At 38.0% G+C, this 111,751-nt stretch overlaps 3 protein-coding genes across 9 annotated transcripts; all 3 read right to left on the bottom strand.

Annotated features, from left to right (window-relative positions):
• Positions 1–5,235: 5,235 nt before the first annotated feature.
• grhl2a (grainyhead-like transcription factor 2a) lies at positions 5,236–15,202 on the bottom strand. 5 transcript variants are annotated; one of them, XM_081696853.1, is made up of 17 exons: positions 14,923–15,202; positions 14,698–14,794; positions 13,359–13,545; positions 13,215–13,270; positions 12,542–12,887; positions 12,360–12,418; positions 12,038–12,200; positions 11,762–11,873; positions 10,848–10,942; positions 8,844–9,002; positions 8,576–8,663; positions 7,751–7,893; positions 7,410–7,447; positions 6,947–7,035; positions 6,670–6,755; positions 6,521–6,585; positions 5,236–5,963 (listed from the first exon to the last, which is right to left on the bottom strand). In XM_081696853.1, exons 2-17 carry the CDS (start codon positions 14,739–14,741, stop codon positions 5,849–5,851), a joined length of 1,845 nt encoding a protein of 614 aa, XP_081552979.1. In that variant the 5' UTR covers positions 14,742–14,794; positions 14,923–15,202; the 3' UTR covers positions 5,236–5,848. The 5 variants fall into 5 exon arrangements, with proteins under 5 accessions (XP_081552979.1, XP_081552980.1, XP_081552978.1 ...); XM_081696854.1 differs by lacking the exon at positions 14,698–14,794 and having other exon boundaries at positions 14,923–15,201; XM_081696852.1 differs by lacking the exon at positions 14,923–15,202 and having other exon boundaries at positions 14,698–14,905.
• Positions 15,203–18,503: 3,301 nt separating this feature from the next.
• Positions 18,504–65,581, bottom strand: ncalda (neurocalcin delta a). 3 transcript variants are annotated; one of them, XM_027029188.3, is made up of 5 exons: positions 65,424–65,581; positions 48,281–48,424; positions 27,521–27,918; positions 22,274–22,379; positions 18,504–21,500 (listed from the first exon to the last, which is right to left on the bottom strand). In XM_027029188.3, the coding sequence occupies exons 3-5, from the start codon at positions 27,896–27,898 to the stop codon at positions 21,403–21,405; spliced, it is 582 nt and encodes a 193-aa protein (XP_026884989.1). In that variant the 5' UTR covers positions 27,899–27,918; positions 48,281–48,424; positions 65,424–65,581; the 3' UTR covers positions 18,504–21,402. The 3 variants fall into 3 exon arrangements, with proteins under 3 accessions (XP_026884989.1, XP_081552393.1, XP_026884990.1); XM_081696267.1 differs by lacking the exon at positions 48,281–48,424 and having other exon boundaries at positions 65,424–65,570; XM_027029189.3 differs by lacking the exons at positions 48,281–48,424; positions 65,424–65,581 and adding an exon at positions 43,514–43,723.
• A 31,347-nt stretch (positions 65,582–96,928) lies between these two features.
• On the bottom strand, positions 96,929–99,495 carry id4 (inhibitor of DNA binding 4). Its single transcript, XM_027029187.2, has 3 exons — positions 98,942–99,495; positions 98,464–98,532; positions 96,929–97,592 (listed from the first exon to the last, which is right to left on the bottom strand). The coding sequence occupies exons 1-2, from the start codon at positions 99,293–99,295 to the stop codon at positions 98,485–98,487; spliced, it is 402 nt and encodes a 133-aa protein (XP_026884988.1). The 5' UTR covers positions 99,296–99,495; the 3' UTR covers positions 96,929–97,592; positions 98,464–98,484.
• Between the last annotated feature and the right edge of the window lie 12,256 nt (positions 99,496–111,751).

Raw genomic sequence — 111,751 nt, 5'->3', positions numbered from 1 at the left:
ACTCAGTTCCAATTCCAGCTCTTTCATACGTAGAGCTGGCATCGGATCTACATGAGACAGAGAGGGAGTAGTGGGATCTAGGCACACTGAATCTTTGACTTCAGCCTCAGCTTCTGCTGGGACTGGAGACTCAGGCAAGTGAACAACACCCAACTTCCAATCAGCCTCTGGAAGAATCTGCTGTCGCACAAGCTCATCATACAGTGTGGCCTTGACTATCCACTTAGCTGCACTACGAGGCACCACTACATCGAAGAAATCTGCTATCAGCAACAAATCATCCTTCCGACATTCAACAACGAATTCTGTTATGACCTGGTCTAGGCTCTGGACCGTAACAAAAAAAGGAGAGATGGGGAAAAGGATAAAATAAAGTAAAAGTGGTATTTATTCGTAGAGGGGTGTACTTTGGGAGATGACGATGCCAAAATAACAAACAGGTCTGGAACGAGAACAGATAAAATAACTTGCCTAACAAGAAAAAGAATAAACAAAAACGAGCCCTAACCGCCTAAACCAAATCAGAGGATAAAGAAAGTACCCAAAATAAATGGCTCATCTCCCTACATCTCTATGACCAACATACTCTGTACAGACATAACCGAACTAAACACAAAACCCTCGCATACTCACAACCAAAAAATCAAAACTGTTCAGTAACAAAGGTACAAAATAGACAAAATGGCAAGTATGCAAAGGTGCTGCTGGTGCTTTTCCTCGAACGGGATATATGTAGGGTGGGGTAAGATAGGATAACCAATCAGGCCACACGTTGCGATCACCGTCAATCGTCAGCACCTGGTGCGGTGATGGAAACGTGGATGACAAGACAACCTGCAACAAAATACATAGAAACTGACAAACAAAACAACCGAGGGTCGTAACAATAGTTGGAAAAATTGTTTTTATAAGATCAAGGAATACCTATGGCAAGCGGTTTTAAAATGTAATGGGTTTCATCTGACTATCCGTAATACAATTTACGATATCTACAGATGAGTTTTGACTAGTAAGAATTAGGACTTGACTATTCAAAATGACAATTAAGGATATTGCATTTACAATCTTGCTAGTGAGGATGGCAATGCAAGATATTTACAATTATATTTTGTAGAGTCAAAATATCGTTTAAGAAATCTTCAGTGACGTCATCAGAATTGTCATTTGAAGCATCACAAATCTGAAATGATAATTAGATATCTCAAATTCTCTAACATCTAGTATAAATGACATTTCCAGATAGCTGAGAAATCATATGCATCACTGACTGTATAACGCATTTCGAATTGATCAGTTGATCAGTAACATTAAAAAGGAACCACACAACATGCTTACAAATTTGCTTGTTGTCTGGAACATTGTTTTGCTATAGTTTTTGCGTGCAGGGCATTGTAAGGAATAAATAGTACCTAAAGAAATGTTTTTTTTAAATCTACCCCTAACCCTATTTTACCATTATTAGTCTTATATATAAAAACTTAAAAACTACACAAGTTCACAGGTCATTTTGCGTAGTAGACAAAATTGCTATATTTGTAGTGTAAGATCACAACGACTGCAGTCAGTTGCACCAGGTAAGTTCGTTACCAGGTAAGTTAGGGTGTAAAGTTATACTAAACTCTATAGTAGTTTAAAACTAACAAGGTGTATTATTTGTTGCACCACAGGGGCGAGTTTTCGTGCTAAAATAGGCTACATAAATCTGTTACATACATCTGACTTTGTCATAAACAAATTTCTTATCTGAAATGTAAATGTGTTCAGATCAATAAATGTTAAAACCGCTTGCTTGAGTTGTTGAATTGTAGGTGATACAAATTGACAAAAAAGTTGTGTTGTCTTTGGCTGAAATAATTAAATGTACAGTGAGACCGTTGTCCACAAATATCCCAAAAATCCCACAATAGCCAAAAAGGACAATATTTGTCAACTTTAAAAGGGCACATTGGAAAAGACCATTCGCTTACTCTATTATCTGTAGTGCTCGTTTCATGCTTGAAGATTACACAATTCTGGGATGTGGAAAGCCGGGCTCACAAGACTTGATTTTACGACTGCTGCTTTTCAATATGGGCATGAAACACTAAAGAAACGAAAGAGAGGTTTTCAAGAGCCTCCCAGAACATGAAAGTAAACAGGATAAGTAAATAAATCCTGATAAAATAGGTGCTTTTATTAGGCCCAGAGACACCTAGGTCTTCACTCTAATTACTCAGTAAACCTCAATGGTCTCCCAATCACTAACATATCGCAGTCTCTTGTTTGGAGCTCACTGGGGGCTTGAACTTGGAAATTTGTTAAGCTGCTTTGTGACATTTGTTGTAAAAAGCACTGTATAAATAAGATTGTATATAAATAAGTGCAATTTCTTCGTCCACTTTAATTGACATTAGCTAGCCTTGCTAAGTTAGTAGCTAACTGACTGACTTGCTAAACTTATTGGCTCAAGGCATACTAGGCTAACACTACACCATGTAGTTGCATTGCCGAGTTATAACCTAGTTACAGTATATTTTAAATTTGATGTAGATCGCTTTTACAACAATAATTAAACATTTGCATTTAGCTAGTTAGCTAGCTATGGTCATTAATAGCTCATTGCGAATTTGATAATGTTCGTTATTTAGCTAGCTAGGCTACGTTTCCCATAATGATTAAACATCCGTTTATTTCAGTTTTTCAGACATTCCCTGGTCAGCCACAGAAGAGAAAGCAATGATAATGCATACATTTTAAGCCTGGACACATACAACTCAGACACACATGATTAACCTACCAAAAACGCACATTAGACCAGTAAAGCAAATGCATCAGCAAGCTAGTTTAGCTAAGACATTGGTTATTAGCAAAAGCGAGCACTGATAACTAGCTAGTTGGCTAGCTAGCATTAGATACCCTACATGACAAGCTAATATAATGGGAAATATTACTAGTTGGCTATCTAGTTAGCTAATCAAACGCCCCTGCTATACATAATTGTTAATAGACAAGATTACTTTCAGTAATACTTTTACGATCAGTGTTCATTATAATGGCTAAGATAAAGGGTTTTTAAAAGCCGGAATTCCCAAATCTGACTACTAAGTCGGGTTGTTGCTCTGTGCTGCAGCTTCTAAGGCTCAAATCTAAATGATCGAATTTAACTGTTATGATATAGTCACTTGCACGTTCACTGCAGATTCATCATCTTCATCAAATTCAAAAATATTGCCAGAGTCTGAAGAGCCAGAACTGGAAAATTCAGTCCAAGTCAGTCATAGCTAATGCTAAGAGTGTTTGTTCATGGCGTTTTCCAGAGCGACATCGGGTTTTCCGTCAATTTACTTGAATTTATCATTTTTAAAGAAATAAACATGCTATTTTCATTTTAATTCACATATACATTTTTTTAGTACTTAATATAACGCGAAATCTTCAGGGAGTGCTATTAGGTGGTGCTTAGTCTTTAAAAAGGCCAGTTATATATTTGCCAAGGTGAGCCTTTTTCAAGCACTGCCTGCAGTCCTGGATTAAGCATATCTTGCCAGTATAGACAACAGTTCTCGATTTTGTGCTCAGACATTCAGCATGCACTGATAAACTGCTGATATTACAATTGTTTTACACACTAGATACAGACCTCAAAAACACCAATTACTTGTAACAGCACAGCACGGGGCTGGGCTCTCAGCTAGGCCAACTTCGACCACAAGAGAGAGGCATAGAGCCACCTCACAGTAATTGGAGGCCTTTAGCCATTCCCGTCATCCAGCCTGTTTAGGAAAAGCTCACAGGCTCTCAGAATCCCAAGGATTCCCCTTCTTGCATTACCTTTTTGAAGAGAGCACTAAAGCCTGAGGGAATCCGTGGGAAAGAATTATCTCAATGAAAATATGTCAAACCTCCGGTGAAGCATTGAATGTCCTTAAATGACATTCTTCCACAAAGGGACTTATTTATATGTTCTTCAATGAAGGTCTAAGGAAAGCAAGCCAATGTCACAGGTATGAGCAAAAAAAAAAAAAAAAATATATATATATATATATATATATATATATATATATATATATATATATATATATATATATATATATATATATATGACAAATATAGCACCAAAGTACTCAAGGTACTCAACTTGTAATCAGAAGGTTGCCAGTTCAAGCCACACTACTGCCAAGTTGCCACAGTTGGGCTCCTGAGCAACCCTCAAGTTGTATTCAGTCATAATATTAAGTTGCTTTGGATAAAAGCATCAGCTAAATTCCATACATATAAAATGTAAATATACTGAGACAAATTTGACAACTCATTGTCAGGTAATGCAAACCACACAACAGAAATTGATAAAAGAGATAACACAATAAACATATAAAGTCTAGTGCTATGTTTAGTGTATTTTTGGAAAACACCCCAAACAATAAATTATGAATATTACTGGTAAAATTTCTAAAATATGAGGACTAACAGGTAGTGAATTTTACATTACAATGGAAATCCAGGAAGTTTTTTTTTTTTTTTTTTACATACCTGGGATATAATTACATTTTCAGTATTAAACCAAATGTGGTTATTTAAACTTTTGTCTTCAGTGTAGAGAGCATCATTTCTTGCAATCCAAATAGCAAACGTACTAATCCTTATGTGTTGCTGAAACTGACTGGTGCTTATCCCGAACAAGCAGGTTGAGAGGACAAACTGAACTAGAGACATGCAGCTAAACCTAAAAAAAATGTCATAGAGTGAGGAAAGGTACTGTTGTCTTCCTCCTCTTTGTGTATCTCTGGGATCTAAAAATGTACTACCAAATGCAAAGATTCACTTGGCATCCAATACCAAAGAACTCTCAAATCAAACGAACAAAAAAATCAAACGTTGCTGCAATGAATACAAATATGAATTTAAAATGATTTATCTAAAATGTTTTCAGATCATATCTTCTGTGATGTTTACTAGGACCATCTTTTGATAAGCTAGTTCTTTGGCTTCCCATGATGATGAGTGACAATTTGAACATATCTACTTTAAAGTCCCAGTACCCTCTTGAAATATAAGACTGATCCTGAAGGAAATACTTTATTTCCTTTAGCTGTTCCCTTTATTTTGGTACTAATGTGTTGGTATTCAGTTTGAATTTTCCAAGGAAGAATCTTATAGATGACCAATGAATATTCATGTTTGCAAGTGTTTTAAAGATTACCTCATTTTAAATTCAGTAAATGGGACAAATTGTCAAAGTTTCCCACTTAAACAAGACAGGAAAGACAGCTTTTGTTTATTAAATTCATAAAAAAGTATATACACAGTCTGAAACTATATTCTTAAAAAAATTAAATATATACATGCAATAAACACACAAGCTATACATGCCTCCCTCTATATACTGCAAAGCAGAATTAGGGACTGTAGGTTGGCCAGGATTCAAATTCAGCATCCTTTGAGTTCATATTTTACAGAAAAGAACAGAAAGTATGACTATGCAGGACCTTTCCAGTATGATTCATTTTGTGTGGAGAAGACTTAGTGCTATTTAGACCTTGTAGGGGCAATATACTACAGTACAAATGCTACAACATAGCTGCATTCGTAATTTACATTGTTTTTCTATTGGCCAGTAGAGGGAGCTTGAAAACAAGAGAAAGCCAAGAATGTATTTAAAGCACTATTTGTCATGACCTCTTGCACTGTATTGTATAATTGCAGTGATCATCGCATCATACATTATTCTCAACCAGAAAAAAAATCCGATGTATTACACCCCAACACCGTACCCAATACGCCAGTCTGGGATGTTGTGAAAATGGGACAAGTACGCAGGGTCCCATATTGACCATGAATATGGGATGATCAAATTCTCAAAATGCAGTCCTTATATTTCTGTGAGTGTGATGTGGAAGCATTCCATCTGAGCATCCATGTTTAGAATAAAGGCATCCTCGTTGGAGTACTGCTCAATGATATTGTCATCCATGTTGACCAGAATTCTAATCATCAAATAAGAGAAAAAAAGAAACTGTAAGCGGAACACAACAGGCTGCATGGTGGGTGAGCACAATACATTCAAACCCAGGATTGTATTCCATTTGCGTGACTTCCTAAAATAATGATCTTAATGAGATTAAGGTTCCTCTTTAATGCAACAGTAATACAACTGTGAAAATTTGAATGCTATGCTATATATACTATGCTACGAATGCTATGATAAGTTCCTGGAGACGAAAATGCAAAACTGCTCTGAAACTGATTACTTATTATGGACATGGTAGCCTCTATGTAGTTCACTGCACTAAGTATCCAAGTACTGAAACAAAAATATTTTTTTAAAAACAAAGCATTCACTGTAATGGCATTACATCTCCATCGCTGCTAATATGATGAATGACTTTCAACTCCTACATTCTGCTTTCATTAGTGGGGAAATTACTTATGCTCCATTAAAATCAGATAAAACCTGCAGATCTAATCATGCATGATTCAAAGCCAGAATCTTATAGTTGTAATCTTATATATAATAGCTCCATTGGCTACTGTTTCTACTCACCCTTTTTTACTTTTCTTGTAGATTTTAGTTATTTTCTCAACAGATAGAGAGTATTTGTCAGATATCTAAAATAAGAATAGGAGAAAACCTGTAATTCTGCACACATCACCCTAAAACATATGTTGGAAGAAGCACAAGTTTGTACTTACAGCTTCAATTAAGCTTTTCACTGTTGGAGACTTCAGCATTAAAGCATCAAAAACCTCATCTGTTTCTTTCCTTACATACAGCAAAACTGTTAAGGAATGATTATGGTCATTGATTGTAAGAACTAGAGAGTGAGAATCCCTTCAGACAATGAAACACAGTGACAGGAAGAATCTTTCAGATTCAGTGTCTCTGGGACAAATTCATTTACCCATTCATAATAAAGAAGGTAGTATTAATAATTAATATTTCACAATCAGGTTGCATGCTGTGCCCTACCTCTCCTTGGTGTGTCTCCTTTTCTCTGTTTGGTTGGTGGAGAGCAGGGGTCATCCTCTGACTGTTTGTAGATCCTCTTCATTATCACACTGCAGTAAAAGTAAACATCACTGAGCCCAATTTCATGTCATGGGAATTATATTAATTCCATGACACTGGAATAAAACCTATTTATCACTTGCTGAAAACATGAAAGCATATGCATAAGCAATGTATAAACATATAAACAAATAGATTTCCATACTAAAATACAAAGAAAATGTGTTTTTCTTTAAGGCTGAATTCTTCAAAGATTTTTAACTTAAAAGTAAAAAATAATTTATGATTTTTATGTTACAAAATCCTTAGAAATACTTTGCATGTACTAAAAGGGAAGTGCACCAGTGACAACAATTGAGCTATTAAATGTGTAATCTGACAATTCTAATTGGAGACAGGGGACACCTCTAATGGTAATGCTTACCTATCGTTCTCCATTTCCTCCGTACCATAGCCAAACACCTGTAGACAGCCATAAAGGTTAAATATTAGTAAGTCAAAATAGTAGACAGTACCAAGATTTAAGGAACTATTCTAAAGCATGGATAAGAGGACAGTAATGTGAAATGTGGGAATAGTCTTTTTGGCATCACTGGTCTTCTCCTTTATGGCTGCAGCTGGTTCTATGCTTACCTGGTTACTCTCCTATTCCCTACCACTTCCTCCCTACCAAAACAATTACACTGTATAGCAGCGTCATGGTAACCAGACAGCTTCCCTGTGGAAAATACCAACAATAGTGCAGGCAGATTAGGTAGCGCTCACCTGCGCAGCTCTCTGTATGTTACTGAAGTGGACATCAGGAATGAAGAGCACAGGCTGGGATTCCAGGTCTGTCATGGATTTAAAGAACGTAATCTCTGATTTCTTCATTAAGGGTCCAAGACCTACTGCTTTTCCTGCTAGGTCTGAGAGAACAGGAGCAGCTTTAAGACCAGCACAGTTCTGTGTTTCTCTACAGCTACACAATATGGACTGAAGACCACTCTAAAACGATGCTGCTATATTGCCATTGGAAATTTTTTGGAACAGTTATCATTTCCATTTTACTTGATTAAAGAGGGCTGCATTATTCTTGCAAAGGTTGTGCACATTTGCCACACTGTGCAAATGCTTGAACACTAACAGAATATTCATCAAGAACATTTGATTCAGTGTGCTCACCCACATAGCAGAAACTTTTATCACTTATTACATTCATCTTCATGTCTTTGATATGCAATGTTGCACAGGCAACAATATTGTGATACGGTGTTAACAAATAACACATTGCGCAGCCCCAGTGTTTAGGTCTGGGCTTAATTTGGAAGCAGTGTCAACAAACATTAATTTTAATCAATAAGAAATTGTAATATAATTATTACCATATTTCATTGTGTATATTCTGCATGTAATTTCATGCCATATGAATCATAACAGAATTAGATCATAACAGAAAATGATCTAACAAAGTGACATAACACACAAACCTCATTGTAATCCATTACTTATGCAAAATATTCAAATTAGACATATATATTATAATATGTACACTCCAGTGTGAGAGATCATTCACACTGAAGTTTAATCTGAATGGTTCCGCTGACTCACCACTATGACCCTGCCCTCCAGCCATGAGACCCTTTGCCTTTTTCCGCATCTGCTTTCTCTCCTCATCCCGTATCTTCCGTTCAGCTCCCTGTGAATCAGTGGGATGTGCCGGAACAAGTACTCACATAAAAAAGCCAAGGTGATAGCTAATTTGCATATTGTTTATGATGCATCACTAGCTGGTCAGACACTAGAATGGTTTTGAGATTAGGTATTGTAATAGGTACAGTTATTATTCACGGTTATAGAAACTTTTTTTTTCACTAACCTTGTCACAAAAGACCTTAATCTGGCAATAAGATCTGTGAATGGGCTTGTTGCTCCTGTTGTTGTAGCTGTAAGTGTCAATTTGAATCATCAGCGGAAGGCCCTTCACTCCCTTCTGAGAGGAGAAATCTGTGCTCAAACAGTTCACTGTGATAAACACCTACACAGAGGAAAATAAAAACACAATAACACACAGTTCTAACACAATATAGGCATGGAATTTCAGTGGTCTTTTTGTTTAGATTTTAATCTGCCTACTTTATAACAAAAAATATATTGATTAACTATTTTAAGATAAATATTTTATTCTTCTAACCAATCTCTTAGGAAATATACCAATCTCTTAGGAAATATACAATATACACAGTGTAATATGTGTATGTATGTGTAATATATACATTACACATACATACACATATTACACTACACTTGTTCACCTGGAATCTCTTTTTTTGTGCCTTATGGACTAACACCTAAAGTTGCCTTGGCCAACCAGTGGTCACAACATTTATAAATTCCTAGAATCATCACTGTTCCAGATCACTGTTGCATTACCTACAATTCTGTTTGGGCAAGCAGTTTATTCAAATTAGGTTAACGACATTTACTTGAAATGGCTCCCACTGTAATTTGTCTTGTGCCAATCTTTCAAGAGACACTGGAAAAACCACTTTTGGAGATGAAATGTGGGAATTTTCTTTGCCCAGAGTGAAAATACTTTCCCACTGACAGTCTCCTCTGTCTTCATGTCTGTGCCTGTAGCTTTTGTTTAACAAGAAGGCTTATGGTATAACGTTGTGAGAACCTCTTCTTTCTCATGATCACATGATCATTTTCAACAGACATCAGTTAATAAACCACAATCTTGCTTTCAATGAGTGCATCTGAGATCATTTCACATACACTATTATTTATTGTAAGTCCTCAATAATGAAAACTGGATACTAGAAAAAAGCTTTTTTGAAGGGTGCTGCACTGTATACCAGTCATACAGTCATTGCTGTAGGTGTAGTGATGGGGATTGTGTAACAGAAGTGGGCATGCTGCTTTTAGTCAAGGGTGAACTGCTCATTACAAGTAGCAGGTTTTTTTTTAATGGAAAGTCATTAGTTATGCAGCATCTCCATAAATCCCCTCTGCTCAAAGTCTTTTCTTGTACACATGATGTGGCATGCAGACTGGGGGAGATTACAGGATGGCTATATCTGGCTCATGGGTTATACGCTGTCAACTAAATTCCAATATGCTCAATCTATATTACAACATCTATTACATGGCAACCAGAATAACCAACTAACTAACTAACTAGTTAAATAAATAAATGAATAAATGGACTAAAATTGACATATGCATACAAATATCTTTGATAATTCATCAAAAACAGATATTTCAATGTTCTTGTGTTACACTGATAGCATTTTCTCTATGGTTATCAAACACTTTGGGAAAATCAAATTATTATAATAGTATTATTCTAATATAATCTAATCTGATTACATCTGTCTATGCTTTTTAACAAGACTGCCCATATTGTTTCATTTTAGTTGAAGTATCTTTAAAAAATGGAGGAAAAACTGAAGTGTCCTCTGAATATGTCTGATTTTCAAATGGAGCATGTAAAAGTAAAGAAACAATAGCAAGCATTTGATCAATGTATGTAACTTGTTATGCAATCTATGGGTATTACAATATTACTACACTAAATTGCTACTATTAAAAGTCTGTTTTTGTTAGAATGTGTGGCAATATTGAATATGTTTTGCTCAGAATGCCTTATCATAAACTATATCACCTATAGATCCAGGAAAACAATGGAAATATACTGGAAACAATGATCTTCTACACTAAGAGACCTTTCTATATACACTATACTGGGTTTTATTCTATAAGGAGTGAGTAGGGGAGGCTTGAGTATTTTATGACAGTGTAGTAATTCTAGACTTGTTGCTCAATTATCCACCCTCACTGTGAGAGTTTGTAATAATGTACAAACTTAGACACTCACCTTAGCTTCCTCGTTAATGTCCCAAGTGAAAGAGACAGCATTATAGGCAATTTCCTCAAGGTTTCCGATGGTATTGAAGCTCTCTTTGTAATCAGCTGAATAGAAAGGAAGAGAGAAGACATCAGGAATCAGGACCTTCTGCATGGACACTTTCAAAAGGACAAAAATGCTTTTGATGAAAGTCACCTGAATAAAACACATTCAAATGTACCATGTACTAAAGGTAAAATGACAGGAGAATGTTATTTGTTTGTCTTTTCACTGCAAAATCATAGCAACAAGAACAAGAGCAACACAAGCAAACAAGACATTTTGTATTCTATTGCAAGTTAAATAACAATCTCACAAACATTACACTAGAACTGTCATAATTTGAAATTATATTATACAACAATGCTGGTTAATATTTATCACAAGTTACAGGAGAGCAAGCCTCACTGCCTCTGACTAGTTATGGGCATTTCTCCCCTTAACATTTAACATATCTATTCAAATCCTCGTCTGTAGCCTAGAGTGCTACGAAAGAATCCCTGGATACTGTCAAGTCAAACATTGCAGTGTATTGTGTTCCAAGCCCTCCAAAATGCCAATACTTCCTGTGGGTTTGCACATTGCGGAGACCACCACAATGGTCTCCAGGTGTCAACCACAGCCCCCCTATCCCAGCCAGGCCTGACCCTATTCCTATTGTCTGCCCATTTTCCATGTGAAAGTAAAGGTGACAGATTACATTGCCTTAAGCCTTGTACTAATATCAGGATACCATATGAAGGAAAAGCAAAAGGCTATCAAATGAAGGCTCAAAAACACACAGTTTGTTGAGGCCAAAAGAGGGGATTCCCCTTGAATGGTACCCCAATGGTACTTTGTACCCTAAGTACAATGTTTCTAAACATACACACACAGTCGGTTACCTATATCCAGGACTCTTTGTTTGGCAGTGTGCTGTCGGGTGTGCCAATAGTTCCAGTGTTTCAGCTGATCATCGCGACATTTATCCTCTCCAAACACCACCATCACCACACTCTATGAGACAGAGAGGTCAGGGGTGTGTAAGGCACCAACAAGCACTGAATGCAGAAACTTCTGATGGTTACCAAGCCACCGGAATGCAAAACCTTTAGATGGTTACCATGGCAGTGGAACTCTGATGCTTAGATAGTTATTATGCCAGCTGCAACAGGACTCACCCGCACTTTGTTGATGGAATGGTGCAGACCTTTGCTGGCTTGTGGATCACTCAGTGTGATGCCATAGAACTGCCCTCTGTTCAGATAGATCATGGGCCCCTCACCCTCCTTCTGCCTCACCGAGCGACTTGCTTCTATAGTGTACACAAACGAGTCTCTGCACCTAAGAAAAGGAATGGAGTTACTAGAGGAGACATGGAGAAGACAGAGATATCTTCATATGGACTGTCATGAGGGAGAAAAAGGAAGAGGATTATCACTTTTATCCCTCATGACAATCTATATGAAAAGTCAGAATGTCATGTCAGAACAGAAGACTTACACTGCTGGCTGCTCATAAAGAGAATCTTGGGCCCCTAGAGTTGTAGGCACTCTGAATTTCTGTAAAAAAAAAAACACAGCAAAAGGCCACATAGTACCATATTAACATCTACAGTCAACCATTTTCATCAGTTACCAAATAGTTGTTTTAACTAATAGATACACATAAGCCCAAATCCTCACCACATTCTCGCCATTGTACGAGTCTTCAAAGGTGCTATCTGGAATGTTCTTCTGCTCATCCTTCATGTAGCGGCTGTGGTTAACTGCTCCTACCTCTTGAGCAGGTTGCTGGAAGGCCAGGCGCTGGAATGACTGCCCCTCTCTCTGGGGGTTGGAAGTGGGCAGGCCGTGGGCATACACCTCTGCCTTAACAGTGGCAACGACACCTCCCTGTGCTGGCAAAGCACCGTAGGAGTCTCGCTTCCCCTCTGCGCTGTGGGCATCAGCATTGAGGGAGAGGTTGACTGGGAGAGATTTGGAAACCTGAACCCGCTCATCCACCGATTCCATGCCAACATGCCAATTTCTGCGCAACAAAACATGAAGAAAAATATTAGCAGTTAACTGTACATTGTGAGTGATGTTGGGAAATTTCTGCTTGGAAATATTTTTTTGTACATTTGTAATCAAACCTGTAGTATACAACACAGTACTTCTATTACTCAAAGTTACAATAGGATTTGTGGCACACAAGGTTGCTCTGTCAAATATATCCTATATCATCATATATGTAAATATATTTGAATGTGTACTACGTCTATCTGAATCTAGTGAATCTATCTGAGTGCGTGTTGCATATATGTAAATCTATCTGTGTGGAACATATATATGAATTTATCTAGATGTGTGGTACCTCTTTTCTTCCTCAGCAACTTTAGCTATAGGCAGCAGTCTCTTCTCTTTTGGAACCTGAGAGAAAGAAATAACTCGTATATGCTTCATCATTTGAAAGCATCACTGATGGTTTACCTTGATAAGCCTTCCCACAGCCTCTGACCTTGTAGTAGTCATAGAGGAGGCCAAGGGCTGCCACACTGTCCTCATCTCCATTGATGCTCATCATGGCTTTAGTAGCTGCTGTGAGTGGGTTCTCTAGATAAGCCCTCCAGGCCTCATCCTCACTAGTGAAGACGCGGCGGGGCGGGAAGGACGTCTCATTGGGAACCACCACTACTAGCCGCTTACTGTACCATAGAATCAAGACTGATTAGAACACAAGTAGCCAACTGTGCTCCTGATGCTGAAATGTCTTTAGTCTTAGTGCAGGTTTTGATATGAGGTATGTGGGTGTGCAAATAACTCTGTCTCTGTGTCTGTGTGTGTGTGTGTGTGTGTGTGTGTGTGTGTGTGTGTGTGTGTGTGTGTGTGCGTGCATTACAATTCAGCTGACCAGTAAATGTCAAAAAGAAATCATTGGAACCTACTGATTACATAGCTAATTTGGAATAATATGACTGGAAAATCTTGACATTAAAAACAGAGAAAACCAGATAAACTGGAATCCTAAACTGAGTTCTCATGTGCAACTCCCCTGCTCTCCTTTCTATATTTGTGGTTTTAATACAGCAAAAGACATATCTAGAGTGTGTGTGTGTGTATATATATATATATATATATATATATATATATATAAAGCTTGCTGGTTTGTCAAAACACACAACAGTCATTCATATGAATTTTCTAGTCAGACAGGATTTTGGTTTAATGGTATGTTCCTGTTTGATAGAGAACCACCTACAAAAGTGGGCAAACACGACTGAGGACTCTTATTAATTAATCCACTGTGTGATGATCCCATAAGTGCCAGCGGTTAAACTGTCAAACTATTTGAAGGATGAAAACAAGACAAGCAGAGCTCAGAGCAAACCTTGAAATGCTAACAACTGAAGCAGTGCAAAGGTAATACAAGGATGAATGAAAATGCTCAAGTTTAATCCTTCATTTTCATTCCTAAAGGTTTTTCTATAAAGCTTTGACATGAAATTTGATTATACATAATATTCCTACAGGGGGTGACCCTGTTGTGTTAAGCAGACATTTATGCTAAATAAAACCCAAACCTTTCAGTGCCTGAGGGATTTTGGAGCCAACAAAGGGCTTCACCAAGCACCTGCTATTCCCAGAGCTCTCCCTTTACATCAAAACATAGTGTCCTACCCCAGCAGACAATGTATTTTCCCAATGGATATGGATACTGCCGTGTAGAAATGAAAAGCCCAGGCTGTAAAAGGATGTTAGGGTATCTAGGTTAACGTCTGAGCAAATATAGATCATATTAAGAAGCAGCAGATTATAAATACAACTGAGATCATTTTAAGATACAATACCATAAATACCATTGGAAGTTATGTATATCCTGTCTTCTGCTATGATTTGTCATCAAAGCTTTAAGATCACAGATAGGCTTTTTAATGCTTCCTCAGTAAATAAAGGCTTTTAAACGACAAAAGACAAGGTCACTTTACTCAGCGGGTGTGAACCACTGAAGCAGTTGACAGACTTCACTATGTCAGCATACCTTAAATGAATTAACAGGTGGGCTGTCGCAACTCATAACTTACCTTTCCTCATGAGCCATGAAATACACGTTGTATTCCGTTTCTGCTAGATAGAAACCGCCCAGGAACCTACACTTCAAAGTCAGTGAACGCCTTCAGAAAAATTACAGATCTATCTAAACGTGACCTGGCTTCTTAACATCTGTTTGACTTTAGCGCACGTTCCATCCATAAACAAAACAACGGCTTCAGTCCTAATTTATGTGGGGTAAAAAAAACTTAAAGATTCCGCGTTCACCAAGACACCTTTGATAAAGGATTAAGGTTTGTGAAAGTGTGCATTAATAAGTAAATTGTAGGACGGGACAACCAAACAAATCTTTGACACATTCAATGGTACCGATTGGTTCTTAAGGTAACACCCACCTTCTGCGTGGGCACTACCTGAATCTTGACGCTAACGTGCTCTGGCGTCTATTTCAGCTTCGAACATTACGTTTCTTGATTCAGTTGTGTATTAGTGTTTAGCATTTGTATAAGTTGTGGGGAATTGAGGAAACATCCATAACTGTGTTGAATAAATTACTGTCTCTAAGTATTTTATTTGTTGTGTAACTCAGTATAATGGCTTGTTACAGTTCGACAAGTGATATAATTGTGGTTGATCCGTTTTAGGCACTAAACTGAGAAAACAAGGCAAAAGATTCTCTGTGGCTGGTTCATTGTATGTAATTATTTAAGCATCATTTTCTCGTTTTGATTAGTTTGGTTAACCCTTATGGATGCGAGTGGATTAGATATGCCTGCAAGGTAAAACAAGGAGTTTTACTTTTCCAGCCATATGTTATTTCTGAGCCATGACTCAACTGAATAATTGACTATCATGGAAAAGGGCCCAGAAAAGGAACTAAATGCAAGTCCATGGTTATCACATTTTCTTCTCAGCCCATTCAGATATTTTATTTAGAACTTTGATTATAGAGTCTTTGATTGTATAAATATATGTTTGATTTCCAAACCAGCATTTATTTGCTAGAGCACCGGTTGAATAGTATTATTTTAGATTTCTTGAAATGTATTGTCTTTTTGCTTGAGCACAGTGTAACTGAATGTTTTAACAGATCTAGCACTGTATTCTCAGATCAGTTTAACTGATCTAGCACTGTATTCCTGTACCTAGTTTTTAAAATTCAAAACTGGTGAGAGATCAGTGCCAGTTTTGATACTGCAGATACTGCAACTGTGTTTGGTAAAAGTTCAAACCATCTGCTGTGCACCTTTGACTGTCAGAAGAATTTAGTTTGTTAGATGTCAACAAGACTTTTAACTAGTGTAATGAAATCAAACCCATGATCAATAGTTGAGGGAATGGCTGGTGTACTGCAGACTATACAGAAACATTTAGGGAAAAGTTCCAAGTCATGAACAAGAATACAACAAACAAAAGCATTGGTTTATCACACTGAAATGTTATTGACATAAAATAATGTGTTTTCAATCATATGTTTGCATGGTGTATTAAGCGCACTGTGCATTATTAGGTTAGGAACTCATGCAATTTCTGCATGAACCATGGTCTTTGCAGCTGTTTGTTTTCTGAGACAGAAATTCAATATTCTAGGTGTCTGGTTAAGTATATACTAAGAAGTTATAATAACTTATAAACAGGTCCCATATTACAGGACAGAGTTGAAAACTCGAGTGATACAAACCATCATATCTATCTATCTATCTATCTATCTATCTATCTATCTATCTATCTATCTATCTATCTGTCTGTCTGTCTGTCTGTCTGTCTGTCTGTCTGTCTGTCTGTCTGTCTGTCTGTCTGTCTGTTTTTTCAGTAGAAGGTTGTTCTGCCTGAAGGTGTTCTTTCCCAGAGGCAGAATGATCAGATTATTGCATCACCGATCCAAAATCAGAGCTCTTATTGTGGGTTACAGGAAGCATGTGTCATATATAAGCAATTTTCTTCATGCAGTGGACAAGCTGGGACAGACTGCATTGAAACGCTGTGTGAAATTCCAGGTCACTGGAACTAAAAGCACTTGTTAAGAGCTTTTGAGTCCAGGCTCTTCTCCTGCCAACTGCTAACATCAGTTCTTCCTTGTCTAGTTATTATTCTTCATGGGACAGTTAAAAAGAGGTGTGGCATTGCAGGTACTGCAGAGGGAAACTTGCTTCTGCTTCTACCTGTTGGACAGGTAACGGCTGCTGTGTAGGGCAAACGTGAGAGTGTACATACAAACATAGTCACACACTCCACCTGTTTTCTACTTGCTTTACTTGTCAGTTGAAAGCTCAAACTCTCAGAAAGACTTAAAAGATGTGATGCTGTAATGGCTGCACCATGACATCACATGTAACATGTATGTATGGTTGTTTGTGTGAGCTATTACCTCTGGGCATATAAACTTTTTTAAACAGATGCCTGGGTTGCCTATTAGCTATGTAGAAACAATGTTTGTTTTAAATGCATGTTTCTGTTACTCTGAAAAAGCAAGGCTGTTTATACCTTCTTTGGCATCACATGATATTATTTTACACACAACTAGCCTAGCTTGTTTATTACTTTGAACTCACACACTCTACAAGTGGGTAATTTAAGAGATATTTTTTTCTCTGGTGCTTACAGACAACTCTATTGATGCATCAACAAATAAACTAGACCTGTGATATTATTGTGATATATATATATATATATATATATATATAGATAGATAGATAGATAGATAGATAGATAGATAGATAGATAGATAGATAGATAGATAGATAGATAGATAGATAGATAGATCATGGTAAGTGAAACTTTGAGTTTGAGTGAAAAGTCACTATATTTAGTATGCCACAATATTGTTATGACATAACCATGAAGAGAAACAGTATTTGTTAGGTTGGCATCATCTTCCACATTCTTCCCTTCACTCTTGGTAAGACTACCGGTTTAGTGATGTAATTAAGTGAAATGGAATTATGTTCTAGGTATAATCTTACACACCTATCTCTAATATTATGAAGACCTGAAATACCCAAATTGGGTGTGTTGGATGTAACATTAATCTGTATATGAACATGTCTCCCATTTATATTCATGTGATTCTCTCTGTCCACTAGAATGTTGCTTTCTACATTGGTGGAGTCATATTATAGAGTATTATAAATAGGCTTACACATTTTTTCATACACATAACAGTACTCTTGCTTTTTAAATTGATGGACTAAGAGATCCACCAATTTTACAACAATAAATCCTCAGAGTAAGACTGACCTCAAGAATAATCTCAAGATTTGAAATTGCTGTGACTAAAATCTGTGACCCTGCTAGAACATTTCAGACCACAAATGTGTCTGCATAGACCACCAAAGAGAAATCTGAAACAATATATTTATCATCTTTTCAATGATAATTTTGTTGAGTTACTTGTAGCTTTACATATTCCTAATAAATTATTGTCACATCCGTGATATTCACAATGTAATTTCACACTTTCTAGAATGACTCTTTTGTAATTCCATTTATTTGTAATATTTGATCTGCTGACATCTTGTGGAACACACTGGTATGACTTGCAATTCACAATACCCTACCCACACTACAACTTGGTGGCATGCTACACAACAAACATTACACAGAGAAAAATAACTATTTTTCCCCAAATTTAATCTTCGCTTCTTAAGATAACCAAGATTCCATACCTCAAATTGACATCACAAAATACAGGTTACCATACAAAATCTACAAAAATGCAACAATTACAAACCTTTTGTTCAACAAATAACAATTGTACAGTATAAATTTATACAATACTGTTTTTGTATATTTGGCACCTGACCACATTATATAATTATGTGATACAGAAATGTCTGATGCTTAAAAATAGAAATAAAAAATAATCTATAGGCATACAACATGGAATAATCAATGCAGTAGTTGTGATTTATTTCAACTTCTATTTCTTCAAATTTACAAAACAGCAGTTTATTAGAAAGGAAGAAAGAAAGTAAGATAAAACATTCAGGCTTGTCCAATTAACAGTATCGCATTAACTGAATTCACTGCACTGAGGCATTTGACAATTTGCAGTTGCATTCAAAACATACTGGAACACAACAGCAGCAGCTCCAAAAGGGTTCTCGAGCTCCATGGGCCTTAGCATGCTCCAGAAAGCAGATCAGGAAGCAATGAAGAAACTGACTGAACTTGGGAATAAAATAACATTATTATTGGAAAAACTGACTCTTTGTACCGGAGTACAGCAAATGGGTCTAACAGGTGGTCAATGCCATCAAGTGCACTTTTGAGTATTCAAGTACAGAGAATGAAATAAAGGGCCTTTAATTACAAGTATAGACACTCGTAAGCTTTTAATTGGCCTAAAAGTCTTTGTGGATTTTTGTTTTGGTTCATTTTTTAAAACTCAGTTTGGATTACTGTTTAGTTAAGACAGAATTTTGTGCTTATTTGCTTAATGGAGAACAAATGTCACTGATAAGAAACCAGTTTTATAGTTCAAAGAAATCATCAGGTACATGAATAAAGTTCCTGACCAGCTCATGACAATACTTTCTCATTTTAACAGATTAGACAGGTTTTGTAGACATCTTTCTAACCAGATCTGAATATGTATATTACATATATTCAATCCCGTCTCAGATGTTTTTTGTAAAAACATAACGAAGATCAGTCACATGGTAGAGGGAGTATCACTTTCAGCACTGACCAGTTGTTCTAGATGCATTTCCATTATCAAGAAGCTGTGAGTCACTAATGTGACTAAATCTAGATGAGGTTTTAGCCTTTTGAGGAGCCACACTGCTATATAAAAAAGCTGTATGGCAATGTAAAAAACAGTCATCCTTAGAAACATTTAACTGCATGTGCATGCATGTGTGTGGCAGGTCAGTAACTTGACAAAGTACATGCTGGATATAAAATATACATCCTTCACACCAATCAAACCTCAGCTCTCAAGTGTAAATATTGACTTTTGGCCTTTCACATTTCTTCTGTGACTGAACAGACCACTGACACTAGCCTGAGCAAACTGTACCAGAACACACTACAGCGCCACACACACACTTGCATGCATACATATAAACACAAATAGTTTCTCTTCCATAGTTAAAAGGTTTTTTACATGCTCCACTAAAAACATCAAAAATAAGCAGATGTTGCATCTTAAAATAGCATTTTGATAGCAGTTTTGCATGCATATCTGGTGTTTTGTTATTTGAAAAAAAAAAAAAAAAAGGCTTGTGCAAACCACAGAAAAGTCCCACAATTCTTCATTTAATTTCCTTCAGAGAATATAACTTTTGGGAGATTTTGTGTGTCCAACACTTGCTTATACATCTGTCTAGATTGCTCTAAAAAGTGTAATGTCGTACATAATGCACAATTCGAGTGGTGACTTATTGGTTGTCAGGATCAATAACACTGATATGCTAATGATGAAATAAGCAGATAGTGGAGCAGCCATTATTGAGTTAACTTACTCTAAATAACTAAGTTAACTTACTCTATATAACTAAACAAAGCCAAAAACCAAAACAAATTCCTAGGGGCCAACCATACAGCATCACAAGCCACCTAGAATGAAATTAAGAAGATGGAAAAAAGCCCAGTCCCCACATCCTATTATTTCATGTTTCACATCTTTACATCAATGCATTGTGACTTATCAGACTTGTCGTTGTGTCTTAGAATGTTTGTGCTCCCCTGTTCAAGGGATAGTCTGGTATCGGAAGATGCTCTAGAGGTACTGTAGAAATATAAGCTGACCTAAAAACTCACACAATCAGTCTATATTTATATCTAGCCACATGGTGTTAGTGGTGAAACAGAATCATATTCATGCTGAAAAACATTTGGTGAGGACACTATAACAGTTGTTTTGTCCAAATTTGAAGTGGGAGAACTTATGGCCATGTCACACAAATCGAACCATCCAAATATAGTGAGGAGCATAAGTAGGTTTTACAATCCCTTTGTGTCAGATCGCTTCATTTCTCATGCAAAACATTATAATGCATGTTAATTTTCCTTTTCAACCTTTTGGCAAAATATCTCCAGACCTAAAGAAAAGCCTCTCATATCTAAACTATGATATGATGCACATTATGTACTCATATCAGACATTTAGGCTGTACTTCTGAACATAGAGAAGTGCTCTCATTACAATCACACCACCCTCTTACTGAAGCTCAATTCAGATCAGAGGGCTGTCTCCACAGAGATAACAAAGCCAACAAATGTGTGCACATATGTATTAGACAGATAGTTTGTATGCTTGATTGTGTTTGTGTCAGAGGAGTGTATGTATGTATGTATGTATGTATGTATGTATGTATGTATGTGCATGTATGTGAGTGTTTTGAGAGGAAAGATGTATATCAGCTCAAACTCAGTCTGCTGGGACACAGACTCTTATGAATTGGCCCTCCATCATCTCCCTTTATTGGAGTGGAGGGGGTTACTGTGTATGCGAAACAGAAATAAAAACTCATAAATAAATAAAATGAAAGAGGAGAAATTGGCAGGTCTCAGAACTGCCCTGCACTGCTCGGATCACACTGCAGCAGGCGCACGATGGACGGGTCACTCTTTGCCCCCTTAATGAACTCCTCCAGGGACAACTTACCTGAACAAGAAGAACAGTCAAAATGGTTAAAATTACATCCTCATATGTTACTGGTGTCATTAAGAGAAACTAGAATGATGAGCAGAATCATGTCTTAAGTTAATAAGGTCTCAAAAGGATCAGAACATTAAAAAGCTGCAGTGTGCTGTAATGGTCAGCAGATGTCAGTAAGTTTCATTTTTTCCTCCCAGTGAAATGGAGATGCAATGGATATATCCTGCTAAATGTATGCTGTTAATACATGAGACAGCAGATCATTTATACAATCAATATATACTAGCTTGCTCATTTGCTCATGTACAGACATAGAAATGTACTGACAGTATGTCTTCGTCTTTCTTGTGTGATTCTGGTCATGAGTGCAGAAAAGGCAAAACAGGTCACTGACCATGGAATCAGTCCCTCCTCTCTTGCTCTAGGCTTTTCATCTCTAGCTTTGTCCCTCTATTCTCCCTTTCAGAGCTGCATAATTTAATAGGCCCTTGGCCTACACATCCATTTTAAGGCTTTTTATTTTCCATATTTATAAAAGCTGAAAGCACCCACCCACCCACACACACACACACACACACACACACACACTCTTGCGCGCACCCGCACCCCCCCCACACATCCTTACTTAATGAAAGAACTTATTTAAGAAAGTAAACACCACAAATCTGCTGCAGTGCAACACTAATGGCAAAATGTACATCTAAAGTAGAGGCTAAAAACACTCTGTGCTGAACAAACACTCGCCAGAACAGCCTAGTTATTAACGAGAGGGTTATTACCATCTCGGTTGGTGTCCATCTGCCTAAAGATCTTCTCTGTTCTTTTCTCTGGTGTAGACTCATCCTCTGGCATCTTCATTACTGAAGACACCATTTTATAAATAGCCTGTTAGGGAGCAAACATACATCAAGATAATTAATTTGTTTGTCAATCAACCATAGAGGAAATAAACATAATAAATAGACTTTCAGGCAGACATATGAGGTTTATACTAAAAATATCTTTGTATTTATTTTGATCGGGATTCACTGGAATGATGATGATTAATTGCATAGAGTTCCATAAATTAGAATGCTTCAGCTGTTTTTAGACCAAGTGTTATTGCATCATTGTCTTGATAAACCTAGTAATTTAGGCCATTTTGATAACCCTAGCAATTACAGTCACCTTGATCAACCTAGCAATGAGGCTTTGTTGTAACATGTTCAACATGCACCTGCTGTTAAGCAAGGATAAAGGTGTAAGCCCACAAAAATTGAGCACATTTTTTTTGCAATGGGTTACTTCGTGTTGTTAATAGGCATTGGTTACACAAATAAATTTGGTCCAGCTAAACAAAGTAGGACTACAAAATTGTTGAGAAAAATCTAATCTTAATCCATCAAGTTTCTTTTATATTTTTACTTTTTAAAAATGTATTAGTGTTTATGTAATTCATGCAAGCAACATACTGATATAAACACACTCCTGCTAATGTTACATTTAAGCAATATGTAAGCAACATGCTGTGGCTATGCATTTTACTTTCAGTGCAAGACCTATAAAGAAGTAAGTTGTGGAAATTAGTGTAGTCTGACAATCAATCAAACTGTAAATCTCACTTCATAATCTCTGGAATTACTAATTTGCTAAAAGAAAACAATATACTTATATGTAAAACACATTCCCCTTTTCCATTTCCACCAACCTCACTGCAATATTCCTATCCCCCAGTGATGCATTAAACCAGAAAACGGGTTGATATCACCGTAATGACTAAAGTAAGTATAAGTATATAACTAAAGTAAGGCAGGAAGCATACTGTTGGATGAGCAAAACCTTGCCTCTTGGAAACCTTGCTCAGAAGGGCTAAAACAGCAGTAAAGGTGTGACTAAGGAGACAGGAGTGCAGTCATAACCCAGACTGAGCCAGCTGAGCTGTGGCATGGCCAGAAAGAGTAAGAGAAAACATGGATGACTGAGAACTGGGATGATCGGACGGACGATCACGGACTACAGGAGCTCACCCTCCGGAGTGATGAGTGCGGATGAGTCTCTGGCGAACGAGCTGAATACATTTTTCGCTCGCTTCGAGGCTACATCTAGCAGCGCTAATGCTAACAGCGCCAATGCTAACGACGCTAGTGCTAACAGCACTAATGCTAGCAGCGCTAGTGCTAATGGCACTATCGGCGCAACCAATGGCACATGCGCGGGGCCCACCATAGAACAGCGCCCTCTCATCATCACGGAGAGTGACGTGAGGAGAGTGTTTAAAAGGGTGAATACCAGGAAGGCGATGGGACCAGACGGTATCTGCGGGAGGGTCCTCAAAGCCTGCGCAGATCAGCTACCCCCGGTATTCACCGACATCTTCAATCTCTCCCTGACGCTCGGTATCGTCCCGTCCAGCTTCAAGCGATTCACCATCGTCCCCGTCCCGAAGAAACCTCGACCCTCCGACCTCAATGACTACCGCCCTGTCGCCCTCACATCAGTCGTGATGAAGTGCTTTGAAAAGCTAGTCAGAGACTTCATCACATCTTCACTGCCAGCCTCCATGGACCCACTGCAGTTTGCATACCACCACAACCGCTCCACTGACGATGCAACTGCACATCTGCTCCACACTACACTGACTCACCTGGACGAAGGGAGGGGAAATTATGTTAAAATGCTATTTGTCAACTACAGTTCAGCATTTAAGACTATCATCCCCTCCCTACTCACTACTAAGTTGGGGGATCTAGGACTGCATACATCCCTGTGCGACTGGATCTCCAACTTCCTAACAGACAGACCACAATCAGTACGGGTGGGCAACTGCGCCTCATCCACCCTCACCCTCAGCACTGGAGCTCCTCAGGGTTGTGTCCTAAGCCCCCTGCTCTACTCACTGTACACCTACAGCCACTTCCAGCTCCACCATCATTGTCAAATTTGCTGACGACACTGTTGTCATGGGTCTGATCTCGGACAACGACGAGAGGGCCTACCTGGAGGAGATTAAACACCTGGAAAACTGGTGCCAGGAAAATAATCTCCTCCTAAACGTCAGTAACACAAAGGAGCTGATCGTGGATTGCAGCAAGAAGCAGGAGCAGCACTACCAACCTGTGAGGATCAGTGGAACCACGGTGGAGAGAGTAGATAGTTTCAGGTACCTTGGTGTTCACATCTCGCAGGACCTGTCCTGGTCCCGCCATACCAACTCCCTGGCAAAGAAGGCTCGTCAGCGTCTTTACCACCTCAGACGCCTAAGAGACTTCAGACTGCCCTCCAAGGTACTGCGGAACTTCTACACCTGCACTATCGAGAGCATCCTCACGGGGAACATCACAGTCTGGTTTGGGAATAGCACCAAGCAGGACAGACAAGCACTCCAAAGGGTAATGCGTTCAGCAGAGCGCATCACTCACATGGAACTTCCTGACCTGCAGACCATCTACTACAAGCGGTGCCAGACCAAGGCCAGGAGGATTGTGAAGGACCCCACCCATCCCAACAATAGACTCTTCTTTCTGTTGAGGTCAGGGAGGCGCTTTCGCTACCTGAAGACCAAGACAGAGAGGCTGAAGAGGAGCTTCTTCCCACAGGCCATTCGGGCCCTGAATCAGGGAAACTGATAAACTGTGGGGACCACTACCACCATGTAACATAACTGTATATCTGTGTATATATATATATTTATATTCAATTACCTTGTTACACAACAACTGTAGATGTTATTATACGAAATGGATCTGTACATTCTGTAGATTGTGTACATATATACACAACCATATACATTGTACATTGTGTATATAATCATAATATACATATATTGTACATACATTGTTAATATATGTTGTACATACATAGAATATATATATTTATCTTTGCATATATATATATTTCACATATAGAGAATATCTATATTTCTCTATGCACCCATTTTCTTTTCCTCAGTTTGGACAGAGCACTCTCCACCATTTCACTGCGAGTTATACTGTGTATGACTATGTATATGACGAATAAACCAAACTTGAAGTTGAACTTGAATGCTCACACCTTCACATCTTCAACTTAATGCGCGCAAACTCACACACACAGCCACTGGGATATCTGAGGGATATCCCTGCAGAGAGACTATGACTAGAGCCATATTTTCTGTTTAGCAAAAGCATCTCCTCTGAATTTTTGTGTATGCATCTTACTCCCATACCAAGGGAACACACACCAAAACAGGGTTTTAAACAAGGGCCTTTACTACTATACCCTGATTTTGACAATTGTCTAAGCAACTATCAGAAAGTCAATCACCATAGCACTTAACCAGCTCCATTAGTGTCTGCAGATTGCCAAATTAAAGTTTGAGATGCTGCAAGGCAGTGGTGCCCAACTCTGGTGGCTAACATCTGTTGGAAAATGTGCAGTGTGGTAGATCTCCAGCCACACTTTGGCACCCCTGTGGTGAGAATAAGCACTGTTGTGCTCCTACACATACCTAGGCTACACCATACCTAATGCAGGTCAGTAACAATCACTATTCCATCAATCACATTTGTAAATTTGGTCTTGGTGAATAATTAAAGGTCACGATTAATGTATTTCATTTAGTGAAATGCCAGCTGCATCGCAACTAAATATTTAGTTACACTCGGAATTAATCATCAAATTAATGCACTATCAAATGAAGAGTTTCTCTCTCTCTCTCTGTGCGTGTGCTGTTAATGTATGTATTAGGCTCAGAAATCTACGCTTGGAGTGATTGAAATGCTCTAATTATCATTAACTGCAACCAATAATCTCAATCATAGTAATCATTCTAATTATACTGCAATCATCATTTCTTTGAAACTCATTCAGCCCTTGATGGTGGAACCATTCACTTCTACTCATCTAGGCATTCAACTCCTAAATATCAAAAGCTACACAACTAAAACAGATAAGCACAGACTCATATAATTAATTTCCATCCCATTACATCTCTGTTCATATGAGTAGATTGCAGTATGTGTAGATCCCAAGGCAGGCCCCTTTTGTCTTGGAAAGTGTCTCAAAATCTAGGCAGCTACTTTAAGCTAAAATTACTTCAGCACTTGTAGAAGAATCAAGAGAAGCGCAACCAGGCCAAAGTCCACCAACGGGCACAAGCAGGTCTGTGAAGGACTGTGGCCTGAAAAAAAGCCTTTTTTGTTTGAGAGGCTGATCTCTCTCTCCAGTTGTGGAATGTCCTAACATTCTTACAATTAGACCAGGGCTATTACTAGTCACAACTGCAGGTTTTTAAAGCTCAAAAGGGGGTTTTAGAAAAGATTTGGTTTTAAATTGAGCAAGGCTTCAGTACAAACCTAATAATATGCCCGTCACGGTACGGCCCCTCCCCCCTCAAAACGTGTGTGTATTGCCACGCCCTCTTGTGTCGTTCACCTGATCCCTGTTGTGTGTAATTGTCATGCATGTATATAAGTATGTATATAAGAATGTATATAAGTCTCATGTCGTATCGTTGAAGTTGTCGGTGTTTGACCCAAGTAGTGTATTTGTGTGTCACACAGTATATTATAATGTTATAGCCACACTCCCGTGATGGCACACACAGGGTTTAAGATTTAGTGTTTGTCAGTCTATTTAAACCCTCGTCAGTGCGTGCCTCAGTAATGGTCATTGTTTGTTAGTGTCTGAGTAAATGTTAGTATCCATGTTTGTGTAGCCATTGTTATTGTTTGTCTAGCCTATGTTAATGTTACCATCTTTATCAATAGCGTTAAGTGTGTTTATGTTCACTGTTAATGTTAAGTTTGAGTGCCACCATTGTCTTATACATTCGATGTCATTAAATGTTTCACCAAATCGAGGGAGTCTGTGCATCCTGTTCCGCACCCTGTGGAACTCGGGCAATCGTTACATTTGGCAGAAAAATTCTAATATTAAAAGCACAAAGATATGTCTGTGTAATATATCTGTGATTTCACTGGTACTATGAATTATTGCTAATTAACATTTGTACTGCACTTTGCTGTACAACTCTGCACTACTGAACTATGTCTTTGATTATGTACAACCTGTACGATTTCCAGCATCTCTGCTTTGCTGATGTAGCCATTCCCGTCCAGGTCGTACATGCTGAATGCCCACTTCAGCTTCTGCTCCAGCTTCCCACGCGACGTCACGCTGAGCGCAATTATGAACTCCCGAAAGTCTATCGTGCCGTCACCATTGGCGTCAAAGGTGCGGAACACATGCTCTGCAAATTTGGATGCATCTCCATAGGGGAAGAAGTTGCCGTAGATCTTCTTGAACTCATCCATGGAGAGGTGGCCGCTGGGGCAATCTCGCAGGAAGCCCTTGTACCATTCCTGGATCTCATGCTCGGTGAAGTCGGTGCTCTCCAGCAGGTCCTGCATCACCTCCGGCCGCAGCTTGCTGTTCTGCTTCCCCATGCTCGAGTTTTGTGTTACAGCTGTGGGAGGGTGAACACGGAAGTGGACAGAAAGGCCAGGTGAACTGGGGAAATGTACCTGGATTACATCACTCACAATGGAGGATCTATTGCCACCACAATGGACTGTACACTACACAAACCTTTGAACTTGCATTATTGTACCTACATGCTTAATGTTGCAGAAAGAACTTAAGAGAATAGGGAGCTTAAATGATCATGACTTATCATGAAGAAAATCATACAGTATGAAAGTACACCACATAATATAAAAGTAATAGAAAGGCAGACAAGTTCAATACAATTGGAACCTGTGTAATAATAATAATAATAATAATAATAATAATAATAATAAGAAGAAGAAGAAGAAGAAGATGTTCAATTTATAGTGTAGTGCATAGTGTTACATCAAGTGCAGCCCTAAGTGCAGCATACAGGTTTGCAGCAGATATAAATATGCCAGAGGTAACAATGAACCTATTGTAACATGCCTATACCGATGTTTTTCACTGCTATCCATGGTCGTAGTAAAACTATAGAACACTTCTACTGTAATGGAGCTCAAGCAGGGCTGAGCCCACACATTACACAACACAGATGTCTTGTGAACTTTATTGCTCCATAAACTACATTCGCCAGACAGAGCACACATTATTCCTTGATGTTTTGCACACAGCCTTTGAGAAGCTACAGCAGAGAGGGCATTTTACTTTGACCACACTTTGAACCCTATAATGAAGTCCCACTCACCCACTTATCTATGCTGGAAAAAGAACAAGCAGAATGCTTCAGTCAAGCTACACTATTGTGCCAATTGGTTGAAGAATCAGAGAGAAAGAGGGAGTGAGAAAGAGACAAGAAGCAGTGAGATACTCAGTGCTGTTTGTCTTGGGCCAGATGCACTGTAGTGGACTGTTGGATGACATGATACATGTACAACTTTGTACATGTATCAAAATTCTTCTTTGGCTATATACACAACGTAAAATTCAAACTTTCACATATAATGCCCTTCTTTGAGGCCAAACATGCAAAATATAAAATGAACTAAAAGCCCAGACTCTGCAGCACTGATAGTGGTGTGCTTCTTACACCCACACACATGCTTATGTCTAATTTTTGCTCCTATCTATAGTGTCAGACATACATGAAATTGTACTGATATAATAACATCCACACAAGCACACACACACGCACACGCATACACACATACATGCACACATGATTTCCTGTGCTGTGCTACTGTCCAGTCTGTTGTTGCCAATTTCCTACTGCTGCTGTTTGGCCACAAGGAAATGTGATCTTTGTCTAGTTTTTGTGTCATATATGATACTGTGGAGGAGTGTGTAAAATGCACAGTTCAATGTACTGTACAACAGAGTATCTATACATAAGAAACAGGCATAAGAGCACCAACAGCTAAGCAGGTAATTGTAGTGAACTACAATGAAAATGTTACACAGCCCTTCAACCTTCAAACTTGAAAATGCTATTTTTCTCACTTTCTTTCTGGCCATGTAACACACAGACACACAGAGAAACTAATTTTCTAAAATAGTTCTCACAAACTTAAAATTGTGTGAGAAGATTTTTTAAAAAGTGATTATCTGGACAATATGTATGCGTATACATATAAGTATGTATCGCCTGTTGTTTTATCTTGTGGACTATTTTTGGAAACTCCATCTCTCGTAAGCCACTTGTCACTGAATCACAGTAATGCTAATGTTGGGCAAATACATTATTCAGATGGGGTAGCAATATGAATGAGCACAGTGGCCTCTTGTTTCTGGGCACCTTGTGGGCTAAGAATAGCCAGCTCTGCTCTCCACCACTCCCCTCCACAACAAGAATTTTTTCTTAAAGGTAGGTAACCATATCACTAGTTAAAACCATCAAGCAGTTGCCATGGAAATATATTTGAAAGATTTAATTTGCTTTTTAGAGTCTTTTTGAACAAGACAGGTGAGAAAGAGAACACCTCAGTGTGTGAGTCATGGACAGAAAGAGGAGGGCAAAAGAAAGGACGAAAAGGGAGTACTCCATAAAGGGTCAAGCTTATCAAAGCTTTTATCACCTGCTAAATTTGGAATGGTAAATGACTAGAAGACGGCGAAAAATCTCATCCAATCATTGGCTTCCTTGCTCATTTGGCAAAGTAGATATTTAAAAATTGTTTCAAGAAATAATTGTTTACAATCTAAAACTTTTGTCTATTTCACTACTACTACTACTACTACTATATACTATACTTTTTAAAAATATAATTTGTTTTACTGTTATTATACATAAGCCTAAATCTAAAAGGTGCCATGTGATTATAACCCCATGTTAAATATAAAGTATTAGAGTCAGTTAAAACCCAAGAGAGACTGTTGTTTAATTAGCTTAGAGTTTGCAACACTGTCTTTATCTACAATAAAGAATCTGTGACCTTTTGCCTTGTTGCTATGGAAACAGACACTGTGTGCCACATTTGTTAACACAGAGAAAACAATCAATTAGAGATTACAGGCACTGTGCCTGGGCAGGCTGAAGAGTGAACTCTGGAGCTGTGGCACAAATGAAGATGAGCCTAATATTGAGTAATGTTGTTCCAAAATGTAGATCCTGATCATCATGGGACTGTAATCATAATCCTGTTGACACAGTCTCTTCCTTTGTGTGCCATCTAATAATCTACAAAATGTAATGTTTATGTCTTTTATTGCAGTACATTGTTCAACCAGGCTACTGGATTGAATATCTTTATTGTCACAGAAAAGCTTGGTAAATCTGACAAAGAATAATGCCATTATGGTTGCTTGACAGTCCAATTAAGAATAGCTTACATTACTCTACACAAGTAGGAGTGTATACCTGTGTCTCCAGGGAAATTGGTTTTACATCTTAACTCTTAACTATTCCTACACTAAGGGCAACCTATCAGCCTGCTGACAGTGCATGCTTAACAGGAACATGTGTGATAAAACCTTTATCCTTTTTATAAACTGGGTTTTGCTGAAGACTTTGGCAAGTAGAAAATTTTTTTTTTTTTTCAAGATGCAAACAGCGAAGAGTGATTAAGCTGTTTACATATTCTTATACTGTCAAAAGGGTCTGATAATACATATCCAAATTAATGCAATCACAATCCTAATCACTCCTAATAAAAGTAGAGCAATTACATGGCTTTTTCCAAAATTAGTTACTATGTCTTAGTCACACCGTAATTAGAGTATTAAAATGGACTTAAATGTGGTCAGTGACAGGGAGGACAGGCTAGTACAGTGCCCTTTGTCTGTCTTCCTGCATCTTCTAATGTCCTTACAGAGCTGTGGGGAATTGGAGATTATTAACTAACTTGTTTTTCCAAACACATCCGGCTCTGGCTGTGGCATCATATGGCTCATTAGTCAAATTACAGACCAACAGATTTGTTTTATTCCTGGCATGCCTTTATGAACTGACAGTTAAAAGTCCCAGTGTGGTCTGGATTTTACAGGGACAGGAGGAACAATTTGGTACCCCTCATGGCTCCATGACTCATCTGAGAATATGGTGCAAGACAGAGATCTTAGATTGGGCACAAACCAGTCAATTTCCTTATATATAAACAGCTGCAAAGTAGTCAGACATTTTAGGGAAGGATCTGTACCACAACTACACTGCATGCACAATTATTAGGCAAGAGAGTATTTAGACCATATCATAATTTTTATGTATATTTTTCAACTCCAAGCTATATAAACATGAATGCTTATTGGATATAAGCATATCCGGTTATGTGTATTTGTGTACTGAGGGAGGGTGTGGCCTAAGGAGATCACACCCTATATCAAGGTGTGCATAATTATTAAGTCTTTCAGAGGGATGAAAATTGCTAAGGTATTGGGGCATGATCACAAAACCATCAAATGTTTTGTTGCAAATAGTCAACAGGGTCGCAAGAAACATGTTGAGAAAAAAAAGACGCAAATTAACTGCCAAAGATTTGAGAAGAATCAAATGTGATGTGACCAGGAACCCATTATCCTCCAGTGCTGTCATATTCCAGAACTGCAACCTACCTGGAGTGCCCAGAAGTACAAGATGTTCAGAACTCAGAGACATGGCCAAGGTAAGGAAGGCTGAAACCCAACCACCATTGAACAAGATATGTAAGGTAAAATGTCAAGACTGGGCCAAGAAACATCAAGACAGATTTTTAAAAGGTTTTATGGACTGATGAGATGAGAGGGACTCTTGACGGACCAGATGGATGGACCCTTGGCTGGATCAGTAACGGGCACAGAGCTCCACTTCGACTCAGATGCCAGCAAGGTGGAGGTGGGGTACTGCTATGGGCTAGCATTATTAAAGATGAGCTAGCTGGACATTTTTGGGTTGAAGATGGACTCAAAATCACCTGCCAAACCCACTGCCAGTTTTTAGAAGACACTTTCTTCAAAAAGTGGTACAGGAAAAATATATCTTTCAAGAAGACCATGATTTTTTATGCAGGACAATGCTCCATCGCATGCATCAAAGTATTCCACTGTGTGGATAGCTAAAGGCCTTAAAGATGAAAGAATAATGACATGGCCCCCTTCCTCACTTGACCTAAACTCTACTGAGAACATGTGGGCCCTTCTTAAATGGGGGATTTATGGTGAAAGAAAACAGTACAGCTCTCTGAACAGTGTCTGGGAGGCTGTGGTTGCTGGTGCACAAAAAATTCATTGTCAACAGATTAAGAAACTGACTCCATGAATGGAAGTCTTATCACTTATGAAGGGTGGCTATATTGGTCACTGATTTTTAAATTTAAAAAAAAAATGTCAAATGTTTATTTGTAAGTTTTGAATTGTTTGTTTATTATTCTCACTTGAACAAATTAAAATAAACAAATTTCCATTTTTTTAAATTTTGTTGCATAATAATTTTGCGCACTACACTTATGGCACTAAAAGCTGACGCTTCTATCCAAAGCGACTTACAATTATAACTTGAGTACAACTTGAGGCTTAAGGGCCTTGCTCAGGGGCCCAACAGTGGCAACTTTGCGGTGGTGGGGCTTGAATTGGCAACCTTCTGATTACAAGTCAACTACCTTAACTACTTAACCACTGAGCTAGCACCCCTCGTTGCTCTCTTCATTCCAGCAATCACAACATCGTGAGCTCTTCTCATCATGTGGACACCTCCCTTCATCTGTGTTTCACTGAATTAAGCCAACAACACCTCCAGAAGGCTCAACTGTCAGTAAAGTCAGAAACATTAATTAATGCTCAATGCAACCAGATCTGGACCACTCTACATATATGCACACATATATATTCGCCCAAGAAAGCCAAAACCCCACTTTTACTTTCTTAAATATTCAGGTTTCAGGTTTATTAACATTTTGAATTGACCAAGAACACTGTAGTTGTAATTGTAATTAATGTGTAGTGGTAATAAAATGAATTCTCAAAAATACAACTTGCCTGATAACTGTGCACACAGTGTACGGATGACTTTTCATATAAGCTGTGTGATTTTATTAACACCAAGCCACACAGTTTATTTGAAAAGTCATCCATAGTTATGTTACAGATCCTTCCTTAAAATCACATTTATTGAATATGGATGTCTAATGAGAATGTCAAATAGGCTAGATGAACAACTTGTATTTCTCAACATATATAGCTGTTGCAGGTAGAAATTTTGTATTTAAATATGCAGATAATTGGTCAACGTTTATGAAATTCGAAAAAAAAAAATGGGGGGGGGGGGTGGCGCAATTGTCTGTTACTGTGGGGCAAGCAGTAACTTTTATATATAAAGTGTGGGTGAGTGAATCACTATATCATGAAATTCCTATAACAATTTGGAAAAGACTCAATTCCAAACCACTTAAACTGATTCAAAGCCAGAGTGGTTTAGTGACATACTTTATATCCTATTGTCTAAACCTCTTTATATAAATAGTGAAACATGGACACTAGAAAGCCGCATTCCAATAAATTTCAATAAACACACTTTCTCAAATAAAAGGAAAACTGGGGGCTTCACCAAAAATCATGAGAATGCATAAGAAGTCATGTACTAAGGAATATGGTTTTGAGGAGGTTACAAGTAGAACCCCCAATGACATGCGAACAGTCCTCCAAAAACAGGTCATTGATCTGAGTGATAATTTGCTGATGTTAAGTAAAACAGATTAAGCTTTTGCTGAACTGCTTCCAGTGGAGTGCTCTAGAGCTAGTAACACTCAGAAAAGCAGTGGTACTTAATGGACTTCACTAATGCAAAAACACTTAAAAAATAGCTTGACATGGGGGAACTAAAAATCACTACTTGCTGCTTAATATTTCCTCCACCTCTGTCCATCACATCATAAGCATGTAGGAGTGTGGTCAGTTCCCATCTGCTGTAACGCTACTCATGTACTGTCTCATTTTTGTTTGTACTTGTGTGCAATCTAAATGTAGAATATGATCTGCTAGGATATTTTAGTATATAAGACCAGAAGACAAGTTTATTTTCATCTGTGGCTTTGCATAATGGATCTAGCAAGTATCTACTGTGTCCTGTGCTGAGCCTTGAAATGAATACATCAGTGCAAGCGAATTGGTGTCTGAGTGTAGATGTAGCCATTCTTTGGTGTGTGGATCCACTCATACCTTGTGCTGATTTACCTTCAGAGTTGTTCATTTGTTTCAGGAAACAGAATACGCCTATTTGCAAGAGGTGTGGATTACTGCAATCTGGAATATATGTTGCTGGTAGGTGTTTATTCCACTTTAATGGGTGGTTAATATTAGATGAGTCTTGAATAAATTGTTTATTTTAAATGACCTTTTAACAGGTTATTGATTTTTCCCATGAGGTAGTTTCTTAATTCTTAAGAAAGAAAAGTTGGGTTCTGACAAGATGAGTAACATGTCCTAGAAGCTGTAGATTTTCACAATCCACAAACCAAAGGAAGGGTTGCTGTGCTCTCCCAGCTGAAAAGCTTACTAACTTAAAAGTTTATCAGTAAGTTTTAGAAACTTCTCTTTTCAGTTATAGCAGGCAGAATATCAATTCTGGTTAATTTTACTACTGTTTTCTCTTTGAAGCCCATGGTTAGTAAACACTTCCTGGACTTACTAATGCTAATATTTTCCCGCATATTGTAGGTGCTACTGAAGAACATGGACATACTCCTGATCTAGTCTTCTCATGGATTCATTGTAGAAATCAAAGAAACTCGTTTCAGACCAGAGGGAACCATGTTGCGCCAACATGTTTTTACAGTAGCCTAGAATGAACAAACCAAACACTCGCTCTAGAGAGTGCTTTTCATGTTTTTACTTTGAAGTGGAAGCTGGAAGCAAAACAAAATCAGGACAGGCGATAGCAGACAACAGGGATAAACACCGGCATGGCCTTTCCCACATGGAAATTGCAGAGGAGGGAAAAATGTTTTCAGAATGATGCTGAAGTTGCCTGTTTTCTGCTGTACAGTTAATTTAGCATACTAATCTAAATTCCATTTGTTGTTTAATAGCTAGAACATAGCCATAACGCTCACATTTATTTGTAACTTTGCCATTGGTTTGTCCTAACACTCTCCATTAATTAATGCTGATTTTATTATTCTTGTAGTATTTGAGGAAAGAAAATATAAAAGTATGTAACATCACACCTCTTCTTTTATTTTCACAGTAGTTCAAATCGAGTATTGTTTGGGTCTCATGACCAATCAGCGTTTATCTGTTGCACAGCTCCACAAATCCACATGACATGTAGTTGAAATTTTGGAGGTATGCATGTCAGGGCATCCGTGAATCAGATCCAGTTTATGAGGAGCCTGGCCCCTTTGTATTCCTCCAGTAGGATGGTAGCATTTCTGCTACTAATTAGTTGCTGAGCTGAAGCTGGAGTAGCAGAAATGCTAGCAATCTACTGCCCAAAACCCATTTGCTGTAGAAAAAAAAGGAAAATACAACTAAGTTTTCTTTCCTATTTTTAGTGTAATACGTATTTCTATTTTCAAAATTAAAAAAAAGAGCCTAATTGGTGAGAAGCTATTTAATTTTTATTTTTAGCAGTTTAACTCCATTCATTTTGCTTGTTTGAGCCTCTGACAAACATCTGACAAATCTGTAAGACATTACTACTACAGAGTGGTAATTCTCCTCTGTGTAAGTTTTCTTACAGAGAAGAACAGGAAGGAAGATTATTAACAGGTACAAAAAAAAAATCACAATATTCCAGTCTTAGTGCCCCTACATTGTATGCAGATTCCAATATAAAGACTTGCACCTACATATATTGTGGACGTCAGGTATGACCTTGAATGCCAGTATCTGAGTGTTTGAAAGCCTTGACTTAAGTTAAAGGGTGATCATGTCTTTGCTGTGCTACACTGAGATTCTGATGGTAAATGAAGAAGGAACTGGTACATTCTTTAGAGTGTGGATGAGATTGTTGGGTTGAAAACTGATAAATGTAATGCATATTGTTTTTAAATGTGGCATATAAGCAAATACTAGATACTAAATACAAATACTAATGTGTGTCTGTCTCTCTCTCTCTCTCTCTCTCTCTCTCTCTCTCTCTCTCTCTCTCTATATATATATATATATATATATATATATATATATATATATTGTTTTCCTCTCAATTTCCTGACCTATACCTGCACATTCCATGGCACCAAAGCACAGAGATATTCTGCGTTATGTTTCACCATCAGCTCTGAGAGTGACATGACCCAGAAGAACAGCAACAGTCCATTGTGATGGTAATCTCACTTTCCTATGTCCATATAATTTATGCAGATTTTCAAAATGTGCAGACATTCTTTTTATTCTTCTTCACCATACAAAATTAGATCCTTTTACTACGTAAGAGTGGATAGCCCTTAGCAGAGGATCAGATCAACACTGCTACTCACACTTCAAGAGAAGTGAGAAAAGCTGCTGTTGATTTAATAGTAGTGTCCAATGCCCAGTTAAAGGCCTGAAGAACTTCAACTGATAATGGTCTTTATGAAGCAGGGATTGGCATTGCACAGCAAAAGAAATTACTAATAAAAGGAGAAAAAATCCTCAAAGTAATTACTGTGATAATATTACTATAGTCATTGAATAGAATCAATGATTTTTGCATTATTGACAGCAATTTCAGCGTGATGGTATTTGAATTGCAATGTTATAGAAAATATGAGTATTTTTATTTCATACTAGATTTGTATATCCAAATAAGAAGATTACAGAGCTGGGCAATATGGCAAAAATATAACCACAATATCTTTTTCCCCCACATTGATCAATATTGATATTTCATTTCAATCACGATATATCATTTCATAATGCTGCAAAATAGTTATATAAATTATGTACTGGTTTCACATCACTCAATTGTTTTAAAGTATAAAATGCGAATATTGTTAACCAATCATTACGCTACATGTGTGCATGTTGCATCATTGAAACTGTGATTGTTATACGCTACATGTGTGCATGTTGCATCATTGAAACTGTGATTGTTATATGCTTGCTTGTTTTTAATTGCTTTTCATATGGGGTAATGGTCACAAAAAACGGACACAATTTATTGTTGTTTGGGTACAGTAAGTGCAGCTAAAATGTAGACACTAACATGGGCTGCAATTTCAAATTGTAGGTGTGGTCACTCTGTAAAAGATTTGTTGTTTTTCTTGTCTTGGTTTACACTGACCAATGAAATATTTTTCAGGCCATCTTAATCTGTGCTTCACTGCTTTTCAGATAGCCAAACCACTTACATATAACTGATATCGTGGTAACTTTTTGTCAGCACTTTCATCAGCTTCGGAGAAGCTGTGAGTTCACTTTCACTTTCATGCTACTCGCTGGCTCCACTCATTTTTTCCTAGTTTTCAGAGCTTTCTTCAGCACTGGTAGTGCAAACAATACTTTGCAGCATGAAATAGGTGTGCACTTTGATGTGCAACCAAAAACTGTCTGGCTGTTGTCGTGTTTATTTCTGCTGTGAAAGATTGTTAAAATCTATACTTATCGAGTAAAAATGTCAAAAGTTTCTCATCGTTATTGACATAGATTTTATCGTGATCCTGTTTCGAGACTGTTTTATCGCCCAGCACTATTGGAAAATGTTTTTGCAGCCCACACAAGTAGGTATTAGTCACCAACTACCTCACCACCACCACCCACCACAACATCTAACAGTAACTGGGAAAGGGGAAAGAGAAACGTGCCAATTGTAGTTATGGATTTGGATCTGCAAGGTAAGGAATGTTAGCAATGGGATGTCCAATAATTTTAGTTCAAATATGTATAATTCAAGTAAACTATTACTGTTTTAACGGTGAGCATGTCTGAGGAGCAGACAGAACGATGAAATGGAGTAATTTCCCCATCATGCTGTAAGATTTTGGGATGGGGAAAGTACTGAGTGTAGAAGTAACTAAAGCTGTGTCCAGAAGGATCCCAAAGCATCTGAAGCTCTTTGGCATTTCATCTGTGGCTCATTGACAGTGGCCAAGTTGTGAGGCACGCCTGACTTACACAGTAACACAGTGGAGTAACACAGTAAAAGTTCCTTACATGGCCACATACAGCCACAGATGGTCATCGGCTCACTGGGTGAAAAACAAAATAGTACTGATAGGCTGCACTTGAAAGGCCAAGTTCTCTAGGGAACAGAAACAATATGCTCAACAATACAACACTATATTACATATCTCAACTATTTTTCTCTCTCTACCACTCCTATCTCCCACAGTCCCTCTCGCCTGCTCCACTAACGCATTACAAAAGAAGAGTCATTGTTTGGTGATGGACACTCTCACACGCAGCCCTCAGGAGATTGTGCGTGTGGCATGAGCAAAAATAGTTTCCTAGTTCTGCCCAGTTTTGCCTGGCATCTCACATCTGTGACTGAACTAAAAGCCATGATTGGAGGTGGTTACTGGAGACTTTAAATGCAACACACAGCCACTAATTTGCACATGATGCCTCCAAACGTCTACCATATAGTTACTAAAAGATGGTAGTAAATTTCACAGTAAGGATGGTTTTGTGAGGACAGAACTGTAAAATTCCTCCTTCTGCATAACTTTCACAGTGAATAAGGCTTGAGACTCACAAGATTTTAGGAAACACTTCTCACCAAAACACTCCTGTGAAGAATGGCAATATATTTAACAGTTGGTTCACAGGCCACAGAGGCACTTTTTCCACACTAAATCTGAAGTAGAAAATAAAAAAATACATACCATTGGACCACTTCTAAAATTCCCAGACAATCTTGTACAGCTGGTGAATGCCACTGCAGATGCTGTGATACTGTGGCTTGAGGCCTCTCCCCTCAAAGCAAAGCCCATGAGGAGATGGGCCTCACTGACCTCTGACCTTCTTTAAGTGGGCCATTGAGAGTGCAACATCACGGATGGCCACACATCTGTCTCTGCTAACTATCAACGCTAGTTGTGCGCTTCAGCAGACACGTCCATCTCTGAGTTATACCACAGAACTTTACTTGAGCATTAATGTAACAATCAATTGTGAAAAGAATCACAAACTGTTTCTGAAGGAGTGTGGATAAAACATTCCTCTAACACTAAACCACTAGCTGAATTGACAGCCCACCACACAATTATTTGACTCAAAAACTAATCCCACTTTACAAAAGTCAAACTTTTCTTTTAAACTATAAATTATAAAACACTTCTTTCCACTTCTTAAATCAGTCTTGTGCTGTAAATTATACTTCAGAACTAACAAACGTCATGTATAAATGTCTTGCATTAAGTTGCTTCACTCTGCCACAAGATGGTCTACATGGTGTGACAGCCTTACTGTGGACTAAAGACCACTTATAGTCACATTATCCTATTATAATGGAAAAAAAGAGACTATCCATAAAGCTGTGTGAACCTACACACTCATGCATATCCCTCTAAATCAGTCTTAGTAAATGGAGCACTGTTTTACTTTGTATTAAGCATGTTAATGAAGAAATGAGCAAACAAATGAAAGAACTAAATTCTGTCATTTTAGACAAAATCTTGCTTATGCTTTGGATAAGGGAAATTGAATAAACGAAACAAACAAAATTAGTGAATGACAGACTTTGCTCAAATCTCCTTCAAATAAAGTGTTACCATGTGGGTGACTGCAAACCTGTCGTGACCTATAATGGTCAATTAGGCGCTGGAATATTTAACTCTTTGGTTTCCATGCTTTATATCAGACATGCAAGTTTGGTTTAAAGCTGCATTAATCAAGATTCAAAAAACACATCCTATAGAGGTTAAGTGAACACAAAAACACGGGAATGATTTTTAAACTTAGGATCTGCCTTCCATTCCCATCCATGAACACAAAGCACCTACATCTACAGTGACCAGTGTAGTTCATTCACAGTTTTTTAGCATTAAAAAGTTGTCGTGACTTACATTTACGGCATTTAGCAGATGCTCTTATCCAGAGTGCTTTGTCATTTACTCGTAGAATACATCCTAGCCAGTACAGTGGGTTAGAGACCAAGATATCAATGAAATAGAATACTGTGGAAATACAGGGATTAATGCTGACACCTAGAAGTGCAAAATAAATAAATTCCATTTCAGACAATAAACAATACCCTACAATAAGTATTAGAGTTTTAGTTAGTCAACATAGGAGCAGGGTCAGTGGTCATTGAAATACTCCACAAATAGATGGGTCTTCAGTCTGCGTTTGAAGACTGTAAGGGACTCTGCTGTCAGAACAGCATGTGGAAGTTTGTGCCACTATCTAGGAGCCAGGAAAGAGAATAGTCTCGATGCTTGTCTTCCACGAGACTTGAAGCATGGTATTTCAAACAGAGACATACTTGCGGTTCGAAGTGCTTGAGGTATGGATCGGGCTTTGATCACTGACATGGTCATGGAGTGGCTGGTCCATTTTTGGCTTTGTAGGCAAGCATCAAGGTTTTAAATCTGATGCAGGCAGCTACTGGAATCCAATGAAGGGAGTGCAGCAGTGGAGTGATGTGTGAACTTCAGGTGATTGAAGACTGCATTCTGGACAAGTTGTAGATGTCTGATATCTCTTACAGAAAGACCAGAAATTAGAGAGTTGCAGTAGTCTAGCTTTAAGATTACAAGAGACTGCACAAGTACCTGGGCAGCTTCCTGCGAGAGAAAGGGCTGAATCCTTCGTATATTAAAAAGGAGAAATCTACAAGACCGGGTCAGATTTGAAACATGAGTTGAGAATGACAACTGGTTGTCCAAAGTTATGCCCAGACTACAAGCAGCTTCAGATGGTAATACCAGGGAGTTCTCAAAGGAAACTGTGAGGTCATGGTAAGGGCTGGGAGTTCCTGGGATCTACAGAAGCTCGGTTTTACTGGCGTTTCAGCTTCAAGTGGTGAGCTTTTGAGTGATGAGGTTGGTTGTCTATTAATAATGCTACTTGTGTTATCCAGCATTTCAGTATTTCTCTGAAGGTGGTTCATCCAAATCTTTACTTAGCTCTCCAAGTGATAAAGATTTATCTACAAGATTCGTTATGTAAAATCGGTCACTAGGTTAACATGTTATACAGAGTTCACATACCTGTCCAAGAGAAATGTCACAAATTCTGCATCCAACTTCACCCCCTTTGCATGTAATTATTCTCTCCATTTTGGTAAAGCATTTCCAACATTAACTCTTGTTATAGCTTGTTTCTTGTCGAAAGTTCTTTGTCAGCACAGTGTGTTATTTGGCACAAGCAAGCACCTGGTGATGTAGGGTGCTTACTGGATTCTGCCAATTTTTCTTAACCAATTAGACAGACAGAGGGGTGGAGTAATGGGGTGTTGAGGAGGTTAGTGTAGACACAGACAGAACTTTGTGTCAGCATTTATTTTTTTTAAGCAGGCTTTCTCAGACATCAGATTCAAATGTGCTGATGCCATAGCTAAAATAATTATTTTTATTATGTTCTACATATTCCACAGTTTAACTGATTATTAGTAAGAAGAGGGTGGAAATTGACTAATGCACCTTTAAGACTAGATACTTAGTTTCACTTAAGGGTTATTTTCACTTTTGAGTGATTTTTTTTATCTGACATTCTATGCTTCAACTGAAGTACACACAGTGTTGGGGCGGCAACAAGAGACAAGGCTGATAACATACAATAGCAGTGGTTGCTGTGAGGCTAATCTCCTCCCACACGTGTGGGCTGTGCTGATGTAGATGCCAGCACTGTCTCTTATTCTCACTGGCAACAGGCCTCAAATGAGTGTGTGTGGGCACTGTCACAAGACTTTCAGGGTGTGGGCGTGTAAGTATGTAAGTGTGTGTGTGCAGGTGTATGTGTATGTGCGTATGTGTACATGTGCGCTGCAGCTATGGCAGTGGAGGGACCTGCTGATTTCCGACACATACACTGACACTATGAGTCTAACTGAGGGCATGCATTTACCAAGCATCATGGAATAATGCTTTTGGAAAAAATGTGTGTGTTTGAATAATGCATTTTTTGCTAGGCTAATACATACATATCCTGGTGGAATATGAAATAGTATGATGGCACAATAGTATCAGTAGTAGAAAGATTGATTGCAGCTACATCTACAAAGTAAATGGAACAATAGTCTGGCAATCCGTGCAGGCACATCTGTGAAAAAAGGCATCCAAGAAGCTGTGAACACATTCTCAGACACACGCGTGCGCACACACACCTCTGCTACAAGAACACCGCTTAAACAGATGAGGAGTGGGAGAGAGGAAAGAGGTGAAGGAGTGGGCGGAGAGAATGAAATTGGAAGGGCTGAGGGAATAGAGAAAAGCTAGAATTCTTCAAGAGCGATCAAAATTTTTCAAGAGAGATTTTCTTTCATTCCCATCATTCTGCATCTTCATGCCTCCTCATACTACAAAATGTATCCTTTACTGTGTGACATTAATACAAATAATGCATATCAAATTTCAACAACACATGCAGGCACGTCCCAACCCTCAATCTCTTTGCACCCTTTCTTCCCCCACCCCGGACATACACACACACACACACACACACACACACACACACACACACACACACACACACACACACACACACACACACACACACACACACACACACACACACACACACACACACACACACACACACACACACACACACACACAGCTCTCCAAGTTCTCCAAGCCTCAACATTATCAAACATACCAGAACAGCCCACTTGGGAACATACTGCCCTCATATCCTGACTAAGCTACAAACAAATCTGCATGGGGATGGTGGAAGTGAGAGATAGGGGCAAGTAAAAAAGGAGAGTGCTAAATGTAGAGTCGATGAAAGAATAAGACCAGTAGAAAAATTAAGGGTGAGAGAAAAAAATGTGGTAGCGCGGTACATACAGCAAAGGAGAGAAGCATTGTTGGAGTGAGTGAGTGTGTGTGTGTGTGTGTGTGTGTGTGAGAGAGAGAGAGAGAGAGCACCCTCCATATACAGACAGAAAGATAGACAGGCAGACAGATAGATGGGTAGGGAGAGGAGAGCTAACCCATTTCACAACTGTTTCAAAGACTCCCTTAACAGCATGCAAGACAGAGAATTAAAATGCTGCAATCAAAAGCATGTGTTGAAATGAATTATGAAAACCTTCAGGACCTATGACAGAAGAGGAAGAGACGTACCTCTTCTTTTTTGTTAAAAAAGTCCTTAGCAGTCCATAACCTGGTAGTTTCTCCTGATTCACAAACACACGCAGCAACAGGCAGTTAAAGATACCAGCAGTAATCGGCTGGTGTATCTGATATCAGCCTTGTGAACTCAACAATTCCCTAAGATTCTTCAAAACCCTAAGCAGGCAAACGAAAGACCAAACTCAGATAGAGTCCCTCCCCTACTGACGTCAACACCAAGTCACATGATTACATGAAAAGGAGAAGCGAGCCTTCGTTGCCCTGGCAACAGGCACACGGCTGTTCAGTGATTTCAATAGGTCATCTGTCAGAGGCTGCACTGAAGGACTCATCAACACGCACATGCACATGCACAGAGAGGATGAGAAAAAGGAGCAAGACAGACAAATGAGGGTAGACAGAAGGAGACAGAAGGAGATGAAAAGAGATGGGGGAGAGGAAGAAGTGAGAGTGAAAGTGAGAGAACGATTAACTACTTCCAAAATCTGACTGGTTACTGCACAGAAGCCATAGAAGATTTGTTTATTATATTTCAAGGTTCTGTGTTCTGAGTATAGGAATAGGCTAATTTGCTGTTGGTACTGGTGCCGAAGCTCACCAAGCTCTATAGGAGGTCCAGCAAGTTGCTTGGATTCCATCACAATGAAATGGAGGCCTTCATGCTCTCTAGATCACCATTTGAGGGTTAACCTCCCTCTTAGCCCTCAGAGCATGGAAAAGCTCACTTCTACACAAGGGGCCCAATCTGAATACCATCTGGTAGCATGTTGAATAGAAGGGATGAGGCCTCTAAAACAGAGAAAGAAGGGGTGCCTATGGAGGAGGGGCTAGGACACTGAAATAGGTTCTTCAGGGAAGAGCACTGGCATATATGGTGGGGGAGTAAACCCCAAACCCCAAAGAGGGTCAAAGAAGTGGGATTGGGGGCAGGGGGCCGGATGTTTGTTTAAGCCCATATAAGGAAAAACGAGTCAATGAACGAATGGAAATAGGACTCTGGAGTACATGTAGAGAGCATATATTAAAAAACAGAACAAACCAAAAAAAAAACCAAAACAAACAAACAAACCCTGTAGCAGGCTGAACGGCAAGGCAATGAGTTATTTTCACTTACAGCACAGCCTCAGGATAAAATGGATCTGGACAGGATAAATCAGATTATTACAGGCAAAGAAATAACCGGTTAAACACTGTGGTTGCTTTACTCCCATGATTTGGACTGTTGTCATGTTGCACAACTGAAATGTTCTGAGCATGTACAGAGACGGAGTCGCTCACAATAAGATGAATGCAGCTTTATCAGAGAACACACTTAGTCCACAATCAGATTCCAAAGTACATAAAACAAGGCCGTAATTCAGAAAAGTAGTCCATGATGCAAATAAAACAAAAGGGAACGGGCAAAGAAAGTAATCACAGGCGGAGACAAACCCAATAACAAGTGGCTCAAAAAACGTAACACGGGTTGACAAGACTTTGCAAAGACTGATTATAAACACGGGGTTTAAATACAGAGACTAATGGAGACCAATACGATTCAGGTGGGTACAGTAACAGGTAGGCAATAAACTAGTTATGGGGCAGAAGCAAAAGAAACCAAAACAAGGAAACACGACGAAACAAAACCAGGAAGTAACTAAACAGGGGCGTTGCAGTGGGTTGCAGCAATGCCAGGGAGGGGCGAACATGAGAACAACCAACCCACTTTGAAGTTTCAGATCACTGTTTTACACCATAGTGAGTCCCACGATGACTGCAAGCCACAATTTGCTTCCTCTAGCAAAGAGATGAGATGAGGTGGTACTTTGGTAGGCAGTGCTTTTATACAACAGGACAAGTCAAACACGTACCTGATCTGACTGAATGCCTCACTCCAATTACCCACTTTTTAAAAGGTCACTATCCTTTTGCATAGGTAGGCTGTTCAAGCAAGACATCCCAAAAATATATTGGAATTTAAACCTTCCAATCAATGCTTCTTTAAGAAATCCTGTTTAAATCATTTATTAATAACGTTATGGCAGTATGAAATGTGTTAAATGAAACATATTTATAATAACCTTTTAAGGTCTATTCATGCAAAAATCCAGATACTGCTGCAGTCAGAATTCGAAGAGTAATGAGCTGGGAATATGGTGCCATGGCCTAATGGTGTACATGTAGGGATAGTGTAGGCGTTTCTAATAGTGAGGGTGGTGACTGTATATGACATTTTACTTGAAATAGACCAGAGTCAAGTGAGAGGTTAATCAGTAAAATGTGCTACAGACAAGTATCCATGTCACGAGACAGTGGATCTAGAGAGGTTTAGCTAACACTCCATGCTGAAGTTCACTGGAGTTGCCCAGCAGATTGCCTCCTATATCACCTCTTCTAACACTGATAAATGTTCATTATAGTTCACCTGTGGTGGTTAGTTTTAAGATAAAATTCAATGCAAGTAAACAGTGGTTGAAAATACAGTGAGTTAATGATTCAAGAAATATTAATTTACTCAAAAAATCCAATAAATTAAAACATTTTGCAGGTTTGCACACTATAGCTGAATTAATAGGAATACAAAAACCAGTGATTTCATAAATGAAATTCTGGTCTTTTCTAAGCTGTATCAAAACACTTTACAAAAAATTCCGCAGCTTGATGTTACTATTTGATGCAGCTTCCTTGGTTTTTTCATCCTTTCTGGAATGCCCTTGCCCTGCTGTTCGAGCCTTAACAACTTGTTATTTTAAGAGTCTCTTGTCAAAAGGTCTCAGAATATAAATGATAGCCAACATTCAGTGCAGACATGCAAGAATAGAATGGAAAGGTCATCTAAGTGGTTGCATGTCTCTCCTTCACTAAAGGTAGGTAACCTAAACTGAAGAGGACAAAAGTTGATAATCAGAGCTGAATTTGAAGCCATGCCACACAAAAAATGTGACTGAAACCTTATTTAAGGTTAGAAGTAAGGATAGAGGTCCAATTTCCAGTGTGCCTCAAAGGCATGAAGAAGAGACAATAAAAATCATTCGATCATCTTACCAAAGTATATGAAACTTCAACTGAGCAAATAGAGAAGGTGTGTAATGGCATGTAAATGTTGAATGATTCGGCGACCATTTGTCCCCATGCAGTATTTATAACTGCACAAATTTGGTAGTCACTGAAGACTTTTATCACTGCCATTACTGCAATTAATACTAATTTCAAGACTGTCACAACAGCTTGATGGCCTACCCAGGAATTATAACATTCACAGAAAGAAACTGAAGTATCTTTCAGCTATACAGACAAATGTGCTTCTGTATGATTGCCATTAAACAATATGTGTACAGTACTGTCTCCAAACAGAAAACACAGAGGCTCAACATCATATTGTACAAACTGTATGTAGGACTCAAACTGAATCTTTTTATTAAAGCATATGCAGAAGCACTAAAAAGATCATTCATGTTAGAGGTTTTTGTTATATGACTGATGCAAACATGATCTTTAAATCAGTCAACAGTGACGGAATTATTTATTTGCAAAACAGGGCAGGGTTAGGCATGTAGCTTACTACACCGGCATGTTGATACATGCTGAGGGGGATCATCAAAAACTAGGATCAGCTTGCTTAAATGAAATAGAGTATGTAGCACTTGACTTGCGTCCTCAGTTGGCATTAAAAAAATGTACCTGTAGGTGAAACCACTGTGCAGTCAATTCAAAAATGGTTATGCTTGGCTGACAATTGCCCTTGGCTGGAATCCTGACCAAGTGTCATCAGCAGAAGTAAAGGCTAGACCTCAGAGCCTCCATTAGGTGGTTATTTAGAGTTACTTTAATCCAGCCCTGTAAATTGTGTGGATGGTGGCATCCCTTTCCCTATATGGAATCCTGGTAGTTAGGTCGGAGCACAGCAAATTATTGATAGCTAAAAATACCAATATTGTTAGCATTACCATTACTGATACTCTAAGGTAAAATAAAACTAAGGTAAAATAAGGTCAATGCTTGTACATAGCAAAGCTGAAAAAAAGTAAGTTTCACTGTACAAAAAAAAAGCTTGAGTCCAAGTTATATAAAGTTATGTTACTATGCAGACCTTTTTAAAAAGTGTTATTAATTGTTTTCAACTTTTATTTTAGCTACAAATGTGCTACAGGACACTTGCTCTATTGTCATTCCAACATTTCTTTTTCAAATAGCACAGTCAGGCATGTGTGACCAACTAAATTAGACATATGACATAACTTTGCAAAGGAAACACCCAGGAAATGTGAAAGAAAAGGACACAGACATACACACACGAGTGATGAGTGTGTGAGTGGTCAGGGTCGAAGTGTATCTCGGAGCATGGGAATTGGCCCCTGCCTCCTCCCATCAAGAACCAGCAAGTCATGGGAAAGAGAGCAGGCACTAGAGATAGTGCTTTGCTCTGGAGCTGTCAAGGCAGGTCTCATAGTACCACAGAATGGAAAATAAATAAATCTAATAGAGCATGTTGCATGTTTTGCACTTGAAATATAACAATGACTATAAGTGATATAATTTTCAAGCTTTCACCTTAGTACACTCTGTAGCACACTGTAAAAGCTTGGGAAAAATAGTTGATGAATAAGTGTAAAGGCATGCCATTAGGCAAAGCACAGTGTGGGAACAGCCTAATGTCCCACACAATCCTTCATTATCAAGAGGAGAATAAATCCACACAAACACAAACAACCATGTTCACAAAAAAAAACCAAACAAACAAACAAACAAAAAAAAAACAGTCACACACTTAGTACTCACAGAGATGGTAGGCCTTCTGCAGTTTTCCCCACAGTTCTGAAAGAAATGCCCCCAGCCAGCCAATCTGCAGGGAAGAACCACTGGCCCGTAAGGTGGTCCTCCAACCCTGCAGTTTATCAGTGACCTTACAGCAGAACTGGACGACTGGGAGCAGAAAGGTGAGGCGTCATTAATTATATGATGACATAAGACTGCGTCCACGGCCCATGTCAGTATTTTCATGATGACAGTGTTAGGTGCAAAAAGCATGCAGCAATTACATGGCATTATGAAATAATGTAATCAACAAACACAGTTATGACAGTAGATGGGCTTTGGTACTAAAGGACGACAGTTTTCTAAGTCTTAGTAATCATAACTGTGTTAGCACATTATCTGTAACCTTATGTAATTACTGTATATTTCTGGCATGCCATTTTGTGCCCAACACCATCATGAAAATATCAGATTGCCCTGGGCATTTAGATGCAGTGCTAAAAACATACAGATGTCTATTAAAAAGTCTTTATAAAAGTGTTTATAAAGTTAGTGGCACCAGGCCTTGCTGTATCTCATTTCCATGCACCTTCCATTTATTTATGCCAGCCCTCCCACCCTCACAGAATATGAAGTGTGCAAGGCATGAAATGACTTTGTGCTGTTATAAAAATATCAATTAAGCCATATCTACACTTAAAACACAGTAATAGTGTTTGAACACACATGAAAAGGGATCTTTATTACATAGTGCCTTTCATGTTATTAACTGGATTTCATTTTTTTATCCACGTTAATATTCAGTTATTTATGCCAGTAAACCCTTAATCTTTTATGTTTATAACACCACTGGTAAGTGGCATTGCTTTGGCGCTATAACACAGTATCACTCAACACTGCTAAGCCCTTTTTATATTGTAACAGGACTCTTCCCAGTTTTCTACTTTTACCTTTCCCTTACTTTTAAACCTGTTTATATCTCACTTTCAACCATGACAGCCAGCAGTATAGTTTAGTGACAACTTGAAAAATGAGCACAAATACAGACCATTTAGGCCTATATGGTGCCTGTAAAGTTAAAACTAGTTTGAGCTACAGCATATATCACTAGGCAAAGTTTACTGGACACTGTAATAAAAATAATTTTTAGTTACAGTAAGAAGACAAGCTAAACCTTGCTTTCTAAGCAGTGTTTTAGAAACCCTTGTAGAATACAATTCCAGAAAGTAAATTCTTAATAATATATATTCCTAATAAGGTTAAATTCAAGTTGAACATAAATGAACAACATATAACCCTAAATACAGACAATGAGAATGAGGCAGGTACGACAAAATGTCAGGTGACACTTACTCCAGTGTTTGCGGTCATTGCATGTTTTATCAGGTGAAAGTGGCAAAGGCTGCCACAGTCATATTGGGTCAACACTGACTGATGCTGGAAAAACTAGCAAAGTGGGATAGCTGGGTTTGCATGAGCACTGCATTTACTCTTCACAGAATAACTGTTATCATTAATGCCAATATGGTGTAATGCATTAGCATTTTGTGCTACGACTGGTTTTGGTATCTATTATCCATTTTTATTTGTTTTCAGTCACATAAGATAACATATTTAGCCTATAATGGCTGTTCATTTAATTGGAGTTTTAGACTTTTAATTTATCAATTTTAAAAGATTTTTCACTGAATTCTAATAAAATCCAAATGTGATTTATGGGTGAGTCAATAGATACAGTTGTCATTTGGAGTTCACCAGAACTAGTACCGTTTATCTTGATTTTTTGTTGATGTTTTTTTAAAATATAGAATCTAACAAATAACCTAGTTGACAAAATCACCAAGAACTGCAAAAACATTTAATAATCACAGTGTGACCTTTTGCAAATACCATTTAGCTCTACTGATGTAGGCCTACATAGCATAATGGAAAAATATCAATAAGTAAACAGTTAAACAAATGGGCTTAAATAAATGACTTTCATTCCCCATTTCATAGGATCCGAAGATACACATAGAAATGGTCAGTAACATCCTGCTGAATGCAAATGTTCAGAGCTGTAGGAACAGAAGTAACTGTGCCATGCCAAAACATTCCTGGCACGTACGTAGCATCATCTTTTTCAATTGGAGACATGCTATGTGCTGTAACTAAAACAATTCGGTTTCATTTTGTAGCTGCAACATCTAGTATCCTTTCAAAGGACAATGTTAGCTCTCACTGGAGCACTAGGTCCTAAAGTAAACCTAAGATGAAAAATAATTGATACTGTTATTATTTACATTTCATTGTAAAACTGAACAAGTACAGCTTCCAGATTTAGTTACAAAGGAATTGACTTTTCTAATAAACATGATTTATGGTAATTCAATAAAGTTAAAATCAGATAAAGGCACTTATGGAATTTATGGAAACTTACAGTTCAAGCACATTCCTCAGTTAGCCTCTTACAATGTGATTGTCGTGGCAATGTGGGTGTCTGTTTAAATGCACTCAGTACGGTATACAGTTGTGAAGATGTGAGCAGGTGTGTGTGCGCATGTTGGGAAGGGGCTGCTGAACGCCTACTTATGCTTCAGTTCTCTTCCTCATGGCAGTGCCAACAGTCACGATTTTCAGCCCACTCACCCAGAAAAACTTCCTGTCTCATTTCAGATGGAGGGCTTAATGTGTTTGCTGTTCTCTCTGTGGAGACTAACTGTGTGCAGCATTCACACCTCAACACAAAGACTGGCTAGTCACGAATTTGAAACAATGAACGGATGGGTGATTCATCTTTACTCAGTGGTTACATTCTTCCAACAGAAGTGAGTGGGTGATATCTGTTACAACTCTAGACAAACATACAGAGAGACATATTAAATACTACTTGATAACTTCTGGTTTAGTCCAGAACATCTTGTCTGTTCGAAGTGCAGATTCCAAAACCACTCTATGCCTACTCACAGTAAATAAGTTTGATTATTATGGAAGAACTGAACTGAAAATGAATGGCAACTGTAGAAAGAGAATGTGTATAATGAGAAGACCTCTGAAATATACACATGTTCTTGCAGAAATATTAAGTGTTATCAAATACTCTGATGAGCACCTCAGAATGTAGTTACAATAAGCCTACTTAAAAACATTTGCATGGGCATCAATAGCTTTTGCTAGTCGCACTGCAAAACACCTGCAATGTGAAGATTAACCATCCAACATTAAAAACGTGTCCAGCTGATTAATTTCAGATGTACTGTGTGTGTTCTCTGGGCTCTGATGAATCATATGCATTCATATTAGAAAAAAAAAACCCTTTCTACAGCTTTATTTTTTGTTATGTAAATCTGACATCACAAAAACACAAATGGTGCGATTACATCCTGTATTGTGAAAGACAAACATACATATAGACTGAAACAGAAATTCAAGAGGCTTGTCATGATGTACAAATAGTGCATAAAGATAGATACATACTACTGTAGCTAAGGAAGGTGGTGTAATAAAGAGATGTGTGGAGACAAATGAGCCAAATTTGAGATTCTCTGCACACTTTACGGATGAGAGATGGAGGCTGCTGAGCAAATGTCTGCTAACTTCTTGCTCTCCCAGTGATACAAATGTGACACCATTACTCAGGGACTCAACGATGTGCATAGCCACAGGGGAATGAGCGTGGGCTTCGAGGTGTGCATAACAACCGAGAACTGCGTAAATGTGGTTAATGCCCTTACTTTCTACCATTTTTTGCAATTTTCAGTTGCTTCTGCACTGTTTGTAATAATGTTTATAGTAACAGATGTCTAGCTGTCACTATGTACACAGTGGTAAATACTATGAGCATTGTTAACATTTTTAAACTAACTATCTAACATCTGCAATAGCCTATATATTCAAAAGATGTGCAACCATATATGCACAATATAGACACTATCTTTTCCCATCATGTTACACATTTTTCATATATACATTACCAGTCAAAGGTATGGACACACCTGACTGACAAGTATAGACACACCTGTTTTTAATAGGCATTGTCTTATAGGCATTTAATCCAAATGCTTATATACTCAAATTTTTTAGAAGACAAATGGTGAGAGTTGAAAAGTTGAAAGCCTATGTATGAATTGCCCCATGCAGAACTCATCCTACAACTGCTCAGCATATAGAAGAATTTCTTCAAGACTGAGAGAAAAGCATTATAGGTGGGCACCTCATGAAGCTGGTTTATATAATTATATTAGATGTAGAATGGGGCTGAAACAATTCCTTGAGAAACTTGAGTAACTTGATTACTAAAAATCACTGATGCAAATTCTTTGCACCAGAGCTTCTTTTAATCCATGTTACTATATCCACAATATTCCTATGCCCCATCGTGCCTTGCCTTGCGAAATATGTGCACAGCATCCAACAAGCTGACAACAGACTCAGTAGCTAAATAACTAGCCTTGTTACAAAAATGTGGAAGCAATGGTAAAGTGAGGTGATATTGCATTACCTTCTACCATGGAAGGGTGGTCGGATAATATGAAGAAGCCAAACATGACTTTTTCAAAAGTATTTTTGCGCTTTTTTTAATCATTATCAATCAACAGAGAGATTATGAATAATCTCCCAGAATCCAGTATCTTCCTAGCAGTTAGGCTGAGTGGATTTTAGTGAAGATGGTAGAGGAATACGTTTACTTAAAAGCAGATTTCAAGCCTAACCAGGGTGAGAGCAGTCTGTACTATGATTCTTGGGTTATCACTCAAGAGAGGGGAGGTTCACAAAGTAGGGTGCATGACTTGGGATGTCATGCATTCATGCCGCTGCTATTTTACAGAAAGTTAGTTGACAAAGTAGCTAGTTCACAAGCTATGTGAGATATATTGTTAAATTGTACTGGAGCGATTTCTCGTCATGTTTTTTGGTGATGACGAATTTTTATATTTCTGGATCTATGCAGAAGACATGGTAAATGGGCTAAAGTAGGTTATCTCACATACAACTGTATTCTGAGCAAATTAATGAATTGAATCTATGAACGAACACATTATACACTGGGGAAGTAATAATCTGATGTGTTCAGAGAAATCTAGCTGCATTTTTCAAGAACCTTTTGCTTTGCAACAAATGTTGAGGCACACTGAGTACACTGTAAAGGTTAGGGAAAGTAACATGATAAATTACTTAGTTTTATCTGGTTTATATTTTTCGTGTGTGTAAAACAAATTGTTCTGCGCATATCTTCAAAAACATATGAAAAAGAAATAAGTCCACATGAAAAATATCATGGACAACTTAAATTTTAAAAACTTTTTTGCCCATATCAGAAAATGTTTTATTTAAAACCCAGAATGTAAAATGCAATTTAAATACACTAAATTAGGTTTAGTTTTGACAGATACTGTATGCAATTTAAGCAATAACATTTTTCTAAAACAGAAACCAATTAGTTGTCTCTTTTGTATATTTACTGTTGTTCTTTAATAAAGAAAAAGTATGTATTTGAATATTCAATTAATTGATGAAGTAATCATCAGAATACTCATTTGCTAAAATAATCTATTGCCAGAACCCTAATTAAGATTTTGTAAAAACTGTCCAAAACCACATTATTTTTCTCATACTTTTCTCATACTTTCATCTGTCTGAAACCCTCTGTTAGAGCTCCTCTGTATCTTTAAGCCTCCCCTCCCTATGAGCACAGTGTGCCCTGATTGGTCAGTTTGCCAAATCTGTTCTGAGTGGTCAACTGCCAGAGCAGTTCCACCCCTACACATTACATCCCTGTCTTGCCATCTGCAGAAAGACCCTTCTTTACTGAGCAGCTGTAGACACAGGTGTAGCTAACAATAGCATTGGTTCTGCCGTATCAGTTGGGCCATTGTCTGACCCTGAAAGTCAGGTAAAACAATTTGTTAGACCCAATCCACCTTTGCAAGCCAGACTGGAGCAGGATGTTCCAGAAAGGCAAGATTTTACTTAGTAGGTCTCTTATATTTAAGATGTAATGTAGAGAAATTAGAAAGTTATAATATTACAGTAACCACAGTTTGTCTTCTGACTGACTAAACTGCACATACTTCATTTCTTATTTAGGTGCACTTAGAAAGGTAGGTGCAATTAGAAAGGTAGCCAAGCTAACATTGCTAACATAGAACATCTAAGTAGCATTCATTACTCTCTATGTAAGTGAGGGCCTCCCAAGTTTGCTGGAAGGCAGGCAATAATTATTGCGTTACAAAATTGCATTATCTTGTAACAAAGGAAAAGGTCTGGAATTCCAGTGAGGCATTTCAGGCAACTGAGAAAAGTGATTTCTGTGGGAGAGAGTTACTCCCTCTGGAGTGTACTTTGGGCTTTGTAACTTTGACTGTTTACAGGCAACAAAAGCTATTTAGCACACTAAAGGAAAGTGGTAAAACCAGAAAAGCATAATAGGTCCCCTTTAAGATTATGCCAAGAGCGTGCAAAGCTGTCATCAAAGGAGGCCAAGGAGGCTAATATTTGTTTAGCGCAGGATAATTGCATATTTGTTATTTCTTTATTTTTGATACTATGGAAGCAGGGGAATGGCTGAGCATCATCTGCAGCACAGGGAGGTGGTCAGGGCCACTCAGCAGGTAAGTGAAACTGGGCATACCATTGGGCATACCTGTGCCTCGTTAGGGGAACCTACTTAAACTCTTTTCAGTAGGGACCCTGACACTGAGAAAGTCTACTCAGAAGAAAAGTTCCATGCAGTGACACTAGTCTGAAAGTAGCTCTTCCATTTATAAGTTATTGGTTTATGTTTTGTAATAAAATAGTTTGCCCAAAAATTCCTGCCTCCAAACCCTCTTCTGGTATGGTGCTAAAGATACTTTCAGTTTTTTTTCCCAAAAAAGTAATAGGTGTGTATTTTCTAAATACTAGGTTTGCATTGCAGTGTGGTAGACCAGAAAATGAGCAAATGATTCACAGCAGTACCACCAGTGCCACAGCAGTACTTTGGGGGAAGTTGTATGTCAGCAAATGGCCATTGAAACAGGCATTGGGGCAAGTGAGAAACAGGTGCTAGGGGACAGTGTAGAATTGCAGCTATTACTCAGCCAGTGTCATCGATGCCATTTACATGTATGATTTATTATAAATATTTATTATAAATATGTGTGATTGACATTTTGAAATGTATTATTTATTAAAGATAAATATGCATATTAACTAGCACATTCTTAATCTCTGTGCAAAGTCTGCAAATGCAACTGGATCACTAGTGAGTACTATTGTGCAGTGGTCGACTGATATACTGGCTGGCCAATTAATGCAATTATGAGATAATCAGCATCGGCCGATGCCTGTGCTCATGATGATAATCAAAAAATGCCTACAGGCACATTGTAGGCAGTCCTATCAGTCTGGCTGCTGTGGAGCGATGTGCAGATCTCCTTTGTTTCCATTTCACCATTCTACGTGCAGACGTCTGGTGCTGTGAAATAGTGCTTGCCAATGCTGAATGAAACGTTTCAGGAGAGAAAATGGTAAAACTTTAATTCCTATTTTTCAAAGCTTAATATATTTAACTGGTCATTCTTAATAACATGATTCCAGTCATTTAGTGAGAAAATACAAATAATGTTATTTGGGAATTGCAAATGTACTTGTTCATTTTAAAACTAGTTATCTGGAATTGTACACATAGCACAATGATCATTCAGGATGCAAACTGAAGTAGACACTTGGGACAAGACATTCTTTCACATCCAGTCTTATTTTTCCATCATTTAGGTTCCATTTTGGGCTTTATAGTGTATATTTGGATGCTGGAGATTCATTTTCAGTCATGCTCTACATTTTCTGATTCACCAGGGTATTGTCAAATAATGTGTACAATTTTGAGCATATATATGAAATTACTCAGAAGCTACACAGTATTTTCCACTAGGTGTCCTAGGTCTCCAAATTGCCCCAAAACCTCTCCAAATGCTCACAAAGTCATCAGTCAATATGATCACATCAATGTTCAACAACTTACTTCATTGCTATTAGGTTAAAAGGTTATGCTGGGGAAAATACTGGAATGCTGTAAATGCTGTAATACTGTAAAGAAACAGTATGCTTTCTAATTTATACTTACAATGTGCAGCAGGATTATGATTTTTCCTGCAGTGAATAGGAACATTAAGTGATTTGCCATGGAAACAATCAGTAATTTGCCATGCAAACATTGTAGTAAGTTGTTGAACACTGATGTGATGTTTTAACAAAAATATTTTGCAAACTTGATGCATAGTGACTGATGACTTTGTGTGCATTTGGAGAGGTTTTTGGGCACTTTGGAGATGTCTAGGATACCCAGTGGAAATTACTGTGTATCTCCTGAATAACCTCATTTATATGCTCAAATGGGTTCAAGTTATTAGACAAGACCCTGGTAAATGAGGAAATGTAGAGCATGACCGAAAATTAATCTCCAGCATCCAAATACACAAAATAAACCCTTCAAATAAAAGTTGTTTTTGCTTTTTTGACATCTTCTTCTGTATTAGATGAGCTCAAATGAAACCTAAATAATAAAAATAAGCCTGGATATGAATGGATGTCTTGTCCCAAGTGTCTACTTCAGCATGAATGATCATTGTGCTATGTGTACAATTTCAGATAACAAGTACAAATTGTTCAAAATGAGATTAAAACTGGAAGTGCACATAGGAGTTAATAATCAGTACCTGATTCTTTGTACAATTTCCCTTTATGCTTCTTGCAATAGTACAATAGATCTAGTCAGCGAATTAGTAATTAAATGAAGGTTAATTGTTTTCTTCCTAGATAAACAATGTCCCTCCATGGGCTTCAATAATTGTCACATTTCATGATTGTCTAGAAGCAGACATGTCAGCAAATGTTTGTTTGATCTATGCAGTCTATTTGTTTGAGAGTCCTTAATAAGAAATGTTAAAAGTCAGAACTGTTGCATTACATACTGTAAATAAGATTATGAACATATTCATGCTAAAACTATTTATACAAGTGTATAAACATTGTATGTTTTTATATTTTTCTATGCATTTACAAAATGTTGTATACCTGAATGTTGTACATGTTTTCTTACATATATAAACTATGTTTTGCTGCATATTTCTAATTGAGATATGTCTACTTATGTACACCATTTGATAGAGTGGAAATTCTCAAACTGTTTCATTATTTTATTCTTATTTCAGAGACAAAAATCATGGGTATGTTTAATTTTAAGTGGCAAATCTCTGGAAATTTAAATTCTAGTGGATGAAATTTCAGGTATTTAACTGTTTGTCTCATTCTGTTCTTCAAGTGGCTTCAGCAATGATGATGAGGACTGAGAAAGCATATCTTCAGACAGTATCGCTGGTAGTTATACTTTATGAAGCAATGGTATATTTATATTTGGGACCATTTATAATGTTTTTTTCCCCTTATAGTTAGATTAGAGAGCTTATAACTCTGTCTTTTATCTTCCAACATGCATAAGCTTGACATCCCTAATAAATTATAATTGGGTAGTTTTAGACAAACGTTCAGAATCAGAGACCTTTCACAAATGTTATTATGTAAAAAGAAACTATGAACCTAATATCTAGGTTGTATTTTCCAATACAACCTACATATTAGGGTACAAAGGTTCTCTTTACTTATCACCAGCGGCCTATGGGATGCTTGGTTTCTCATGCTAGATTTACACAAATCCAATATGGTTACAAGCTTGGTTAACATAAGTAATCTTAATACAAGAAAAAAACTATCCACTGTCATAATGCATAACATTAATTTGGATGGTCTAATTAAACCTTTACTAATAATTTAGGCTGTTCTACACAGTTTATTTTACAAACAAAGCCCTGTTGTTTACTCTGTATTTAATCAGCCAGTGTACTTTTATTTAATGGCAGACTAGATAGAAAGGTTGATGTCATGTACCCAAATAGGATTTGCTAATAAAGCTTAATATACTACTCAATCACAAATGAACACCCACTGTTTAGTTGAATGTTAGTTTACCACATTATTTTGTTTCGACCTGTATGTTTGACTCTATGTTTGCTTGATGGTTTTATTATTAAGATTTATGAATCATGAATACTCACTTAAAATGTGCATTGCAGTGTTACCTTAATTTTCCACCTGTTAGATTCCTTAAATGCCCAGGATGTTATTTGCGATATTTCTGAAGAACAATGTTTGAATATTTACCATATGTTTGGGTATATTTTGAATAACAACACAGGCAACAAGTTAGATAATCTTGACTGTGCCATTTTTGCTCACCTTCCTGTTACTATTCTTTGTAGTAATGTTATTTGGATAATGTCTCTATGGGATGTCATTTTGGTGTATGTGTTGAACCAACTTTCAAACAACAAATGTGTATTAGAGGTGTATGTGGATTCTAAATTGAGTTTTAGATCACTTTTTGATTTGTAGATGGTGTACCTGAGACTACAAAGATAAAGAAAACAGCGGTTCGGCGGCCATGGACAAAGAAGGAAGTCTTTGCTGTAATGAGACATTTCAAACACCATGTACCGAAGGGTCACTTAGCTTCAAAATTGGAGAGTGAGAAATGCAGGAAAGCCAAATATCCTGTTCTAGAATGGCGAACCATTTCTGACTTTGTTAGGAATAAAGGATGCAATTATAGAAAACACAATTACAGTAACTATATTTTTTAACTTTAGCTGGTTTATTTGAGTTATTAGATGTGGAGAAGGCTATAGAGCCACATGTAGGCTGTTTTTGCAATGTTACAATGGAGACAATGTTACAATAAGTAATATTTTATTAGAATTATCAGTTTTCTTTATCAGTATCAGTTTTCTCCAAGGGTCAACCTTTTCTTTTAGAAAATTTGTATTTTTTTAGTATGACAAATGAAATGGCTTTAAGCTATAATGTTTTTTGCCCCAAGAAATGACATCCAGTTTTGTTAATTAGTTTAAAGGTTGTTTTTTTTAAAATAAATTCTCAGATTTGTAAGAGATTTTACATTAGTAATTCAGTAGAATGTTCGTTAAAGCATACACAGTTTAATTAACATTTATATCGTACCTGATTTCATATGGTAAGAAACCTTTTTTATTGTTTAGAGGGGATATTTGCCTTGTATGTTTGTGAACAAACCTAAACAAACATACAAAAATATGCTTCAAGGCAGTTTTGGGAAGGTTGTGAAAAAGTTAGGTAGAGCCCTGAAATATAACTTTCATGTACTTTTATGTTTTTTTTACTACCTGTGGACATTCATTTAGTTCCTTTTTTAATAAGCGCACTGCAAACCGAGAACAGACAATAACTAAGCAATGACTGTTTATAGTTAATAAATTTAAGTTCAGCAATTTTGTGTCTCATTTTTAATATTACTATTATAATTATTAATTAAAATGTATTTTATCAGTTGTGACATTGGCCTTATATATCAGTCACCAGTCACCCTACTCTCTAAATATTGTCATCGTTCATTTAGGTGGACTTCACGCTATACACATTTTTGACAACTAATGCACATTTTTTGAAATAATGTTCAATTGGAGAAATGTTTTACTAGCAGTCTAGGCTCCCAGGGTTGGAAAAAAAAAGGTGAAGGAAAAAAATTCAACTCAAAGTGACAGAGTAACCTATTTAAACTTATGACATTTAGCTGACACTTTTATCCAAAGTGACTCACAATTATGACTTAATACAACTTGAGCAAGTGAGGTTTAAAGGCCACACTCAGGGCCTCAATAGTGGCAACTTTGCAGTGGTGGGGTTGAACTGGCAACCTCCTGACTACATATAGAGTACCTTAACCACTGAGCTACCACTAACCCTACTTTTCAAAACAACTTTTTGTGTGCAGACCAATCAGATGCTTAAGAAAGTGGGCTCTTAGAGAGACTTGTGGTCAGTGTCAAATTACCCCGATACACTGATTTATTTTAAGGAATCTACCTAGCTAGGATAGCTAAGCTAATTTAAGAATACAGCTGTGTTGTTGAGCTTGGCATGCAGTAGATACCTACTAGTCAATATCAACTGATCGTGCATGGGGATATGTTCATATTGATTCTTTAACTCTATCACTGAATGTTTGTTCCCTCAGTCTAAACAATCAACAGGGTGCATCCTGGAGCGCAACTATCTGGAACAGAGTTAATAGCATTACAGTACTAAAAGCTTTTGTAAAACACAGGTGGGAAAGCTATAAAGTCCCTTCACTGTGATTAGCTATCCCATTAATTTGTTTAGAATATTTTCAGGCTTCAACCAGTGGCAGCAAGACGCGGTCAGGAAGATATATATGTAACATTATCGATTGGCGAGAGATGCAGGAGAGGAGGAGGCAAACAACACTACCACCATATTTTGTTGTACCACCATATCCCCCACACTAATTCTCTAGTGTGAAAGGCAATGCTGACATCATGCATCTAAAAAATGTCAACCAAGTTAATGGCAACAGCATTAATGTCTGTACAATGTGTAATATAAAACAATTTATTAATAATAAAAACCCAAACAATCTCATGACCATTATTTTAGTGTAAACATCAGCTGAGCGGTTTCATGGACACAAAACTGCGTAAAAGCACTAAAATAAAGCACCTAAAACTAAGGGCCTTTTATGTTTTTGCATATTTTCTTAAAGTCACTTTAAAGGTTCTTACTTAAAGAATGACAGCCATATGTTTCATATCACAATGTTCAGACAAATCTCAGCTCTCTTCCTGATGAGGTACCATTTGACCTAGTGCACTGCAAAGAGCAATAATATGGCCATAATGCTGAAAATATGAGGTCCAATTATAGAAATGTAACATATTTCATGTGATAACATATCTTTACTCATGTGAATCAACATGTTTTGGTGTTTGAATAAGTTTACCAAAGCGTTTGGTTCACAAAAGCAGTAAAATATATGAATAAAGTAGTGTGTGTGTGTGTGTGTGTGTATATATAATTATATATATGTGTGTATATATATATATATATATATATATATATATATATATATATATATATATATACACACACACACACACACACACACACACACACATATATATATATATATATATATATATATACACACACACACTTTGCTGCTAGCATTTTGAATGCTGCAACATGTTTATTTTATTACACTTTCTAATAACTGCTTACTGTAACTTTTATGTATGTGTACATATATATATATACACACACACACACACACACACACACACACACACACACACACACACACACACACACACACACGACTATTACTTTCACACAAATCTTTAGATAACAAAGTGAAGCAAGTCATGACAAGTGTATTAAAAATCAATTTCATGAATTTTGCACAGCATTTAGCTTGCTAATAGTGGACATCGTGCCTAAATGTGACTAAATCTAATATTATAGCAATGTTGCAACATAACATTAATTTAGCCACTGATCTTTTATTTTCATAATCTTCTTCATCCAAGGAATCAAACCCCACAGGCTCTAAAGATCCATTACTTTTGTCACAGCTGTACACTTGTCGCACAACATTTTAGCTAGCTAGCTAGCTAGCTAGACGTTGATCGAATGAGGAAGTAAATGTTTCCAACGTGAAGGGTAAATCCTTAGTGATTTCATGCTTATTTATTAGATAGTTTCATATAGATTGACACAAATTTAGCAATCACACACGGCAAATAGATGGCTAAGAGATGAATGATACACGAACATAGGAATCACACAAGGAAAGGGAGATGACATGTATCTTAACCTATATTCTAACCTCGATATCCAACCTCTCATAGGCTCTTTATTCTTACCATTCACAAAATTTAAAGGGCAAGTTGCACAGATTCAGGAAATGTTTTAACCATATTTGCATGCTGTCTTATCATAAATATATTAATAAAATCATCACAAAACATCAAAAATGGCACGCCAGCATGGGTGAGGACCTCTACGGGTTAAAAGCATTTGGTAGATAGATGCTATGCTAGAGTTAGATTAGAGTCATATGCTAGAGTCATATGCTAGAGTTAGATTATTAGCAACAAATAGATTAAAGGTGGATTAGTTGATTTTCTTAGTAATTCAAATAAACTGAAATATGCACAACATTATTTTAGCAAATTGCATTAGCAGGTGTATTAGCTGCCTGGGAAATCTGTTTGAAAAACCACATTCTGAATCCAGTAAGCACCTTGCATCGCTAGGTGCTTGTACACACTGTACTGCCAAAAATTCAAGACAAAAAATGCACACTGCTCAAAACGATTAAGAGAACAATTACCACAGTATAACACCAAGTCAGTTAATGGGATATCAATCTGTGCAGTAAGGAAGCATACGTGATTGTGAATCTGCAAAAACAGATATGTGAGTTTGATGCCTGCTCTGGCTAACCACCCCTGCCATACAAAGAACAACATGTAGAGTACATGGCTAACATGATTAGACAATATCTCTCAGAAAATTCAATGTAAAGGTATGTCATAATAATTAGGGAGGATTCTTGAATATTGGAGCATGACAATGGTTCTGAAAAATTTTACTTCTGGTTTTCTGAGGTGTCTGTATTTTTACTGTTTTTTCCCCTCTTGATTTAAATTTTTCATGTTTTGTGCATGAGTTTTCATGTTTTCATGTTTTGGGCATGAGTCAGTTTAGGGGCAGAAACTGTTCAGACTAATACCAGATATAGATCAAATAAAATAAAAAAAACTGATCAACAAAATAAATATATAAAAGCAGATTGTATAGGTGTAGGAAAGGCCAGTGGTAAAAGAGGAAAGAAGAGGAGTCTAGTTATTTTCCTTCAAACCAAGTTTTCCAGCACAACATTAACTTCAGATAGTGCTTACTGTCAACTACTCAAAAAAAAGAGAAATAATATCAAGGTCCACACAGCATTATGCTCCACTTTAGATTGAAATGTAAATTGAAATTGAAATGCCTTTTGTATGCATGTCTGGGTGAAGGTCAGACATTAAGTTTCCATTCATTCCTTCTGAGAGTCAGGAAAATTCTGCATATCTTCAGAGAGCTGAGCATACAAAGCAAACCAAAATGCAAAACGGGATTTCTTGTCAAAAGAAAAATAAACGCATTATTGGCATAGAGAAACTAGCCATGGTAACCAATCTACGCCTGCACTGCCATCATCCTCGGTAATCGAAAGTGACAGAAAGAAAAGCAAGTCTCTCAGAAACATGCCAGGCCATTGTCATAGGACAGAAAAAAGAGAGCTGTCAGACACAGGCACACACAGTTGTGTGCATGCCACTGCTGTGTTTTTATCAGTGTCACTTATTTCAATTTGGTGTAGATTACTAGGGATTCTTGGAGTAGGGTTGGGGAGAAGTCTTTCAGCCACACCCAAATTCATTATAAAAAACCTCACCTTCTAAACCATACCTTTTCCAGATTTCTTATGCATTTTAGTTTTTACTCTATGGGTCCCTCTATTTTAGGCTAGACTAGAATGTGTAATGCAATTATTTTTCTGATAATTAGGCCTAAATTGAATCCATTTTCTCACAGCAGAAAATACACGTGATTCTAAAATAGATAATTAATGAAAGAAAAAAGGTTTAAGTATTTTCTTACAATATAGTAGCATCAAAGAGGTGGCTTAATACAACTGAATACCATTAGTCAGGTTTTATGTCACATTAATGTCTCCACATCACTGCACATAAAATCTTGTCATTGGTACATCTGAGTAGGTCAGAGAATCTGCACAGCATATCACAGAAAAAAGAACTAATACTTTGCTGTCAGCATTTTGAATGCAAGACTGAATACTGCAACATGTTTATTACAGATTAGAACTTTCTAATAACCGCTTACTGTAACTTTTATGTAAAGTCAAAAATCATATGGTTCATGAAGTAGCCTAAACCACTTGATTTCTTTTTCAGATAGGATACAATGCAATGTACAGACTGCTGCTGTCATTTTCACCATAAGGTCAGTTATTACTTCATACTGGGATAAATAATATGAAGGTAGCCTAATCTGTGCAAAAATCCATCACTCGAGGAAGGTGAAAAACTATAATGTTTAACTACAAACTTGATAGTGGTGGGGCAGCATTTCTTTATATAAATGGAAATCAATTTATTTTTATCACTGATCAATTACAATCTAGTAAGATAAGTACAGTATCGCTAATAACCAGTCTAGTAAAACAAACACTTCTAAAATAAAACCATTAACAATACAAAACCATGCTAATTTAGACTTCCTCTATGTTGATATAGTTATAAGCTGCTAAACACACATGCAGGCTATCTGGTAAATCTGTCTCTGGAGAGATAGACATAATTGAACGCCTGACTAAAAAGAGTGATTTTATTCTTGTAACGTTTCGAACTCCATTGCAGGAAATGCATACCAATAGCACCATTAGGATACAGGACACTGGAGTTTCGTTTTTAACATCTCTCGACGAACAACTACGTTTCATGTTATAAATGCATTATTACACCTATTTTCATTTCCAATTTCTTTTCTACATTAATTTCTTTTCAAGCGCATTGTTAGAGCGCTACACTCACATGCCACATCTGCAGTGGCCATCCGCACTGCCGCAGTGACTGGGCTGTCTGGCTGGCTAGCTAGCTAGCTGTCTGCAAACATATCTTGCTTTAATTTTAAAACTATGCTGTTTACATGCAAGCTAGCTAACTCCAGTATAAGGGTTTTCTAAAGAGCCTGATACATCGCTTAAATCACGAATATTACCACGAATCTATGGCCCTCGGATGACAAAGTTCAAACTTTAAGAATTCGCAACTGGATTCGTTGCATTACGGTTAGCTTGTCGGCTGGACCAACATCTGGTTGATAAAAACTTTATTAGCCACGGGGTTAGCTTACTAGGGAATGGATCACGATAACGTTCATAATCAGGAAGTCAAAACAGCAATTAACTAGAACAAGATAGCTACTTCGTTATGATCACGTAAGTTATCCACGTTTAGTGCCAACTGCATGAAATAATATTTGCTTTAGCTAGCTAGCTAGCTAGCTAACTACCAGGAAGGCTACAAGTTGCACCAAACAAATGAATAATGTTTCTAGCTAGCTATCCTAAGATACATAGCTAGCTAACTAACCTAAGCTAGCCGGCTAGGTTAGCTAGCTAGCTTTTCTGTGAAAAGAACAGTTTGTGTCGTTCGGATGAAAATAGAAAAAAACTTAAAGAAAAACTCACCGTGCCAAACCTTTGTAGATGAGTAGTAGATTTGCCAAATTATGCGTATTCTAAAATGGAGAAATGGAAAAAGGAGCTATTTCCAAAACACTAAAGTGCAAAATTAACGATACAATCCGTCTGCCGCCTCGCGCCGTTTGAGGATGGTACCAATATGGTTTAATTGCGTCACTTGATGTACCGTACCATACGCCCTCATCTATGAACTGTAATATTTTTTCCCCTCGGAAACATGCTTCCTTGCTTTCACTTCAAATCTATTCCTCAAGGGAAACCATTCATTTAAATTGTCTATAACTGACACATTTTTCAGTCAAAGTAGTTAAAGGTAAAACTGAAAATAACAAACTCTTTAATATGAACAGCTGGGGTTATAAAATCCAGAATTAAAGCCTACATGCATCTGTGTCTATGACTGAAGAAGATGCAGGCTTATTCCTATTCAATTGGGATCTGTGGATAAGGAAAACACTGGCATGCTCCTTCCAAACAAATAAAAAACAAGCAGATAAACAGACAAAATTACTTGACATTTATTTGACATAAGTGAAATGTTGTCAGGTATCTTCATTGTACTAAAATAAACAATGAAGGGATTCATTATTCCATTACAATGCTTTTAGCAGTGCAGTACTGTTGGGAATAGATGTAACCATGCTCCTTCTGACACCTTGTGGTAAATTATTGGTGATTTTTTTTTAAGTTTAGTTCTGCAGTCTAAATAATGTTGCTGGGGAGAAATTGATCACAAAGTACAAATAAGCTTCATTATTAGATTATTAATTGTACATATACACAGGATAAGATGTAAAATATCCTACACCATTAGTGCTCCAATAGGGTCCTCACGTAGAGCTCTGCTTACTCAGAGTAAGTAAATCTAAATGTTCTACAGATGTTTTTTGTTGATGTGTTATATTTACAGCATTTAGCTGACGCTTTTATCCAAAGCGACGTACAATTATGACTGAATACAACTTGAGCAATTGAGGGTTAAGGCCTTGCTCAGGGGCCCAACAGTGGCAACTTGGCAGTGCTGGGGCTTGAATTCTGAGCACAAGTCAACTAACTACTTAGCACCTGGACCACTTTACACAATAACATGACAACCTCAGTCACTCCAGTCTGAGCTCTCTTTATCTAAAACCACTGACTAGCCCTTTCAGCTTCTACTGATAACTCCTTCACAGCTACTCTTAATTTACAGCCTCTAAGTAATGTGGCAGACTTAGCTTCAAATCCCATAACACCTATCTCTACCAGTCTTATATGCATATGCCACCCTTGTTCTCTCACCTCAGCCACCAAGTATGCATACTTCAACATTTTCCTTTCAGGAACTTCATCAATTGCATCCTTAAAATGGAATTGTTAATTCTATAAAACAAACTATTCATTTACCAAGTACAACAACATATTCAACCTCACTGTAGTTAATGTAATACACTGTGGGACTTGTAGTTTATAATATAATAATTTTAAAAGTATCAAATGAGCAATGTTATATTTATGCTATCACACCATTTCAGTTAAAGTCAGTGCATATCACAATGACAATATTATCAGTATATAATTTCCAGAGTAAGAATGGTGTAGTACTCTTGTCCAGTATTTTAAATAACATCATAAGTGCTGCGTTTAAATAGTATTTGTGTTTAGATAGTATTTGTTTAGTGTTTAAATAATAAAGAGTCATTAACTGATAAGGTTCATCTTTCCCCTCCAAATTCTTTGGAACCGAGGTCATCAGAAATCCTACATGTAATGTATACATCTGGCCAGCAGATGGTGGGCTTAACCTTTCGTATTATTACAAACTTTTAAACTGCTTTGGAGAGAGTCACTTAAAATTTAATCATGACCTCGATTTTTGATGTCAGTAATCATTTACTATAGTACTATAGTACTTTACAGACAAACGAATGAAGACTGAAAAAGTTACTGCAATTATTATCACTTACATTGGTCAACAGTGATTTTGCTACCCGCAAAAAATAACTGTTTATGTATTTTTTTCCAGCTGAATCCAAATATTTTTCAGAATTTCTCTATCATCCATAGCTTTTTTGTTCCAGTACAGTTGTATGTCATGTATAGTATAGAAAAGCGGTAACAAGGAAAGTGGATTCCCTCTATATTGGCAAACTACTGCTGGACACTGAAATGGGATGTTTCTGTGGCTAAACATAGGCAAAACCCATACACTGTACATTTTAGGAGTATGATTTTACTCATTATATGTAATAATAGCCTTATTTATGAACAAGTAATAATAATGTTACATTTGCTCCCTTAAAAACCATATGTGACTAAAAAAATTCAGAATTCAGCATAAAACACACTAATTAAAGTAAAACATTGGGAAGCAAAAAAATAATAATTTTGTTGTCCAGTGATATTATCCATCAAGTGACAACAAGTCAGACCTGGACATCCCTAGAAAACTTTGTAGGCCCAGGACTGGCTGCTCTCCAGGGTGCTGAAGTCACTCCTACCCCATGGAGTAGTGTTTCCCCAGTTCACAAGGAGCACCTTCTGCAATTCAAATTCCCAAGGTGCCAGCTAAAAAATCAGACATAGTAGAGAAGGAGAGCAGAAACAAATATTCTACATCTCCGTCTTCTCACTCCTTCTGCTTACAGCTCTTTGATTACTGTCACGGAATGCTCCTCCCCCCAAGAGTCACATGGTACGGCCCGCTGTGTGCAGGGGGATTCACATGTGTATTGTTTGTGACCACGCCCCCATTATGGCATGCACCTGCACCTGGTTTAATGTTGCGTATATTTAAACCCCTGTTGGGGTGTGTCTCGTTTGTTGGTCATTGTTTGTGTTGCTAGTTGCACATGTATTTATGTTAACCGTATATGTTCGCGTTGTAGTCGTTAGTGTTCATGTTAACCGTTTATGTTACGTGTGAGTGCCGTCGTTGTATACGTTATGTGTCAATAAACGTCTGTCAAAGTCGATGGAGTCTGTGCGCCCAGCCACACTCGAGCCGTTACAATTACTCTCACTCTCACCAATAACAAGACAGATCTGAGTAGAAAGAAAGCTTTGCTTCATAACTCTGGAGGTGCTTCCCTTCCCAGGGACACATAGAACCATAGTTAGAAACCAGGCTGAAGGAAGAGGATTCCTTGCTAATATGCCAATAGTTTCAAGGTTGAGCCCATGCCCACTGATCCTGAGCCTCCCATTTGGGGAGGCCTATTCAAGGCATGGTTCGAGAGGAGTCTCCAACAGGAAAGGCTACTGGAAGGTGTCTCTGAGGCCCAGTAGCAGAGGGAATTCTCCAACCCCCAGAGCCACTGGCAGTGTGGAGTCTTTCCCTTTAGTCCTTCATGAAGTATAATGCCTGCCACCTCCCCAAAGACACGTTAAAACAGCTTGGATTCAGTTAAGTATTGATGTGCCATTCTGGTTTTCACCCTCATCACTGATTATGCTCCATTCCAGTGGATGTCTCAGGCAAAGAACAACAATGCATGGGTTTCCAGAGGATTCCTCTAGCCACGGGAATTCTCCTTCCAGGTACAGCAACAGGAGGGGGCTCAGCATGAGAAGGCATATACCCTCTTTTGCCTCTGAGGCTGACCTGTTATGGCTGTCTTTGTTCAGCTGCAAGGAGGAGAGACTAAGAGTGGGTGGAACTGTTGGTCCTGGAGATGTGGAAGTTCATCACCCTGAGACTCACTCCATGCATGGCTAGAGGGCAGAGTTCCCAAGTCAGATATATGAGCTTACCATTCTGCACTTTGTGGCCCTTACACTGTCTATGATATTTTTGATGAAACTGTCCCTTTGGGGTCTTAACACTGGCTACCTCTGTGCTTGGGGATTTTGTGTTCTTGGCTCACAATAATATTCTATGCGATTCAGTTTAGACACTACATATTTTTTTTTTAATTAAAAGGCATGAAATGTTACCATTTAGAAGTTATCCCATGGCATGCAGTACTATAAAAAGAGGGAAAGATAATTGAATTTAAATTGAGTCTGGTGCTTATTTGTGTAAAGGTCCTCAATTAAAACTATTCATTTCCTAACCTGAAATGTATCAATTAATGAATTAGTGAGCACACATACACACACACACACACACACTTGTGCGCACAGGCATTAACACTAGGGTTAATGTGTTGTGGAAGCATGCACACACTCCCTGCTGCATTACTCCTCCACCTCTCTCTGCCTGGCTGCCAGTCTCAAGGCTGATGCCAGGCACTGATAGCTGGCAGCTTGTCAATAATTTGTGTTAATTGTGGGAAGTTTCCATCACTGGCACCCAGTCAGCTGGCTTGGCTATGCCTGGGTCTACATGTGGTGACCCAGCAGCTCATTCAGTCATGCCCCACTACACAGCCTGCTCAACTGCCTGGCTTTGGATCTTATCTGGGGACTGCCCCCTACCCTAAAACAGGAAGAGGAAATAAATAACAGATGTCTGTTCAAAGGCAAAGTGGGGACATTAATGATAGAAGGAACTCCCAATAGAACCAAATGTCTAACTTCCAATTCTATAAGTTGAATGAACAACTGCTCATAGGTCATTGATTAAAGAGAAACAAATTTAGACTTTGGATGTGTAGTCAAAACAAATTTTAAGCAGTATGCAAATTTTACCAAACTGATTTGTTTGCAGATATGGTTGCTAATATTCGGAAAATGACAGATTGTACAAGTCAGTACACTCTTGTGTTAATGACTTTGGTGGGGTGTTCATGGTGCTGTGGTTCAAATAGGAAAATCCTACGTCCCTCCTATAAGCTAATGTTTAATTCTTTGTTGTATAAAACAACTGATTTTTACAAAGTTGAGATAGCTTATTAAAGTAATTTAAAACTTCAAAAAGCAGAGTGAGAATAGTTCAGTCACATATTATCTTTGAGATGTGTCTGTAATGTATGTATAATTGATCATTTACTTAAATTAATTAAAATCATTTAATTAAAACATTAAAGGAAACAGAATCCCCATAGTATTCTGTGAGATGAAATGTTCAAAAATCTGTCATCCCAGTTGAAAAATGTTTTATTAATGACATACATACAAATAAAGTTAACCAAGTTAGGTCTTATTTCAGCTCATTTAAACCTCACGTATTCTCGTATCTTTAAATTAACCTTTTACATTGCATGTTAATCATTTTTAACTTGCCACAATTGACTAATTTAGGAATTTAAACTAATAATGAAGTGATGAGAATTATGGCATCTTTACCCTCTTTAAAGAAGTCACAGAGCAGAACAGTCATATCACAAAAATCCTCAAAACAAAAGAATTTATTTAGGCTAAGGCGTTTATCTAGTGCAAAAACTAAAACAGAAAAAGAATAATTAATAATTTACCCAGGGGTGGGGGTGTGTGGGGGTTTGTCCAAAATATCTCAGTGAACAATAGGAGAATAGAATAGGGAATTATACATGAATTAAACATAGTTTTAATTATCAAAATTGTATTTTGGTACATATAATTGCTAATTGCATAGACAGTGTTAAAATAAAATTGTTATCTTGGAAATAGATTTGCTTGCACTTCTTAACCATACAGCACTTTTCTTTTTTCCCTCCTTTTTTAATGAATTAATTAGCCGATCACTGTAATTACTGTTTATATTGTTGTTAATGAGCCCAAAGGCAAGCGAGCAGCACTCATCCAAATTACAGTCACTAGGCATGGAGCCAAGGAAAGGTCCAAGCTGGGTAGGAGGGGGAGGTGGCCTAACTACTTCGCTTTCATTCCATATCAGGCAGAGTTTTTAGTGTAAAGAAATGCAACATATTACCACATTTAATTTATTACTGTATAATTTTGCAAGTGTCAGTGTATTTGTTATTGGCACAACAAGCTTTTTCTCATCCATTGTGATTATGCTTTTCTGTTTTTTTTTTTCCTTTCTTTCTGGTAATTATTATTTTGACATGACCTGTTATATATTTTGATGGTATAGCAATGAAAATATATTATAAGAAATATTATTAACTAGTTGATAAAAAGTTTTAATTTAACAGACAAAAGTTTTATGTTTTGCTGCAAGTCTGAATGCAAATTAAAAGGTATATTTAAAAAGTACTGAATAGTTTTTGATAGTAATAAAATCATTTTTGAAATCTGGGACCAGTCTGAAGGGATCTGGGACATAACTGAAGGAATGATAAGATACAGATCATACAACGGACTGCACTGTATATCACAATTTGTCTGTTTGGGGAAAAAAAAATTCAGAAATTTTACCAGACACCAAAGTATTTACACACTTGAAACAAAAGTGAACACCTACAAGGTGGTTCAGCTTATCTGCTCACAAGAATATGTAAAATGTCACATCTGGTTGTGTCATCTAAAAGATTTGTAGCGGTTACCCATATGATCGAGGTCAGTTCATGTAGCAGGTACACAAACACACACATGTGCACACACACATACACTGCAGACACAAACACAGTCACACCCACGCACCCGCTCACCACATACACACACACACACACACACACACACACACACACACACACACACACACACACACACACACACACACACACACACACACACACACACACACACACACACATATACCACAAGCAGCATGAAAGCTGTCAGCTCCTTAATTAACAGTCATTTCCGGAGCCTTCTCTCCAGATGCCAGTTTGACCCAATCAGCATGGCAGAGGGGAGCAATGTGAGAACAGGAACATTAAAATGTGAGCAGATAGAAGGAGGAAGAGTGATGGCAGAAGGAAAAAACACCAGGAAGGAAAAGGAAGTGGCACTCGTTAATGTAGATGTGCCATTTTCCTCAAATGAAAAATTGAATTTAATTATTTTTGTATGAAATATTAATAACTTCCTCACATTCGTTTGCAGACATTTATCTAAATAATGGTCTAATTAATGGGTCTGGTGCCCTTACTCTACTTCAAGACAATATGCTGCACTGAGCAGTGGTGCTCTTGGAACAGGAGGGCTGATGGGTGAGTAGGGTGGCCATCGCTGTGAACTAGGGTGGTCATGATTTGCTATAGCTGCTCTCACAGTCCGCAAAAAATGAACAATGAAGAGGCAATCAGAATTCTTACACAGAATTTAATCCTCAATCCGGTAGCCACAGGCTGCCAGACAGGCTTAATGATTGTGAGATTTCAATGGGTTTTAAAGTCACCCTCTTTTTGTGACTAACAAAAGTGGACAAAAGCATTAGCCAGCAATGTAATAAAATAACTGCTGATATTTTGACTGCAGTGTAGTGTATAGAGGGACAAAAAAGGGGACAGTAGTTTGAAGTTACTCCAAATCCAAATTAAAATGGTCACATGTATATTGTTTTCTCTCTCTGTAATAATATGAATATTTAATTAGATGTATTTTTAGATAACACTTTATTTTGAGTGACTTCTCAGGTTAACATCTGCAGATCTGAACTTGGATGTTCCAAATAAAGTGATCTTTAAAAAACCCACTCAAAATAAAGTGTCATCCAGAATTTTTCAAACAAGGAAAAAGTTGGAGCTCCCTGACAGTGGCTGGACGATGGCATTTTCTGACAGAGGTTAGACACTGAAGATCTCTAACATTGGCTGGATGTTGCCGCTCTCTGACAGGGTCTGGACACTGAACCTCTCTGACAGGGACTGGACATTGCCATGCCCTGACAGTGGCTGGACAGGGACTGCTGCTCAGAAAAGATCTGCTCAAGAGCCCTGATTACTTCACACATATCCCAGTTCTCTTCTGAATCCATTCTCAATCAAAATTGTGTTGTATTAATTTCACAAAAGACATATCTTGATATGTCTGCAAATTGGAAATATTTTTATATGTAACTTTATGCAATGTAATAGTCTTAAGAATATTGAAGCCCTGAAAGATAACATAAATCAAAAGTTTTTAAGTGTGCTCTGGAGTCGAAATTCTGCATTTTTTTTTCTCTTCCTATTCTAGCTGCACCGAAGGGTGACGAAATAAATGCTCTGCAGGCAAAGTTCTCTTTTTTTTTCTCCCTCAAATATTTTTTCTCTGTGTGTGTGTTCTAGCTGCCCAGAAGGGTAATGTAAAAAAAAGTCTTGGTTAACACTTACCATGATAACTCTTAGTCATTAGCTCCTCTGAATTTTTTTCTCCCTTACTCTTCCAGGAAGATGCAGAAAAAATAATTTAATTTTTGCTTTAATTACTTTACTACCTACCATCTTTCATTCCACACAGTTTCAATGCATGTATTACATCCATATGAATATAGCTAAAGGTCATGTGTCTTAACTAAGTAAAACTGCAGTTCTGTAAAAGGGCTTTGTATGAGGCTGATCTTGACACCACTGTGACTCCATAAACTCTAATAATGAGGCCTTCATGCAGCATTGTCCAGTCAGTGCCATAATTGCAATAAAGGACTGACATAGCATGGGGATTGCTGGCCACTGCCACCCTGTATTGATTTATGTAAAACAATTAAATCCATTTCTACTGCAAAGGCACCTCAGTCCACTGCCATCTGCTGCAAGCACTCTTCAGTGAGGCAGGGGAGTAAGGAAGTAAACAAATGAGTAGTGGGTAACACCAGGGTAGAGGTAGCTCAGTAGTTAAGGTACCTGACTTGTAAGCGGGAGATTGCTTGTTCAAGCCCTGCCACTGTTGGACCCCTCAGCAAGGCCCTTAACCCTCAATTGCTCAAGTTGTGCCCAGTCATAATTGAAAGTGTCTGCTAAATGCTGTAAATGTAACACACCAAAATGAGACATCTGTAGAACATTTATGTGGATAACAGTGCACTTATGCATAAAAACACAAAGTGTGCACACACATAAAATTACACAACTAACAACAGATTGTAATATAGGCAAGCAAGTGTGATATGAATGTCTTATAAAAAAAAAAGTTCATATTTACTGTGCCAATTAAAGCTATGTGAATTAGTCATATCAGCACATACACATTGTGTATACTCTTCATTTCTTCAGCAATTACTTATTGTAGTTACAAAGTCCATTCGCCAGAACACAGGCTCAGCAAAAGATGATAATGAGGAAAGCAGCATTCAGCAGCAGGGCTGCTGTGAATTTCATCTGGCTTATCATCACCACTGGCTATACTGGCCTATGCTGCTGAGTATACAATAGATGCTGTCTGATATTGATTTGGAGAGGGCCATCCCCATCCAAGACGTCTTTTCCATTTGCCCGCAGCTAATCTTAATGTCTTCATATAGGGTATGTAGCCCATTTACAGCAGAGGCACTCAAATGCTGCACAATGACATTATGGTACACAGCACAATCTCCAGACCACCATTTTCTGTGTTTCACTGAGAAAAGCTAAACTGAGGGATAATTGTAACGACCTTCGTTGCTAAGGCTACACAGTAATTGGAAAACAACCCTGGAGTGTGTCCATCTTCAGAGGTGCCTCTGAAATAGAAAGAGGAAAGAATGAAGAAGAGAGAAAGAGATGGAGAGGGAGAGAAAGAGAAAAGCACAAAAATAGTATGAGTGCCAGAGGCTTGAAACACTGACACAGAAATACTAAGAAAAAAAGTAGAGGTTAAGAGTCCATCAGACAGACAGATTTATCTGGGAAAACCACAATGACCATGGACATGAGCCCTGTCTCACTGCTGAGGTTATAGTTAGTTTCCTTCACTTCCTTTTTGTTATAAATATAAATACACATAGCTTTTGCCAACCTATCTAGCAATCTGGCTTCAAAAAGAAATGGACTGATTGAGTTACATTGTCTAAACATACATGCAGTCTCAGTGTATCTGTGCAGTAGCTAGCTAAGTTATGGTACACACAAGGTGGTTAGTGGATTTGTTGGCAATAGTTAACATTAACATTTTAACCTGCTCACTTGTAATGTGGGATGTGTAGTATATTGTAATAGTATACAGAATGCAATTTGTTGATGGTTCATACTCGGTTATTGTACATAAAGCAGCGTAGCCTGGTAGCATGTGCACACTACCTACAATAAATACAGCTCCTGCAAAGTGCCCATAGTATATGCTTATAGGACAAGAGAATGTGCCAGCTCATCTGAGGCTCTAGGCCTAATCATTCATCTTGACACTCTACAAGATGGCATTGAAATCCGGAGGACATCCAGAACTGGTGAGCCTTCAGTAGTGCAAAATGTACCAGAATCTCCAGCTGACTTTCCTCAAATGGCACACCATAGGAATGTTGCCAGGCAAAGACTTGATCAAGATTGATCCAAATGCAAAGAGTGTAGTTCAGCCAGTGCACTGCCAAATAGTAACACCCAAAACAAAGATTCAGAACCTCTATAAGATTGTGACAACAGCTACACTACCAAAGTAGACTAAGCAGCAGAATGGGTGTGCTCTGTGGTGGTTGTCATGTGCACTGGCATCGTCAGTATATGTACAGGCCCAGACAGCCTAAATAAGGTCATTAAGAGGGAACACTATCTGATGCACACCACAGGAGAAGTTGCTGGGTACAAAAGTTTTATTGGTTGTCAAATCATGGTGTCTCTTAATTGAGCTAGACAGATCATCATCCTTCCTCACTACTTTTAACATGTCAATAGGGAGATTCAGGTGGTAGAGATTACCCTTTGGTCTCAAATGTGTGCCAGAAATCATCCAATGCATCATAGAGCCGATGCTACCTCACATTGGCAGAGCTGCAGGAATTATGTATGACATTCTCACTGCAGTGCCCACAATGGAACAGCATGATGCAATTCTCTGTAAGATGGTTGAGTGAGCCACCAGCCACAACTTCAAGCTCAAATTCATCAAATATTACATTCCTCAGTCAAGGGTGCCATATGTGGGACGTAAGATAATCTGATAACAGCAGCAGGTCTAAGAGCAGAATTAGAAAATGCTTAAGTGTGGACCCTTTGCTTATTGGGGGTGGTGTCTTACTTGTCAAGGTTATTTTAATTGTCAGTGATGTAAATGCTCCATTATTGCAGCTCCTAAGTACTAATGTAGAATGTAAATGGAAGCTGGCCCAGCAGCAGACTATTGTCAAGCTTAAGGGACCTGTGCCCACGTCCACCAATGCTATTCTTTGATCCAGTGAAACTGCTAGAACTTTTCTGTGATGCCATTAGCTCTGGTCTAGAAGCTGTACTCCTGCAGGATGATCAGCCCATTGTATTCTCATTTATGCCACTAAAAAACTCAGAATAACATTAGGTGCAGATAGAAAAGGAAATGCTCTTTATAGACTACTGAAGACATGAGTCATCCTAGTTGGTATTGTGCCCATATTAGGATCTCTGAGTCTAAAGGGTTTTCCATTTCTCAATTGATTTCATTTTACCATTCTTGAAAGCCATCTGTATCACATCCTGTGATACATAATTTTTAAAAACATTTTTTCTCCCAAATGTCACTGTGTCCTCTGAATTACAATATCGTTAAATAATCAAAATATGAATTTTGCTATGCGCAAATTATAGCTGCAGTGAATTACAATGTTAGTTATTTGAGGCAGACCATGGTGGTCATATTCCTCCATGATTTGTCAACCTTTTTCAAAGATGACCAGAAGACTAATAAAAGGAGTAAAATCTTTGCAGCTAACTAACAATTGCAAATTAACAGAACCTGACTTGGCAGAAATTTAAGTTTGTAAAGCATAACTGAAAAAAGTGAAAACATTACAAAAACATTTTACCATTACATACTATTGCATTTAGAAGTAACAGCAGCCCAGCTACACATTGGTTGACCACACAAATTCAGTGGTGAAGCATACGGTGTATAAAAATTGCTTAATCTCTTTTGTCTCACTACAGAGTTCCAATCTGTGTGTCAGGAGCTTCATGAAATAGGTTACCATGGCTGAGCAACTGCACACAAGCATACGATCACTATGTGCAATGGTAAGCATTAGTGGAGTGGTAAAGCTTTCTGCCACTAAGTTCTAGATGCATGGAAACATGTTCTCTAGCCTGATCAATCACACTTCACTATTTGGCAGTCTTATGGATAAGTCTGGATTTGGAGAATTCAGGATTGTCACCTACCAGAAAGCATAGTGCCAGCAGTAGAGTTTGGTGGAGAAGGAATAAAGGTCTGGGGCTGTTTTTCAGGATTTGGGCCCTTTAGTACCAGCTACTAGGCCGTTTTGTACCATCTGTGTGGTTGCAGAGGAGAGGTGTATTGTCATTTCCAAAACACAATTTTGTTGCTGGTGCATACTTGGTTCTGGTACATAAAGCAACATAGCTTACATGCACCACCTACAATAAACACAGCTCTTCAAATCCTGGCTGCTTTGTCAAATGTGTTAGAGCAGTGGTTTTCAACCTGTGGGCCACAGGCCTATTCCTCCTTCTACCTATTACTCTGTTTCTTTCTGTTTTTCTGTTTTGCAATGCAAAGATCCTTCCAAAAAAAACAAGTTCTTCTATAAATACGTCAACAAATGTAATTTATGATGTGACAGATATTACGTAAATTATTTGCCAAAATAAAGCATTATATTTAGGATGAGCTTGATCTGGCATAGTACAGTCACGATTGACAAAGCTAGCTGGTGGATTAGCAAGATAGTTATATTAATTAGTGTAAGTCTGAGTGAAACATTTCTATCGTCTTGTATGAGTTGGTTAAAAACTTTTGGAAAGAAAGATTCTGAGGCAGGACAATATACAAGTGAAGTGGTCACAATAGCTCTGACAGAGAAAACCAAGCATAAACCAAAAGGATCCAGAAAGAAATAAAGAATTAGGTTTGCCAAAGTGGTATTTTTTTATGTGGTGGTGTGGCTTTACTTTAGGTAATACTGTAATGGTTTAAGTCAAATGAAGGGATGCGAGGATACATTGCTGGGTTGATGTGTTTATAGCTACCTACTGGCCATATGTATCTAGATCATTTTGCTGTTGACATTGCTAGCTATATAAGTGCATGTGTGCTGTACACTTACATTACTAAGGAGTTAGCTAGTTTTGTTCAATTTAACTAATATTGATTAGCAAGCAGTGATTAATACCAGGGTAATTTGGTGATATGCGTGTATCTGCTGCATATTAATAATGTAATTAGGCATGCATTATCTATAAAAATAGGCAATAACAATAATATAATATTAATTTATAATTAATTGTAATTATCCAAGAATTATTATATTTTAACTGTTAAAAATGTTAGCTAGTGGCTTTGTTGAAGATTTGTTTAGGTTCTAACATTCTAACTTGGCAGAATGTAATGTGGGATGTTTGTGATGATATTAATGGTAATATGATTATTATTATAGTTTAAATTCAAAAGCCTATTTTGGGGGAAAAAGACTAAAATGTTTTTTCAGAGAGAAACATTTTATATGTGATGATTGATGGCAAAAGACTGAACAGGATTCACATTTATGATTTTTCTGTTTGTACTGTAATTTTTTGACAGACTATGTCATTGCACTACAGAAAAGAAATAAAAGACTGTTTTGCAGCAATCCACAGCACAGCGGAAACATACAAAATTAGGAATGTAAACATAGGAAACACCCCTTATGCAGAACAATGTATACAACATTGTATGAGGAATAACAGTGCAGTCTTTCTACACCTTCTGACTTTCCTGTCTGTTGGGCCACAGATTCTCATCCACATCACAATGGATATCTTTCCTTTGAATGCAGAAAGAATCTTTTGGAATGTTTTATCCAGCCACTGCAGACATCTGCTGTAATGTCCTCACATGCTGCCTCCGTGGCAGCCAGCAGGATCACCTGAGTATGTGGCTGGCGATCTTAAACCTTCCACCATGCAGAGTAGTACTCCTCAACTGGGTTAAGGAATGGGGAATAGGGTAGGAGAAATTCCATCAGCATTCTGTAGAGGGTCGCAAACATTGCCTGACAGTGTTTGAGTAATGGAAACTCACATTATCCCAAATTACCAGATACTTTGGTAAATTATTTCAAATTAGACCCCTCTCGTCATCAGATATGAGAACCCTGTAGAGTGTCTAAGGAGATACCATGTGTTCTTTTTTTATTATTATTATTATTATTTATTTTTTTTATTTACCATGTTTTTTTTAATATTTACATTTACCAGTTACATCAAATGTACACATATTGCATGTTCTTTTTTTAAAGCCATGTCAAATGTGAACAGGTCAGACTAACTGTTCACATATAAATGTGAACAGGTCAGACTAACTGTATACTAACTGTACTAACAGAACATATCACTATAAAATGTAATATAAAGTGTTAGTATCCATACAGTATTACATTACAGTGCATATTGTGGGATTTCACACCTCTTCTCTCTATGAAATGTTTGAATGATTGAGGACATGGTTCTCCCAACATTCGGCTGCACCCTTTGATCAGTCTTATCTATTGTAAGGACATGACGAAGAACATGGGCCACAACTGTGGGGCCTATTTCCTGAAGAGCATGCCTATGCCCTTGTCCTCATCTACCTACTCCTCTGTTCTGCCTCTTTACCCTTCCAACACACATTTTTACTCCTCTTCTTATGTGTGGCTATTGACCCTGTTGATTACCTTGATGTTCTTCCATTATGAGAAATTGTAACACTGTCTAAATATATGCTTGCTGATTGAAGGTTCATGATATGTAACTCTGAGCTATTTTAGAATACTGGTTGATGATTGGTTAATCTAACACTTCACACACTTCCCCTTTATAAGTGAAAGTCATGATTCACCTGAGAGCAATTTATCAGTTCAGGAGACATTTACCAAAAAACTCTCTCAATGTATAAAATATGCTTGACAGATTATGACAACTGGTTTAACACTTTTAACTATAATGGTGTATGCAAAGCCCTAATGCCTGCATAGTTATTATTCAATAGGGAACAAGTATAATACATTTTGATCAAAATTTGCATGAATTTTCCAAAACATTGACTATTTGTTCAAAAGAATGAGAATGTCACAGTTGGCCCCTCGCTAGAGTCTCTATCTCCTTGGTAGCCTGTTTCATGTCTTTGCTTTGCTTCCTTGTTGTTATGCCCCTCGTTCAAATTTCCCCACCTTTCATTAGTCACCACTGTTTCTAGTTCTCTTTGTTAGTTAGTGTATACAAATCTGGTGTTTACTGTCTCCGTGCTGGTCATATGTTCTGTCATTGTCATGTGATCTAAGCCTGTGTTTTGTGCTTGCTTGTTTGCTGATTTCTTTTGTTCTCTGGTTTTCCGTATTTAGTTCGTTTTGCTTTCTTTTTGTAATCATGTAATCTTCTTATGTTTAGCTTGGTGCCTTGACTCTGGAAAATGACCCTGAATTTGGATTTGGACTCTGAATCGCTCTTCTCAGTTTATGCATCCACCTCATAATCGCTATGTGTTACAGAGAAATGGCTTTTATGACTGCACACGTGACTGGACGATGTGGAGGTTGAACAAGTAGTTTTGAGAATTTCAATTCTGATCTGAGAATGCACCAAAGCAACTGAGAAAAATTGTAAAAAAGATTTGTAACTTTTTTTTTTTTAAAGAGTAGGCCTACCTTGGTTTTTCCCTTCATTCAAGTATCGCTACCAAAGAGTATCTTCATCATTTTTCTTGGATCTTCTAAGCACTGCAGACTTTTTGCTAGATCAATTAGTGTGCAGGGTCATTGATAAAATATACATAAACAAGATCAAAGGAACTTTATATTTAGCTAGCTAGCATCATGGAAACAGGGCTTTGAGAACCAAAGCAGTTTTCTAAGCAGTATAACAGAAGATCGCTTTCCTTCTGACATTTCCAAGCATTTCCGATGTTATACTGTTGACACGTGAAAGATTCTGTGTGGAAAATGGTGTTCCACTTGAACTAAGGTTGCCTTGTTCTCAGCAGTAAAACACAAAAGACCATTCCTGCGTCCTTCAGAGATTTTCAAGCAATTCAGGTGTCGTACTGTTGACAAGTGCATGAGAAGTGCACTGGCTTGCCTCGTTTTGTTTTAGAAAACCAAGTTTTCTGTACACCTTTACTTCAAATGTCTGCAATAACTAGATCTATCATAACAGACAAATAGTAGTCATGTAAACTGGTGGAGAATCTTTAATGTTCATTCCATTTTAGCTGCTCTGGGGCAGCTGCACAATCATTATCGTAAGATCTTGTTTGGGACTAGTTCTGTAAAACTGACTTGTTCAGATGTATTTATTTTAAGGCAGGGCATTTACTTTACACCATATGGGCTTTTCTAGGTTCTAAATTAGGTCTACTAATACAGAACATAAGTTTTTCTTATTGTTCTTGAGTTATGTTAATGTGGTCTGATTTTAAGACAGACCAGGCCTTCACTCTTTCTCACTAAAGCTTTTTCATATACTTATTTATATTAATTTATATGTGTTCCTTTGACTAAAATTATGCTGGGAAAACGCATTCAATTCTTTCATTAATGCAGTAAAAGATAACAATCTTTTGTACTTTTCTTAAATTCACTGAAAGCACAAAAAATGGTAATCTGCCATCCGAAGATCGATACAGAAAGCTTTAACAGGCCTACAGAAAGAAGCTTTCGCAGACCCTCTTTCAAAGTCTTGAATAAAGCAAGTTTATTAATCTGCAAGGGAAAAAAGTGAGATGTGGAGGGAAATGAGAAAAAGAAAGTGGAACGAAAGCACTTTTGCCTTTTACGTAAAAAGCATAAGCGAAAGAGAAGGAGAAAAAAGAGAAAATCAATTACCAGGCACACCTGAATATTATCCCCCACACCATTTCCTCCACGCCTTCCAAAAAAAAAAAAAAAAACTAAATTACTCAGCAAACTTATCGCTAGCTGTGGCAAGACTGGTATTAAAGAAAACAATCAAGGCGTCAGGATTAATCTCTGACAGTCGCCTTATCTTTAACTTGCACCTTTGTGTTTTTCTGATGAGCTGCTCCTTTCTGTGCTGCCACATTGTGCCATACCTCACTGGCTCTTTTCTCTGGCTCCCTGGGCTGCAGCACAGGACCTTTTCAGTTTATTAAAAAACCTTTATTTGTGAAGAACAAAGGGGAGACAAAGGCAAACAATAAGGTCAGGCAATCTCCTTTCTGCCAGCACTCTCTCCTCTCACCTGATATTTGGAGCATTATCTGTCTGTGTGTGTGTGTGTGTGTGCGTGCGTGTGTGTGTGTGTGTGTGTGTGTGTGTGTGTGTGTGTGTGGGTGTGTGGGTGTGTGGTCCAGAGGTAGAGGAGCTGCCTGCATTGCTGTGCTGGAGGTGATTGACACATATCAACCTCTAGCAGAAGACCTTTCCTTTGCTTCTCCAATGAAAAGGGCATGCCAGGCTATCCTCACCACAGTGATGGCTTGTCAAACTAAATGTGAGAATCCACTGATAGTCATGCCCACACACATAGACACGCACGCACACACACACACACACACACACACACACCACACACACACACACACAAATAAATAAATAAATGTGTAAATATGTAGGCATGTAGATTAAACAGGAATGGCAGGAGCCATATTTGATCTCCTGGCATTTTGACTCTCATCTTTAAACTCTATGACTGTGTGTTAAAGCTCTACAAATCAGTGAGGGCATGGAAACCAGTGCATAAAGGAAAAAGGGAAATCAGAAATGTTACTCCTCTCATCAGAGAACCTCCCCAGTCCTTTGCAGTTGGATGTAGAGAACTGGGGTGTTATGCCATCTACTATATAATCTTATACATTCATCTTAAACTAAAAGCATGAATTTAGTTATTTTTAAGGATTTTGCTTTGCTGCTCAGCCTTGGCCCTGCACAGTAGCAGCACATTTTTGTTTATTTATGGTAAAGTCTCGTCATTTGAGTAAAATCATGAAATGTGCATTTTCAAACTGTACTTACCCAGGTAAGGCCTGACTGTGAGACTGGTCTCACAATGCAAAACTCCAGGACAGACAGAGGACCTCTGCTTGTAATAAGCTGGAGAACTGTGTACTGGGTCATTCCATATCACCACCTCTGTGTGTGTCTCTCCCTCTCTTTCCTTCCATCTTTCTGCAGACCTCCTTACCTCTCTAGCAAATCGAGACCAGCATCTGTGGTGACAAGTGCTCCTGTTCACCTCTTCTCTCTTATCTCCTCTCTCCCAGAGAGCTCTTTCTCCCTCTTCAGCCCCCTAATCTCTGTCCCTCTCTCTCTCTCGCTCTGTCCTCCTCCTCTTCTTCTGCTCCTGTATTCATCAGGCCTGGCTTGTCCACGCATGCGATGGCTCTTTTATCTGCTTCTGAGAGGGAAAGAAGGGATAGAGCAGAGAGAGAGAGAGCAGAACTGATAAACAAATAAAGTGTAGGAATAAATCTCATGAATCTCATGTACTTTCTGGTTTTGTCTGTTGAAAGGGAGCTCTCCTCTAGCTTCTCTTGAGCTTGAAATGAATAAACACTGGTTTGGTTTATTATACACATAGTACACACTTAGTTCTTCTTAAATAATGCCCAACCCCCATACAGGCAAAACCACCATCACTGAATTAACTGCTCTAGTGTTCTGAACTAGATTTGCCATGGTGTAAAACTAAACTCAAATGAATACTACTGAAGAGCAATGTTCTCTGAGACCCTGTGCATTAAGCATTGTGTTGACTGGGTATTATTTGATATCATTATTGGAGTAAATAGATGGAGCAAACACTTGACACAGTTGTTGAACGTGGACTGCCTAAACGTCTTCTAACTCAACATCAAACACTATGCTAATGGTGGGTTGCATTAGCCAAGCCCAGCAGCAGCAGACTTGAGCAGAGTGATGAAGCTATTGAACAACACACACACGCACGCACACATGCACGCACACTTACATACACACACACACACACACACACACACACACACACACACACACACACACACACACACACACACACATACACACACACACACACACACACACACACACACACACACATACACACACACACGTGTGTGGGGAGAGAGTGCTGAGAGCAACAATAACAGCACAAACTGGTTAACAATCTAATCTACCGAAGAGTGCATTCTCTTTGTGGGCTAAAGAGTTTCAGATCACTTGATGGAAAGTGGCCCTTGGAAAATGAATTCACCCAATCAGGCTGACACGTACACACATCTCTATTATGCAAACAGCTGAAGACAATGGTGCAGCTGGGCAGCAGGAAGCCTCTGAACATCTTTTGCTTGAATAGGATGCTAGTGAGGATAATGCTATGCAGTTACAACAAAGTAATGTCTTAGATCAAGTCAAATGCTGAACGCTGAGTTAACTTAGCCCTTCACGTTGTCCTCATATACACACCTCAAAACAAAAATACTGATGTAGTGGTCATTTCTGAGAGAAGAAATAAGATTATTGGTCAGTACCTACAAGTGTTTGAGACAGTGTGTTCACAGAGTTCACAAAAAAACTCAGTAGGTAAAGAAAGGCATTCTTGTATGAATCACTGGAATTAAAATGGCTCAGGATTTGTAACTTAACAAGTTAACACACTTAACACAGAAAACATCGATTTAGCACAGGATGCAAGCTTATGATTCGTCCTGCCAGACTGCTTTCATGTGTAAAAAGCTTTAGGAAAAAAATTATAGATTATCAGGATAGAAATAATAATAATAAAAATAACAAATTACTAGCACCTGGGGCTGTGTCGTCTGGCCTCCTTGTCCATTGGCTGGGGTGTGCTGAGGCAGCCACAGAGCCCTGTGCTTACCACACTGATGCTCTTTGGCTCACAGCTCTCATGGCTGTGGCTGTTAGTGAAAAGAGTGAAGAACACGACAATGTAGCTGGAGCAGCATAATAGCTAATTGTAAAAAAAAAACGTTTGATTCAAGATGATGTTTTGATTAATTAGAATGACTGCTGGTGTGATTATCAAAAGCAAAAATCCCCACAGCAGCTGCTGTAGTTTTTTCTTTTTGTTTGCCTTTTCTGTGAAACCTTCGAAGCCCTAACACCATCTCAGCTAGTCTCCTCGTTAGGGCATCCTCATGAGCCGCTTGCTAACTGTCTCTTGTCTTTTGTTTGAGGGGTAATGAAGCTCCCAGCATGCATCTGTTGGGTGTCTCTGTGTTATTCCCAGCTGGTTTGTGTGTGTGTGTGTGTGTGTGTGTGTGTGTGTGTGTGTGTGTGTGTGTGTGTTTGTGTGTGTGTGTGTGTGTAATGACCAGTTTCACACACACACACACACACACACACACACACACACACACACACACACACACAGAGTAATAGACCCCTAGAAAATGGGGAGGGGAGGGTAATTGTGATTATGGCCTTTTAATTACCATGTATGCTGCCTCTTGGACACCTGTCTCAGCCTAGCACAGTGGGACCTCACACCTGAGACCTATGTGCCATATGAGGAGGTAATTCAGTCATCAGGAGGTCTAAAGGGCGTGCTTACTGCACAACAACAGACTTCAGAATCAGGGCACTGCACCTGAGCCAACACAGCTTGGGCAGATGAAGAGAGAGAGTCTTTGCTAACTTAACTACCCTGTTTAGTTTTATCCTTGTTGAACCTGTACAGCAGAAGGTTCTATAATTCATACAGCACAGTGTTTGATTTATAGCAAGATGTAATAATTGAGCTTCCTCAAATTGTTTATGAGAATTGCTTGCCTTGAGTCATTTAAATTAATGTAACAATTTGTTTTTGGGGTTTTTTCTGTGCTGCAAACTACATCTCAAAAAAGGCAAGTCAAATAAGGAGAAAATATCATGAGTATCACATTTTTGAATATTTGGTGGATTTGAAGAACAAAAAACTTGACAATGATGTGTGTTATTGATTACATGTAGCTTTTCATTGTTGTGTTTGAACTGTGAAAATGAAAATTGATCTTGGCTCCACCAGACCACAGAAAACATAATGGACTAAATTGAAATTCTGGAGAGCAAATATGCAGGTAGCTGATCTGCTAGTAGGTAGGAGCTACATGGAAAGTGTTTAATAATGTAGTGTGTTTAATAATGGACATTAGTGGTCCTCTGTATTGTTAGGCCTTGCTGTTTTCTCCATAGACTAATAGACATCTGCAGTGCAGTGTGGGTTCATAAACTCTAAGACAGTACATAGTCACTCCATTATCTTAGAGTCGGTCTTCCAAAATGATATGCTGATCATGTCTGGGTGGCTCATCAGATGGAGAGTAAGACAGTAAAAGCAGTGTGTGTGTCTGTGTGTGTGTGTGTGTGTGTGTGTGTGTGTGCCTTTATAGTCTATGAGACAGTAAAGGTGTAAGTCTCACAGAACAAAGTGTTGCCTGGGCTTGCACAGCTGGGGATGGAAAAGGCTGACCTCTCTGGTTCTGCTTTTTCTTTCTGGTTTGTCAAACTACTCATACACACACCCCTATTTGTCTCTCTCTTTTTCATTCTTTTTCTCTCCAACTGCAGCTGCACACTTCAGTCCCCCACAGTATTATGGTGTTAATAAAGGGACAGGAGGCTCAAAGGGAGTGGCGTGTGGCACACAAAGAGCACGCCACCGCTGCTGCAGTCTTCAGCCCTCATTAACTTTTGTCTCATTGCAACAGTCATGTCCTCTTATTATCCATCTGTCTTTCTCTGCTCTCTCTCTCTCCCCATCTTCCCAACTCTCTCTTGCTCTTTGTCTCTCTCACACTCTCTCCCTTGCTTTCTCAGTCTCTCTCTCTTTGGGCTGCTTATATTTTTCACTGCACTCACTGGCAGCTCTTAAGAGACCGTCTGCCTCAGAAACACCACTCTGGTTCTGCATCCTAATGAATCCAGCAACCAGAATCAGGAGAAATCCCAAGCTCTGGCCCTCAGTCCCAAAGCCAGTCAATTTTACAGAACATCATCCCCATGAGACTATGGAAAGAGGGGATTTTTATAGACACTTGTCTCTTTAGACCTAGATGCATCTTTCAGACTATAATAAGGACAGAATGGTTTCAGATAGTTAGAAATGGATGTGGATGTTTTGGTCTTGTTTGGATTTATAGTCATGGGCATTTAGATCATAACATATACATGTATGTTTTGTTGGCCCCCATGAGAACAAATACTTTTTACACATATAGCTTTTTTATTTAAAAATTATTTAAAAATACATTTATATATATTTCCTTTCAGACACTGAGGATAAGGTTTAGCTTGGGTTTAAGAGTAGACATGGAAGTATCTAGCTACATAGAAGTATCTGTATAGATGGAAATGTGTGTGTGCGCACATGTGAATGTGTGTGCGTGCCTATTTATGTGTGTGTAGTTACTGTATTCTCGCCTTGTTTACGTCGCTCAGTCACCACTAATGAGTGATGAGCTTTCCCAGCGTGTGAGTCGAGCGGGTAATTCAGTGGGGTGCCATGTTCCCCAACGCAGGAGAGGAGCTTCATTAACGAGGAGACCTGTATAATCAAACAATTAGTGCACCATCTGAGACCAGTGCATTCCACTCATTAGTGAAGACTTGTCCTCAACCGACAGGCCTCCTCCTCTTCCTCACTCCTCGCTCGTGATGCTGCCTGGTGACCTTGTCTCCCCCTATGAGGTCAGCTAGCCACAGAGCACCAAGCACCCCTGCTAAAAAACACACATTGCATTCTCTACACAGGGTGACTCAAACATAGAGTGTGTTTGGAGATGTACAGCTGGGTTTCTAACAGTAGCATTAGCCCAGACCTCACCCACTGGACATTGCTGTAATGCTCTAAAATGGGACAATCCTGTAAGAGACAGAAAAAACAGCAGGAACTCTTTTACTGTTTACTTTGCACTGCATGGAAAAGGAGCAATGAGTGTGTACAAGGTGATACTGTGGAATATATCAAGTTAATTGAGAACAAGTAAATATTAAGAATTTTTCAAGCCACATTATGCTACTACAACAACCCATTCAAATGGTTCAAAATGTAGGCCTATTTCTTGTCATCAAGTGCAGTCAGCATATCCTCTCACACTTACTGAAACATAAACAATAGCTGAGTAATGAGGGCAGTTGAAAGATTAAATTTTGTTACACAGCCTACAATAGTGACTTTTTGTATTAGCAATGAACCCCCCCCCCCCCCCCCCCATCTATTGAATAATACATGGAATTGGGAAGATTTGATGTTTCTGTAATCATAATGGATTACATTTCATAAAGCATACAAGCCATCTCATTATTTTCAGAATACAGATGAACCCTGGATGTTGCCACAACACATATTACCTCATCCAGAATAAGGATCTGGTTATATGAAGAAATTTCGAAGTTTATGAATAATACATGACTCTCAGCTGTCTAAGCATATTAGGAATGGCCCTGAATAGCTGATGAGATTTACATGGTGCAAATAAAGCACTGGGTTACTGAAGGGGCCATATTAGACTTAATCTAACTAGAGTGCATGCAAAAATAAATTTATAAATATCTGCACATTGAAATAAATAAATAATCAGATTGTGTTGACAGATGTATGCTTTAGTGTGCATATATATGTCATGCAAACAGAAGACGACTTGGTGTTCCGTCTGTGGAATGTTGTTTTGTATTGTCAGGCATCAGTGTGCTGATCCTTATTAGTGACTTATTTCTATACATGCATCCTAGATTTTTATGTGTGTTTCAGAAAGGTTGCTCATGCAGGAATACAAGAAGTATTAGGCTGATGATTAGGGTTAGGCTTAAGTTTAGGCTCAGGGTTGGGGGTGTGTTGCTTAAAGAACTGCATTAGTCAGTATTTTTTAAAGGCAGTATAGGAAATGGCCTTCTCTTTGTTTTATAGTACAGGGTGCTGCGAGAACAGAATCCCTCTGTGTATCTCTGTATGGAGAGACTTTCAGGTGAATCAGCATAAATTAGCACTGATGGCACCTTCCTAATAAAGCACAGCCGCACAGCTGATCCATGTGGAGTGGGAGGAGACTGTAAAAATCCACAAGGACACCCAGTTAGGGTCCTTGGGTAATTAGCAAAATGCAAGCAGTTAGCTCTCTCTCTCTCTTTCTCTCTCTTTCACACACACACACACACACACACACACACACACGCGCGCGCACACACACACACACACATACACACACACACACACACTCACAGAGGCACTGTCCTGCTGTACAACTGTGTTTTGTTCAGACAGACCTGCACTCTTAGAAATAAAGAAAGGTGCCAACTGGAACCAAAAGGGTTCTTTGGAACAATGCCAATGCCATAGAAGAACCTTGCAGTTCCCCGAAGAACCTTGCAGTGAATGGTTCTTTAAAGAATCATTTTCGGTTTCATAAAGATCTCTTAACAAGGTTCCCTTAATGGCTCTTCAGAGCAACTACATGAGTACCCAGACTAAACTACTGAGACTACAGGAGTAACCAGACTATACAATGAGCAAATCCCAAACATTTTGTTTATTATTACTCTGGGACTTTAACACAGTCACCCATTGTTAAATGCAATAAATGTAAAGAAAATCAAGCATCACTTTCAAAGTTGTTTGTGAGTTGATTTGCAGTGGAAAAGAATGAGGAAAAGGTTAGTGTAGTTTCCTACAATAAGTGTTCGCCTCCTTTTTTCACTGTAGATATAATACATCTCCCTCCCTGGCTTCCTCGCACCTCTTATGCTGCGCTCTCATTGGATGAAGCTCGACGCCGCGGTCACTGTATTTGAACAATTCACACTGTGATCGAGAGCCGTTTTTCGAGGCTCGAGCAATCGCAGATCTATTATCCGAGGCTTTATCGACCTCCAAAACCTGTCGGCGATCATGTAGTAAAATCGTGTAGTGTGAACTGTTACACATACCTTACGGTTAATTATAGCTACATCAGTTAGGTTAGCTAGGTTAGTTAATGACGCCAGAAGTCTCATTGTGTACAAAAATTAACTCTAAATTATTTCCAGAACGTCGCAATCAAAACATAGTTAACTAGCTACCTTTTGTGTTTTTGCCATAGTCTCAGTGTTAGCTTGCCAGCTAAACCAATAATCTAAAATATTTATATTTGTTTATTAGCTAGCTAGTTATTTTAGCAGTGCAATCACAAATTAGTTGCTATACTTTTGATGGGAGTAATGATATCTACAAAGACAGCTGTCCAGTGAGGACTGCCGGTCTGCTATTGCATGTGGCTCTAAAAATCGCTACAGAATTCATTGATGATTTTAAAATATATATTATTTAGTATGACATTTAATCAGCATCACTGACTTTTGATATCACAGACTACTAGGAGGAGGTGTCTGCACCCTGAGCTTGCCATTTGGTTTAGCTACAGCATGAACCCATTAAATAGCACAGTAAGAGATTGGAGGAGTGAGTCTCATTTCTCATTATGGCTACCAGCAGCTCTAGGGACCTTTTATTTCCTCTAGCTAAAGATGAGCGAGATAGAGAAAGAAAGATAGAGAATTAGATACATAGAGAGATAGACAGACAGGTAGATGGATAGATTGAGAGCAAGAGAAAAAGAAACTGGGCTGCTGTAAACCCTGGAGACTGCACCAGTTCTTCTGACTTGAGATATGGCCCCCTTGATAACACTAGCCTACCATAGAAACTGTCGCCATGCCACAGTGCCAAGCCACCCGCTGTCGTTTTGTATGAGAGAGAACAGAACACCTGGCACCTCTGCAACCTCTTTACCTGCTCAAATAAAGAGAGGATTAGACCACAAGCCACCCAGCTGTCTGTATGTTTACCCTGTGTAACTGGCAAATTCATCTGGAATACCGGAGCTGCTATTGCATAAACAATCAGTGGAATGTACTTGGTTCAAGAACAGTAATTTGCTTTAGCAGTAAGCCAATCTGGGGTATGAAACTGAATTTAAATGTTGTGGACTCTGAGACTGATCACTTCTCAGATGTTAAATTTGAATACTGCCATGGTGTTTCTGTCATGCATTAAGTCTATAATAAGTCCAGCTAGAATAAATATCTTTTCTTAAACCAGATGCCTAAAAAATTCTGATTCATAATTCAGAAATCATAATAAACAATTCATATGGAGAAACTGCTTTTTTGTATGTTCTTCTATCAGATCTGTTTATACCAATCATGAGATGTTGGTGCATTTGTAGAATAAATCTAGACTGAAGGTAATGTGAAAATGGAATGTAACAAATGATACTGAAATTTTAAGTAAATTCAAAATAAGCAGCTAGTCTAATTGTACCTTGATATTTCTAGAATCTGGTAACTTATTTGGTAAATTATGTAATAACAAGTCTAATTGGTCAATATAAGATTGAAGATATGCATACAGTTTACCTGTTTAAAGTTAGATAATATACAATTGATATATACAGTGACATGCAATGACAGGATGCAGGGTCTTAGTTTTGTAAATTGCATTTGCAAGCATCATTATTTTTTGCTCACCTCTGTTAATGTTTTCACATTTCTGTTTTACTCAGTGGTCTCAAACATGGAGTACCTTATTGTCTAAACTAGCTTACTTGAATAATGCTGAAGAGTCCACTAAAGGTCCCAGCCGTGACAACCTTTGGGGAAAGATGTTGTTATCGCTGATGGTCATATCACGGGAATCCCAAACACCCCCAGCCGTATTTCTAACAGGCTGACCATCTGGTCATTAATCCCTTAGTCAATGAAAAAAAAAAAAAAAAACTACTTGTTTAAAGTGACCCCTCAACTGGAACAAATTAACATGGGAAATAGATAGCAAGTTAATCAGCCTGATCTGCCCATGGAATGGTGACAGGGAATGATTTTGCCAACTTGATCTCACAATTGGAAATCCACAAGAATTTATCCAACTCATAAGGAGGGGTTAAAGTAAGGACCAGTGTTGATTTTCATGTTGATGTGATACCTTTTGCTGTTTTTGGTAAAATCACAGTCAATTTTACAAATCAATATCAATTGGATATGGACCAATATAACTGAATTTAATTTCAGGCACTTTCTAAATATTTATCATATTTATTGTTTATAAAAGCAGTGACAGGTTGCCATTTTTAATATGAAATATTACTACGAGAATGAAGGATCTCTAAATCCTATTAACAGTTACCTATGCCTCAGTGATGCTGTTTTGTATTAACATTTATCTGGAGACCTGAAGACTTAGATTCCGCTTTCATTAAGAAGGATCTGTTTCCTAACTCAATATTCACAACACATGAACAGGCGAGCTCATGTATCATTGCAGGCTGCAGAATGGCATTTCCCTGACAGCAAACCCCTCAGGCAATCTCTGCATTCATAGGGAATATAGGTTCTGATCTAATTTCAGAATTCCACATCAGCAATAAATTGTTCATTCTTACAGCAGCTGCTCTTAGATTAATATATTTAACTCATGTATCCCTATACTTTAAAATATGTGCTTTAAAAAGAAAGGAAGAAATATAGCAAAAAAAAAAACAAAACAAAACAAAACAAAACCTTAAATCCCATTTGGTAGAAATAAAGTAAATGATGCCAGTTTCCATGTTCAGTTTGCATAAGCCATAATGTATCCAGTCAGTGTACCAGTGCCAAGGGTGAATGTGCCAAGAAACCTGTAGCTTGAGCCCTGCCATGGTGCTCTGGCATTTAGCGTGACATATTGCCCATGTGATCATGGCACCTCGGGGTCGTGTTTGTCCTCCATGGCTGGCATCCCATCCCAGCTGCCTCAGTTCCAGAACCCTTGCTCTCCTCTCTAATCACTCATTCTCTAGGGATGGATGGATGAATGGAGAGGGGTGGAGGAGAAGCATCTGAATGAGAGGGGAAACCCTGGCATGGGTTGGAGAGCTCATTTCTGTAATTCATCTCCCTGTCTCCCAGGAATCACAAGCTGGCACAAACGGTATAAAGACCATTGCTCCAATCCCCTTTCGTTCATCATTTTTCTCTCATTAGTTCTTTCCATTTAAAATTTTTTTCTCATTTTTATTTTGTAGCACCATATGACAAATGACCATAAATATTATGTGAATATGTGAATATAAAGGGTATATTTTGCACACCTTAGTTTCTAGTCAGTAATATCGCCTACATATGTTGCACCCTGGATATGGATCATCGCCTCTAAATTCAGGAAATGATGGGATTATTTTCGTCAAGCAAATGTTTGTATTAATGTAGAATTCATTGCTATGAAAAAAATAAATCTCTGCCAATCGGTTCCCGAATACAGAAATTATTGTGAAACTCACCATGGCTGAAATCAAGGCTATGCTTGCATAGCGGAATAAAAGGGACAGAACATGGAATGGGTGCTTGTGTAAAACAGGGTTAAATCAGAGAACACTGAGCTGAAGCACTCAGAGAAAGTCCCAGCGGACAACATAGAGCTTCCCTTAAAGTGTAAATGCAACTGCTCAAAAACCATGCTTGGGAATAAAAAAGATAACTTCAGCCTGTAAGAATTTACTATTATATTATTTTTTAAATTGATCTTATTCCTTAAGTAGTGTCCTTGCATTTGATTAAAGTCATACAAAGTAATTAAGTTTTTTTTTCATTAAAACAGATGTAAATGATATCTCTCACATTTGCCATACCCAAATACATCTCCAATATTCTTGTTTTGCCAGACTATGGCTGATATGAGCTTTTTGCTAATATGGAAGAACATTGTACAGAGCTGTTGATCAGAATCCATAGTAACATTGTATATAACTGTCAAAAACAAATAAATGTAAAAAAAATAAATAAATACATTTTTCACCTAAAAATGATTCTTAGGTTACCTGCTTTTTTATCTTGTTGGATGTCAATAAAATGTCACATTACTTCACCTGCTGCTAGACCTATGTTTATCATTTCTAAGCCTGCCATACTTGAGAGCTTCAGAGCTCTTTGTTTATGATTGTGTCTGTAGCTGGCATTGTGCACTAATAGCTGCTTTAAATAGCACCAATTAGCCAGAAGCCTGAGATGTTCAATCACTCAGGGGCTATTAGCCTGTAATCAGGTGGTGTCCAAGATCACGCATGTTTTTATTCTTCCACTCTCATAGTCTCCACCATTCCATCCTCACAATCCATTCCTCTGTGGGGATGGGAGTGATTAGGTGGAATATATGGTTCCGCTTTAAAGTGCTTGGCTGAGAAGCTAAAGGCTGGTTCAGGATGGGCTTGTCTCATTAGCCATATGCAGCTGTTAATGCAAATGAGAATCAACTGTCAAAATGAGTATGTTTTCATGTACTGGCCAACTATTCTGTCATCTATTTCACATTATTTTTTTCTTTTGATAGTCATTATTTATTTAAGACAAATGATGTGCATTGTCTCAGTGCTTAAAAATGCAGTATCACATTTGAAGCAGTTAAACTACTGGATGGTACAAACATGCTCTCTATTTCTTTTTAACATGCAATACATACTTTATTATAATCTGCAGTAAACATGCTCTGTTTGATAATAAAGAATACATAACTACTGCATGCATATTTAATTATCATGACCTGATCTGTTCTGTTACACTACACACACATGGATGTACACAGACACACACCTGTTCAAACAGTCATGGACTTTACAGCAGTAAACCTGGACTGCTTGGTACAAACAGCGATGGCTTAAGCCTCTTTCCAAGCTGCAGCTCCCTGTTTGACTGCTGCTCTGGCGCGATTGACCAACAAGGCTCAGAAGCCTATTCTTATCATACAGGATGTGAGCATTTCCCACAATCCTGCTCTTCAGTATACACAGCCACTAGAGTGGGAGTGCAAAGCCGTCAGGTGTGCCAGCCTCAAACAAAGAGACAGGCCCATAAAGGCATCTACAGCTAGACTGGCCCGAGTTCACAATATATAAAACCTATTTTACACAGCCTAAACCTGTTCAGTCACATAATATTAGATGGGAATAGTAATTTTGGGAAACTGGAGAAGCATAAGACAAATTTTATTCTTGAATACCAATAGTAGTGATACATATAGATGTTATATCAAGCTGTATCACAAAATTAACATGCCTGGGAATTTATCTTACATCTGTGAAACTACATGATACTCTTTAGTGTAAATTTGAGTAAATGAAGAGTACTTATGTAAACTAATGGAAGGACATGAAGACCTCAGTAACCAATTAAGTTAGACTTAAATGACCCATCATGTAAGGCTGGCAGGATGATTAAAAGTAGAGTGGCACAATAAGAAAACAGTGCTGCTGCATTGTGATTCTGGTAGCAGAAACATACAGTTGCTTATCATTTTATTGTGTTGCTGACTACCTAGTTCTACCCAGGCTGATCAGTTCAGTTAAGTTCTTCATAGAAATATTTTAGAAAAGGTATTTAATCATATTTATTGTTAAATGTACTGAAAGTGCATGTGAGGATCTATAGAAATTATGTTCAAATAAAAATTAGCAGCATAGTGTTCAATTCTCTTGATCCCTTAATAAAATAATTGTTAAAAGAGATGTATTTTTATTGTACGTTTTGTATATAATTTTGTTTATTTTATGTATTAAGATCTTGATTTAACTATTGCATGATCAGAAGAATCAGTCCTCCGCAACAATATTCAGCTCCAGAATAGATTATTCCATTAGGGGGCATAGTTGAGAGAAAGATGACACACAAACCAACCAGCTGACCTGAAGACAATGCAGTACATCAATGATTCAGTTTTCCCAGAAGCTTACTGAATTCTCTAAGGGTTAATGTACTAGGTATTCATAACATTACAGTGCCTATTAGTAAAATGCAATGAATATTGTGTATTTATTAGTTTAAATATTCACTGCAAACAGTAAATTCATTTGCATATACTTAATGTACCTTAAAATAAAAAAGGCTCAGTGTAAGGTATATATTTCTATAGCATGTGCAAGATATTGTAGGCCATACATTTAATGCTTGTGCATCTTTCTCATTCCCATTTAGATAAATATTTTTCTTATAATTTAGAACTAGTAAGTTAAATTCGTTGGGACTGAAAACAAAGTATTACAGTATTGCAGTACTGAAATACTTTATAGGAAACATATTTATTTAAAGAAATAAAGACTTATATCAAGATCCCAACCTGTGCCTTGCAGAATAGCTCCCCGAACAAGTTTAAACGATTTGCTTTAGAATGGTGAATTTGCACTGAGGATACCAAATCCAGTGCCACAATAATGAATAATTAACAATGAATTTTCTTTTCTTTTGTTTTTCTTAATAGAAGTGCAGGATGTCAGTGTGAAATTTGATGAACCCTAATGACAGCTGTGAAAGAGAGGATAGATGCAAATGGCTCCCCAAACAGTCCTCATAGTTTTCCCAATCACTACTGTTTAAATCATTTTACAATTCTCTCATTTTCTGCAAATAAAGAGGAGAAGAAATGTGTTCCCATATATTTAAAACGTAACTAGTAAAAATGCATAGATGCATAGACACATAAGATCAATATCAAATGCATTCTAAAGGAATACCTTGAAATACTGTCAATATTTAAAGTATTATGAAACAGCAGATCTTATACATGCAGTATTTTTGTTTTGCTTAGATATTTTACACTACACACTGATTTTAATCATGCATTCACAGTAGTTTTCGGTAACCTACCTTTCTTTCTGAAAATATTACATTAATATATAAAAGCTAAACTGTAAAATACATACATACATACATTATTTTACATTATTCACATGTGAACAGGTTAGAGGAAATCATAACCATCTTTATGACGTGAGAACTTTATTAGCAGAACAATCATGTATTTATTCACTACACTTATGCGAAAGCACAATATTTACAAAACAAAACTTTTCAATAAAAAATATCTTATAATTACAATAGTTTGAGCATATAGATATTTTTCCCACATACATTTATAGAACATCCTATTTTTTCTTTATATACAGTATTATTTGTCAACACATATTTTCCTTCTTTACAATATTAAACAATTGAATTTCAGAGAAATCCCTGTTGAACACAAATCATCTATTTTTAACAATAGATGTCAGAATGTTTTAACTTTCATTGTTATTTGTAAAGCTTTACAGTCTGACATTTCTTAGTAAAAATTAGACAGCTTTTATCCTGGTGTGACTTTAGGGACAATCAAGTGACAAATCATACTATCAGGAGGGAGGAAGGGAAGGAGGGAGAGATAAAAATAAACAGAGAGAGAGATTGTTTGTCCAAATTATTCAGCCTTTCAGCAAACTGAACTGAGAAGAATGATGGCTGACTCAGCCATCACTGACAGTTAACACTGAAATGTTTAGATGTTATGGTTTAGTAGCCATTAGTTCAGTACTGCTTTGCAATCCCACGTTGGGCCTGGTGTGCTTTGGATTCCCTGCCGAAGCTTGGCTTTGGATGGGCTCTCTGCACACCTGTGAGAGGCAAATGAATAGAGGGGCTGTGTGAACCGGGTGCTGCAGACTGACTGGTGCCACCGACAAATCAGAGGGCATGCTTGAGCAACAATCAAATCAACATTCACACATACACATACAATAAGTGTATCACACAGTGAGTGACAGAAAAAGCGTGAGAGAGACAGAAAGCCTGAATGAGACATAGAGACCTGCAGGCACACTTCACCTCAGAGCCTGTGCTTTGACCCTCTCTTATAACTGCAAAGTAAATCTATGTCCGAGTACTGTCAGTGTTCCTGTCCCTGACTCCCAGTGCAGACACTGCACCAAACCATATACTGTACACATTGACAGAAATGATAATATATACAACCAATCAATTCATTTTACATGTACCATTATTGTGCTACGGGCTGTTACCCATCAGCAACCTACCACGTTCCCTGATAGCAAGAAATATTATTGTTATTTTTGTAATAACAATTGCAGCAATAGCATTGCAGCTTCACTGCTTGTAAGGTTACTGCCACAAGTTAAGACTGGTTTCTAATGTAAGGCTGGCCCAAGGCAGAACCATCGTAAGAGGAAGCTGAGCTACGGTCACACCTGGGCCTACTGATGTACAAAGATGCTTTGGCAAAATAATTAGAAAATATCAGGTTTGAAAAATAAATGTTTCAAAGCCAACACTTAGGTTCTCTTGAGAAAATAATCTGATACCTTTTATAAAGTATGCTTAGTTTCAACGGATCACAAATAATCACAAATATTTTCAAGCAATTTTCCAGTGCACTTACTATTTTTAAACTGTAATTATGTGAGTTAAAATTAATTTTAGCATTACTTATCACCATCAATGGTTAAAAATATTTGTAAATGTACTCACCAATCCGGTACACTTTACGACTCAGCGGCACAAAATCGAATCTTCTTGCTTATTGACAACTGACGACCTCTGAAAACAAAGTGAACAGGTGCATTCATACTACGCTCTTACACACAGAACGGCGCAGATCAGGGGAGGTAGCGAATTGCTTCGTGAGTGTCTGAACGAACTATTTTAACCTTAAAAAAACATGAACAATGAAACAGCTTTTAGGCTGCGGAGCACGCGGTACATTTTAAACAATATAAAAGAAAAAAACATAGGCCGCTAACAGACATCGTGATGTGGTATACTGCAAGTGCAAAAAAAACAGCGCTTCCTAAAGCCTAAACGCATATTAATGTTCACGTAATGTTACCATACTACTATTACGCTGAATATGTTCCCAGTGAGTACTTTCAATAACAACAGGGAAAAAAACCCCCACTCCCCAAGACCATTGTCTCACGGCCAAGAAAATGTCTCAAGTCCTGCTTACCGGATCCGTGTTGAGAACAGACAGCGGTGTCCGGGTAGAGGCTGGTGGACATATCCCGTGTTGTTGTTTCAAGAGAACTGGCTGCGTTTCCAAAGCGAGCTGAAGGTCCAGGATATAGTCAATGACATGCTGGAGAATCTCCACTTTGCTGACTTTCTTATTTTGCGGAATGGTAGGTACCAGCCGCTTCAGGCGACTGTAGCAGTCGTTCATGTCGTACTGCAGACAGAAAAGATCTTCCTCTTCCATTTTGCATCGGGCGATGCTCACGCTGTGCTCTGATAAATAACGCAAGGAGAATTCGTTGCAGCTGGAGGAATCCTTCTGGGAGCGAACCGGAGTAGTAGCCTTCATCTTCTAATTAAACTCAAGCGCCGTTTAAATCGGGGAGAAGAGTCTCTTTGTCACTTTGTACTATTTTAACAGGAAGGGTTTTGATGAGGAAAAATAATATTTAGTTTATAATAATAGAAAAGACGGCTGTTCTATTCTGCTGACATCCTCCTGCTCCATCCACTCAACCGCACAATGTCGTGGAGCAAATGAGTTGACGCTGTACATTTATAGAAGAAAGGGGAGGCGCACCCGCCACAGCTTGACAGCTCTGGGCGAGAAACTGGTCAATCACAAACCTCCCGATGCCTGTGATGGAGCACCACGACCTATAACAAGGCGTGTCTTTAAACTGTGGTGGGTTTCTATCAGATGGGGGCTGGTTGTAAATATGTGTGTATATGGTGTATGGTGTGGGTGTGGTGTGTTAATGTATGTTGGGGGGAAGTATTTGTTTATGCCCACATACTGGATGGCGTCATGATTAAAAAGTGACAGCACACACAAAAAGTAAATAACTGCTGATTTAGGAAGATCCAAATTTCTGTAGACTTCATTTAAATGCTGTATGTCTGTACAGAGTGTAATCATAGTCTTTGCTGGCCCTAAAGCCTATGCACTCAGGTTTTCAGTTACTACCTTCATCGTTTATATTGTGTATTTATTGTTACATTAAAATTTAATCAGAAGTAAGGCTGAAATAAAGCAGTATTAATTAATTCATCATTCACTTCCAGTTCAGGGTTGTGGTGGGAGGGAGCGCATCCTAGCAGCACAAGGCACATAGCGGGAACCAAGCCCAGACAGGGCTATTGCAGTCTATTGCAGAGCACACGCACACACATGCATTCATTTAACCAGGCCAATTTAGAGACACCAATTGACCTAATACATACGTCTTTGGAACATGGGAGGAATCAGCTGCAGCTCAACTGGAAATCAAACCAGAAATCGAATGTACTCTGTATAGTATTTTAAAATAATATCATGCTAATTTCAGCTCAACTGGAAATCAAAGCAGAAATCGAATGTACTCTGTATAGTATTTTAAAATAATATCATGCTAATTTCATATACACAGTAAAAAAAAGTGTAAATGTTAAAAAGTGTTAATTACTATACTTTCACTAACCATATTTGTACTTCCTTTTCAGAACAGTTAATCCAACAGTAAGCAATTGTGACCATAAATTATGCTTCTAAATCATCAGCATGTTACAGCCAGATACATACATATATAAATACATTTTTTGTTTAGTAATTTCCAGTATCTAAAGGTATCCATGGATTGTTGGAACACTAAATGATAAATCCTTCAATTATTTGCAGTTACAGGAGTCACGGAGCAGTTTGCACTTATCATGCTCCTATGCAAAGTCAAGCTAACGAAATTCCTCTACACTGCGCTGCAGGGGATTCTGCACTGGCAGTCTTCCCACAGAAGAGGGTCCGGTGCTGACCCTGTGATGTCACTCTTTCACACAGGGCTCCACTGAATTGCATTACATCATATGTAATTCATTCTATACATATTCTTTAAGTTTCTTTGGCATGTAATGACTCAGTAAAGCAAACAAAGATAGATGTTTTGTGTGTTAACTAATCTATAAAGTTTCTTAGGAAAATGTTTCATGCTTTATGCAAGTGAGCTGACCAAACAGCCTCCAGCAATGCAGGTGCAAGGAATTTGCAAATAACGCTATTAGTCATGTTCTGGTCATGTTCTGAAAGGGGGATACGACTATAGTGCTGGCATCCTCCTACAATAAAAACCACTTACTGAGCATAAACCCCACAATTATCACATTACCCCCCGCCCAAAAAAATATCCCACCCAAAAATATACTTACAAGATGCTATTCTTGTTAAGTCAGAACTTAGTTTAACCTAAAATTCTTCATTTCAAGAACTTTGAACTGAATTATATTTTGTGATCTACAGTACAGTATAAATAATTACAGTTCTGTTTGATGTAACTCTGTAAAATTGAAAACACCTTAAAGTCACAGCCTTAATACATGCAGCATAACCATCAATTAAATTCATTCATTAATCTGTCATGCTTCAGTTTGAATGTTTACTATTACACATCATACAGTTAGTGTTTTGCCTAACATGTTAAATTTGTCAAAACTTGACTTGATATTTATTTGTTCACTGCAATGTACACATACAGGAAAATACCATGTGAAACCTTTTGGTACTGGTAAAATTATATTTTTATACTCCTTGAGGGCATGTTCCTGAACACTATGAATTAAGAATGTATCTGTCTGGTTCAAGTATCAGGTTGTAGTACCAGTGCTGACACTGTGGGAATCAGTGGAGTGTCCAGTGACCTGTAGAGATCTCATTCAAAGACAGATCTTCAAAAGACTTGAGTGGATGAATCTTTGATGGTGACCTTTCCTGGAATTCTCCACTCCTCCCCCACTTCTCTCTCTCTCTCTCTTTCTCTCTCTCTATCTTTCTCTATCTCTAGTTCTGTTCTGCATGTATCTGAATCTAGATGCACTGTGGCCTCTTTGTTCTCATATGGTTTACCTCATTGTGAGGTAATCTTATCAAACATACCCTTTCATCTTTAACAGTGCCCTCTGAATGCCCTCTGAAGATGAACAGAATGTTTGTATATAAAACCAAAGTATTTACCTGAAGTACAACTGTACAATTCATTATACTCTAACTCTACTAAAATATATGTACATTAGTAATGAGCAAGAGAATGATGGTAATCATTTGACGCACTGAAAAAATGACAGAAAAAATCAGTTGACCTGTTGTGTTGAGGCCCATGTCTCTAGTTACCCATGTACAACATAATTAACTGGAGCATTTTAGCACCATGTGTGCGCATGCTAGGGGAGCTTTCACATCTGTAGTATCTGACAACTTCCCTTTTCCAGATGCTTAGCATGAGACACAAGCATGCAAGTTTTTCACTGTGCATTATGGCCCACTCTTGTACCCCAAACTATGAATATGAAAAGCTCCAGAATGTCTGATCTACAGCAGCAGTGGGCTTTAAAATAATCATGTGACTGAGAAATAAATTGCTATCATAGCAAAGGGTGTCTTAGTCTTCTTAGTCTTTCTTGGTGACATAGTTTGGTCTGTGTACAAAAACAGAACAACAGTTGTCCTCTCCCATTTACAAATGTGGTTTAGTGTTTTAAGACAAGCATCTGCAGAAGCACACACATACAAAGTTATATACACATACACACCCTTCACCTACATTATTTTTATAAAATGACTGTATGATATATTATGCAAGTTAACCACAGATAACATAAACACATCAGTTTAAGTGGAACTACTGTATGCCATCAAGCAAAGCTGAATGCCAGGTTCTTTCCAAATAATACTGTAGATTGCCTCAAATAAATGTCTGAAGATAAACATCTGAATGTGAGCACACACAGACACACATACACATACAGACGCGCACACACACACACACACACACACACACACACACACACACACACACACACACACACACACACACACACACACACACACACACACACACAAATTGCAGTACAGCACTTAAACATTCATTGAATTAATTCATAAATGCTTAATGGTCCTTTTTGTATGTTTACTATTATACATTATATTGCATTCCATAGTAAGGTTTAATAATCAGGCATTGTAAATATGCATAGCATGGAGGAGATTAGAATATTTAAATGCTCTTTTCATGTAATATTCTGTACCATATGAATGTATAATTCAACCAATACTTTTAGATTTTTCCCCAAAAGGGAAAATGGCTTACTGCTTTGTATATCCTAATGATTTTTCTGCTTAAAAGGTTGAATGTGAACCTATACAATCTGCATCCACATACACAGAGTGAAGTGAGTGTCCTTTCTGAATTCACTGTCAATCCTATTTTTTCCTTACACTGATATAGTATAGTAGAAATAATCAACAGCATGAAACTGTCAGCAAAGAACACACAGAATAAAATTATATGAACAAGTCAGAGTTTTATGAACCAAGTCAGAGGTAAATGAACCAAGCCAAGTTGTTGGGTTGCCACTGTTGAGTTTTATTCATGAAGGCTCTCTTACATAGTCTGTAATATTTTGTTATTTTGTATTATTTTGCATTACCAGATTAGTACAGCTATGTCAAGTGTGTGTTTTGGGTGTCAGTGTGTGCTCATGGTTCCATTTATAATGTTTAGGTGGTGTAATAATTTGAAAATCTTGCTTAAACAGATTTCCATGAAATCTCATGCAGTTTGGTTATGTAATAAACTAGCACCTCATGTGCACTGTCGACGCTTACTTCCACTTTTGCTGGTGAAGTAAAAACTTTCCCCTGGGTGTTTCTGTGAGGGAGGTAGACACTATTCCTTATTACACAGTGATGCTGAACATACACAAGCTCTCCAGGAAACTGCTGAACAATAAGTATATAAATGGGCATTTAAATCTTTAACTTTTACTTTCTAAAATGTGCACACATTGGACAAAATGTTATAGCGTATTTCAAATGGTAGTGAATACAGCTTTGAGAGGTTTAATCTGTCAAATTTCCTAGTATTCTCTCCTCTCCTCTCCTCATGTGCTTATTCCATTATTTAGCTGGGGCATGGTGCAGCTTTAGCAAAGTAGAGCAGTGACCAGGTGCTTTTTTTCATCAATATGTTTTGGTCCCCTAAGCAAACAGTTTCTCTTTTCAAAGAATTAGCCTTCAGTGATCTCACCATCTGCCAGGTTCATACCTTTACACTGGTCAGAGAGCAGGAGAGAGAAGAGAAATGGGAGAGCAAGAGAAAATAGAGAGAGAGACAGCAAGAGAGACAGAGAAAGAAATAAAGAGATAGAGGGAGACAGCAAGAGACAGAGAGAAGGCAAGAGAGAGATGAAGAGAGAAAGAGGGAGAGGGCTTTCCCGTGCGCTGAAAGAACTGGGCTCTCACAAAAGCTCACCATCTGCTCTGTGCCTTTCTGGTGAGCGACCCTAGAGTGCTGTATACTGCCTGTTCCCACCTCTGATCCCATTCCCGACTCTGCTCCGGGAGCAAGAGAATGCTAAGGAATGCAGCAGCAGCTCTAAGAGAGGAAACTGAAGGGGTTTGGGGAGATGGAGGGAAGGGGGTGGGGCCTGAAAGTGAGTCTATAGCAGTGCCTCTTTTTTAAAACAGGGTGAGAAGGAGGGATTTTTGTCTAGTTACATAAACTCATCATTAATGCATAAATAAAATAACAAATAAAGAAACAGGCAAATAATACATAAACAATTAAATAATCATGCAAATTTAGAAAAGTGTCCAATGAGCTACTGCAGGTCCAAGTGTATTGCATTGCATAAGGCCATAAAGGGATAAGGCACAAATAAGAAAGGCAGAGTGATGGTCTGAAGAAAAGCACATTATGTTTTTAAATAATTTGTTTGGATAATAAATTTTGTTTTAATATTTTTTACCCCCTTTTCTACCAAGTTCGGTCATCTCCAACTCCATCCTGTAGTTAACTATCACACAAGACCGCCAAGCCAGGAAGGTGAAGGCTGGCATATATTTCCTCCAATACACATGTAGCCCACCACTGCATCTTTTCAAAGTGCTGCCAACACATCATCACTGGACAGTCCAACACATTTGGAGGAGCAGGCCAACTACAAGCTCCGCCATACTGGCAACCAAACACCTGGATTGGTTGGTGCCATAATCAGTGATGGGGGTGGTGGGAGGAGCCATCCAACCCACCTAGAGAGTGATGCCAAATATGCGTTCTTTGACTCCCAGTCAAGGATGGCTCTGGTATCACCAGGAATTAAATCTGCATGGACCATGGCAGTCAACAGTCCGTAAAGGTTAAGGTGACTTAAATGCTATGATCCATTTGGAAATTTGGTGATGACGTCACCTAATTTGCAAAATAAGTCTATCTAACAGATCTTGATTTTCAAAATGTTTATTCAAAATGTGCAATTTTCATTGTGTTTATTAAATGGATTTTATTAAATAACATTATCAAATATGTCATGGTGCTATATGCCAATGAAACTGCTTCATATATTTTTCATTGCATGCCTAGTGGAGAGGTGCCATTCTATAGGCAACTGCTGCAGAGATTACATGGCATGCTAATGCATGTTGATCATAGCTTTAAAATATCAAATACCACTAAAAGGGGACCTAATACATGATAAGATCTTTACTGTTGTTATATGAGCTTGTTATATCATCCTTTTTAACCAATAAACAAACCACCATGTAAAACTGAGCAGTAGCCTTTCTTTATCGTGCTATTTCCTCAAAAGAGACTAATGGTTAAACCACTGCTACATATCGTAGCTATTTGTGATTTGTAGTGCATACTGCATACTGCATATTTACTGCATGTATACTGCATATTTGTTTAAAAACTGGACTCAGAACACTTTACAAAATGTGGACTCTATGCACAAAATTTCTGCTCTGCATACAAAGAATCAGGAGTGTTCCACCAACAGCAAAAAGGAGATACATGAATATCCCCAGCTTGTCTGCAATTTGCTTGTTTTTCACAAAGCCAGTTTGATGCATCAATTTGGGTAACATATCTAATCTCACCACTAACATATTTCTAATTATTTCTAATTAGTAATATATATCTAAAGTTTGAAACTTGCATTAAGGGATTAGTTTTCTTAATTTCTAGCTATGACTACCCATTTTAAGTGTCATATCTCTTCCATAAACATACCCACAACCACACACACACACACACACACACACACACATGTGCGCACACACACAACCATTTCAGTGTTTCCCAGTGTTTCTAAAGGAATGCGTTTTTAAGGCAGCACAAAAAGCATCCTTGTGGGAATGAGAAAGGATTAGTGGAGAGGTTTGTAATGAGAGCAAGGCCAGACCTGATCCCTGCTCATTAACTCATCTTTTCACCCCATCCCTCCATCCATACTTTCATCTCATTTCCTCTTTAATCCTTCCTTTCACTTGCATTATTCATTTTTTTCATCTAGCAATTGCTCTGTGCTAGTAATTCTTATTTGTTATTTACATCGCTGTATTATGTTGCTGTTTTTCATCAGTGACTTTTTGGCTTGAATGCCTGTAACATGAGAAGGAAACACTATATAAATGTCATTTAGTGACAATTAAGTTATAATGTGGTCCAAGTTTATAGCCAAGTTCAACAATGAAAGAAATGCATATCTCCAGCATCTCTAAACTAACAAATGCATCTGTTCATATGAAAAACAGCCCACCACCTTATCTCTACCTTACGGGTGAAGCTTCCACTTGCTTTGAACTGAGGAGAGTGAGGAAGAGGGGTGGCACAGATGGCTGGACCCAGAAAGAAGAGGCACGTTTTTTCTCAGGGTCTGTAAAAAGGAGAGCTCTCTTTCTTGGCTAATATTTAGCTCCTTCAAATGCTAATGGCGAGGTTTCCTTCTCCAAGGTTAGCATAACAATTATGGGAATGCTTTAGATGTGGGACATTTGTTTACCGGATGAAAGGGTGTGGGGAGGCAGGGAGCAGAGAGGCCCATGCTATTTACCTCCTGCCTGTGAACACCAAGTCAATTTCAAGGTACAAAGCTGCACAGTTTGTATAATTAGCAAGCTGTAGTCAGTTTTCATCTGGGGTTATTTCCCTCCAAAAAATGCTCAAAATGCAACTGATAAAGATTGAAATTATAGCTACATTAAAATCTGGCACATTGAGCTGTGATAGAAAATTGCAGAGTCCTTTTTCATTTGCAGTTCATGTGTTGTTTTCCTTTAAACTCCTACTCAATAGTAATGATAACTGTATATGATAGCTTTGTAATTTCCTACTGATTATAGGCTAGTTGAAAATCATAAAAGCTTGAAAAGAAAGTTGCATAATGTGCTTAGAGCATCTTGCTCCTTAAATTAATAAATTACAAAGAAATTATTGACATTATTCAGTAGAAAGCGTATCTTTGTTCTGCACCTCTGTAAATCCCAAAGAAAATTATGTTAAAACACCAATTTCATGCTTGACATAAAGGATTCTAGTCAGTAAGTAAGACAGATACCATAAAAGTTACAGGAAAACAAATTTACCTAAAGCTAATTTTTGAGACTTCTGTACAATGTTATTTTTCCTTTATGGCTATGGTATTTTAAATTTGTTTGAAATAATACTAAAATAAATTCACAAACAAATAAAAAAGTTCCTCACATATCTGATACGAACAACAACAAAATGCTTTTTATCCTCACCTAAAATAATATTCCCTCAAATTCCCACTGTGCCATACACTCAGATGTACTGCTATTCCACCAAGCCTTTTTCATGCATTATTCACCTCTTCTGTTGCTGAGAGAGGACTCAGGGGAAATGCTGAGAACTCATTGCAATATTTATGTGCTCCTTAGTATTGCTTTACTTCCAACCATATTAAACTCCATAATTTCCTCAAGAGGACCTTTTATGGTGTCAAAATATTCATTAATATGTCATTAATAAACAAATATTCATGTTCTCAGCAAATTCATTGTACCCACATATGTCAGTTTCTTTGACTTTTAATGCTTAAGAGAAAATGTGAAGCAATTATATGAAGGTTATGGGGTTGGTCATCATAACAGTCTAAATACTGGGTAAACTAAAACTAATATCATTAGAGCTATATATTGGAGCTTTATATTTCTGGTTCAAATTTAACCATGAAGGTCATTACATTTAGTTTCATATTATGTCTATATTCAGATTTTGTCTACATTTTGATGATCAATATAAACCTGTTGACTCGCATCTGCGCAACAACAACAACAACAGCAAGAACAAGAACAAGAACAAGAAGATATATGGAACTATTTTGTATAGTGCCTTTCTGACCCTCAAGGTCACACAAAGGAGAAGATTAAAATAGCAAGACATTCAAAAATTCAGACAATAAACAAACATTTATACTAAACAGAATACAGCACAAAAACAAGAGTGTAGTGTCACAGACTGATATGAATTACAGCAGCTGAAATTAACAGAACAAGGCTAAATGAGGGGGCTCCACTAGAGTATAAGTATTATAGCATTGTTTGAAGAGATGCATTTTGGAAAACACTTGCAATGTGTTTGTAGTGTAAGCATTTTCAGTAATCACAGATCTTTCTGCAGAAAAGAGGGCTTTTTGCTGACTGAGAGAGAAGAAAGCATATGGTATGGTAACATTAGTTAAAATTAGATTCGTTTATCAAACTGGATGTTCATAAGCATGCAGTCACTGAGAGTGGTTCTCCATTTCAAATACATCAGAAAGTGGAAGTCCTCCATCTCAAACTGATCATGCTACATCTGGTTTTATCTCTAGAGAGAGACAGCAATCATAGTCAAGAGAAATGACAAGCATCGTTTTTGTCATAATTTGCTGAATGTCGAGTGTTGATGACCATCTGTGCGTTCTGAAAGCTGTACTAAAGCAGGTAAGCTGTGTGTATGTGTATGTGTGTATGTGTGTGTGTGTGTGTGCGTGCATGTGTGCGTGTGTGTTTGATGTATGTTATATTCTGTGATATTCTATGATAGTGCTTAAACCCAGAGGTTTTATGCACAGAGTCAGGATTACTCTCATCTTTGAGTTCCCATGGGCACAACAGAAACCCTCTCGCCATGGTGCCTGTGTCCCTCAGCAACCCAACCAGGCAGTTCACAGAGGACGTGAGGGACTGAGATGGAGGGAAAGAAGAAGAAGGGGATTAAATCCCCTCTTCTAGGATAAGGGCCTGTCTGATTGAGGCTCTCTTGGTGAAGTGGGTTTGATCTTTCTACCTATCCATCTCATCTATTTTCTCATTCCCACATCCCTTTTGTGACATCCTTTTGCCTGCTCCCATCTACTCTGCTAAACTGTAATCCAATGTGACAAACTTGCAGATGGTGTGTCATTACCAGCACCCACAGCTCCCCAGAGTCAGGGGCCCTACTGGGCAGACCACTACGTTCCCTGCCTACATCAGGGACACAAGGGCCCCATCTAGCATAAGCTTTTATGTAAGCAAAGAAATTGGTTTTCATATGTAGTAAATAGAGTGAAGTTGACAATTGACAGACATCTTAAAATCAACAGAAGAACGTGTGCAAAGATAGCCATTGATGGCTTTGGGTATTATGTAAGGTTAGTGTCTCATGTATCCCCTCTGTTTGATAATTAGGTTTGGCCTTTGGGATGGACAGAGTGTTTTTTGGTAAAGTGCTGAGTGGTTCAGTGCTGCAGCTGCAGGAGACAATGCAAAGCCATGTTCTGCAAGGCTACAGGGCTGAGCTCGGTGACATATCCCAGTGTCCCACTGGATCCTGTCGAGCAGCATGTGGGTGACACATTCATCACTCAGTCTGCACTTTCAGCCTGCTGTTATGAATCTAATTAGAGATGCTGTACTTCCTGGACTTGCTTACGTAAAGGCACATTGCTGCTCTCACAGCTGGGATCCCACTGACCCCCTACCCCTACCCCCTCCAAAGTCCAAATACACCCTGAAGCTCCAGAGGCAGTAATCCACAATGCAAACCCACAGGTGTGCAGCAAGGTTGTCTGATAGAGACGGTGCTAATACAGAGCTGGTGAGGTTGCAGGATCATGTAATTCCTGGATTACCCTTCATGCCATTCAGCATGGAATTCTTACTGTTCGCTGCTGAAATTCTCATCACTAGAGTAAGGATTTTTGTAATGTCCTAGAATATTTCACTGCAAGGTGTACAATGGTTCCTAGTTTTGTGGTGCACTTAATACAAAGTTTTGCATTGCACTTAATACCTTTTAAATGGTACAACAAGAGGGTGTAGATTGTTAATTGTGAGGGCATGCAAGTTATTACTGAATCATTATGAGTAGAGGCTGGCATTATGGATGCAAAAACATATGGGATAACATGATAACATACAGGAGCTTGTGAATAATGGCCCTCTTGCCTGGTTCTGCCATTTCTATTAGCCTTGGTAAAGAGGCACTCAAGGAAACAGTGAAACTTCACACTGAAGGCACAAGAGGATTGTTCAATGGGACTATTTCTCTCCTGCTTTTCTAGGACTCACACTGAATACAATTGGCATGTCATGCATGTTTGTTATGGTCCACTCTGGTATGGAAGAAGAGATATTTGATGAGACTTTTTAACAGCAACCTGCATCTAAAAAAGGAAAACCAAACTAAGTGTAATGTTGATCTTGGACTGAGATTACTGATGCCAACAGCAAATTTCAATATGTATAAAACCATACAGTCAGTGAAAAATGGAAAGCTACTTAAGCTACATTATAAACTTAAGATATATTATGTATTATTCCACACAGGTAAAAGTGTCACTTTAAGAAAATAGTCTAAAAGAGAATCTTTACAGACAGTTAATGACTATCACACATTAGTGCAGTATTCCTTACTGCACAGCAAATAAAATATAGCAAGGACTTTAAGCAGTGGCTCTGATACTCCCAAAAGGCTGCAGCTTACAATGAACATGGTTATAGGAATTAAGATAACAACACTGTGATATCAGCATTTTATATAAATGGTAGGTTGAAGTTGACACTATTAGTTTTTATCAATTGGCGAAGGCTCCTTGAGTGAGAGCAGAGAGCAGCAGCAGATTGTAAGCCTTTAGCACTGCCCTGAAGATCACCAGTGGCATAGCAGTGGCAGGGCAAATTTGCCCATTATCGTCAAAGCTACCCGCTGTGATCTCGACCACTGCACTAGCAAACACTGAGCTGCCATCTGCTCCACTGAATGAAACACACTCTGGACGGCGCTGCTGGATTTAGTTTATTTGTTGAATTTTTCCTTGTTTTTTTTATTTATTTTTTTTATGGAAACCTCTGTGAGTTGTCTATCAGTTGTTACATGGCAAAAAAGAATCAAACAAATGGAGTATATTTGTTTGACATGAAATTAGCCTTGAAAAGAAGTGACATGAACAACAGCTCAGATGCTTTCTCCCTTAGAGGTTTTTTTGCCATCAAACTCCACTAAACAGTATGTTCTTAAGAGTATCACTTTCACATAAATTCTGATCGCACTAACAAAATTTTCTTCCGGTTCCAAAAGGAAAACTTTTGTCAGAACTTTTGACAATATTCAACTCATACAAACAGAATTCCTAAACACTTTTTGCATAACAACAATTTACCGTATTTTATCAGGAAAACCTGCCATTCAAAATGCAAGTGCAGGGAATTTTTTCTTAGATTGCCAATAAATACAAAGTCAATCTGAATGATCATCTTCATCCTTTAGTGAAACATTTCTGTTCAATACCCCACCCACAAGGCATGAGTGCTCACTAAAGGTTTGAGTATAACATAATAAAATCTGAAACTATATCATATCATATGCTATGGCCTTTGCGGTCAGCAGATCTCAACCCAGTTGAACACCCAAGGCATATGTTGGGCATGTTAGATAGTACTCTCCACCACCCTCATAGACATACCTATTAATGTAATATCTTTTAGAAGAATCATTTCAGTACAGATTTG

This window comes from Electrophorus electricus, chromosome 14 (genome assembly GCF_041902795.1).
Source record: "Electrophorus electricus isolate QZ-2024a chromosome 14, ASM4190279v1, whole genome shotgun sequence".
Lineage (NCBI taxonomy): Eukaryota > Metazoa > Chordata > Actinopteri > Gymnotiformes > Gymnotidae > Electrophorus > Electrophorus electricus.
This window is presented reverse-complemented; position numbering and strand designations above follow the sequence as displayed.

Coding starts and splice junctions, on each gene's coding strand:
- grhl2a (XM_081696853.1), bottom strand. CDS start 14,741: ATGACAAATCATAGCAGAAGACAGGATATACATAACTTCCAATG. Junction 7,894..8,575: donor TGGAGGGCAGGGTCATAGTG/GTGAGTCAGCGG, acceptor CTGTTCTCTCAG/ACCTAGCAGGAAAAGCAGTA. Junction 7,036..7,409: donor GAGGAAATGGAGAACGATAG/GTAAGCATTACC, acceptor CTTTTACTGCAG/TGTGATAATGAAGAGGATCT.
- ncalda (XM_027029188.3), bottom strand. CDS start 27,898: ATGGGGAAGCAGAACAGCAAGCTGCGGCCGGAGGTGATGCAGGACCTG. Junction 22,380..27,520: donor AGATGCTGGAAATCGTACAG/GTTGTACATAAT, acceptor GCTCCCTAACAG/GCTATTTATAAAATGGTGTC. Junction 21,501..22,273: donor GATGGACACCAACCGAGATG/GTAATAACCCTC, acceptor CTTCTTGTTCAG/GTAAGTTGTCCCTGGAGGAG.
- id4 (XM_027029187.2), bottom strand. CDS start 99,295: ATGAAGGCTACTACTCCGGTTCGCTCCCAGAAGGATTCCTCCAGCTGC. Junction 98,533..98,941: donor CTGTTCTCAACACGGATCCG/GTAAGCAGGACT, acceptor CTTTGTTTTCAG/AGGTCGTCAGTTGTCAATAA.